General features: G+C 40.2%; 6 protein-coding genes across 11 annotated transcripts; 5 read left to right on the top strand and 1 right to left on the bottom strand.

The window, feature by feature from the left end:
• Positions 1 to 203: 203 nt before the first annotated feature.
• On the bottom strand, positions 204 to 14,551 carry ipo7 (importin 7). Its single transcript, XM_003442285.5, has 25 exons — positions 14,337 to 14,551; positions 11,984 to 12,065; positions 9,493 to 9,646; positions 9,226 to 9,384; positions 8,974 to 9,130; positions 8,770 to 8,859; positions 8,572 to 8,666; positions 8,077 to 8,161; positions 7,829 to 7,963; positions 7,502 to 7,601; positions 7,335 to 7,411; positions 7,094 to 7,210; positions 6,644 to 6,733; positions 6,363 to 6,528; positions 6,111 to 6,271; positions 5,472 to 5,600; positions 4,679 to 4,745; positions 4,436 to 4,561; positions 4,255 to 4,352; positions 4,047 to 4,142; positions 3,643 to 3,863; positions 2,439 to 2,647; positions 2,133 to 2,339; positions 1,919 to 2,035; positions 204 to 1,311 (listed from the first exon to the last, which is right to left on the bottom strand). The coding sequence occupies exons 1-25, from the start codon at positions 14,418 to 14,420 to the stop codon at positions 1,214 to 1,216; spliced, it is 3,120 nt and encodes a 1,039-aa protein (XP_003442333.1). The 5' UTR covers positions 14,421 to 14,551; the 3' UTR covers positions 204 to 1,213.
• Positions 14,552 to 16,162: 1,611 nt separating this feature from the next.
• On the top strand, positions 16,163 to 26,157 carry tmem41b (transmembrane protein 41B). Its single transcript, XM_003442286.5, has 7 exons — positions 16,163 to 16,390; positions 18,585 to 18,702; positions 20,074 to 20,202; positions 20,755 to 20,848; positions 22,480 to 22,584; positions 23,625 to 23,763; positions 23,850 to 26,157. The coding sequence occupies exons 1-7, from the start codon at positions 16,294 to 16,296 to the stop codon at positions 24,017 to 24,019; spliced, it is 852 nt and encodes a 283-aa protein (XP_003442334.1). The 5' UTR covers positions 16,163 to 16,293; the 3' UTR covers positions 24,020 to 26,157.
• A 1,154-nt stretch (positions 26,158 to 27,311) lies between these two features.
• dennd5a (DENN/MADD domain containing 5A) lies at positions 27,312 to 62,143 on the top strand. 4 transcript variants are annotated; one of them, XM_013269701.3, is made up of 24 exons: positions 27,313 to 27,573; positions 36,909 to 36,980; positions 37,767 to 37,876; positions 38,692 to 39,376; positions 44,437 to 44,624; positions 45,432 to 45,743; positions 46,875 to 47,090; positions 47,188 to 47,422; positions 47,775 to 47,864; positions 49,391 to 49,541; positions 49,665 to 49,758; positions 50,418 to 50,549; positions 50,817 to 50,969; positions 51,075 to 51,162; positions 51,253 to 51,340; positions 54,020 to 54,148; positions 54,658 to 54,779; positions 54,866 to 55,011; positions 57,964 to 58,082; positions 58,173 to 58,354; positions 58,594 to 58,676; positions 59,419 to 59,542; positions 59,867 to 60,035; positions 61,229 to 62,143. In XM_013269701.3, the coding sequence occupies exons 1-24, from the start codon at positions 27,474 to 27,476 to the stop codon at positions 61,410 to 61,412; spliced, it is 3,972 nt and encodes a 1,323-aa protein (XP_013125155.1). In that variant the 5' UTR covers positions 27,313 to 27,473; the 3' UTR covers positions 61,413 to 62,143. The 4 variants fall into 4 exon arrangements, with proteins under 4 accessions (XP_013125156.1, XP_013125155.1, XP_003442426.1 ...); XM_013269702.3 differs by lacking the exon at positions 36,909 to 36,980 and having other exon boundaries at positions 27,312 to 27,573; positions 61,229 to 61,412; XM_003442378.5 differs by lacking the exon at positions 47,775 to 47,864 and having other exon boundaries at positions 61,229 to 61,412.
• A 1,151-nt stretch (positions 62,144 to 63,294) lies between these two features.
• sinhcafl (SIN3-HDAC complex associated factor, like) lies at positions 63,295 to 67,978 on the top strand. The gene is made up of 6 exons (XM_005466998.3): positions 63,295 to 63,422; positions 64,565 to 64,726; positions 64,930 to 65,029; positions 65,116 to 65,230; positions 65,832 to 65,982; positions 66,099 to 67,978. The coding sequence occupies exons 2-6, from the start codon at positions 64,599 to 64,601 to the stop codon at positions 66,274 to 66,276; spliced, it is 672 nt and encodes a 223-aa protein (XP_005467055.1). The 5' UTR covers positions 63,295 to 63,422; positions 64,565 to 64,598; the 3' UTR covers positions 66,277 to 67,978.
• Positions 67,979 to 69,584: 1,606 nt separating this feature from the next.
• On the top strand, positions 69,585 to 89,017 carry scube2 (signal peptide, CUB domain, EGF-like 2). 3 transcript variants are annotated; one of them, XM_013269700.3, is made up of 23 exons: positions 69,585 to 69,896; positions 70,313 to 70,429; positions 70,575 to 70,700; positions 70,885 to 71,019; positions 71,719 to 71,844; positions 71,935 to 72,051; positions 73,264 to 73,353; positions 73,944 to 74,060; positions 74,161 to 74,283; positions 74,848 to 74,964; positions 75,163 to 75,285; positions 75,583 to 75,699; positions 76,903 to 76,992; positions 77,126 to 77,248; positions 77,794 to 77,961; positions 78,292 to 78,495; positions 82,628 to 82,798; positions 84,267 to 84,434; positions 84,922 to 85,083; positions 85,168 to 85,365; positions 85,645 to 85,797; positions 87,598 to 87,677; positions 88,176 to 89,017. In XM_013269700.3, the coding sequence occupies exons 1-23, from the start codon at positions 69,809 to 69,811 to the stop codon at positions 88,320 to 88,322; spliced, it is 3,060 nt and encodes a 1,019-aa protein (XP_013125154.1). In that variant the 5' UTR covers positions 69,585 to 69,808; the 3' UTR covers positions 88,323 to 89,017. The 3 variants fall into 3 exon arrangements, with proteins under 3 accessions (XP_013125154.1, XP_019213924.1, XP_013125153.1); XM_013269699.3 differs by having other exon boundaries at positions 69,587 to 69,896; positions 78,289 to 78,495; XM_019358379.2 differs by lacking the exons at positions 75,583 to 75,699; positions 76,903 to 76,992; positions 77,126 to 77,248; positions 77,794 to 77,961 and having other exon boundaries at positions 69,586 to 69,896; positions 78,289 to 78,495.
• Positions 89,018 to 90,524: 1,507 nt separating this feature from the next.
• On the top strand, positions 90,525 to 96,573 carry tmem9b (TMEM9 domain family, member B). Its single transcript, XM_003442289.5, has 5 exons — positions 90,525 to 90,785; positions 92,023 to 92,114; positions 92,218 to 92,326; positions 92,607 to 92,741; positions 95,407 to 96,573. The coding sequence occupies exons 1-5, from the start codon at positions 90,714 to 90,716 to the stop codon at positions 95,560 to 95,562; spliced, it is 564 nt and encodes a 187-aa protein (XP_003442337.1). The 5' UTR covers positions 90,525 to 90,713; the 3' UTR covers positions 95,563 to 96,573.
• The last annotated feature ends 4,891 nt before the right edge of the window (positions 96,574 to 101,464 follow it).

Below are 101,464 nucleotides of genomic sequence, written 5' to 3'. Positions count from 1 at the left end.
GAGTGGTTGCCAGAGCATCGTGCACATATACTTAATACTAAAAAAATGAATTCTGATCTGTGATCACCTGAGAGCGCTGCTTTTTGATGGGTAGTCATCTGAGGAAAAAAGTTATTTACTCATTCATCATAAAACACATTTATAAAGCAGGTAAAGACACAAGCCTGGATAAGGAAACACTCGTCATCATGAATTCCCTTATCTTTTTTTTTTTTTTAATATGTTGTTGTATATATAGATGGTTCATCCATACACCAACCAAAAGCTTGAGACCTTCACGATAAGTCCAATTGTACATGCTTCAAAGATGTATCCAACTGCACTGTCAGTGCTCAAACACTTGTCCTGCAGCCAATAGTGAACACCAAAAGCATTCTCTTTTCCTGAAGTCGCCCACTGATCCCCTCTGTAACCAGATTATCACAACCTGCCATTACAGAAATCACTTGCAAAGTAACAAAGTTACAGCTGTTTTCATTTTTAAATAGTTTTCAATTTAAAAAAAAATTTGCAGTCTGATACAGAGGGCTAGGAGACCTGAACAATATGAAAGTGCTAGTATTATTAATTTACAGAGATCAGGCATCACATAGTGCTATGAATTATCCAATATGCTACATATGAATACAGCTGTTGATACCTTACAAATGCCTCTGGTTGTTTTTTTTCAAGGCTACTTGAAAAATAAACAATAACCTTGGCTTGTATGTACATAAACATGAGTTTTGTTTATGCTGAAAATAACGTTGATTTCACCACTACCAGAGGTATAATCTTATTAGGCCAAATGGCCATGACGGTGATAATGAAATATTTAGTCCCATTATCAATTCTAACAGTTAATCCCCCAAATTTTGTGTAAGTGAGAAAAAAACAAACAAACAAACAAACAAAAAAAAAAAAAAACACAAAGCCAAAAAGAGTTGCTGTCATGGTATCCCCTCCACGCTGGGCTCCAGAAGACAGCGCTGTTCAGAGCTTCTTCATCATCATCATCATCTCCTGCATCGTGCTCAAGTTCTTGGTTCGTTTTCCTCCCAGCCACTGGTTGCATTTTGGTGCAATTTCCCCCATTTGACAGATTGAAGAATGACTGAGAAGAACCAGTTCTGGAACCACTACTTAAGGGAACAACACAAGCTTTTTTTTTTTTTTCTTCTTTTTTCACTTCACTACAATCAGTCACGGAGTAATAAAAAGTAGAACAGATGACTCAATTCATTCCTGGAGCAGTGCCTCCAAAGTTGAAAGTAGATGGCACCACTGGCGCTGTGAACTTGTATCCGCCGTGTTTCTCGATCATCTTGGATTCTGTAATAAGAGAGGCAATTTGTTTTTTTAAATAAAATAAAAACAGGAGAAAACAGTTGTTTTCTCAAGATTTACTGCTGTCCAGCTATGCAGCTCACCTAAAACAACCAAGGAGTAAAATCTGTATCTTTTTACCATGACAGGTAACTTTATTTACTCCCACTGGGCGCGGGCAGTATTTATTTGTTTGTTTGTTTATGCATTCCTACTAGGCCCCCATGAAGAAGGAAAAGTTGGTCTAACCAAAGAACAGTCTGGAAAAAACTGCTTGGCCATCACTGTGGTCTATTATCAGAAGCTGCAATGGCGAGAAGGACTGACATTTATTACCAAAGAGGGATTTTAGACATGTTTTCTTTCGTGTGGCAAACGTCAGATTTTTATTATACCATGCGTTTCTGAGCCAATAACGGCTTATTTCAGTATGTTAGTCTGAAATGCAATTAGATGGAGGCAGTGAATGCTACAGTAGTTTTTATTACAGGTACAACTGCATCAACAACAATGAAAAAGAAAAAGCAGCACATACAAAAACACTTTATTTTCAGACTTTAGAGCACTGCAAGATTTAAATTGGAAAACTTGGGTAGTCTTAGCCGGGCCTCACCATGTGCTGCCCGTCTCTGATCTGCAAGTGTGGCGATGTCCTGAAGCTGTTTGCCCTGTTCCTCGTCGAGAGATTGCGTTAGCGCCTGGTACCATGCTGGGTCACGGGTCTGGAGATCTGCACCACATCAAGGTGACATCAATTAGTGATGTCAAAAAAAATACAAATACATATAGTGGTTTGTTTTTAGGCCATCGGCAGCTTGTGGTCTTACTCTGTAGAATGACTTTGAAGATCTGATATTCGTCCACCAAGTTATCTTCGTCATCTACGGCTGTAGTGTAGCCCTCGAGTGCCGTCTCCTCTGCATCGTCCTCCTCCCAGTCCTCGTCGTCTCCGTCCTCTCCTGCATGCTTTGCCAGCATCTCCAAGTATTCCTGGCCCTCCTCGTCAATGTCATCCTCGTCGCTGCCCAGCTCCGCTATAATTGCAGAGGTAAGGTGACACATTTAGACATTACCTCCCTGATTAACGCTGAACGCTTAGACACATTAAAAATAAATAAAAATCTTCATCTTACCATTATCATCCTCTTCTTCCCCATCCTCCTCGTCATCATCTTCATCGTTCTCATGCTCTGCTCGACAAGCGTACGCCCTCTTGAGGCCACTGAAAAGCAAGATGGCTGCTGGAAGAAGCTGGCTGGCCACCTGGTTGATGGCCTGAGGCCTGTGCTCGAGATCCATGAGAGCACATAGTCCCAGAATGCACATCTTCCTGTCATGGAGGCTGAGAGAGGAGTAAAAGCATTAAAAGGTGCAGAATCTTCTGAGATTCATCAAGGATGAACACAAAAAATACTGAGAGATAAGACGCTTGGGCCAGTCACTTTAATTTTATACTATAGTTTCACTGCCAGCAGGTAGACCGTTAATAGTGATTTCAAGGTAACCTTTAAATCTGCTAAAATAAAAATAATCAGTTCATTCTGGAAAAGACATTTTTCCAAAAAAAGGTGACTATCCCTCCTTTTCTTCAGTGTCTCATCTGTGTATCGCTCCAGTCACATAGCAGCTGCACCGACCCGATATTTCTAAAAAAAAGAGCCATCGGTCAGATGTGACAAGAGGCAGCTACATTAACTGCCATGTTGTTCTACACTTGCTGAGCACCAGCATTAGTGAACCACAGGAACAAGGCTAGACCCAAAGGCTCAGGAGTCTGGAACAGTTCTTTGTTTGTCGACGTTTTGAAATTCTCCACAAACAACTGAAAATCTCTCCCCCTTCCCTTGTTGGGAGGCTTTTATTGCAGTTTCAGTACCCAGCTCCATTAATGTGATCTCAACTCAGTATGAGGAGGGGAAAATGCAGCAAAATAAGAAGAACTAACACAGCGAACAGCGTCATAGACAGAGCCTGATGCTGCGTGTAGACAACACCGTGATTCATTCCCAGTCTCTTCTTCACAGTGAGAAATACAGCTTATTAATCCAAAATACCTATACTATTAAAAAGTTCTTTTACAAGATCAGTGAAAAGCTAAATGGATAATTAGAGAGTAATAAACATATGCAGCTATAAAGAAAACAAAGGTGCAGGGCTTTGTTAGAAACGGCCCTAACAGCCTGCTTTAAATTTACAAGCAGTCATTCGTGCTGATTAACAGTGATTACTATTCAATGTCAGCTGGGGAAATAAAAGCAAATGTGTTTTTTGCATCTTCAATTGCTAACTGGCGCACACCTAAGCTGCGATTCGCAGTATTAAAAACATCAGTCTTACCCAAGGAAGCAGTCAACGTCTTTCAGCCACTGGCTTATGAAGTGGTTTGTGATTGGTTCTGTGTTGTTGGGAAAGCGGAGATTCTCCAGAGTGTTGAGGAGCAGAGGAGGGCTGTAGTACAGTGCAGCGATGGCCACCTGGAGGCACATAGTCCTCAGCTCGCTGGTCTTCACCTCCCGCGTCAAACGCTCCAGTGCAGTCGTCACAAACAAAGGCACAACCTTCAAGTGCAGGATGAGGTTTTAAAAAAAATAATAATACTACAAAAAAAAAAAAAACCCAAGCAGGAACTGTACAACAAAAATCTACTTTTACATTTTATTTCACAGCCAAGTGATGATGCTCTTTTTAATGTCACAGCTCGTTATTCTGAAGCGTAAATGCGATCTTTATTCAACACTGACCTGATCAATGCCGCGGCCTTTGCACTGCAGAATGATCACTTCTAGGAGCTTGGCTGCGTGGCACTCTGGGTCCTCACCTGGATCGCCCGTCAGGATCTGTGTGAACACACAGGATGGTTTAACCACCAAAAATCATACTCAGCAACTAATTTAGCCAGAATAAAAACAGGCCATCTCACATTATGTAGAATCAACTGCAGCACCTTACCTTCTTACACATGCTATAGATTATCTCCAGGTATTTAGTGTCAGAGAGGAGGGTGTCCGTATCAACTGTGACATAGTTGTGAAGGAGAGGCATCATATCTGAAAGAGACAGTTATTCACTCAGCTGAACAGACAGACAAAATTACACAGGGTGTGAAAATTTAATTGAAAAATCAAAGTACCTGTGAAGTAGTCAAACCCATCCTGCTGGAAGACTTCATACACAAGTGGAAGGAGCTGCCACATCTGCGGCGACACCTGCTGGCAGGTGAGGCTGTGGGCCAAGGACAGGATCTCCTCATAGAATTCTGGGGGGAAAACCGAAAGTGCATCACTGGAGGTAAACACGATCCGTTTACCACAAAGAGTTTAAGACCAGCATGCGGGAGGAATGTGGAAACACCGGAAGAACCGGTCTCACTTACCCAGTACATGCTGCTGCAGCACAGTGCCGATGACCTGCAGACAGATGCCCTCGAGCTGCTGGGTGATCTGAAACACCACAAAACATCAAAGAAAATTCAGAATTCACTTTCACTTTCTGGTTCACTGAAGAAAATGCAGCTGTTGAGATCAAAACTATATTGCTTTTGCTTCACATAAGGCTCTTAATTTAGCACGAGTAGTAAGTAAAAATAGTCTTTTGGATCCAAACTTTGTTATACGTGGAAATTTGAATTGGAAGCACAATTTCCAGATCCACTTGGAAACTTTGGACTAGAACTCTCCAACTGTACTAACTTTAACCTGGGACAACACTTATCTGAGTCAATACCATCTGTGCCGTTATGTCCTCTAATGCACCTACATCCATTGAATTGGTTACATTTCCATTTTCCAAATCCACAGGTCAAATAAAATGATACCACTTCGGTGCAGCAAAGCAATGCATGTTGACAATCCTGAATTACAGAACCATTACGCAATTTAAAAAACCCAGAGTGCTTATTGACTGAGCAGCAGTAGTCCTGTGTTTCAGCAGACATGGTGGCAGCGTGCCCCGGCTCTATTTCTAGCGTCTGCCTCAGCCTCTGAGTCATTTTGAACATGGTGAGAACAGAGCGTGTTCCCAGGAGTTGGTGGGTGGCTCGAGTGTGTTGGCAGGAACGCTGCAGCAGCAGACCAGAGCCGCTTCCACAGAGGAAGTGGCACCGAGATGAGCGATCAGCCGGGAGGGGTGTACATGTGGGCAGCGGCTACGGTGGCTATGATGCTAACCTCTTTGTGGTCCTCCACCACACTCAGCAGTGTGTCGATGGTGTTGAGGATGCCCATGGCGGTCACAGCCTTGTCATCCCCTCCCTCCTCGTCAGGGCCCGTCTGAATCACCTGGTTGAACGTCATGGCCTGCCAGAGAGCAAACAGGAGAGAGCATTACGACTGTGTCTATGATGAGCCGAGCACTTTCTAGTGAACCTCATAGCAACACATGAATCATCAGGCAGGAGATTGGAGCCTTCATATTAATCACTTCTGAAAAGAGAAAAGCAACAAAAAAAAGGAAAGAGGGGAAAAAAAAGAAAAGATTTTGTTGTAGCTTTCTCTTAAAAGCAGCACAGAGAGGAACCGCAGTCACTTTGCAAACATTCAGCATCAATCATCAGTGCATGAGATGGAAAATAAAGAAGCCAAAGAGAAGAAAAGTCAGAAACTTGACAAGACACTTATCCCTGATACTGATTCTGTTCATGACAGAATCTTCAATTTTTTAAAAAGAAATTTTTTTTAATTAATACAACATTGTTTCCCTTATGGGATGACAGCTCTCCTCATTTATCGCTCTATAGGAGCAGTTTTATGTGGCATCTTTGTGAGATTATGCCATGACAATGTAGCCTCCATCATGGCTGCACTTACCAAATGCTGTGTCATCTCCACTGCAATCGGGGTGACCTCCTCACTGTATTCGCAGATCATCTTCTGTATGACATTAGTGAGGTCGTCATTCTCCGTCTCTCTGACGATGTGCAGCAGCGCCTGCATCACTGGCCGAATGAAGGGGGTGATGTATTCTTTGGCTAAAAACGACACAAGGAAAAATGTTGTTAGATGGGAACTGAACTTTAGTGTTTTAGTATAACATCAGGCTCCATGAATATATTATCTCACCCTTCTCCTGATTGCTAATGAGAACCTGCAGGGCGATAGCGGCCTCCACCTTAACTGGCATCTCATTGTCATTGATTAGACAGTTGCGGGTCAGCTCGAGGGCCGTCTGCAGATTCTGGTCATTTTTGAACTTCACCTCACAGAAGTAATGCAGCACCCAGCAAGCCTATGGGAAAAGGCGGCAGGACCCACTGATTAAACACATCCTACGTAAAGTTATTCCGTGCTATTATCACACAAGTCTGACGACTGGTGATTATGTGGATTATGTGATCACTTACTCTGGCTCTCATGTATCCCAGTTCACTGCGGAACAGGGGGAAGACGTGATTCTGCAGCATGAACTCCATCTGGTCTTTGTATACCTTTTTCTGCATAAAAGGAGGAAGGAAAAAAAAAAAGTCAGTTTCATGAGGCAATCAAAACGGTTTACACTTGCAGTGGTTTGCAGAAAGAGGATGCTCAGGCTGAATTCGGGTGATTGATAATTACACAGCTTCAGCGCTGATATTTTGCCCACAGCTAGGAAAGTATTAAAATGGACTGCAATAAAGCACAACTGAGTAAAGAGCAGTTTTCACCATCAGTGCAATATCTGCAACTGAACACTCAGGAAGGCAGTCATGGTAAAAACATGAGTGAAAGTGGAACTAAAGGTCTTTTAGTTTGTGCCTAGAAAACAGGAATTCGTCAGATAAGTGGAGAAAACGGGCCAGCAGAGAGACGTTTACCTTGAGCAGGATTTCAGCCAGAGAGCCTATCATGTGAAGGGCGCCGTCTTTTTTCCTGGGGTCAGAGGTGGGGTCTGTGAGAATCTGGTAACAGAAGCCCATAGTCTTTTGCAGCACCTAAACGGAGTAAGAAGAACATTTTATTATTTTCTGGACCTCAAATACAGATTATAGGGATAGTTCTTTTTTTCCTCCCCCTTAGGGTACAAATTTTTAATACAACTAAGAAAAACGGCCTCACCTCTTTCCTCTTGTTGCAGGCAGTGAAGAGAAGCGTCTGGGCTGCAGTTGTTGGAGAGATAAAATCCTCGAAAACATCTGACAGAGACAGCACAGATTGGAGCAATTGTTAGTCATCACTCATGCACGAACTCTTTTGGCTTTCAGACATTGACCATCTCAGCTTACCAAACTTCATCCGGATGTACTCGTATGGATCCTCCTGCCAGAGCTCCTCATCGCTGTCTGTGTAACACATGAGGGGGAAAACCACGTCCTGAATGATACCCTGAAAGATCAAAGTCACAATGGTCAGGGAGCATCAGCACAGTTTGTTCTTGGACAAAAACGGTACATCAGAGTTCACATTGCAATCATTACATATGCAAAGATGCATTTTAAACTGCAGTTATCAAGATTCATTCACTGCTCTTTTTCAAAGTGTTTCATAAACCACTAACAGTCTTAGACACATTTGTGAAATATCTAGCACATTTAAGCATTTTGAATTTTTACCTGGATGTGTTGTTTGAGGTTTTTCCACGTCAGAGCGTGCGCTATCCCCTGGTTGATATAGTTGAGCGTCTGTTGGAGTACTCTGGGAGCCACATATTGCTTTTCCTTGTATTGGTATAAGACTTTCAGCAGCACCTAGAGGCAAAGTGTGAAAAGTAACTCTTTACATTTGTGGGTTTCACTCCAAAAAACAAAGTTCAATTTAAAAGGTGAGCTGCTGCTGCTGTTTCATCTTCCTAAGTTCTTACCTGCTGTGCACCGACTGCATATTCCTTTAGGAAAAGTTCAGCAAACTCTGCGTACTCTTTGGTTGTGTTTCCTGGGCTTCCATACCTGCAAACACAGTATGTATGTTAAACCAAGTGGCAATCTTTAGGGCTGAAGTACTAAAACAGCATTAAATAGCACATTTACAGCCTGGTACAAAAAACACTGGTTAGTTTCTTTCCTCATACTAACTGGAGGGGAGAAGGTTTTTTGTTTTGGGGGGGGGGTGTCACTGTAATGCTTAAAGTGAAGGGTGAGGAAGATTTGATGTAGCAACACAAACAGCTCTGGTGACTGCTGTCTGGTAGGATTAACTTATACTAATCTGAGTGTAGTTCATCAATGTTGCTTCAAAAATGCTGAGTCCAAACACAGTGGGTGCATCTATTTTGTTTTTTTAAAACATGCAGTCTGTGTGTTAAACTTGCTCCTATGATTTACCGAACAAGTTAAGGGAACAATTATTGGATTTTTACCTCTCAAAGAGCCGAGCCAAGATGTGGAGGGCCCACTTCTTACACTTCCACCATGGAAGCTCAGGCCGCTCATCTTCATCGATCTGCATTGTCTCCTGCAGCACAGACAGGAACCAGTATCACAGTCAGCATGTGGAGCAGGTAAATGTGAACACCTTGTGAAAACTGGAAATCTTTTTTTGTTTTTTTCCTACTTACCGGAGGCACATCTCTGTCTACTACCGTTTTCAGGATTTCCATCCACTCTGTCAGGTTCTGTCTGTTGATGAGCTCCAGAGGAAGGTTGTACTGTGGAAGGAGACAAGCCAGTTATTTACTCCAGTGTCACTAGATATTAAGATGTGTGTCAAAGAAGGAGAATTAAAAATAAACAATGATTTTACTGAACAAACCAAAGAATACCTGGAAGAGGGCATAGAGGATTTTAAAGATCTGTTTCTGTATGAGGACAGAGTCAGTAGAGTGGTCAGGGAGCAGCTGGATGAAGCGTTCTTTCAGCATGGGCATGAAGATGTGCATGGCGGCCACCAGTGGCTGACGCTCTTCTGGTTTCTTGTATCTGTTTCATACACAAGGCCCACAAGCTCAATGTTAGATCCACAGCGTGTGGGTCTCAAGACAATGTAAAGGTCAACTCGGAAAAGTCTGACTTACTCGTAGTTTTTGACAAGCTGGTAAAGGCAAAGCAAGATGCCCAGCCACCCTGCACTGTTGTCTGACTGCAGGTAGAAGCCAATCTTGTCCACGATGGTCGTCCACTTGCCGGGGTAGTCATGCTTGATCATGTGGTGAATACATGTTGTCAGCTGGACCCTGACAAGTTCAACAGACGACTTTCAGATTGGGTAACATAATGCAAGAGTGACAAACTCTCCTCAGCTCCTTCTCTCGCTCTACTCATCCAGTGGGGTTTGTGGTTACCTGATGCGCTCGGGGGAGTGGATGATGGCCTCCACTATGTTGTCTCGAATGAACTGCCTGTCCTCCTCGGGGATGTTATTAACAGGCGTCTCTGTGCCTGAACCGTCTCCATCGCTCCAGTGCTGGGTTATCATGTTCTTAAGGTAAATCACACCTGGACAGACAGGAACACAGAGGTTAGAGCACAGCCCAGAAATGCAACACACACACAAACCGTAATAAACGTCACAAAAAAAGATTACATTTTAGCACAAATAGTTGGGCAGCTTCCAAATGAAAGCACAGAATGAGTGCACAGAAACCATGTGGAGAATGAAGAGGAGACTTAAAGAAACTGTTTCAAGTTTTGCTCCCTGAGGCTCTTTCTGTTATCTTGGTTTGAAATGTAGTGAAACTGGACTTTGAAAGGAGTGTTGACAGCACTTCACTGTATAGGAAAGAGGTGTGACAGATTTATAAAAAGACAACAGCTGATAGCTTTAACTTCAATGAAAGCAAAAACTCCTAAACTGAAGACAGGATTCCTCCCATAACGTTTGAGAGACACTCCAAAGACTTATTCTGGGGAACGATGTGAACTTATGAAACTGACACATGGGTATATGATCCCCAGAAAAGGTAAAAGGCTGTATATCTGCCATCTTAAAATGGGTATAAAATGGAAAAATACACAAAGACTTCAACAGATTTTACCAAAAAAAGAGCAGTCTCAAATACCAGAAGGAAAAAATAACGTGGAAAGCATGATTTTAAAATCATACTTCTCTTTACGATGGGATATCAAAATAAGCCACCAACTTCATGCAACCCCTAAACTCGCACCCATCATCATTATAGCTGCGTACATCACAGCAATGTGAATTGAGCGCCAAATAAAGCCTATGCTGCAGAAATAAATTCCCCCATCTGTAGGTCAGTTTTGAATGTAGCACCAGGGTGTCAGCTGGGTTCACATCTACAGTGTGGGGGCCTCACTATGAGGTTTGTAGCTCACAAGGAAAGGCATCTGAGAGAGGGGAGGTCAACACAAATGCCTACAGCAACTGTGAGTCAATCATAATCCACCCCATCAATGCTGATGGAGCACAGCCCCCCGCCCCCTTTCACCGATGACTACACTGCACAACAAAGTCGCTAGCAATGTGTCATAAATTAAATTTATAACCACGAGGAAAATGTGTTTACACAAAATACTTTCACCCTCTGTATTTACTTGGTAACAAATCTTGAAACAACTCACGCTGCACATCCTGTCAACACGTATTCACATACAACGTAAATCTACATTCAAACATGATGCCCAGAGACAGCTGGCTGCCATCAATGCATCTGATCAAACTATTAATGGAAAAAAAATTATCTAATAACTGTCAATCACCACTAAAGCAGCGCCACTCATATTTCAAAAATTTAAAAAGCATTTTTGTTGTGTTGGACAGCCTACCAGCATCAAACCAGACAGGCTGCAAACAGTAATCTGGCCAACCAAAGTGACTACATGCCAGAACAATAAATTAAGACGACGTTCGTTTGTAATCAGCTTCACTGTTGATATTAGTCCAAAGCTTCTGTACAGTCTGGACCGCAAAATAATGTCTGACATTTTTTTTCCCTTATGGCTAAAAAAGTAATTTATAATACCCGAGCACAGATCTATAGAAGCTTAATTTGCTGGGAGAGCCATGTATTCTTGGGAGGTGTGCGCACAATAATTAAGATGCTATGTGTGCACTTTCTGTAACAACTCTGGCCCAGATTTTAACTTTGAGGAAGGTGTCAGTGGAGGGAAAGTTCTATGTTCAGAGAGCAGCATTTGACTGAAGCTATATTTAACCAACTCCACGTGTGCACTGCACTTCAGCGTGGTACTTTAGCCTCACAAAAACAAGTGTGAATCACAGATCATCACTTAATAACTCCCCCTTAAAAAAAAAAAAAAAAAATTATATAATCAGCCTCTATAACTTGGGATCGCAGGTAATAGATCCGTTTTCTTATTTAATGCAGTCTGACAAATTTGGAGTAAAGTGTAGGATAAAAGCGGTAAAAAAGTCAAACAGTAGCAAGGTGGATTCAGTGGACACTAAGGTATACATTGATGGATTGCAATAAGAGCTTAAAATAAACCAAACAAAACATTAAATTAATTTTCCTGACCAAGTCCTTGAGCACTGAACAAACTCAAGGGCTGAAACAAACAGAAATTGAAGTGAGGACATTTTTACAGATGCGAAAAATAAATAAATAAATGTAATCACATCTTTTATTTGTGGATGTGAATTTGGTTTCAAGTCATAAAATAGTTTGACTCAGAAAACAAACTAAACATATGAACAGAACATTAAACCCAATGATGAGTCACTTTTCTTTCAAAGAAAACAACTGCAATTAAGAATAATTATTAACAAATGCAAAAACGTTTGGCTTTTTTTTTTTTTTTTAAATCCTACGACTGTATAATTATTCGTTTGCTGAGAAAGTTCTGACTCACCTGCTTGCCTGACAGGCAAGTCCAGCTGATCAGTCATGGTGACGCGAAGCAGCGTGGACACAAAATTTACCCGGGCGTGACCCTGTAAGCATTGAAAACAAATATATGTAAGCCGGTTATAAAGACAAAACATCTCCCATCTCTTTGTTTAAAGATTCATTATTTGCCTTTATTATTATTTTATTTAGACAAGATAGCAGAGTTGACAGGAAAGGAGAGACAGACATCCATCATGCAGGCAGAATGACACAGAGGAAATGGCCTGGGGAGAATCAAACCCAGGCCCCTATAGTAGCCCTTCAGCATACGGGTAGCCTGTTTAACCAACGCCCCAACATCTCTCTTTTAGTATAGTTTCATGTGTGCTGGACTTCAAGTTAGTTTTAATGAATCTTTTTGAGCTGGCATTTAAGTATACTTGAAATGGTCCAAATCTAACCTGGCAGTTTGAGCACACACTATGTACTCAGATACTCATACATCAACACTGTTGCTGAGTAACTGAAAACAGAAGCACATGACTTATTGTTACAAATCTGCAATATTATGATCTTTGAAGGATTTTTAAAAATAATTTACTACAGGAGGAGGAAAAAATATCCCATAGTCCAGGTCAGTTTTACAGCATCAGTCAAGACATTTGTCCAACCTAAAATATGATTAAGTAATAAAATAATCATCACCAGAACAGAAACTATATCAGACTGGTACCTGATAACTTCTAAAGCCATTAAAAAACACATCAGCATAGTCAGTCTCTAATAAATACATTAATGTCCTACAGTTCAAGGGTCACTGAATTTAATTTATCTTAAGCTTCATTCACTGTTCAACTGACAATTCTCCATGAAAAGCAGTGAGAGTTTATGACTAAGCAAAGAACCACATTTAGAAACCACAGATTTACTCCATCCTCCTCCAGAAGACATGACTTCTATTGAAAAAAACAAAAAAAAACAAAAAAACAACTCCAAGAGGTCCAGCCAGCTTTGTGAAAATACTCCGAGCTCTGCCATTCAAGGGAAGCAACACTAACAACGCTTACGTGGGTGTAAAGCAAAACCTTAGCCCCAAGCATTGCCAAAAATACATAACTGAGACATTAGCGCCTGAATAATAAACAAACTCAACCATTTCATTCGGTACGCCCATGCAAGCTAGTGCACTTCCAAACAACAAAAAAATGATTATTCCATGTTATGCTTATTGAGTTGGAAATGTGTCCAACTCCATCACTATACAGCACCAGTTAGGTCCTCAATGGCACATGAAATTAAGACGCTTTGCAGCAATAACTTTTATTAGATACACCTAAAGCACTCCAGTACACCAGCTGTGCTATGAAGTGCCAGGGATGGTGATTTAATTTTACAGGATGGCAGGACTCTGTCCCGCATTTAATCGCCATTAACAAACCAAATACGCTCTCAGGAAAGTAACGCACAACTTAAACCGACTTGAATTACCTTAAAAATGTATCCAGTTGTTTTATTCAGATTAATTTCCATATATCAGAAATAAAACTAATGGTTAGTGTGACCAGACATTTTTTCACTCACACAGTGCGGATGCTGCCTCGACCAGGATAGTTGCTAACTCTGAACTTTAGCTCACACGGACCTCGGAAAACAAACTATTTTACTACACATTTCACGCAGTAGATGTGAAGCCCACGATTCTATAACGGGAAGCTAAGACAAACTGTACTAAAATAATCGATTATGTAAATTTTATTGCGTTGCTAAATACTGTGAACAGTTCAGGGACTGCCAGTGACACGTGAGCAGCTGCTATGTAGCGGAGCTACAGCAGCTCATCCAACAAGTAGCCAAGTAGCTAGCTGACATTAGCCACCTAGCTAGACACCAGTATCCCGCTGTTAAATACCCTGCCTTCCACTTGCCTTGCATTTGACCAGCCTCTTTTGTCACCTAACAAGCCGCTAGAATCGTTCTTCCGCCGTGTCAGCCTTGAATTTAGTCGAAATTGTACCGAAACGATACAAGCTCAGCTCACACTTATCGCTTCGGCAGGGCAACAACCGTTAGCTTCTTTAGCATTAGCGGCACAGCTGGCTGAAGATGAGGCTAACAGTGACGCTGGTTACTGCCACACGAGCGTGTTATCACCTAATCACAAAAAGGACTGATCACTTCGTTTTTGTGACGCAAAAACAGCAACTTAAGTCTGGACAATCACAGAGTCTGCTAGCCGAGCGGGACATGAACGCCTGAACTGCCACACTAAAGGCAGCAGAGCCCAGCCTGCGTGATCGCACCATCTTGATGTTGTGAACGGCCGAGGCCCGACCCAACCAAGACCGCGCCACAACTGCCTTCATCTTAACTTTTACCTCGTTCAGCTGTCGCTCCGCGGCCTCACGCAGATTGGGGTCCATCGTACCCCTAAGGGCCTCGACCAAAGCCTCGGGATCCATCACGAAAACTCTGTTTACGGCTCGGATTTTAATATATCACAGCTCTATCAATTCCCAGTCACTGCGCACATGGACGCACAGCTCTCCGGTTACCCGGCGCGAAAGGAAGCAGTGAATGAAGTACCCGGATAGATCAGCGCCAAATTTGTGCAAGACGAACATCCGGCAGCGCCCGTGGACCTCTGGGAGGTGTAGTTTCCAGCTACATGGTATCATATTATCTACTGAAATTCAAAAAGATGAGGAAGCTGACCCACCTACTGGCTGCATTTATTCAACGATTTAAATTTTTTTTTTAGTTTTAACTCCTTTTATTTCTTGATTTCTTTACATAAATAAAGGTCATTTAAGGCTATTCATTAGGCTACTGTGAATGATTTGCATTCTCATTTGATAGTCTGAAATAAAGTTTCTATAGGAAAGACAGAATGCATGCGTGTGAATGAGAGGGAAGCAGGTGGAGAGGTGAAGCCTAAATGAATTTAAATACCTGGGGCCAAACATCAAAAGCAACGGATAGTGTGAGTGTCAGGGGTGATGCATGACAAAATGATAGTAGCAAGAATGAAAGCGAAGGTTTACAAGACTGAAGTGAGACCTGTTATATTGTATTTTTTGGAGACAGTGGAACTGACAAAAAGACAGGAGGTTGAGCTGAAGGTGGCAGACCAGAAGATCCAATATTTTTTAATTGGGAAAAAAAGTATGCCAGAGGGATATCCTTGTTTCCCAATAAGTCACCCCTATAACGATGTGCTATATAATGGTGTGAACTCTGCCAGCTGTCTTGCGTGGTGGTGGCACCATCATGTTGTGGGGCTGTTTTGCTGCTAGTGGTACATTGCACAAACAGGATTGAATGATGAAGAAGTAGAACTTCCTCCAAATTCTTCAACTTCTTCAAATTGCTAAGGGACATAGAACTCAGTATTAATGGGGTGTATTTATGCATTTTAGCATGCAAATTTAACCCATGTGAATGAGTGAAAACATATATATATATATATATATATATATATATATTTTTTTTTTTTTTTTTTTTAAACTTGTGCACCTTCTTTTTTTTTTAGTTAGAAGTTAAAGATGTATAGTATACAATTATTCCATCCTGGGAAAAGAACAGTTCAAAGAAATCATCAAAAGCCCCAAACTTATAAAAAAAATACATGCCTAAGATGAGTGTCTGTGAACTTTTGACCCCAACTTTAAATATAGTTGGTCTATTGAATCAAAATAAAGTATGTGCAGTATGTACATCTGTATGTTTCTTTGTTTTGTTTTCCTATTGTGATGTATGTGTTTATTTTGGATTTATTTTTTGTTTGCTTTTAATTCTGGAGCGCAAGTCCGTAATAAAAACCTGACTGATAATTGTTTCTCTATAATTGTCTATAGTGGAGAACCATCTGTATAAATTATATGGCTGTGTGCGCCCTCATCTTTGTAATTTTGTCTGAAAGAATTTAATATATGATGTTATTATTTTACAAGCTTAGTAATGTAAGATACAGATACAGATTGTGATACAAAGTATTTGCCTCAAAAAAGTATAGTATAAACTGTAAAGTACCATCAGTTTGTATTTTAATCAACTTCTTAGGTGTTTCTCGTCCGATATGAAACACGTTAAATATATAAAACTGAATAATAATCAATAATAATCAATAAAAATGTCTTTCAAATATGAAAGTAGACTTCACTGCAGATGGGGGCGCTGTTGTGAAAACTGGATGTTTGCTGCTGAATGTGAAGGTAAAAGGTCAACCATTGTAACGTGTCAGCAGGCTGTCGACATACCGGTGTCACTCGATCGACTTGCCGGTTGTTACTCCACTACACCTCGGTGCTGCTAATCTTAACGTTATCTCAGAAAATGGCCAAAAAGCGGAGAGAAACCAGAGACACGGACGGCTTGTCCGCGGCACAGGAGGAGGTGAAGGCTAATGCCAGTAACTCCAAAGTCCTGAAAGGTAGGCTCATGGCGGTAGCTAATTGTTAACTGTGAACGAAAAAGAAGAGGAAAGCAAATAGAGACAGATGAAGCAATATGACCACTCAACTGCGTCCTTTTAACTTTGAGACCGTTGCGGATTGTGAAGCAGCCGGAACCAGCTAGCTAAAGTTAGCCCTGGTTGATTTCGATGCTTTGCTTTGTATCGCCAAACCTTATAAATAACACATCACAAAGTTAGCTAAAAATCCACCTCAGCCCCATTTAAGGTATTAAGGCAGTTTAGTCAGCATGCCTACATTAACCCAATAGTTCAAATTACTATTTTTTTTTATTTTTTTATCAGCGAAAAGATAAACTGCTGTTTAACAAAGACAGTTGGAAAAGTATTCATCTCCTCTAACGGTAAAGTAAGGATACGACAAAAAAGTACTCCATAAGAATAAACATAAAAGCGCCTACTTCCAGAAAAATGTACAGAAAGTAATTCTAAAGTATTCGCTATTTTAGTTTCTTTTTTGGTAAATGAAGTTTAATTAACTGTGCATTGTTAATTAAACTTCATTTGAACTGCATTTCAAAAGCTCATGTCAAAAAGCTATTATATTAAGTGTAATAAATGTATCAATTTGCGTGAACTGTAAATGAAAAAGTAAAGTGCAAATAGTGAGTAAATGTACTCCACCATCACTGAAAGCAATGTCGAAAGTGGCTAAGGTTACAGGGAGTATCTGAACTTTATTACACATTAACAGGTATTGTACTTACACATGGTGCATGGATTACATATGAGTGTTTCCCTTCAGTCAAGGACTCACATGAGTTCAGAGCTGAAGTGTTTTTTTTCTTATGAACTTTGTTCCTTCTTGTCCAAATGGCCAGCTCAGATAAGAACCACAACAGAAAACAAAACAAACATAGAAAAGTATAGAAATGCATTTTGAGTGTGTCATATATTTTGGTCAATTTGGTTTGCCGATCCAGTGTACGTAGCCATGCTGACATAACACATTGCTTTGTAGAGTAAAACCCTTGAGTTTGGCATCTGGCTATGGGCTTTTTGGAACTGGATGTGACCATATTGGATGAGAAGATGAAACTGGGGAGTGTCAAGTGGAAAATAACAAAGTAGTAAGGAACCACCCGCACTCTGTCAGAAAGGGCTAATGACTTGCTGGAAAATCAGCTGACTTTGGAGCCTGGTGTCCTGCTGGCCAGGTCCATCTTTTATATAAAATGTATGCCTCAAATAGACTGAGTCTTAATTTCCAGCAGATAAGGCATCAGAAGTGCATAGCTGTGTCCTGCTGTTAAAGAGGAAAAGTGGGACACAGCTATGACGTTTATTTGCATAAGAGCTGGGAAGTGATATCCACGCTCATTCTAAAGCCATGTGTGCACTGATGAAGTGCTATGTTTATCTCAGATCACCTCTGAATGTGCTGCAAGTGATTACATCTGTCTAACTGTGATTGGATCAGACTCTGTTCTGTGTCCTGTGTACTGTTTGTTTGTATATGTGTCTTTTTGGCTGCTGTTACAACCAAATTTCCCCTTGTGGAACAATTAAAGGATTATTCTAAGATGCATCTTAATGGCAGGAGTGACCAGATGGCAATACTGCTTTATGAAGTAATGCTCAGTTGTGTTTTTATGTCACACAAACTTTGTTTAGAATGTATTTAACCAAACCTTTTTAAGCATAATCTTTATTAGTGCCAAGTATTTGATTGAAGCTGATGGTAAAGTCAGCTTCAATCAAAAACTTAGAAATTTTAAGTATTAATTGAATAATTAAAGACCATAACATTCATATTTTACACTCAGGTGTCAGCTTATCATCAGTGTCATAAGCTATCATCAAATATGCATGTGACATCAGGCTCGGTATGTGTTGCCAGACCATCATAGTGTGCTGCAGTGTGGTTTTAAATGAGCAAACAGCAAAAAAACAAAAAGAACTTCCTCTCTGCATATATCAAGATCTCACAGTTAGATATTGCAGTTCTCCCTTTCTATAATGTTTATACTGAAAGCATCATTAAAGAGACAGTCTCAGTCATAGCCACAAGTGTCTCTCGAGAGAGATTCGGTTCCCCGTAGTGGCTTAAATGAGTGATGCAAATTATACAAAAGCTTACCTGTAGGATGTTTATCTGATTATAGTTTACTCTATGTTAACTGGGTGTTTGACTTACTTTCTCTCCTCACAGAGATTCAGCATAGCGCGGGGGGCTCAGCACGCATGTCTCTGCTGATTCTGGTGTCCATCTTCGCCTGCGCTGCCTCAGTCATGTACCTCGTTTACAGGAACTTCCCAGAGCTTTCTGAGTAAGTTGCCCTGGTGTGGTTGTTTCAGCATGAAGTACACTTTACCCAAAACACTTCTCAGATCTGAAGGAGTGCATTTTACTAGACATTGCTTTTCTGTGTAATAGATTCAGTTCTGCTGTTTCACAGGTAGGGTGTATATAACTTTATTTCCATTCAGTGGTACACAGGCTTGAAAACTGAATGGTGATGAGTCATGGTTCAAAAAACAAAAACAAACAAACAATAAACAACTTATTCCCATTGCTGAGTACAACACAGTAGTTTTGTGTTGAAGGCAAAGCTGTCATTATCTTGATGACTGTTTACTCACCAGCTAATGACGAGTTACACTTTCTTCTGTTAGTGGTTTTGTTCGGTACCTATTCTAAAAAAAAAACTGACAGAAATTGCTTTATAACTAGTTGGGATTGTCTCTATAAAAGTTTGTGGTCTTTTCCTTACTGAGTGCCCTCAGGACTGTTGTTGACTGGAGCTATAGAAATACTGTGCAATGAAATTGAATTTGGGGACAAAGGAGACAAACCACATAATGTTTGGATCTTTATTCAATGAAGTTAGGATTTCAGCTTAAATGTTAATGAAAACAAATGCATTTAAAAATGTCTTTTGAGACCATTGGCTGCTTCAAAAGCATAATCTCCCTCAGTGTTTAGCCACGACATTGGAGATCGCTTTAAATTCTTTGGGGAGGCTTTACTCTTTGTTTAGAAATGTAAATAAAAGAAAAATAGAGGGGCATAGCAGAGTGGAGATGCAGTAAATGGCCTCAGGGGTTGCTTTGAACTCAAGCCTCCACTATTTTTAAGTGCAGGTGTGCTTGACTGTGTTTGTAATGCCTTGCTAGTAAAATAGTTAATCAAGTGAAGAGCTAACCAAGACAGCCAGGCATCGGTGCACTCCTGATCTACATAGTTATTAGGAGCTCTGTACTGGTGGATTTTGGCAGTTTTTGTTAGGTAAATGAAAAAGCTAAAAATGAGAGAGTAATTCTGACATGGTATTCAAGTCCAGAACTGCTGAGATATGATTTAGAAGCAAGAAGAGATGATGTCAACATGAAATTGGCAATGGAAAACTGGACAGATCCAGTCATTAAGTGAATGGGTTAAATGCAGAGAGGAATTTGCTGGTACACATCGTTCATTAGAAGCGTTGGACTCATAATAGTAAAACATGCACGTAGAGTTTTTCTCTGTACTTGTACAGCTTCAATTTTTAACATCCCTGCGAAGAAACTCACTATTCTCACCGGTAGTGCTAATTCACAAACCAATTACATAATCATTTGCTGATTTTATATATTAAAAACGACTGGAAAGGGTTTTAAGTAAATTGTGACTGACACAAGATTTTTTTTTTTCTTTCCAGTGATGAAATGGAGAAAATCAAGATCCCCAAAGACATGGATGATGCTAAAGCTTTGGGAACAGTATTGTCTAAATACAAAGACACCTACTATACCCAGGTGTTGGTGGCCTACTTTGCAACATATGTTTTGTATCCTTGGAGAAGACATCACCCTTTATGTAAAACATGTACTTTACTACTTACTCTGAACTGCTTTGCTGAGGTTCAGGCTAAGTAAAACTGTCTGGTTTGCATTGATAGTTTGCACTAGCTATTCAGTTAACTTTGTGTTAACTGAAGTTATTATTTACTGTCTTTTTCTGGCTGCAGCTTCATTAGTTTCTTCTCACTGAATCTTCCAGCTGGCATTCCTGACAAAGTATGACCATGTATGAACTTTCAGAACTGTCAGTGGTATCTCCCACATGTAAAATTTATTATTAGAAAAAATCTGAGTCATTCTTTCAGAGTGTCAGCTCTAAGTCTGTTGTAAAAGTCAAGCAAGCAGAACTTTGTATCCAATATTAAGAGGATGTCTCTGAGGATAAGTCTAATGTGTACACACAATTTCATTTTAACTGCTCAAACTACAGGCAAAGGATTACCATCATTGTAGTGGATCTTTCTTTTAGCACTTATGTGGGAAGAGGAATCTTGTGTGGAGCTCATTTTTAAAGAAATACACCTTAACACTCTTACCAGCCTCCAGACTTTTGCAATCCCTGGATCGATCTTCCTCAGCATACTGTCTGGATATCTTTATCCGTTCCCTCTGGCTCTTTTCTTGGTGTGCTTGGTGAGTAAGAACAGTATGAAATTTGTAAGTGAAAACATTGAGTTTATTTACGTAAGGATGTCAAGCCACAGCCTTTTGTTAAATAGATGGATGATTACATGTCTTAAAGTTTTTCATACAGCGGAATTATAATTTACAGTTATGGTTACATCTTTAATGACTTTAAAGAAGGAAAAAAAAGTGATTGATTAAATGTCCCTTAGCAAGCTGCACCACAACCAGATGCTTTTGGCAACCATCAATAACCTCCTGGATAAGTCTGGCTGAATGTTTGACCAGTTTTCTTGGCAAAATTTTCCATCTCACCTCATTTAAATTAGTTGATTTTTAAGCACAATCCAAACATTTTTAAAAGGGTTGAGGTCAGAGCTTTGGGAATGCTCTTCCAGAAGTTGAACTTTATCTGTTATAAAACCAGTTTTGGTTTGTTTGGGATCATTGTCCTGTTGCAACACACAACTGTGTCAAAGTTTCAACTCTGTAGCTGTTGATTTGAAGAGAATTTGAAGAATTTGGAAGTAGTCCTTAGTCATGATTTCATCTTTTTGCATTGTACCAATACAATGCAGCAAAACAGCCCCAGAGCCTGATACTAACCCTACAGCTGATACCGTGTTCTTAGCCTCACCTTTACCCCCTCCAAATATAACTCTTATCATTGTGACCAAATAGCTTAATCTTTGTTTGATATGATTGTAATAGTTTTCTCCAAAAGCTCTTTGGCTCGTCCATGTGGGCAGCTGCAAATTTCAGTTGAGGTTTTCAGCAGTTTGCAATTCATGAGCCTTGGTGATTCTTTGGTTGTTCCTGAACATCCTAGCCAATATCCTCTCAAGGCCTTCTTCCAGACCTTGGTAAAGTAGTGACTCGTCCGATTAACTTGTACTTGTGAACGACTGCAGTCTACAGTTGTTTAGAACTGGCTCCAAGAGACCTTCCCAACTTTTGTAAATCCAAAGCTCACCTTCTTAGAACTTCACTGAGTTCTTTTGATTCAAGCCCATGATGAATTTATGCAACACTTCCAACCACAACTGTAAATGTAGAGCAGACAGCAGTGTAATCACGTGGCTTTTCGTATATTTTTGAAGGGAAATTCCACATTTAAACATGCAAGGATAGAATGAAAATGTCATGTTTAACATTGTCACCAGTTTAACCTCAGTACCTGCATGAACAGCATACAGCTGCGTGTGACTATGTTGCATCATAGTCTGCTGTGACCACTTGGCTGGTTGTTTTTTCTTGTGGACTTTTTTTTTTTTTCCCTGTAAAAACACGATGCATTCACACTAGTGGTTTAGCCTTGTTCACACTAAACCATGATGTTTTTGCTGTTACAGCCAAGAAGGGCTTTGGTTAGTGTGAAAACCCAAAGACCTTTTCTTTGAAACTACGTGCAGCTTTTCTTAACACCACACCTCTGCTGCTAGCATTATGAAATGCGATGGAATATGGAAATTGTGTTGCATTATAGTTAATAATCATATTTAGAGATACATATTTAATTTGTGAAGGACTCTAAATGTTTTATAAGTCAGTTACCAGAAGAGTCATTTCTGCTTCCAGCTTTGAGATTTTTTTTCTGTATTATCTTCTTCAGTCACTCATCATTTTCTGTCTGTTGGCAGTGCTCTGGCTTGGGTGCTTCGTTCTGTTATATGCTGTCATATCTGGTGGGCAGACCAGTGGTCTACAGATATCTCACAGAGCGAGCACAGAAATGGTCTCAGCAGGTGAGAGCTTTGACAAGAAAGAACCTTTTTTTCGTTGGTTTTGTTTTGGGGGTTTTTGTTCTTTTGATATATTTATGCATTTTCTTTGTGCTTTGCTTTAGTTGTACTGGTTTTGAATTGCATTTAAAGACCCACAAATATATTGCCAAATAACAACAACATTTACCTCAAGATGCTTTATAGTATAATGTAAAGACCTTACAATAATATAGAGGAAACGCCAACAATCAAATGACCCCCTTTAAGCATGCACCTGGCAACCGTGGGAAGGAAAAACTCCCTTTTAACAGGAAGAGACCTCAGGAAGAACCACGCTCAGTGAGGGTTGGACATTTTTCACAATCGGTTTGAGGTGAGGGGAGGAAGACAGTACAAACGACCTGCTGTGGAAGAGGACCAGAGATTAATGATAACTAATGATCAAAGTGGTTTGTAAGCTTGTAATGAGTGAAGAAGAAGTACTTTATGGAAAGCCCCCAGCAGCCTAGGCCTATTGCATGGTAACTAAGGGAGGATTCAGGGTCAGCTGATCCAGCTCTAACTATATGCCTTAGCAAAAAGGAAGGTTTTAAGCCTAATCTTAAAAATAAAGAATTCAAACTGGTAGCTGTTTCCGCAGAAGAGGGGTGTGAAAACTAAAGACTGCCTCCTACTTCTAGATACCCTACGAACCACAAGCAAGCATGCAGTGTGAGAGTGAAGTGCTCTATTGGAGTGATATGGTACTGTGAGGTCTTTAAGACAAGATTGGACTGAATTAGTCAAGACCTCGTATGCGAAAAGATGGGTTTTAAATTTGATTTTGGATTTAATTAAGAAATAGGCTCTCTCTTTTTAGTCCCTGCTAGTACACTATCGTGTTATACATGTTTTAATGATTGCTTAATGAGATGAGTTTTAATATCCCCAATATTACCCAGTATTCCACAGCACAGCAGTCCTCTGACATGATTTTAATAAAAGCTGATCATTTATTTATTGTTTGTAATTTCAGAAATATTCTGCTCATGATTTTTCTTATATTTTATTTTTAATGGCAGGTTGACAAACATAGAAATCATTTAATCAATTACATCATCTTCTTGAGGATAACCCCCTTTCTACCCAACTGGTTCATCAACATCACCTCACCTGTCATCAATGTGCCTTTGGGGGTTTTCTTCATCGGTACCTTTCTTGGTAAGACTGTTTTTCTCTCTACTGCTGGATCCATTTTGGTAATGTTTGCCACCACTGACTAACCTTCATTCCACACTGATCAACAGGAGTGGCTCCACCATCCTTTGTAGCAATCAACGCAGGTACAACACTGTACAAACTCACCACGGCGGGCGAAGCCGTCTCCTGGAACTCCCTGGCTGTGCTCGGTGTACTAGCCGTGCTCTCGATTTTGCCCGTCTGCTTCCAGAAGAAGCTGCAGCAGAAACTAGAGTAGAGGCCGTCACCTCACCTCAGCAACTCATCTGCTGGCTGATCCCAACATCTCCCTTACCTCGCCTCAGGAACATGCAGCGGTCACTCGAAGCTGCTCCGCATCCGTCTCGTAGGCGGTGGAAGAATTGCCAAGCACTCATCGACCACAAAAATGCATGCAGTGGTGGGTTGTTCCTGATGTCAAGTAAAGTACAAACAGTCCACTGCTTGCACAAGTTGTTTTTGGTTTCTGTGACTCATGGTATAAATATTAGAAACTGTTTTTTTGTTGTTTTTATTTAATGCACTGCTTATTATATAATTGTATGATCTTCTTCAGACAATAAAAGGTGCCGCTTGCAGGATGCTTTCCTAAAGTGCAGGCCACAGTTGTTCCACATGGCCTTATTTCATGGGGAATAACGTGCCTCTGTTGTCTTTTTAGGAACTCTGTCATCAAACAGTGCAATCAGCATCTTGTTCAGATTATTCTGGACATTTTATTTCTAAATACTCAACAAACAGGCACTTGGACAACAGCAGAAGAGTTGCTACATCCTGTTAGTAGCACCTTTAACACCCACTCCCCTTTTAATATTTATTTCTCCTGCATTTGTCTACTTAATAGAATCTGATTAGCACTATAGCAATAATTTTCGCACTACTTCTCAAAGGGGATTTTAGTCTTTTAAAAATGCATTTTGACACAGGGTCCCTGCTCTGGCGACTATATGCAGAGTTTGGGGATACATTAATATGTAGAGAAAAGGAAACACGTAAGCACTGATCTTCGTAAGTTTGTGTTTTGTTGACATGTGAGTAATTCTACGATCTTCCTCAAAGTGTGCCTGCATCTTCTGCCAGACAACTTCCCTTTTTCTTTCATCCATGTTTTCATGTTATAATCTACTTTGCTACTGCACGCTTGAAAGTATTTAAAGTACAGACTAAGCCAATGTAATATTTTTTCACAGGACATCCAAACTGCAGGGTGTCAAACTCAGCATCTCTAGCTGGTATTTTTATTTAAACAGTAAATGTAGATCTTGCTGGTGCACTGAACAGTTCTTGAAAGGCAACACAGTTGTCTTGGTTTATAAATTTTAAAAGTCAAAGGCTGAGATTGCTTTTTTTTTTTTTTTTTTTTTTTTTGTACTGTGGTCATCTGCGTTCATCTCCACCCTACGATATCTAACTAGTGATTTTAATATGATGGATGATCCACCATTGAGCTCAATAAGACTGCCAACAGACTGTGCAGTGTCTGAGCCTTGCCTTGCTTTTACTGCTTCCTTTATTTCACCTTGGGAAATGTGCTGTGTTGCCTGATTTATGTTGCTAGATTGTGTTCTTTAAAGTGTTTTGAATGGCTGTTTATGTCCTGTTATTTAAAAAAAACAAAACAAAAAGCTTATAGATTATGTTTCCCTTTAGATTTGTTGCCTGTGTACCAAGGTAACTCATTGCTCCTGCTGCTGCTAAAAACCTTCTGGACAGTTAACAGACGCAGTGAATGTACATGTAGGTAACAAATCTTAACCTAGATCTCTTAAAAATGCACATTTAAAGTTGTGCATCAGCAGATTTCATGTTTTTGCTTATGTCTTAATGGACATTGTATCTACTGTACTACTGTATGAATATTAAACTCTCAAATGCAGGTTATGAAAGACTGCATAAACATCAATTGATGTAAAAGGAGGAAACAGCGCTACAGTAGTTAAATAGTTTTTATGGTTACTGTTTTTGAAACATCTGCAATGGATAAAGAACCTTTGTTAAGTAAAGTAGCAAAATGCTGTGAAATGATTCCTGTTGCAGCTATGAGTAACCTGTTATTCCCCTGTAATGCTAAATACGCCAACAAATGATAGTTGGTAACCTTTTTTTTTAAATATATATATATATATATGTATACTAAAATATTTAAACCTTACAACTAATTTCAACTTAAACTAGTATACCAAACCCCCCCCCATCGTCTTACCCAATCAGTGATAATGTGTGATACTACTTCTGTATCCCTCTGCAACATTTCAAAAAGCAGTATTATTCTGTACTGTGCAGTGATGTATTGCAGTATGAAGTGTTTACAGATTTCAAATTTGTTCTGTTTTTCTAAATATGTATTTATTGAGTCATTAAAATCTTTACACAATATGAGTTCTGAACATAGTCTGTACAGTGCACATATTTAATAATACTGAAATGTAAATACTTGTACCCGCAAAAGCAGTTGTTAGAGTTATTTAGTGCCACCAGGTGGTGACATTGTAACATAACTGTAAAGCTGCGTGGCCTGTTTGGTTAAAATAACCCATTAAGGGTAATCTAGTTTTGCATGTGTAGCAGCGGTAATGTTTTTAAAAATATAACAGAATGGAAAAAGTTAGCTTTGATTTAACAATTACATGAGTCATAACACTTAAAGGAATGACAACGCTGTGATGTTCTTTATTAAATCAACTTACATTTTTTTTGCTTAGTTACTTGTATCAGCAACCACTGTTGCAGTACATTCATTGTAATGTTACTTTACAAATATTTTCGCACCCTGACATATTCACGCCATACTCATACTGACTTCTTTCATATGATCATATAATATTAGAAGACCACACTTTGATGCTTCCATGGAAAAGTACAACTAATCCATTACTTTTTCCAATGCATGAGTACACTTTGGCTCTTGAGCAGTACTCCTAAAATCTCTGGTAGATGAAAGCTCAGAAACCACAACCTTGGCGTAGCACATTTCTGCAGCTGGTTCAGATGATGGATACAGAACTTTAATTCTTTCAGTTTTACTGGAAGGCAATGCCAGATATCTTTCCTTTCCCAAGGGCACTAGCTTTGAGTGTCTCTGGGCTCATAAATAAATTATTAAATGAATAAATTGCTCTAAATGAATACCGTAACTGAATTTCAATTGTGTCAACTGAAATATTATTAATATTAAATTATGACAGAACTTTTAGACTTAAACCATCGCTCATTCATGATTATATGTCTAGGTATGAATATTATCCATGCGCCAAGGTGATGATTTAGTATCAGTTTTGATCACTGTAAATAACTTAACAGTGTGCCTAACTGGAAATCTTATTATTCTTAAAAAAATACTACTAGGGTTATAGTTGTTTCGTACTATAGACTTTCTCATATTCAATAAAGTTCTCTATGCTGTTACATTTTTTTCTCATATAAAAGTTTTTAACTTTATATATATTTATATATATTTATTTATTCTTGACTTTTATTCTGAAGGCCGATTTCCCCCTGTATGAATGTTTATTGTGAAGGCGCTCGAAAGGATGTCGTTTGCTGCGAGCTGATCAGGTTAGCTCAGTGTCGGTAGTGATTTTCGAGCTTCGCAGCAGCGTATCGTCGGTAATGGCACGGAGAAATCACTTCTCCGAGTTCCTTTAATATGCTCCCTGTTTTAGGGATAAGGGTACCACCGGACCAGTCTCAAAATGACCACCGGCTTCAGCTCCGGTTCCTGCCGGTTCGCAGATTATTTTGTGATCTGCGGACTCGACACCGAAAGCGGGCTGGAACCCGACGAACTGTCCGGTAAGCACATTAGCCATCTGGGTAAATGTCGGGCTGATGCTGGGGCAAAAAAATAAATAAATAAGAAGAAGAAGAAGAGCGGAATGAACGGGTATTATAACAAAGAGTCGGCGTTGATAATGAGACTGTAATGCTTTTTTTGTGCATGTAATCTATGAATTCGGTTAATGTATGTTTTCAGGATAAATATAGAGCGAACCTAACGCCAGGCCTAGCTCATCTTCTCCCAGCCTGTTTGTTTGTAATGCTCGATGAGGAGCGAAGGGGATTACTGGCTGGTTATGCGTCGTTTAAAGCGCTGACATGCATTTAAATTCAAAGGCTGTCGATAGAGTCGCTGCTGCATTTCACACTCCGGGTGTATTCGCGTGAATTGATGCTGACGCTACGCAGTATACACGTTTTACATAAGGAAACGCTTTGCCTACAGTGAAATCAGCCTTGGTGCTGGGTAGTGTTGTAGCACTGATGCCAGTGTAATCTAATTGCATGTGACGAGGCTGTCCTACTGTCTCGTGGCTGTCACTAGAGGAGACCAGGTACTCAAGGTAACGACACAAAAGGTTACCGGTCAGATCTCATACCCTCCTTACCGACCTCTGACACCCTCATCATCTACCAGATACCCTCACTGAACATGTAACCATCCTCTTCCTCCTCTTGTAGCACACCCAGCTCTTTACAGACTATTACATAAATAGCTTAAAGATCTAATAAGAGGAGAGCATGTAGTTACACACCTTGATACTGCTTTGCTTAGAGACTGAGGTCCTTTTTTGTTATGAGTTTACCTGCATGAGCATGGCTTGTGGATGAAATAGAGCTTTTTGTGAATATATGTGCATGTGAAACTGTGGACGAAGAGTTCCTCGAAAGTCAGGGCTCTGATACAATCTGTGGAAGATGACTGCATGGCCACAGTGCTATTTTTTTTTATTTTTTTTAAATTCTGAGAGCTCCATCATTTTTCTCTCTCTTGCAGTAATATTGTCAGGGGTTTCCAGAGCACCTGCCTCTACTAAAGGGAAAAACCCTGAATGTTGAAAGAAAAATGCCAGTCCAGTCAGCTCACATGATGTCTTTTAATACGATATTTACATTCATGAGCTGTGACGTCACCTAGCTGTAAGCTGAATGAGAGTGAATAAGTTGAGGGGTGTAGGCTTCTTCTCACTTGAGGCACCAATCCAATTAGTGAAGCCATCTTTTAAACCTGATTTTTAGTCTTTAGTTGCACTTGTCTTTTTTCAACTTGTCCTTTCAGTCCAGTGATTAAAAGGGATCAGCTTCAGTGAAGAGTTGATTTTAATCTCTTTTGTTATTTATTTTCTCTCCCGTATCTGTGTGATTTATTATGACTCAGCAGGTAGTGAGAGCCCCGTGGAGTTGCTGTTGTGGTTGAAAGAAGCGTCTGTTCTTCTCAGATGAATAACCCAACCAAAAATCCTTTTAGTTTTCAGAGCCTCAGCACCCCCAACTTCCTATTTTCACTTCCTTAAATTAAGTTCCTGTTTGCATCTTTAGCACAAAATTCTCTTTGAATTGGCAAAATAAAATTAAATACGTGCACTGTTTTGGATTTTAACTGAGCCCAGCCATGCGCCAAGCACGAGTTGTCTGAAGTGTCCATACTAATGCGGCGATTTGGCCTCCCATCGATACAATAAAGCTACATTTTACAGTTCCGAAATAGAGCTTTTCAAAATGTGCAACAAAGCAAACACTGTGAAAATGACAGCCATGTATTAGTGGGGATATTGCTGTGCTGTGTGATTGATTTCCATTCTTCAAACTGTGGTTTGGTACCATTGTGTAGCAGCAAAGCTACGAATTAAGAAGGCCCTATTGTGTAATTGACAGCTGTGTTGTTCTTCACTCAACGCTCAAGACACTAAAATTACCCAGAGTGGGTAACAGCTCATTTTGGACACAAGCGAAAAGACACAGATGAATATATAATTTGCAGGTTGGGTTTGCATATTTTTAAATCACCTGCATATTGCACCTGCATACTTATTGCTTCTGCATGCGTGATGAGGTTTCTCTTAAGACCTTCTGACTAGACTGAAACTTTGCTTCGACATGCAAACCGGGACTCTGAGGTCAAACTTCACTGATGTTGTTCTACTTACTGCATCTTGCTGCTGTTTACTGTAGAACGAGGTTAGGGGCTTGCCCTTATCAGCTGTTTCAGTCTGAGTTGAAAAGAGGAAATGGTGTGGAAATTCCATTGTTATGGCTTATATATGATCATGTCAGCTAAACATGTGCTACAGGTATACCTGGGGGTTTATAGTTTTGATTAGTTGTCCCGAAATTTATATGTATATATTTAGAAAAAGAAAAAAAAAGATGGCAAAAAGAGTTTTGGCTTTAACCTTAGGAGATCTGGCCTTCTGAAAAAGATGAAAGAAATTATGGATTAAGAGGAAGAAGAAGAAGTAGTCACAACTTTAAATAGTAAAGTAAAGACTTGGGTGTCAACAGTGTTTAATGCTTTACCATTTGAGGTAATGTTTTGGAGCACTTAAAAAACGTAAATTGATTCCAGCTTCTAACTTTTTAGTGTTCCGCTTTTCCTTGTCTTGAATTCTTTCCTAGTAAAATATAAATGTTTGGGTTTTGGACCAGTGCAAACGACACATTCAAAGACCAGACAGCTTCCGGCCAAACGATAATTGAAACTAAGGAAAAACACAAGTGAGGACAGAACCAGCAGATTAATCTGTTTTGGCCGTATTAAATATGGGATAACTATGATTTCTAAACGTTTCGTTCAGTTGTGTAACCTTAAAAATTTGAATGTCACGACACAGCTGTATGTCACAGACCTTAAAAGACCTCAAAAGGTGATATCCGAAATGAGTATGTGTTGAAGGTATGACCAAGAAAACTGCACATATTTAGATCTGAGAAACATTTTAAATGACTTGAAGGCATCTTACAAGAAAAGGTTTAAATGAAACTCTGCATGCTTGTTCCTCTTTCTCAGTATGATCCAGTGGTGATTCACGTACAGTCAAACCACAAAGAATGACCGAAACTTTCTTACAGCGTGGTGTTTGGCAGCTTAGGGAGGACCTGATTAGCATATGTATGACCCTGCAGCTTCACAGGCCACGCTGGAAGCACAGGGAGCTGAAGGATATAAGTACACATGCAGACAGGCTCCACCTATTCAAATGCTAAACATCTCTTTTGAATTTCCCAGGCAGCCTCTCTCTCGCTCTCTCCCTCTCTGTCCCCGAATCCGACTCGGCAAACAAATGAGGTTGAATGGCTCAACATGAAAGCTGAAAGCTTTAAATGCAAAATGTCGTCTTTCATATTTTCACTCAGAGCTGTGTATTTCTGGACCTGTCCGGTATTTTTAAATATCCGTTTGAAAATGCATCAGTGAAGCTTTTGATGCAGTTTGAAGAGTCATTAGGAACCTTGTGATCCTCCAGGGCAAAGTGTACAGCTAAAGTTATATGGCGCTGAATATAGGGGACCTCATACAAGAACTGGCTGTATAAGCTGGCAATGCTGTGCCAAGTGATTGATCTATTATTGATAACACCTCAGTTTTTGTTTTAATATATCAAGCAGGAGGAAAGCGCTACTTTTTGCCTGCATGACTGAACATTTAAAATGAATTGTCTCAACTCAAAGTTGGAGATATCAAACTGTTCTGGTAAAAAAATAAAAAGCTGTAAGTAGAAGCCTGCAGGCAAACGCTTTGAGGTTAACCGCATATATCCCCCCCCCGCTGTGCATATTGGCGTGTAACATGCAGTTATAGAGCTTTGAGGTCTGTGCACTGCTACCAATGGGCTGGAACTGCTGGAGCTACAACAACATTCACAGAATCTGCAACTTGGTGGTGCAAAGCTGAAGACACCCAAGTTTCTTTGGTTTTTTATGTTACATAAGATTTACAGTCTCTTTAAAATAGAATTTCAAATGGAAACGCAATAAGTGGAAGCCTACTCCCCACTGATCATAATATCCAAGAACGGGTATTATTTTCACATTTATCTTGATTTAAAATGGCAAATATTTTATCCTTACACAACTGTAGGATGGATTTTAAACTCCACTTGCTGAAAGATGAAGGTTTACATTCTTCCCAGTCATGGCAGAGTAATTAAACCTGCACATTCTTGTGTAAAAGGTTGTTTTTCCAGCAGGTCAAATTTCTCCGCAGTTCAATCCCCTGGCTGCTAACAGATGTGTGCTGAAATTTCAGGCTGCTGCGGTGCTAGACCAGGTTTTATGGCCCTACGGCATCTTCTCGCCACTCTGTAGATAAGCTGCTGATATTAGCCTGTCTGGTATTTGTAGGTTATGTGCCATATTTCAGCTTCATTATCAAAGGTGAAGTAACTTTGACCATTTAATCTGTCAGGGACAGTTTTCCTGAGGGAAGAGGGAATGAATACTACCTAGCAGTTACATTGTAGCTAATAACACTATTACTGGCGACTGCACAAGAGTGTAACAATGATGAGTGGTGAGTGATGGTGGTTTTACTGCAGTGTTCAACATGTGGGAGTTAAAATTCAGTGGTTATTGAATTTCAGCTTAATTACCTTAAAGACGGAGCCACTGTGATAAGCTCTCCCTTGTATGACAAGTTGAAAACTTTACTATGGAAAAAAAATATTAAAGCCTGTCGTGGTATAACATTATATTTAGGGAAGATATTTGTATTGGTGTTGGTGTAAATATTATATTAAAAGTTTTGACAGTGTGACATTACCGGGTTCGAAGACATCTTTCTGCAATAAATAAAGACTGCTGCTGTCGTAGCGCCTCTGGGTCAGTGAAGGCAGCTCGTCTGGTTTCCGAAAAGAACATCTAGTTGTAAAATCACCACAGAGGGTGTTGTGTCTGCTGGTTTCTTCCCTTACTCAACACAGCCATTTACAACTATAGATGTTACAAATGATGGAAAGTGAAAAGTGAAGGCAACGGGGTCATTTCCTTATAAATAAATACTTTCCTGTTCAGTTTATGAGGCTTGGTCACTAATTTCAAGTCCTATTGAATAGAACACGATGGACATTTTGTAAATTACAGTCATTGCTATATTTTTCCATTTTTGGGTTAACTTCCTTTCAGGTTGACCTCGGTTTCTCAGTCAGATCCACCCTTTGCTTGTAACTTCTCATTTCAAAACCTCAAGACAGCAACTGTGAAAATGCTCAGGGCTTCAGGGCTGCAGGAACCAATGGGTGATATAACGCTAGGGGTTGCCATCTTTTATATACAGTCTGCGAGTTGACCATAGGTTAATCTGATCAGATGATCTGTTGACAGTTAAAAGAACTTGTCTTTTATTTATGCTTGGTTTTTTTTGTATGTTGTACTACTGTGTAATGAAAGTGTTTTTATTAAAAGGTCAATTACTGTTATGGGAATCCCTTGACATCTCGACATTAACCTAAAACACTAACATAGGGTGATTTTTCACCCATGCGATGACTAAATATCACTTAATGGTAATTTCCACTGGTCAAAAAGTTTTATAGTGAAGTTCCCAGTTCTGTTATTTATTTATTTTTTGTTGGATTTTTTTTTCATTAATAAGTCCCTAACCGTTCATTAATTTTAGACCCTTTTTTATAGGGTTGTATGAGATGTGAATAGGGTACCTTAATGTATTTTAATGGGAACTATCTTTTTTCGGGTAAAATATATGCAACGTTAGTGATAGTGTTACGAAACTGCAAACTAGTGTTCCAGGGTTAAACACTTTCTTACCTCCAGACTAACTAAGAAACACAGTGCTGGTGTTTTTGGCTAATAGCCTTTAAGTCATGTTAACAACTAAATTGAATGCGATAAGACAGCAACTTTGGTGGGTCGGCTTAGAAATCGTCCCACACTGTAACAAGTGGGGGGAAAAAATCGAACTTATCCTTTTATCAAACTCACAGAAAACACACAGGGGACCATGAGCTGTGAAGGCGGGGAGTTTAGGCTGTGAGTGAGCTATCATGTTCTGCCAGTGCCGGGCCCGCTAGGTGAATGAGTGTCGACGTTATTGCTGCTGAGCTGTTTTGACGTGTCAGCAGTCAGTACAACACTTTGTGCTGCAGGCAGTTTAGTCGTGTTTGAATATAGCTTTACAGTCAGGGAGGTGCATCCCTTTATGTCTAGCCTAGTGAACCATGCCATAGTGTGTGTGTGTGTGTGTGTGTTCGTGAGAACAGGAGGGATGGAGAGCTGTGGGTGGTCCCTGGCTCGCAGGATGAGGAGCTCAGTGACGCTCTACTCCCACTGCTACCGGTCCACACTCTCTATTACATCACAGTCCATTAGCTGGAGAATATGACAAAGGAAGATGATGTTTACACTGTAGCGTCTGTTGGTGTTTAGGTTAACAAATGGCTTCTCCAGGTGAGACAGTTGGCTTGTAATTAGTTTTAATTATAAAGATGAAGCTGAAGTGCACACCTGTCTCAGACAGCTTCACCTAAGCCTCATGATGTAACACAGCAGCCACATCGTCCTATGTGGACGGCCGTGGAAAATGCAAATCTGGGAATGATATTTTTAGTTTTTGATAAAGCTCAAATTTAATATTGTAATACTGTGGCTGTTTCCAGTCACATGTTAAAAATAGCATTTAATTATGGCCGTTGCATTTACATAAATGGAGATTTTTCTAGAATTGTAAGCTTTGTAAATTTGCCATCGACTTATTGTTAGCACTGTGACATCTAGGTCATGACAAGTGATGAGTTTTGGAGAAAAGCAACAAACTTGACTTGAATTTGGGAAAACAATTAAAAATGTACATGTTCTGAGAGCATATAGTCAAGGGGCATCCACACAGGAAACGACTAGCAGTGATGTGCCAACAAAAGACAACAGGAAGTCAGTGACATACGACTTCAAGTGAAAGTGAAGGGAAATGGGCGGGACCTGAACTAAAGTTTAATCAAATTTGATGTGAGAAGTTCAAGTTCTTCCCGTGAAAGTGCAGGATACTGCATATTGACTTACGACAGGGTGGTAATTACATTTGAGGGTTACCTAGGCAACTGGAGCCTAGAATGTCCACTAACGACTGATCATCAACGACAAAGCGTTGAGCGATGAGTGTGCTGTGTGGACGCCCCTTTTAGAGTCAAAAGTAGGGATCACTTAGAACTCACAGGGTTAACTTTTACTTCTTGGAATTTAATCTGAGTAACATTACTCTCCATTCAAAGCCGCCTTTATTTAGTAAAAGCTCTGCATGTTTTTGCAAATGAAACGTTGGACTCTCATATGTGTTTTCTTTGGGAAGCGCTGTTATGCCTGCTTTATTTTACACACCTCTGCAGTGTTTTGTTGTCGCTTCCTATAAGGCGTTGCTCTTCTGTGCTCATGAGTTTCACAGTCAACAAACTTTTCTGTAGTAGCTTAAGAGCCAGGTGTTTGTTTTTAAGTTGATTTTGTTATTTAAATTAAAAGAGCATGACATCTCTTATTTGCTGCACAGCCAGATGCTTCCAGATGTTTGTTGTACTACTGAAAGGGTTAACAATCAGCTTGAATCCATCATACTCCATGTCTGTGTCTGCACTCTGTCGTTGAGTTTGACCTACATTACATCCTCATGAGTAGCAGATGCCATTTGCTTCAGTTGTGCTGTATTTTAAGTTCGCTTAAGGAAAATCAAATGACACCTAAGTGCTTTATATAAGGTTATTATGAATTATCACCATATGTAATTATTTTTAATTAATAATCTTACTGCCTTCAGCTGCTGGGGTTTTTGTAGTCTGAGATGTGTTCCTGGCCTAGTTTCTTCCCCGTGGGCTGTTTGGATATGAAAGTAACCAAGAGATTAAAGCACTTAATCCGTAAGACTTTTATTCCCTTGCCAGGATCTGTGTCTGTACTGAGGACTCTAATGTGAACCTGTTTGTCGCGTCAGTCAACACTTTTATTAATGTCCGATTTAAAAAGGATAAGACCTTTGAATTCAGCGGATACTTTTGCCATCTGACGTTTCCTGTTGATATAACTTTAATCCATCATTTTCAAAAAGTTTAGCTAGGGTTCTTGGTAAAATGCTAATGTGCAGCAGAGCGAATTAATGCAATCCCCCAGACTTGAGAAAGCGATCGTTTCTTGTCTGTGTGCATGTGTCATTACTGAGTCATATTATAAAAGCAGTGTAAACTGATTTTCATGGATCTCACAGGTCACAGTAGCCTGATAAAAGCTTTATTTTGAAGGTGATGTCGCTAGAAAACAGTCAGTGGCATGTTTTGGGTTTGACATGCTGCTGTGATGTGCTCTCATTGATGCTTGTTCAAAGAAAGACAGAAAATATAACTGGCTCTAAAGACTGCAGAGGGTCTTTTTTTGTGTGTGTGTAAAATATAAAAATCGAAACTGAGCTGCAGAGCTGCAAAACAAGGGCGCTCATTCATTGTAATCTAACCCATCACTCTTTGCTGATAGCATCTAAACATCGGCGCATTTTGCCAAACCATGACATGTTTTCCAGCATGAAATTGAAAATGTTTTAGAGCGTATCGCACATATGGAAATGTTTCCCAAAAGGACTTCAGAAAGGGTACTTGTTAGGAAGTATTTGCAGGTTTGTATTAATCCACATTCACTGTGCTCAGTGAGTTCTGAGTGCGATGTATGTGGACTCTGTAATGCTAATGATGAATGTGTCACCCACTTCAAAGCTGTGACTCAATATTGGTTATTTATTCTTTGTATCCGGCCACAGAGATGACACTTTCTACATTATTTAATTGTTAGTAATTGACAGCCTTATTCCTAAAATTGTGGAAAAAAAGAGAAAAATACTACACATTTCTGCTCGGAGTACTCATGAATAAAAGTTTAATACTCTATGGCTCAGTTTCCCAGACATGGATTAACCCTAGCCCACTATATTTTTTTTTTTAGTGGAGGCCTTTATTAATCCATGTCTGGGAAACCAGACATGGATGTACTTGGTAAAGATTTCAACAGTTAGACAGTAGTAGACTAGCTTTGTCAGTGTGTGCATGTTAGTAAAGGGTTGCATTTGGCTGAGAGTGCTGCTGCTAACTTGGTTGTGTTGTGGATATAGTCCCTGTCGTTGCAGCAGTATGGATTTGCATGATCCAGTAAAGAAGAGGAAACTGTGACACAGCGAAACACAGCATCCTAGTGTCATATCCCCACCAGCTGGCTTGAATTAACATACCCACCTGTCCCCAGACGCGATAATGTCCTCGGAGTGTGCAGCTTGTTCTCAGCTGCGCGATCTGTTAACACAACATAAGAAGTGATGCGCTACCCATTAAGAAGCAGGCCTTTAATTCTATTTTTTTTTATTTGTTGTGTAGCTTTATGCCAGTATATAGAAGCTACTAAATTCAGAGATGGGGCCAGAGGAAAACTGGCAAGGGGAAATGAAGGTAACCTTCCCACCACACACACTTCTCTTCCTGCTAACTTAAGTTCAGCTTTAACCCTTCAACCCTTTAAACCCGGCACACTTTATTTTCTCGGCAGCCCTCTTTTGTTGCTGCACAGCTGTGTTTTCAGTTGTTTTCTGTACAGGTGTGGGGGCACGTCTTTTCTGTTTTGCACACTCTTGATTTCTCCCCCCCCCTCCTCCGTCTCCCTCACCTCCTTCAGCAGCAGCTGAACAACGAGCTGATGTTTGACAATCACCGCTTCTGTTTCTCACACACACACAAATTCAGTGCTGCCTGCACTGCCATTGCTTGGTCAATGTTTACTCTCCCCCTACGCTCTGAATGACTTTTCAGTACTGCCTTGGTATGTGCATCACTTCTGCTTAGCTCTGGGTTTGAATCAACTCAATTTGCGCTTCTATGACTGATTATTTTCCGTGTCCCTCTGTATTGCCAATAAAGCTGTCAGGAAGCATCGAGATATGTTAAAGTTGGCCATATTTCATTATTTTAACGATCTAATTTGAATTATCGGATGCTGCTGTTTGAGTGTATTTTTCTGTTTACTTTCTACAGCAGGAGGCTGGCAGCTTTATTTGATGCAATACAATTTTCCTCTCAAGACAAATATGCTAATGTGCTCTTTCCTCTGGAGCTGCAGCTGACATTTTTAAGCCGACTGTTCTGCTCTTGTGTCTGCATCTGGAAATCTGGTTTCTTAACTATTTGTCTCCTGTTTTCTTTTTTTTTTTTCTGCATTCTCTCTGTTTGTTTGACTTTCAGGTGAGAATTTTGAGCAGAGTCCACTGCGGAGAACCTTTAAATCCAAAGTCCTAGCACATTATCCAGACAATGTCGAGTGGAATCCTTTTGACCAGGATGCAGTGGGCATGGTATGGTATGATGTTGATACAACTTAAGAACCCTTACATTCTACATTTGAAACATTTTTCGGGCTTTCTACCAAAGGCAAATCACCAGGCCTGCGATAAAAATATTTCACTTGTATATAATATTGAAAAAATAGAAATGGCCACAAATAACAGAAATCTCTCTCTTGTTTGTTAGGTAACACATACTCTTATAGGGCATCCACACAGGAAGGGACAAGCAGCAGTGTGGGAGACAGGTTAAACTTTTTCTCAACTTCAAGCTGATCGATTTAAGGGACCTCTAATGGGAGTAAAGGATGTAGCTGATTGGCATATGACAGAGTGGTAAATACATTGAGGTTTTAGGTAAACATAGCGTGGAATAGCTGCTGGTGATGAACTTTCAGTGAAAAATTGACGTGATGAGCAAATCACTTCCTGTGTGGACCCCTATGGCTTCAACCTTGGAAAAATCCTGATAGGCCTTAAGAATAAGATGGATTAAGGAGCAAATAGCATGTATAAGTATTTTTTGAATGCAGTGAACTGTTTCAATGATATGAAGATATTGTATAGTAATTTTGTTTTAACCTTTAAATAATTTTTGCTGTTGTGTCTGTGAGTCAGGAGATTATTAATTTGAATTAAAGAAACGCAACGGGAGGAGGAAAGCGATCCTACCACAGTCTCTAAAGCTTGGAAATGAGAACATTATATCATGCCTGTTTGATCTGCAGGAAATAATTTGAATCTATCCAGCTACAGTTCCATCTCCATGATGAGCCCTTTGTCTTTCCTCAGCTCTCTGAATCCTCTCCTGTATATCCTTTTTGCAGCTGTGTATGCCAAAGGGTCTGTCGTTCAGGACGCAGATGGACTCTCGGGAGCCTCAGTTCCACTCTTTTATCATCACCAGAGAGGATGGCTCTCGGACCTATGGCTTTGCTCTCACCTTCTTCGAGGAGGTGACCAGTAAGCAGATCTGCAGTGCCATGCAGACTCTTTACCACATGCACAACGCAGAGCAGTATGATATCTTGCACACTCCCACCACCCCACAAGGACCCGAGGACCAGAGACACCAACACACCCCTTCTCGTCCCATGCTCCACGCCGCGCCCGCCATCTCTCGTTTGCAGCGTTTCAACTCGTACGACATAAGCCGTGACACGCTATATGTGTCAAAGTGCATCTGCCTGATAACACCCATGGCCTTCGCTCAGGCCTGCAGGAAAGTGCTGCAGCAGCTTCATCAGGCTGTCACTTCTCCACAACCCCCACCCCTTCCCCTAGAGAGCTACATCTACAACATCCTCTACGAGGTTCCCTTGCCACCTTCCGGGCGATCCCTCAAGTTCTCAGGCGTCTACGGGCCTGTGGTATGCCAGAGGCCAAGCACATCAGAGCTGCCTCTCTTTGACTTTGCCATCAGTGAAATGTTTAACCTGCTGGGGGTGGAGAACGTTCTTCAGCTGTTCACGTGTGCCCTGCTAGAGATGCAGATACTGCTCTACTCACAGCGTAAGTAGCTGGTCTAAACACATGTTCATCATCCACGTACATAAGTGTCAAATATATATGCAAATATGGCGTTGTCAGGCTTGAATTTAACATTAGTTCGTACAGTTCATTAAAATTGGACATATTTTCTAAATAGCTGAAAGGACAAACTAATTGTAAATGATATGAAACATCTGCTTCTTTGCGGGTGGTGAGGTCATGTGATCCTGTTAGTAAAGTCATGTCTCAAGAGATCTCTCTGGAGCTGGGGGACATATCCCTGTCATCCCACGAGACTAGGTATTATCTGGGGAGCTTGAAGGATGTCTAACAAAGGAAACAGAATACTTAGATTGCTAATCACACAAAAATGTTGTTACACTGTAAATTCATTCTAGTCTTTTCAGTCATATTTAGTCTCACCGTGTCGTTATTATTAGTTACAGGAAGAAAGTGTAAAACATTATATGGTCTAATAATAATAATAATAAGGCCTGTGTTAATCTTGGTCAGAACTCATTTGCACAACATATTGTCCATATCAGAAATCAGATGTGTTTCTACTATAAACAGCTAGCTGCCATACATAAAGTTGTTAAAAAAATGTTCTGAATTCCCTGGTAGGCAGCGTAGTACCTTGCTATTCACATTACAGGTGTAAGAAATGTTGTCAGAAATGAAGGGAAGAGGGGATTGTTTGAGAGAGAAATTTCCAAGGTTTTGGAAGCCTTGCTCAGAGGAATCTGGTGTTTGAAACAATTGTTTTAAGCATATTATGCATATTATACCATCTCGTGCAGGACAACCTCCTTAGTCTTATGTATCCTGTGTCCTTGGGAAAAATGCTCAATCGAGAAAAACAATGCTCAACTGAGGAATTTAAAAAAACTACTTCAGCAATGTTCAGTAGTAATACAAATCAGTTTCGAGTCCACAATGATCATCTCACATTTAATTACCTAATTTTATAGGATCTGTTAGCTAGAAAGACCCTTTAGTGGACCGAATATATAGGGTGCTCGACCCTTTTAGGAGTAACTTCTCATTCTTATTAACCAAGTAGATGTAGTTTTTGTTCAGTGTTCACCTTTTAGAGAAAGTGTGTGCGTGTGCACAGAGAAACTAGGCGATCCCTTAAGGATGGATCTGATGTTCTGATGGGATTCATTACAATTGCAAGCGAAAGCAAATGGTTTACAAAACTGCAGGGCCCACAGGAGGGAGAAGCTCTTAATGGGGAAAGCTGTGGTGTTGCTAGGCAACCCGGAGACAGGGAGGAGAGAAGTGATGCAGGATGATTTTTATTGGTTGGAAGTGACATCATGCCTCTTTTCACCCCCATAAGGCTCATCACTGCAGAACATGTGAAGGGTGTTGTGGAGAGTTAAGCCTCGGCAATCTGCCACTGAGGAAGAGCTGAGGGATTTTTACGAAGGGACACCACACACCGAGGCGGGGGATGCTCTTCAAATAAGGAGACGACAGTGTGTGGCATGTGCTAAAAATAACACTGAAATTCTGATTAAAGGAAAAAAACAGCGTAGATAGCATCTCTTCCACAAAGCCGCAGAGGACAAGATGTTCAAATACAATCTGTTCCTTCCTGTCCTTCTCAGATACTAACACTACTATGCGTGTTGTTACTACAATTAAGATAGCACTTTTTATGTTTATTTCTTGGTCATTTTCTGACCTACAGAGGTTATTGAAGTGTGACAGGACAGTTGGGACAAAAAGGTGTGAAGGATATGTGCAAATGCACAGATCTGAGGTAGATTAAATCATGAAGGTTGTAGAGTCCATCTCAGAGTTCCTCCAGTCATTATGTTGAAGTGTCCTTGAAGCATAGAGTAAAGCACTGCATGAATGTTTGTGTGAATGTGACTTGCAATAAGAAAGTGCTTTGAGTGCTCAGTGAGAGTAGAAAAACACTATGTAAGTGTCACTCCATTTACTATTTAACAAATCAAGTTTAAAAACAACAAATACCACGCTGTGTCCCTGTCTGCACGTTCTGTGTTTTAAGGCTGCCGCATTATTATACAGAATCACGCTGGGCTTTTAGCAACACACGAATAATCATTAAACAATGCCAGCTTTCCAGTGTATCATAGTTTTCATAGTTTTTTTCCATGAAAAATCTTGTGGTCTTTGTTGTTGTGAAGGGAACGAGTCACTTAAATCAAGAAAATTATATCGGTCTATACTTAAAGTATTTAGTGTTCTAGGCCATTCGTAGTAAAAACTGAGCATCTGATCTAGGATCTCTCTCTTATACAGTTGTGGTCAGAAGTTTACATAAACTTGGGCAAGAATGTCATGGTACCTTTGAGCTTTTAATGATTTCTTTGAACTGTTCTTTTTCTGGAGTGGAATGATTGTACAGTATACATCGTTTTAATTTATTTTGGATTTTCTCTAATCTACAATCTACAGGGTCAAGATTATGAATACAGGTTCAAAGGTATACCTGCATTCACCTTAATCTTTTAATAAATGGTGCACAAGGTTCTAAAATGCTTTTAAACTTGACAAGACCAAGGTCTATTAACTTCTTGTTAGTCGTCAAGTTTGACAACAGTAAACTACGGTATAGTTTCTCTGTGCCAGCAACCAAATAGTTTGACAGAACTCATCAGATTAAGCAATACTCAGAACAATGAGAAAGTCCAAGGAAATTGGTGAAGATCTAAGAGAAATGTAGCTTTACACATTGGGAAAGTCTCTTGGAGCCATTTCTAAACAACTGCAGATTCCGTGATCGTCGGTTCGTCTTAAAAACTGACTCTGTGGCAGGAACTCTACCAATTCTGCCAAGAAGACCGGTTAAATATCCACCCAGTATTCTTCTTTATAGCTACCAAGAGCGCCTGGTTGAGGTGCAGTTTGCATTTGACATTAGGTATGTTTGACCCTGTGGGAATAAAAAAAAAAAAAAACATAATTAAAATAAATTCAAACGTGTGCGCCCAGTTCATTTTTATTAAGTAGTTAAATGTGTATGCTGTACAATCGCTCCACCCTGGGAAAAGAAATCATAAGTCTAAAATACCTTGACATTCGTGCCCATGAATGTCATGGTATTTTGTGCCCATGACCACAACTGTAGTCAGACTTGAAGATCAACTGGTTGGCATCATCACTGCTGACTGATCTGTGCCTACTGGCAAATAAAATGACATTTACCAAAATGAGTGACCAATGTTATCTGTTGTGTGACATGAGCTAAATATTCAAAGATGGTATGGAGACCCAAAAGACGTCAAAAGAGTTTATTTTAATTTGTTTCCATAGAACAAAATAAAATCGGCAGCAAATGATATCTTTAGGATCTGTGTCAGCCCAAAATGTCACCAAGGTTCTTCCTTATTCTAAACTAATCTACATCTGCAGAGAAAGCAGTGTGTTTTATCTTGTTTATTCACTGTTAATCACTGCTAATATAGTAACGGCTCAAAACTAGCAAGTGCCCTCTGTTAGTGACACAATCGGAGACTGCTGCAGGAAGTTGTTCGATCAGAACAGTGCTGAGTTTCACTTCTATGTCGTGTATATTTTAAACCTGCTGTACTTCATAATTTACCCTCACTAGGCGAACTCTTCCGTCACAGTTTCTACCACTGCTCAGTGTGGATCATTCTAAACTGATGAGGTCATGCAGCTTTGGGTGTAAGTGACAATGCTTGACCCTTTGTTCAAGTGGTTTCTTGTCAGTGGCCTAGTTTAGGAAGGAGATGGGTGATGTTAGTATTCATGTCCCCATCCTGGGAGAGGAAGCCTGCTGAGAAGAGGGATGAGGGAGAGGCCCAGGCTGGGGTGAGAGTCTCTTCTCATGGACCAGCACATGACCAAATGAAGGAAAGGTATTTATTTTGGCACCATACCGGGGGAGGCAGAGCTGCTCCCGAATCTGCAGTAGGTGTCAGCGGGATAGAAGAGGAATGCAGATGAGGAGGACTGGACACATATTTACATGTATACCAGTTGGCTCAAGTGCAAAACCCTGAACTCTGAGGAGTGCTGCTGTGTGGAGTCATGATAAAGGAATTTAATGTTGGCCAGAGTGCCAGCTGGCAAGCTGTGTCACACTTAAGTCTGGATCCTCCAAAAGACGCCACAAAAGGCCCTCCAGTGGAGTTTGTGTTCAAAAGAAATGGTGGGGCCTTACAGGAACCAAAACTAAGGGTGTGATCAGGCAAGAGAAATATGTCAGTTTATCTCTGGTTTGGTGCTTTAAAAATGCTGTGTGTAATAGGCTGTCATTTAGAGTGACATTGCAACAAGAAAAAATACAAGAAAATACCATACTTAAAGTGATCAGTTGATAATAAAGCACCCAGGGCTGCTCAGGATACATCAACTGTGCTCTTCAGAAGTCATTCCCTGTCATTCTGGTACAGCGAGTTTGCTCCATAAAGGTAGACGGGATCCACATTCTAAATTTGGACACAGCTGGTGTGTCATAACAGCTAATTCCTTTAAGGTTGGTAATCAATCCAGCTCATTCCTGTAAGTACAGAACAGAGAATAACCAAAGAGTTTTGTAACAAAGTATAAGCATTCCAGTTAGGTCACTCACATGTGCCGTCGATACTGAATCTGCCCTCAAACTGCCACCATCAGCCAAGTTTTACCTTTTGACCCCAGCCAATAAGTGATCAAGCAGATGAAAGGTCATATATAACACTCCTACTGCAAACATAGCAGGATTAGCTGTCACGTCATGTGGTGCAGCTGATGGATTTCAAACTCTATGAGCAAACAGAAGAGCTAAGGCAATAACAATGTAATCCTATTAAAATAACATTCAGACAGTCATGTTGCGTAACATCTGTCATATGCTGTTTACTGGCTCGAGTATTGTTTAGGTTTCAGATATGGGGAAAGTGTTGTGCAATATGTTTTGTTTAGTAAGTGCATAAAAGCATCAGCATTTGGTAAATTTCATAATGGGGGAAACGACAACGATCAACCAAGATTTTAAAGATTTGATCGGTTATCAGATCAGACAATGAACCTTATTCACAGCTGTATTGACTGCAAACACGCATCTTTATCTTTTGTCTGTTTGTGTGTAACAGATTACCAGAGGCTGATGACGGTGGCAGAGAGCATCACAGCCTTAATGTTCCCCTTCCAGTGGCAGCATGTGTACGTTCCCATCCTGCCCGCCTCCCTTCTCCATTTCCTCGATGCTCCTGTGCCGTATCTAATGGGCCTCCACTCCAATGGGCAGGATGACCGCACCAAGCTAGAGCTGCCACAGGAGGTACATTCAGAAAGCAGTGTCTGAGTTACTGAGTGTAAACCTTCGTCATGTCTAATATTTGACTGTGTTACCACTCCAGAAACCAAATCTTTAATTTCATGGTTTTATTTGTTCTTATCTCACAAACTGTGTAGCAGCTTCTGCACTGATTTGATTTGTGCTTTGCTGCTTGATATTTTTATTTCATTTGATTTTTTTTTTTCAGCCTTATGTTCTGTTGGTGTGATGACGTGTTGTTGCAATAATAATGCTGCTCAGTATGAGAAAACATAAAAGTTCAGACATTTGGTGTACGTGTTTGGCGCAAAGCAGAGACACACTAATGCCATAGCAATGTGGGTCTTCAGTTGGTCGAGGTCAAGGAGAGCCGTTCGGGATGGCTGAATGATGATCATCCCTTTCACTGATGATAAATGTCTTGTAAACAACTAGATTCTGGGTCAGGGCCTTGCGAGAGACTGGCGACTTGTTCAGGGTGTAACCCGCTCATGCCGTATGGCAGCTAGGATAGGTTCCTCCCCCACCGCAACCCTGAATTGGAAATGAACTGAATTGAACTAGACCTTTTCTTCGTATAACCTACACAGTGTACTAAGTATAGCAGAGTATTTCAGAGTCAGTTATTGCTCTCTTGATCGTGTCAGCTTTATTTTTCAGTCATCGGTGACCTTTTTAATTCAGGGGGCTGGACTGTCCAACTGAATGAAATTTATAAAAACAGGATCTATAATATTACAATACTATAACTGTCTGTAAAGCTTTGCTAAATTTAATATAATCATTACTCTGCTATTTCTCTTATTCCAGGCAAACTTGTGTTTTGTGGACATTGATAATCACTTCATTGAACTGCCGGAGGAGTTGCCACAGTTTCCCAACAAACTCGAGTTCATTCAGGAGATCTCCGAGGTGCTCATGTCCTTCGGCGTGTCTCCAGAGGGAAACATTTACTCCAGCGACAGCCAGGCCAAGTACCGGGGCTTCCGAGCGGCTGATATGGTCTCTGACAAGCGTAACGGCAATCTGGCCTCACCCCTCAACTCCTACCTGCTGAGAGAGAATGAGACAATTGCCAGACTGCAGGCTCTAGTCAAGCGGACAGGTGTCAGCTTAGACAAGGTGAGAAATGATGTAATGTCGTTAATTAAAAACGGGCTGCAAAAAAAACCACGTGTCACTCACTGGGCTTAGTTACATCACCAAGACTGATAATTTAAATAGGTAAAAATAGGAGCTATATATTGGGCACCAGGTCTATGAATATATTTATATTAATGAATTTATTGACAACTGGAAATTCATTTGAAAAGTTTGAATTTTTAGGACAGGAGCTCAGCTTGATTAAAATATTTAATGGTCCTCTTCTTGGTAGAAAAATCATTGCAGTAAAAATACATTTTCTTCTGGAATTAATATATCTCTAAGTAGGTAATTAACTCTTAGAATTTATATCGATAAGTGAAATCTGAGCCAAAGTGCATCCACAACCATCAGTTATTAGCAGCATCGTTGCAGTAAGGGACAGCAAACATAAGGGGGCGCCCTCTTACACCACAAACTCACATGTTTTGTCAGTACACAAAAGGAGGTGGTTTGCTTTTTAAAATATTTCGCTTCCTTTTAAATACACCAGCATCAAACAGCAAACATTTCTGAGTCGTGTGACTATTTTTCAGCTTCGCGGTACGTGAATAAGATGCACTCAGTCTAAAGACTGACGGATGCTTCGAGAAAGCCTCTGTACAGCGTAAGCAGCTTATGCTGTTGTGAGCAACATTAGCTTTCCTTGAATGGATTTGCGCGTCGTCAAGGTCTGACCTTACTTATAATTATTCCTATCTAAAGGCACGGCTGAATTCCTATTAAAGAAACAAGGCCCTGATTAAATGGAGTCCCGGGTCACGTCAGTGGATTGGATATTTTCCTGCACAGTGGCAGCCCTGCTCTGTTATTTTAGCTGCCTCACGCTGGCATCTGTCCAGCTGACATGTTCAGTTAAAATGAGGTCATAAATCAAGACTCATGTCTTTGGCTATCTTTCCCATGACCCTACTTCTTCATCACTAAATATGTGATAAAAGTCACACGAGGTAACGTGAAAAATAGATGTGCTTCTGCTTCTTTTCTTCATTGAATAAGCGTTTTCCTTTTTTTTTTTTTTTTTGACCCTTCTTATTTTGTGTTCTTTTGTGTTGTTATCGGTCAAAACCAGCATTTACAACAATGTTACTTAATGTTTATGCACATCAGCTGGAGGTCAGAGAGGATGCCAGCAGCAACAAGGATGGGCGGGTTCAGTGTGACGAGGAAGAGCTGAAGATGCACCAGCTCAACATCCAGGTGCGCGAGGTCTTCGCTAACCGGTTCACCCAGATGTTTGCAGACTATGAGGTGTTTGTCATTCAGCCGAGTCATGACAAAGAGTCCTGGTTCACCAATCGAGACCAGATGCAGAACTTTGACAAGGTAAAGTGGAATAGCTGCTTTGTAAGCAAAGCATAGTAAGGATTTAGCATAATATATATGTAATCTTTATATCTTGTACCTGTGTGTCTGTGTGCAGGCCTCCTTCCTGTCTGATCAACCAGAACCCTACCTGCCCTTCCTGTCACGTTTCTTGGAGACGCAGATGTTTGCGTCCTTCATCGACAGTAAGATCCTCTGTCACGATGATGAGGAGAAGGAGCACACGCTGAGGGTGTTTGACGCTCGCGTGGATAAGATCCGCATGCTGAACGTGCGCACGCCCACGCTGCGTACTTCTATGTATCAGAAGTGCACAAACATCGAAGAAGCAGGTGAGGAGGAAAAGGAGGAACATTGACCTATATGGTGGGATTGTTTTCAAAGCTCCAAATGTTTTATTTGGCTCTCTTAACTCCTCTCATTCTGAGAAAAGTCTTGATAGGTTTGCACTTTATAAAGTTGCAGGTTATGCATTGAGAATGAACAACTTCACTGGAGTGTCTTTAATTTAAAACTATTATAAAATGGACCTCTGAATGTTTGTGATTGTAACTAAAGAAGCATTTAAAACTGCAGAACTCAGTAATCTGCAGTGTAATCATGTACATGATGCATGAATATGACAGACTTCTGGAGGTTTGCTGTCTTTAGTTACCTGACTGGTTGTTGCTGTCTTGCTTGCAGACACCCTGTTTAAAAAGCGTCTTGAAAAAGCTGACTTTATCGCTCCTGGACCTCATGTCATTGAGCCGGAGAAGGCCGAGACCGAATTTCGTAATATTTGTTCTTATTATCTCAACCAATCTAGGGTGGTGGTTCTTTCAATTATGTGTGCAATGTGTTAAGTTAGGTTGGCTCATAGAGGAAGTAAAGGCTTCATTTAACCTTGTATTTGGAATAAGTCACAGTGGCAGTGGTTTATGCAGGAAAGCTTTTAAAAGCATGGACGGATGCTCTTGCTCATTCTGCTGCGTCTGGAGAATGTGAAAAGAGAAAGGGGGGAATAAGAGATGAAGCAAATGTTACCATGAACTTTTCACATATTACTATAAAATAAAAAATTCCTCTATGAGATCCTCACTGCATTGCACGCGAGACAATTTTTCCAAAGCTTGGTGATCTGTTATCGATTTTTACTGATATAGTTGCAGGAAAAAGTTTTCAAACCCTTTTGAGATATTTGTGCAACTATAACCCTTAACTGAGTAACTTAGGAAGCTTATTATGAGGTTTAATGTCATGATTTACGTCTGTTTTGCCATCACTGATTGCCATCAATGGACATCAGTGATGGCCAAATTTAATTCAAAAGGAATCAAAGTAGGCTCCAATACATAATATAGAGTATTGGAGTATATAGTAAATAAAAGTCAGTCTCTTTTCCTCATTTTAATTTTAAATCAGGTCAAATTAAGTATATCTCAAAGGCTTAACAAAGCCTTTCCTGCAGCTATAACGTAACACGTACAGGTAAAGGGTTGATGATGAATCCTATACAGGAAATTAAATTTATGTGAATTCCAACTTCACCCAGCCAGTGTTTTTCCACCGTTTTCATGCTGCGCTTTTGCAGCTTCAAATATCTCACACCCCCTGTTTTGTTTTTTTTTTGTTTGTTTTTTATTGCCATTTGATGGACAACAGGAAGTAGTATTATTTTTCTCTGTTTCTCTAACCTCGTGGGAGCTTTTCCTCACACAGCCCATGTGGGGGTGTGTTTTTAATAAGGCATCAAAAAATCACTGTCTAAAGCTGCATGACTCGGCTGGTTCTTTTGAAGACAACAAAACATCTGCTCTGAGCCTTTTTTCTGTCATTTCTCTTGGTTCTGTGGGTGCTTTTTATGTTTTCTTTCTCTTCTGCTGTCATCTGGTTTCTAAATTTGAAATGAAAAGTTCTTAGTCATTATCTGAATTTCACAACATAACTTGACAGGGTTGGTATAACAATGAAGTTGTTCTATTTACTCCAGTTGTTCCTGGAATTTTGAAGTCAGGATATCCATTAAGTCATTTTATTGATGATCTGTTTCTATAAATGGCAAAAAGCTATATCTTTTAGTGATGGGACTGGTTTTTTTTTTTTTTTAATCATTTAAATCCTAAGTGATTTTTTTTGTATTAGATGCTGGAATAACTTGTAAAATTCTTCACCGGATCATCTTTTAAATTCAACAGTAAGATAGAAAGAAGACATTTAATCAAACGCACACATCTCAGCAGTAAAAGCAGGGTGACTTTGAAACATGATGATATAATTCCTCTGCTGACTTGTGTACCCCGCACGCACCTCCTCAACAGAGAAAGCCATTGAGATGAGAGTCTCAAAGATCGACCACACTGCCCTGCACCCCCACCTGCTGGACATGAAGATCGGCCAGGGGCGCTACGAGCAGGGCTTCTTCCCCCGACTGCAGTCTGATGTGCTCTCCACTGGACCCACCAGCAACAAGTGAGTGTCTGTAGCTCACTACTGTCTCTGTCCCCTTGTGATTAGTGTATATTTGAAATAAACCTTTGTGGGTTTGGTGTGTTTGATGGCTGTTTTACATTTGTTTCTTTTTCTGTGTTATAGATGGGCCAAGAGGAGCGCTCCGGCTCAGTGGAGGAGGAGGGATCGGCAGAAGCAGCACGCTGAGCACCTTTATTTAGACAATGACCAGAGAGAGGTGAGAACGCCCCCACAGTGTTTTCTTTCATCAGCTCCTTCACACAGATGGACTGCTTGAGCTTTGATGTCATTTTGCATGATCTCTTGTCTGTTTGCTCTTCCCATCAATGTCTGCTCTTACACCTGTTCTCACACATTTCATTTCTTTTCTTTTTCTGCTTGCCTTACACTCACGCCCTCACACTCGCAGCATGTAGAGTGTTTGTTTCCGGAGCTCCAGCTCCTGCTGTTTCTTGACTACTACTGGCTCTCGCAGTCCTTCAAGCCCTGTCTAAAGTCGGTGACTGTGGACGTGGTATGTGTTGGTTGTCCGTAGAGCGCAGTACCTGTCCACGCATGTGGTCTTTTCCTCCCTCTGCTTTCCTCACGTACAGCAGCTGAGCTTTGTTTGAATATCAGTGTTACTTTTGTCTTTTTAGGAGGTGGAACTGATAAACAGTGACATAATTAAAACGCAGCTTCATTTTATCCATTTTCTCTAAAATTGTAACTTGTCTTGATCCTTGTAGTTTAAACTGTAGGACGAGCTTCGATTTAATATTCCTAGACAGAGTGAGACCAGCTCTGTGGTTAGACACAGAGCTGTTTGTTTTAGATGTAGTGACATGAGCACACGTTATTGTACTCGCGAACTAAATCCTCTCTGTCTTTCATCAGAAATACATCCAGGAAGCCAGAAACTTGGGCACAACCATCAGACAGCCTAAACTGTCCAACCTGTCACCGTCTGTCATCGCTCAGACTAACTGGAAATTTGTTGAAGGATTGCTGAAGGAGTGCAGGAACAAGGTTTGCCTATCATCAGTTTTTGGTTCCCCAGATTAAAACTCATCATGTATAAAACTCAGTTATGATTGAAGTTTGGGATGAAGCTCTCTTTGGCTACTTTAACACTCTTTAAATACTGTTAATGCAGTGTTATTTAGAGTTTTGACCAATTTTCGAAACATTAAAAAAAACAAAGTAAACCACTTTCTACCTACACGAATCGTCTGTTTTTAAGCTATTTTTTTTCGGTTGCTCAGAAATTAGGTTTGAGTTCTTGTCTCTCTGCAGACCAAACGTATGCTGGTAGAGAAGATGGGGCGCGAGGCTGTGGAGTTAGGCCACGGAGAGGTCAGCATCACCGGTGTTGAGGAAAACACCCTGATTGCGAGTCTCTGTGACCTGCTGGAGAGGATCTGGAGCCACGGCCTGCAGGTTAAACAGGTCAGGAAAGAAAAAGAAATTACTGCAGTCAGCATGCACGTTTTAACATACAGTGCTCTCGGGGGAAGTTTAGCACTAATGCCGGTTTTCTCTCTTTCTTTTAAGGGTAAATCTGCCTTGTGGTCCCACCTGCTGCACTACCAGGACAGCAAAGAGAAGAAAAATGCAACTCCAGGTAGTTTAGGGCCTCCAGGTAAGAACAAAAATAATTTCAGCTGATGATCACAGTCATTTTACAAACCGATGGCTTCTGCTTCAGTTACGCTTCTTTGTTTTACTCCAGGGTTCATTCATGACACCGAGAGACGCAAATCTGACGGCGGCGGATCGGTTATGCCTCCCCTGAAAATCTCCCTGATCCAGGACATGAGGTGAGGCATCTGCAGAAATGTGCACCTCAGCGAAGGAATAAAAGAGGAATAAAGTCATTTCATACTCAAAGTACTCAAAGGTGTTCTGGAAATGGGCACCTTTCATACCAATGTATTTTAGACTGATACTGCCCCCCTGTGGTAGACCATTGAACACAATATTGTTATTATATCCCTATCATAATAATCTGGGCTGATCCTGTGTATCCTCATGGGTCCCAAATTCCAATATCCTGAAATAAGACACACATAAAACCTGCGGATTTCAGTGTGGGTTACATTATTACATAGTCTCTCCAAACAAAATACTATAAAACCAGCAGTATTTGCAGGAATACCATTAGTTTAATATAGTAGCTTCTATATTTAGAGAAGGATTTTCTTATGACTTTTACAATATAAACAAAAGCATGAAGTAATTCTGCTTAAATGCTGTGATGTTATTTTTCTAATCGGAATTTATTTATGTATTTTTTAATTCCTACCACTACACTGAACATCCAGATCCACCTCTGCTATGCATATTATAACTGTATGTTTTAGTAAATAATAGTAATAACAAAATAAAGATAATTTGTAAGCTGTTAGAAAAATCCAGGATTGCAAAGGTCGAGCAAAAGGCAGTACAGAAAATATCAAAGGACAAAATTAAATAAAATAACCTATAAATATGCATCCCACATAATTATGCAGTTCATATATACATGTGTAGACTCTCATATTAAAAAGAAAAAAGGTATAAAGGTGAGTATTTTTGAGTATTTTGTCCATAGTAGTTGTGTTATACAAAAAGCAGTTCGTTGAGCCCCATGAGATATGCCACTGCATAGATGGAGAGAGGACACGACATACAGAAAAACCCTCACATGATCACCATCCCGGACCCTCAGGCCAGTCTTGTTGCCCCAATTTGATCAAAATGTTGTCATCCGGTCTATTATTTTTAAAAACCAAGAGTTTTAACATCATCGACAGCTCTATATCTACATGCTTCAACATGCAGTTGAAGCAACATGCAGCTGTCGTCATGTTTACCCACCATAACCAGCCAGGGTTGAGGAGTCTGGGGTTGCGTTGTTTGAAGACGACACAGCGTAAGTGTGTGTGTAACAGCGTGTTACTTCCAGCCTAATTACCAGACCCCCCGCCAGTCTGAGTGGAAAGGAGAGGAGGGGTCAACTTGGGGCACAAACACGCAGCTCGACTCTGCACTGGTGGACAGACCATCCTCCGCATTCACGTAAACATCTAACGGCACAGTCATAGACACGGTGGCAAAGAGGCAACCACCATCATAATACTTCATTTAATCCCAACAGGGAGTTAATCTCACATTTTAAAGCTTCGCGTGTGTTACATTGCGTTAATAATAACATTTCATGTAGTAGGTGTTTCCCACTGTTGCTATGGCGATAACAAGCACAGAAAACTGGGTTACTTGACGTGATTGGGCGTGGAGGGTGGAGACAGGGAGGGGGATGGAAGGTGGAGAAGAAGCGCGTGTGGCACAGGTGGAGTGGAAGGAAATGTGTCTGGACGTCAGTGGCGCGATAGTGGCTCGGAGCGATGGCGCGGGGGCGAGACAGCCACGGCGGAAGCATCACACAGGGCGAACAGAGACAGACTTTGGTCTGTGTGTAACGGCATCAGTTACAGTTTTATTTACACAGAGCCAGGTCACAGCATCTCAGGACACTTTGTATTTAATTATCTTTCAGACTGGGACAGGAAATGCTGAAATTGTAGCAAATTTTATTTTTTTAGTTAATTAATACAGCCTTTTCATTTGCCAGTTTCTTACAATGTTGATAGTTTAATATTCTTTTAGGGTGTTTGTTAAGCACAAAATTCAAAATATTCACAGGCTGAAGCTTTTTAAATGTCAACTTTTGTTGATTTTTGCTTCTTTCTTTGAGTTGAATTGTTGAATCTGAATCTCTTTAAGAAGATTCTGCATATAAATCTGCAACAACTACGTGAGTGTGAGCTTTGGTCCTCAGCCGGATATAAAGTATCTCTTATCCGGAGAATATTTAGCTACACCAGGAGCCTGGAAACATTTGTCCATTGCCCCCAGACAGTAAATCGTCAGGCGATGGCAGCTGGGTTTCCAGATTGGTGGAAAGTTTACACAGTTAAATTTAGACAACACACTTGTGTATTCACCTGTATAAATCCATTCATATCACCTTGGTTGTTCCACTAAGAGAAAACAAGATGTATTCATGTCAGATATCAGACTTTTAGTTCTTCTTCACTCTTTATGTGCTTACACACCACTCTGCATTTAATCATTAGTTATTATTCATCTCTGGCTCTTCGTCCCCTCACTCCAAACCTGTCACGGCAGATGGCTGCCCCTCCCTGTGCCAGGTTCTGCCGGAGGTTTCTTCCTCCAGCAGGGAGTTCTTTCTTCCCACTGTTATCAAAGTGCTTGCTCATTGGGACTGTTTGATGGTTGGGGCTTTCTCTGTATTATTGTAAGGTGTTTATCTTACAATATAAAGCACCTTGAGGAGACTGTTGTTGTGATTTGGTTCTATATGAATAAAAGTGACTGGAATTGTTGATATTATGTTGAAGTATTGTCCATCCTTGCACTTCTTTTCCATGTCTGATAACTAGCATCAGTTCTTCCTCCCTCTAATCTCTAAATCTGTTGTTATTTTTTATTTGCAGGCACATTCAGAACATAAGCGAGATTAAGACAGATGTGGGCAAGGCCCGAGCCTGGGTTCGCCTCTCTATGGAGAAGAAGCTCCTTTCCCGACACCTGAAGCAGCTGCTTTCAGATCACGAGCTTACAAAGTGAGCAAAAGGACACAAACAGCAGAGTTTATATGTTGTTCCCTTTATCACAGGGTCACTCTTTGTCAGAACAACTGCAATAAGTCACGCTGATGCAGATTAAAGATCTTTGGATTTGTTTTTCGTCCTGCTGTGTGTGCTCATCTTCTTTCTTTGTTCTGTGAAGCAATGTCTGTGTCATATGAAATGAAGATGTGATCTAACCATTTATAATACATTAAGTCTCTTGAAATTTCAGAGCATCATGCTATAGTTCCTCTGTACATAAATAATTCACAGTTTTCTTCATAATTGATATCTGAGTACTAAAGTGGGTCAGGGGATTTCTGTCTGGCTTTTATTGACCTGGTATTTATTTCACCTAATGCTAAACAGTGTGCACTTTGTCATCCATTCACCCTAAAAATGATCATGTCTTGTGCTTCTTGTATATACCGAGGCACTATTATCTTTTAATTGTAATCATAGCAGAAATAATTCAATTTCTGTAACAATCTTCTTCTTTTTAGGAAGCTATACAAGCGCTACGCCTTCCTGCGCTGTGACGATGAGAAGGAGCAATTTCTTTACCACCTCCTGTCCTTTAATGCTGTGGATTACTTCTGCTTCACCAACGTCTTCACAACCATCAGTGAGCCTGACCCTATACTCCATGAACAATCAGCTTTTATGGATTTCAGTTCATTGTGTAACCTTTGTTTTCCCTCGGTCTCCCAGTGATCCCCTACCACGTGGTGGTTGTTCCGAGTAAGAAGTTGGGTGGCTCCATGTTCACAGCCAACCCTTGGGTGTGCGTTTCCGGTGAGCTGGCGGAGACCGGAGTCCTGCAGGTCCCCAGAAATACTCTGGAGATTACTTTTGAGGTTGGTATTAATTCTCATATAAAGGATAATTCCACTGCATTACAACTGGGGTCTTAATTGGATAATATAGTAAGTAAATCTGCAAAAAAGTAAGTGCTGCAATTAGGGAGCAAAGCAGCACAGATAGAAAGAAATACAACTCTGTTACTAACCAGATTATCTAAATCAATGGTTATCAAATTTGGACCCCAGGGACTTGATATCTGCTGATATCTGCAAACAATAGCTGAAGCGTCCACAAAGTAATCCACTTATAATATAATAAAACAGTGGTCTGTCATTAAAAAGTGCATGTATACAAATGTGAACCGTTTGCACTAATAAAACCGTTATTGCTCTCTCTAGTAGAAGCTCATCATCTGTCATAACTCATCAAATGTCATTTCTCCCAAACTGTTCTAAGTGCTGAGTAGCCCGGGTAATTGGCAGCAAGCAGAGACAAATGTTTGAGGCATCATGTGACTCAAAGGCAAACCAGCTATATCTGGATTACAATGATGAGTCCCTAGAAACGCTCCCTGATGAAAGACCCCTGGGCAAACAAACTCTGAGACTTCTGATTTAAATTGCTTACTCTAGGAAAAATGTCCAGTTTCACAGCACTTCATGCTAAAATTAATCAGTTGTGCTGCTGGATGAGTTGCACAGGTAACAATTTGACTGTCGTCATTGTTTTCTCTGCCACACTGTTTTGGTGAAATGCTGTTTTGTTTCAAACGTTTCTCCTCAAACTGTGCAAAGAAGCCAGAGATGTAAACACAGAGTTGTTCAGCTTCACTTCAATAAAGATAGACACAGGAAATATTTCATACCTCGTGCAATAACTCTTCACATGCAACACGTTTTTCTAGCAAAGAATTATCTGCTCTCTCATCTCGTTAGCTAGATTTCAACCCTGCACTGTGTACTACACTTTACACTCTGTGTATACTCAGTCACTTTAATGCCAACAGACATTTGCTGTGCTTGTTTTTAATCTATTTAGCAAGCGATTTTTATTCTGATTTATTTTTCTTTATTTATATTTTTAACCTTATTTACTTTATTGTACTATATTCAGCTTTTTTTATTTAGAATTTTACTTCTTAACCTCCTGTATTGTAGTCGCACCTTGCTAGTACTAGTTGGACGCACTTTTGTCTGCAAGACTGTCTTAAATCTTCATGGCATAAATTCAACAAGGTGCTAAAAACATTCCTCAGAGATTTTGAGATTTTATTGACATGATAGCATCACACGGTTACTGCGGATTAGTCAGCTGCACATCCCTGATGTGAATCTCTCGTTCCACCACGCCCCATATTGGATTGAGATCTGGTGACTGTGGAGGCCGTTTGAGTAGTCAGTTTAAGTGCATTTAAACAATACAGTGGTCCCTGTTTATCGCGGGAGTTGCGTTCTAAAAATAGCCCGCGATAGGTGAAATCCGCAGAGTGGCCAGCTTAATTTTTTTTACAATTATTATAGATGTTTTAAGGCTGTAACACCCCTCACTACACACTTTGTACACTTTTCTTAGACAGGCATGAACATTTTCACACTTTTTTCTCCTGTTTAAACACTCTCAAAGTTATACCTTGGTAGAAAAATAAGTCCAGTGTTATAGAATGAAACAAAAGATCAAACCCTGTTTTCAGGTCCAGAACATGGGAACAGCTGCGAGAGAATTCAACATTAATGAATCAGTGGTGCGGAAGTAGCCTTATAATCCGCTGTTCTTTATGGTCCGAAAAATACGGCAACTTCTACCTTCCTTTAGCATGTCCAGAAGTCCAACTTTTTGTGCGATGGTTAGCATCTTCCTCTGCCTTTTGCGTGCTACCGCAGGCACCTTTGACGGTGCAAACGTTTCACTGACATTGTTGTGTTTGTTGGGGAGAACACTTACAAACATACAGTACAGCACTTCAGAGTAACACTGCTAGCAATCGAAGATTTATGTAAATTTGACAAGCTGAACGCATTCTGTACTATACAAGAGACATGGCACGGAAGAGATTGATTGACAATGAGCTGTAAAAAATAAAAAAGCATGCAAAATTGCACAAAAAAAAAAAAAAAATTGCCAAACGGCAAGGCCGTGAAAGGTGAACAGCGTTATAGTGAGGGATCACTGTACACACTTGGTATCGGGGTCAAGGTATCCTGAGAAAATGTCCTTCTAACTATTATACCACCGCCAGCAGCCTGAACCTTTGATACAAGTTTGGATGGATCCATGCTTTCATGTTGCTCATGTCGAATTCTGACTCTACCATTTGAATATTGCAGCAAAAGACTCGTCAGCAACATTTTTCCATTCTTTTGTTGTCTTCTGCTGCTGTAGCCCATCTGCTTCACAGTTCGACATGTTGTACGTCCAGAAATGCTCGTCTGCATACCTTTGTTGTAAAAATATCACTGTATGATTTATTAATTCTTCCTTCTCACCTCAAATCCGTCCAGCCATTCTCCTCTGACCTCTGGGGTCAACAAGGCTTTTTCACCCACAGAACTGGTGCTCACTCAGTAGTCTCTCTTTTTCAGACCTTTCTCTAAATCTTCGGTTGTTTAAGAACAACTTATCTAGTAGATCAGTTTCTGATATGCTGAGACCAGCTGAAGTCTCTTAAATCATCTTTTTTGCCAATTCTAATGCTCAGTTTTAACTTTAGCAGGTCATCTTGACCATGTTTACATGCCGTAAAGCATTGAGTTGCTGTGATACTTGGATATTTGCATTAACAAGAAGTTCTATAGGTGTCGCTAACAAAGTGTGTATCATTGAGTTATTTTGGTTTATTTAAAGTGTTTTGATATATATTCTATTTAATGTTCTGGCTTCTCTAACACAGGAATTTCAGGTCTTCTGGAAAAAAGACTGTATCTTATCTTAGAAACTGTAGTCTAAATGTGATTTTTTTTTTTTCTTTGTTTGGGTGTTTGACATTAATGTGGGTCCTTCTGTCTCAGTGCCAGAACCTGGGCAAACTCACCACAGTGCAGATGGGTCACGATAACACAGGGCTCTATGCGAAGTGGCTGGTGGAGTGTGTTGTGGTCCGCAACGAGATCACGGGGCACACTTACAAGTAAGCAATACCTCCTGGTGGAAAAATGAACCCGATACCGATTTGTCTAGTTGCTTGTCAAAAAATCGACTCGGCATGCTCATCTCGCAGGTTTCCGTGCGGCCGCTGGTTGGGGAAGGGGGTGGATGACGGCAGCCTGGAGAGGATCCTGGTGGGAGAGCTGATGACCCCCAGCTCGGAGAACGATGAACGGATGTGCCGCACACCCCCCATGCAGCAGTCCCCGGGAATGATGAGGAGATTTGTTACCATCTCGCCAAACAGCAAACCAAGTGAGTTTGTAGAGCTTTTTATTCTGCAAACAACAAAAAACCCTTTGATGTGGGATTTAGCTGTTCCTCACCTGCTAATGATTAAAATCTTGCCTTAAAAAAAAAAAAACTACCCAAAAACGCCTGAACGAGAAAACACAACGACAAATTGTTTTAAACCTGGATTGGGAGTTACCTTCATGTGTCTGCTTGTGTTGTCTCGGAGTATCTTTGTTTAACTTTTTCTTTCCTTCATCCAGAGCTAAACACAGGTCAGATCCAGGAGGGAGTGGGAGAGGCCATCAATGGGATTGTAAAGCACTTCCACAAGCCAGAGAAGGAGGTGAGAGACGGCAGTCTAGACAGGCCCAAACATGTACTTCTATTATTCATCACAAATGGAAAAAAAAGCAGCCGTCTGCTCCGGTGGCCCCAGCCCCCCTCAGTAACTGCTCTGCCTGTGTTATAGTTCAAATATAACAAAGAAGGATTTGTGCTGTTTTTTCAAATGATCTTATTTAGCTTGCTATTATTATTATTTTGACCTAGGGTGAGGTCTGTTAATGTTCCTCTTCTGGAGGAACTAAAATAGAACTTGAATGCTGATAATTATTACATAGTCGGGCAGGTGGAGAAGGAGAACTGCAATTGAAGATTTTTAAAGTGTGTTGTATCTTAGCTGCTGATTACAGCCTTTAAAAGTCATTCATTATAGTTTCAAAGGATTTTTCACTGGGAATTCCCCTTCACTTTTGCTCTACCTCCTTAACACACCAACAGAACAATAACATTGAAGTCTGCTTTGGATTCTCCCGTGCGTCCTTGTATACTGTGTGTATATGGCCTCTTAGTTTAATGATGATTTAAATGTTTTGGAGTTCTCATTAATTTAAATATGACCACAGAGAAAGCTGTGGAGTAATGATCCTTTCCATTGTCTGTTCCTGCAAGATATTTGGAAGGTGATTTGGCATTTTAATGGGATAGCTGATCCATTAAATTGGCATTTTCAGGAAAACAGTCAGCAATTTTGAGGCAACTTGAAATGAGCTCTAAATGCATGCATGTATTTTTGCTCTCCACAGAGAGGCAGCCTCACCCTCCTCCTCTGTGGGGAGTACGGCCTCGTCTGGGCTCTGGAGCAAGTTTTCCAGCACGGTTTCAAATCACCGCGACTCTTTAAAAATGTCTTCATCTGGGACTTCTTAGGTAAGGGCTCAAGCTTGTACTTGCATCCTGCATAACTGAATGACAAACGGTAAAAAGCCTGTGTCCCAATAAAGAACAACCACCAACTGCAGTAATCTGCAAAGTATATTGTGGTGTACGAGTACTTTGGAAATGTCTGTTGATGTTGATCGATTGTTTCTCTATTGAAAAATGCTTTAATTTCAAAGAGGCCTCACATTTTTTGCTGTTAAAGCAGACCAATGTTTTGCATTTACCTTTCAGGCTTAGTGTGTGTTTTAATTACTGTTAAAAACTGTTAACTGAGTGGTCTTCTTTGTTTTACAAAAAAAAAAAAACCCACAGAAAAGGCACAAGTTTACTTTGAAAGCGCTGAGCAGCGTGAGGTGACCCCGGATGAAAACTGGCAAACCAGAGTGCGCCACTTCTGCCGCTTCATGCGCGCCATCAACAATGCGCCAAGAAACATCGGCAAGGACGGGAAGTTCCAAATGCTCGTCTGTCTGGGCGCAAGGTAGGAAGGACCACGTATGCTGCTAATGTTTCATCTAAAAAGAGATAATACACATTAATTAATAAGAGTAATTGGGCCCATCGACATGTGACTGTGCCAAAATTAGAGAGGTTATGTTAGTTTGGCTTGTTAGCGTGTATAAGCGTTAAAAGAAAACATCCACACAAAAGATGAAAAAGTCCACAAACTAAATAAAAGACTCAATAAACATTGAGAACACTGTTAATATTGCTGTGGACAAAAAGGAAGTTGAGTGTTCAAAGTGGATGCAGTAAAACTTAGTGATGCTCGAGACATAAAACGGTCTTTCCTGCTGTAAAGTCTTTGAACACTGATACACTGCTCTGTCTGATCCTGTCTCAGTCTGCATGGACTGAAGTGAAAATGGTCTCTGCTTTGAGAATCCTCTAAGCTTCCTTCATTTGAATAGTTTTCTCTAGAGCTTCCTCTCTGTTAAGAGTTTATTATGTACGAGCTTTCAGTCCTCTGCAGATGTACAGCTGTGTTTTTACCCTTTTTCTATGATTCTGTGCTGTGACACTTAATCAGACTTGGAGCTGAAAGAAAATAATTCCCAACAAGTTTACAGTAGAATACAAAAACTAGGCTTATTTCAGCATCTCAAGTGAAAGGATTTACCAGACTTGTTTTTGGTTTGTTTTTTAAGGGGGAAGAAATTTTCTGTGACTTTACAAAACCTTTCTGTTTGAAAATTACAGGATGGTCTAATTACAGAACTTTTTCTTAAATTTTAAATATTTATTTCTTACAGTTTAACCTCAAAGAGCCATGCTGACAGTTTTTCATTTGCTACAGCAGCATTTCATTATCATGTAGAAAAACTGGGACTAATTGATGTTTGAAAGTGTGGCACTGACAGAAAGTTTCACCTGCACAGAGCTCTTAAAATCAATGTGGGCTGTATGTGGCCCACAATGTAAAATGAGTGAGACATCCCTGGTTAAAGATGAGCATTTAAACAGTTTTTAAAATTGTCTCATTAAGAAAATGTAAAAGAAAAAGATTAGTAGTAGTAGTATAGAATAATGAAAATGGCTCTTTGAGCCTTGGTAGAGGTTTAAGGCGTAGTGTAATGTAGTTTGCTTTTATTCCACCACAGCTTGTGATTGTTATTGGAAAACTGCATCACGTGTTAAGCTGCTCTGTTAACTCCACGTGTCATCTTTTGTCAGGGACCATTTGCTCCATCACTGGATCGCTCTGCTCGCAGATTGTCCGATCACTTCTCAGATGTATGAGGACACTGCACTGATTAAGGACCGCTCGCTGGTAAACTCTCTGATCAGAGTGCTGCAGACTCTGCAGGAGTTCAACATCACCCTGGAGGCTTCACTCGTCAAAGGTGTTGGCATCTAAAGCCAAACCAGTTTCCCACCCACTGGACTTGACCGGGAAGATCACTGGGGACCACTAAAAAGAATAACTGAACCTTTTGTATGCAGGAACAGACTTGAACAAAGGACACTTTCTGGCTTATATTAAAGCTACTGTTAACATTTGCCATATATTAAGTGCAATGAGCCTTTCCAGATATGTTGTTATTTTTATCCTTGACGATGTTGCCATTAGATGTTTAAAAATATGTTTTCTATTACGAACCATGATTTACACATTATTGACCTACTTGTGCTATAATGTTTTACTGAAAACTGAATATTTTCACCGTTATCGTGAACTGCTGGCGACGGCTATATTTAAGGGAAAGCGGGGGATCAAAACTGTTAATATATTTTCAGAGGGAAAAAAAAACAGTATTATTTTGTTAAATCGGTCAAGTTGCTTGCTCTGTTATCAACTCAGAGTTCAATGTCATAACGCAGAGCTTAGAGCAAATGATGTGGATGTATGCTTTGTGTGTGTATGACAGGGAAGTTTGTAGAGCGTTAGGTGATTCACCATGTGGGCTGTTATATTCGGGCCTTTCCCTGATGGAAGTACAAGTATGCAAAATCTTTCACAAGGAGCACCTTCAGCAGAGATGAAGATCCCTGTTGTCTGTGTGTATGTGGTTTTAAGCCTGTATTCAGCGATTAAGAAAAGTAACCCCAAAGTTCTCCGAGAGATGTTCGACCTTGCTTTCTGTGTGACCGGGATCACAACTACAACCTTCATGCTAACACCTCCAACCAGCCCCTTTCTCCTGCCATCATTATAGCTCTTACACTACATTTGCTGTCTTCTCCAAACATAAAAAACTGTGATTGTCTGAGTAGGCTTCCTGTGATGAGGGTGATCTCCTGCTTCCAATGTGAGGAGCAAAAAGGACTGCTTTTTTCCCCCTGTCGTCTCCTGATTTTTATTTTTATTTTTCTTCCTTCTCATCATGTTTTCTTCTATGAACTCCGTTATAGACATTTAACTTTACTGTGCAGAATAAGAGATTTGGTATGTGATGGACTTCTTACCTGTGCCAACAACGTCTGGAATGACTGTTGTGCCCATCTCTGTACGACCCCCACACACAAGCATCTTGGGAGATATATATTTTTGTTTTCCAATACAGTTGTACATTTATTGACATAGCGGTGTAATGTAGTGTTTACTAAGTGAGCAGCAGTGTACAGTGTAAAAATATATTAAGAATAAAGCATCTGTAATGCATTCAAATGGGTGATTTTGTTTTTCATTAACATATTTATATTATTTGCTCCAGGAGCTCTGCAGATATACAAGCTGCTAGAGAGAAACTTAAATATATGAACTTGGGCTTTAGAAATTTGATTTTAATTTGATTTTTTAATAAAAACATACATTTAACAGAATTATTGATTAATCAAATAGTGGTAATAGTATATTTATTAATTATAATGAATTTATTTACTGCCCTAAATTCAAGTAAGGTGTTTACACTAACTAAAATGTGCAATAAAAGGAAGCTTAAATGCATATTTAGATGTATAATTTAGATGAATTAGTTTTTTAGGTCCTGCAGTCATGATTTGATAGGTTTTAAATGGCTGTTGTACATTCATATTTCCGCTGAATGCCTTTTCTCGACTGAGAAAATGTAAACAAACTCTTTCGCGCCATATCAAAGAGGTGTTTTTCTTTAAAGGCTTGGGCCATGTGCCTTATGGGATTTTGAGTTTCAAGACAGTCCGTTCACAACTAACAACGGCACAACGCCTCGCTTGTTCACTACGCTTCCCATCATTCATGTCTTCCGAAGAGTACGCGAAGGGGTCAGCGATTGGTTGGATTCAGGTTCAAACCCAACGGCTGCACGCCTTATATGGTCATGTACGCTCCGCGTTTTCATTCCGGTTTTTTATGCAAATGCATTCTAATGACCAGCTGTATGCAGTTGTAGTAAGAGCATGCGCAGTGCGGGAAAGGAACACGGCGAAGATTCAAAGTTTTTGTTCGGTAAGTGCAGTCTTATGTCTCTTCTACTAATATTACATTTATGATATTTTATTTATTCGTTATGTACGTGAAGAGTAGTCGTAATGTGGTGCAATGGTGACCTGACGTGTGCGTTTCCATATGTCACGCGCCAAACGTTTTAGACTAACAGTCTCGACAATGGGGATAACGTGGAAGTGAACGAGAGCGTGGCGTGGTGCTGGTAGCGAAGTAGGCTAGCTGGAATGCTAAGGGCTAACAACAATGAGCCATATTTGGCGCTCTAGCGGGCAAAAGTTTGAATTTAAAGGGAAGGATGTGTTCGTTGCAACTTTTTGCATCTTGTTAAAATTTCAGTGACATTCACTAAATGCGCTGAGTTGATAAGTACGACTTATTTAGAGACGCGCATTTTAACGAATAGCACGGTAGCTTTTTGTTTGTTCACTTCAGAAAGCGCCGCTTACAGCCCGCTTTTTGTTTCGGATTCCCAGCGCACACCAATCTCCTGATAAACAACGTGTAATCGCTCACAATCTCACTTTGTTAACGTTTTCTATATAGTAAAATATATAATCCATGCAGTTGTGCTTTGGAAAAGTGGCATTAATGCCTGCTACCGAGTGTAAAACGCTGCTCGTGTGGCGGGTGTAACGTCCCCACGTTAACCGAGCTGTGTTTGAAAGTTTAAGATCCCGACTCGGACCAACATTATTCCCCGTGGATCATCCTCAGATCGTCTTTATGTGATAAGACGATCGATAACATGGCGACATAGCGTGCGTTTAGTGTCCGTGCTGTCTTGTTTTTGTTTTTTGGGGGTTTTTTTTTTTTTAAGTGTTTTGGTGTTCCCGTGACTTGACTTTAAATTCCTCAACGTTACGGCTTTAGCCAAATGTAGTTGGGCATTTTCAGATTTTTGCGCACTATTAGTTTAATGTTTCGATTAGTAAAAAAAAAAAAGTGATTTCTTGCAGGATTTGTTATAATTGTGAGGTTGTGGACGGGTTTTCTTAAATCTGTATGTGTGTGCGTGCAGGGACCGCCCCCTTTTAGCAATAGAAAGCACAACTGTCTGCAGACATCCACGGTGCTTAGAAGAGGTGGGACTGGGACAATTACCGATCGTGTGCTCATATTTTTATTCCCCCTTACGTTTTCAGGATTTTAACCATAACACTGACCAAGAAATAGACTATGTTTGGCTTTCACAAGTCAAAGATCTACAGGAGTAACGAAGGCTGTTGCATCTGCAAGACCAAGTCCTCCAGTTCTCGATTCACAGACAGCAGTCGATATGAGGAGACATTCAGGCTGTGTTTTGGGTAAGAGCTCGCATTTATTCATATTGTATTATCTGTGCATACGTTTGTTTTATTTTATTTTTTTATTTTTTGCATACTTTATTAATGACTCCCATTTATTTATTTATTTATTTATTTATTTATATATATATATATATATATATATATATATATATATATATATATATATATCTCATAAATAAATACATAAATTTTCTTTGAAGGCTCTCTGAGGATCGTGTTGGAGACATCTGCAACGCCTGCGTCTTGCTGGTGAAAAGGTGGAAGAAGCTGCCTCTTGGCTCCAAGAAAAATTGGAACCATGTAAGTTATGTCCACTTATTGGTACTGTTAGTGCATATTTGTCCCATTCAATGGACTGCTGACATGTTGTGTCTAACCTAATTCAGGTGGTGGATGCAAGAGCAGGTCCAGGCTTTAAGGTGACAAAACCCAAGAAGATAAAAAATGGAGATGCGAAGAAGAAAAGCAAGCTAAAGAAGCTGCACAAGTTCAAGAGACAGAGTGAGTCATTTTAAAATCATTAAACCGTCATCTATTCTTAGTAATTTTAGGTATTAGTAATCTAGACTGATGGAGAATACATTTTTCTTAGCCCTCAAACAACTGATTTTAAACACTTTAGCTGCAGCTCATTCTCACTGTCCATCAGTCTTGGGTTTGTTATGTTTTCCTTCTCTGGCTAATTAAAAGCAACTGTTAGCATCATCTGGTGGCTGTTTGGGTTAGGGCACACTGTGTAGCGTCAGGCTCATCTCAGGGCTGAAAGTTAATTAGAATTAATTGGCATTTTGGGGGTTGGATAAATGTCATTCATTGATCAAATTTTATTTAAAAACTAATAATAATCATGTGTGACGACTGTGTAGTAGGACAAAAAAGACAATTTCATTCCTCTAAAATCCAAAAAGTGATGACTTGGTGACAAAAACCATCACTGAACCATGAAGTGTAAAAGTTTTGATCAGTTTTAGAAATGGTGGCTAATTTTCTGCTAAATGAGTGATCGGTTAAATTACTGTCTTAAAATATTTAGAATTTAACAAAACCTTACCACACAAATGTAAATATGATAATATTTAATATATTCCCTTTTTCCAAGCAGACTCTGATGCCCACAGCACGACCTCCAGCGTGTCTCCTGCCCAGTCTCCCAGTTACAGCAACCAGTCAGATGATGGCTCAGACATAGAGTCCAAGCAAAGACGTTCAGCTCCCTCCATCTTCTCCTTCTTGGACCGTTCCTACTGGAAAAGGCAAGCTACTCTTTGACTACACTGAAGAAAAAAACATTATTTGATATGTTTTTCTAAAAAAAAAAAAGAAAAAGATTAAGCATTGTGTAAGTAACTTTTCACCTTTAACTTTTTAGACAAAAGGTGTGCTGTGGGATTGTCTACAAGGGTCGGTTTGGAGAGGTGATTATTGATCCCCGGCTTTTCAAGCCCTGCTGCAGTTCCAAAAAACAGAAGACACTGACATCGCCCACGCAAGTGGCCACACACTTGCCGGACACACAACACCCAGAAGACATGAAAGAAACCTGGTGAATGCTGTTGTTGTTGAATTTCCCTGTTGGGGTTATCCATGGCATCCACCTGGATTTGTCTCCAGTGGTAGACCTCTCATTTCTGCTTCTCCTCTTTCCTATAGGCAGTTAGGTAGATCTTTGTCTTTTGTAATATTCCTTTTTATATGGGTATTCTTTTAAAAAAAATTGTAAAGAATTGATTTTTCTTTCTTTCCTTCCTTTTAATTTTTTTTTTTATAGAAAGCACAAATGGGGAAAAAAAAACCTTACGGGCATTAGTGTTATTTATAGGATGAGGAGACAAATTTTGCTAAGGCTCTGCTTTTGACTCTGGATTATAATTTTTGTTTTTATGACATGATCATCCTTCTGTAAATACTTTGTCACCTTTTTTTATACATATCAGGATTGTTTTGTTTTTCAGTAGTTGTTAAATTGTAAGTGTGCAAATGAAAGACACCAGCTTTTTCTAATACCAGCTTTTTTGTGAGTGTTGGAGTGGCTCTTCAACATTTTGCTATGTTTTGTCTATTAGTGCAAATGAGTCTTTGAATTTTTATTTTATTTTTTAATACAAAAATGGCTTTTTCCTAACACCAGGGATCACTAGTATAACTGTTCTTTATCGATTTAATGATCTTTTAATATGTGTATATAGATGAGAACACGTAATCTTTGGACATGTATACAGCTTTAGCATGCCACAAGTTTGAAACACTCCATTTTAAATTTGTTCAGCAGTGTGTGCACATTAACTGATAGATGTGGTTCGACCATGCATGCAGTACATCCCTGTTTGTTGTGGGGTTTTTTTGTTTGTTTGTTTTTTGTAAATACAATATTTTGGCTGTTGTAACATCAAAACTTTTTTTTTTTTTTTTTAAACAATAACAGGAATAGAAAACCACTACATCTGTTTAAAAAAAAAAAAAAAAAAATGCTTTTGTGTGTCCCGACATTGTTAAAACATGTACTTTAACAACAAGAAGAAAAGAACAGGCTTTTTTACCACATGTTCACATCTCATTTGATCAGATACATTTCTCTAAACACAACAGTGAGCAGCAACATTCCTCCTCCTGTGTCATCTTTTGAAGTTGCTTTACATTTTAGCCCCCATTATCACCATCCAAAAAAATTGCTTTTAATGAAATGTGTTTGTCATGGCTGCGACTGTCAAAGTTCAAACTATGCAGACGTTTTGAATGTGAGAAGTGCTCTGGGGCCGTCTGTCGCTTTTGCTACGTCAGGTGTAAAGCGATCGATCCTTGCTCAACCAAAATTGGCTTGTGGAAAGCATCCATTATTTTAGCAATAATGTTGCATTTTTTTCTAATTGTCCTAAGTCATTGTCTCACAATCATTTTTGTCTTTGTCATGTCAAAAATAATGCTCAGATTGCACAGTTTTTTGCCATACTGTCTCAAATTAATACTGCAGTGACAACGGTTGCTTTTGTTTTAAACATAATTATAAGTGGTCTCAAACTAAAAGAATTGACAGGCAATGCTCTGTAAAGTTGCTTAATATATTCTCTTCTGCGGCAGGGTTGTTAAATGCTGAACATGTTTATGATTCTTATTAAAAGGAGAAATGCTGCTTCCTTTTAAGCTGGAAAATAAGCTTTTTTTTTGTCCTTAGGGAGTTGCCATATTTTTTTAAGAGGTACATTTTGGGATATCAGATGTGCCTTAAAGAATTATTTGACCTTTCCGTTATGGTTCTTATGTAATTTATGTTTATTTATTACAAAACCTTTTGTAACTGAAATTTTTAGATAATTGGTGTAGAGCCTTTCAGAAAGTCTGTTTTTTAATTTTGTGCGCTTCCTTTGAACATGCAATGTATGTTTTGGTTTTTTTTTTTTTGTTTTTTATACTGTACCACAAAGTAGATCTGTATTACAATAAAAAAAAAAAATAGAAAAAGAAGCGGCCTGTCATGTTTTTCTGCACCAGTAGGTGGTGGAAAAGAGCTACGTTAACGCTGATGGAGCGTTTGGTCCCTTTGCTGTTTTGCAGGGGGTAAAGGTGTTCCTGTTTATTGGCTAGATTGGGATTTCACTTATATTGCACAACTGGAGTTGCATTTTGATAATTGAACCTAAGTCACAGTAGGCAAAACTGCAGCTGTAAAATCAGTATGGTGCAATCTTAGCAAATTCTACCATCGTTAGCTTATTTGTCCGATGATAAAAGCTCATAAATGCATGTAAACGTCGATACTAAGCTAACAGCCCTGCTGAAGCAAGTGTACGTACTCCACTCTTACTCAGGAGGCCTGTAGCTTTCACAACAACGCCCGACTTTAAAGTTAAGTATTTATTTGACTGAAGAACAAGACGTCTTTCGTGTAGCGATTATCAATTAGAACTAAAAATCATTCGTTGCCTAGCAACCACGCTTTTTTAATTAACGTTCGCTTCCAGGAGTAGCTAGTTAGCTAATATTTAGCTTAATGCACATATAAACATCCACTCGTAGTATATACACACACAGTTGGATGGTACATCAGTAGTGTACGTAAAACATTACAACGGCAGTGAAAAAAGCCTGTAAGTATTTTAAAGCTCAAGTCAACTTAAAGTCTAAACAAGACTTTTGGTGTGTGACTAACAAAAACGCATATGGCAACACAGTTTCCCAAGTGACATCTGGTTTGCTATCTGTATCTGACATGTGTAAGCTCTTATATTATGTCACATATTTTATGTTACATATGCAAAAATTAAGAGAACTTAATATGTAGCTGAGTCCACACTGGAAGCGATTCAAACCGATAAGGCCACCAGAGATCATTGAAAGGCAAAGGTATATTGAGCGACTCCGGGCGAAACACCGAAGTGGGTGGGACTTAAGGACAAACATTTTTTATTTCAAATCCCAGGCGAGCAGTAAGGCGACTACCAATGAGAATGTAGAATATCACTGATTGACACATGACCTTGTAGTATATTTACCACTAGGTTACCTCTGACCAGAGCCCATGAGTAAGTAATTCCAACTGCTCTGCCTCTAACGTATTTATTAGAGGGTTACCGAGGCAACCGGCGCCTGGAACGACCACAGGTCGTAATTTTCGAAGCGATGCCCTACGAGTAAATCGCTTTCAGCTAAGCAACAGTCGCTGACGACTGTCGCTTGCCTCCGTGCTGCCATACACAGACACCAAAAGCTGTTTAGACTTTAAAGCCATTAAAAGGAGCTTGTAAATTAGCATTTACTATAACACTTCCGGGCATTTATTTTTTTCAAAATAGAAGCCTCTGCAGCGCACTGCCGTTGTGATGCTTTTTACACACACTTGACGCTTCCGCTTTTCTTTGGCTTCCCTCTATTGACTCAACTCTGCTTCAAAAGCGTTTTTTCCATTCTCACGTGCTCGCGCGCGCACGCACGCTCTCATTCTCACTCACTCACTCCTTTCTCTTCTCAAAAGCGCCTTGTGAAGCGGATTGACAGGCTAGAATGAAAATGAGGCGGACGCTCGCTCGCGACTTCAGTGCGTACCCGTCCTTTTGAGAAAGACCTCTAAAGTTGGATCATATCACCATGGGAGCTGTTTGGGCTGCAAGGGACTTTTGTTTGTTTTTGCTCCTGTTAAATAGTCGCCAAAGCGCAGCGCTTCCAGAGTTTCGAGGTGGGACTGTAGTGAGTGTGTGAGCGTGTGTGTGTGTTGTCTTTTGCAGTCGTGGAGACTTTACGCACCTTTTTCCCAGGAGTGCGCTCAATGTTGTTTTACCAGCAGCGACTTTTAGCATTTTCTCCTCATTTCTAACAACTTTGTATTATAGAAAAAACTGCACTCCCGTGGCAGGTTGCGCGCTCCGTGTGCATAAACGTTTCCAAAAAAGTTTTGTTTTTTGGCATGTTGTTAACCTTCGGGTTTTCACAGGATTTCCCCCCATTTAGACTCGTACTCTTTTATTTCGTTTTTTATCAGTTAAATCTGAATTTTCCGACTTCATTCTCACACATATGTCGGCTTTACAAACTCTGCAGTGATTGTTTTTGTTAATTTTCTAACGTGTTTTTGATGATAATGCATTCCTGCAGATCCATGCGCAGAGGGAAGTGATGGCTGTCACATTGACGCTATTTGTCAAACGACCCAAGACTCTTACAAGTGCACGTGTAAAGCAGGTTTTAAAGGCGATGGAAAACAGTGTGAAGGTAAGCCAAGTGTAAATGTTTAGCCACAGATTTCTTTTCTTCCTATTGCAGCCACACCTTGTTCTAATTGTTCAGAGCCTAAGATGTTTTAGCATTTTTAGCTTTTTCTCCTCACCCCAACCTTTATGTGTTGTTTGTTTCTCAGATATTGATGAATGTGACCTGGAGTACAATGGGGGTTGTGTGCATGAGTGCAACAACACACCAGGCAATTATCGCTGCACTTGTTACGATGGGTTTCATTTGGCACATGATGGACATAACTGTCTAGGTAAGATTAGCTTTAAACTAAGTAAGCAATCTTTCATGCTAGATGGGGAGCTTGCATCGTCAGCTGTGTAAACTCATGCTTTATAAAACGCTGAAGACGGTCTGTGTTGGTTTATGTAAGTGAATACCTCCCACCCGTAGCATTGTAAGCTGTTTGCTCATGTGATCGATTCACTGTCCTGTAGATGTGGATGAATGCCAGTTCAACAACGGTGGGTGCCAGCACACTTGTGTCAACACAATGGGCAGCTACGAGTGCCGCTGCAAAGAGGGCTTCTTCCTCAGCGACAACCAGCACACGTGCATCCACCGCTCTGTGGGTGAGTATACGTTTAAAGTTTTAAATAGTCGCTAACTCATCTACAAAGGATGGTGCGTTTGTGGATGCCTGTGTGCCCTAATTGTGTTAAACTAGTAAAAAATAAAAAGAGAGAAAGATGTAGAAGATTCTTGAAGAGACTGATGACACAATGAGGGGTGACAGGTTCAAGCTGGCTCCTGTCACTGAGCTTTCATCTGAAACAGCAACATGCTGTGGGAAAAAGGATCTCTGTGTCCCACAGAACAAAATAAGTCAATAACTGCAACACCCTGGTCTATGCGGTCTGTGTCACAGATTAGTCTGAAGCGCCTTTGTTTTGTCTCCTTCACTGAAGTCAACTCAAATGCGACTACTTTCCACTCCATCGGCTCTTGACAAGCCTTTTATATCCCAGTGGACCTATCTGCTCAGCTGTGACCCGTCCATATAAATGCTGCTACAAATCATTATTGAATATGTTGTTTTGTTTTTTGTTGTTTGGGTTTTTTGGGGGGAATGAACTTTAGATTCTTGTTCCCTCTGTAGAGGCGCTAAGAATAACGCAGCAGTGGATGTTTTTGGCTTGTGTAGGGGCGTGAGAACAATCAGTGTCTTTCAAGTTTCCAGACTAATCTCTCAGTATGTGCGCCTTTGTGTGTAGCTGGTCAGTCACTGTAGGAGAGTTTCATTGTGTACCTCTCTCCCTCTTTCTATCCAGAGGGCCTCAACTGTATGAATAAGGAGCACGGCTGCGCCCACATCTGCAAGGAGACATCCAAAGGGGGTGTGGCCTGTGAGTGCCGTCCAGGCTTTGAGCTGGCCAAGAACCAGAGAGACTGCATCTGTACGTGCACGCTAACACTCGCAAGCGCGTCAGGCTTCTTATGTTGAACTGATTATTTGCATTCATGGTTACATGCTGTTTACCTTACAGTGACTTGTAACCATGGCAATGGAGGCTGCCAGCACACCTGCGAGGACACTGAGAACGGCTCCATATGCAGGTGTCACAGCAGGTACACTCTGCAGCCTGACAGGAGCTCATGTGTAGGTAAGCAGGCTGACACCCAGCTGACACGAGGAATGCAAAACAGTGTGAGCACAATGCTGCAGTGAAAGAAATGCTGGGATACACATCATTTTTTATGACTGATTTGTTATTGAATTTTGGAGCAACAGAGGACAGTATGTGCCCGTGCATACACACTGTATATACATTGTTTTGTTTTGTTTTTAAAGCATGCTTAGGATCAGGTAAGCAGGTAGTAGGTGTACATACATAAAAAGGAGGTGAGACAGAAATTTATCTCTATGAGCTGTTAATACAGTGAAGATATCTTTGTCATTTCAATCCTGCCTGACAAAGAAGATGTTTCTCACTTCATAGCTTGCCAGCAGGCAAATTAGTCCGCTCTGTCATCTTAAAACACATCACATCAAATCTCTTCTATTATCTTTAATGTCCTCACATCATTTTCCAACCAACGTGCAAGGTGATAAAACATCTTCCCAAAGATGCCAAATAATAAGCCATTACCTCTGAGTGCATTAGTCTAATGATTCAGTCTTAAAAAAGATGGAGTTTTGAAGGCAGTCACGCTCAAAGTGTCAACTGACCCAATAATAAAATAATTTAAATTCTAGCCTACAGCATTAACTTTTAAAAAAAATAATTCTTTTTTCAAATTGGAGTCATGCTTTTAAATCTAGATGATGTTTACAGCATTTTAAAGGTTTAACAAAGAAACATGAAACATGTATACAATACTTTAACCTGACGATAATTGTTTTTACATACATATATTTATGTTCAGCATGTAGCAAAACTAGATCTACATTTCGGCCCAGGGTGGGTGAAGTCCAGGACCAGCCTACACTATTTCTTTTTTTTTTTTTTTCTTCTTGAGTTATGAGGAGGCTACCCTTATGAATGGATAAAATTAGAGGATCCCTTTTTCTCTCTGTCAGTTCTCCTGTTAGGCAGCGTGCATTTTTCCACACAGCGGCTGTAAAGGATAAGGATCAGCCGTCAGATAGCGGGTAATATCTCTCCTTCCAAGCCAGCAGTGTGTGTGAGGTCCGGGCGTGTCACTACGACGTTGTCTCCATGATTCACTTTTCTGATCTGCCGTGTTATCTGACACACACCAAGCCACTACAAGCTGAACATCTCAAGTGTCAAAACACATCTGTGCCCTGATGGCAGCCATAAACACTCACTGAGGTTAACAGTAAAGCATTACTCTGGTTTTGTGTGTCACAGAGCGAGATGAAGCCACCACTGAGTCCTTGGACCACAACACCACGTCCTTTACAGAGGTGGACAAACGGGTCAAAAGAAGGCTGTTAATGGGTAATAATAACACTCCCACAGTTTTGAATTTGTGTTTTTTAACATGTGAAGCTTCCAGGAAGCCCTCAGGAGTGGGGAGAGGAGTTTATTTCTAGTAAACCGATACATTCCTCAGTCTTTTGAGCAAACTGTGAAATGGCTGCATGCTCACTTTCTCACCGCCGATCTCACCTGAAATATACACGGTTGTGACAGTGTGGTACATTTCACATTTTCCTTCCATTTGGAAAGGAAAGCATGTGAATCTTTTCTTCTATGTTGAGTATTCATCAGTTGTGTGATTCTGGGTCACTCAATACATGTAAAACATCGTGTGATTGGTACTTTATTAGGAACGCGGTCTCATCCAGTGAGACTGTACAGGTCAGGCCTAATCCAAACATCTCAGTGACGTAATACTCACAGCATTGTTAAATTCTGCACGTTAATTTAACCTTTTAAATCAGTGGACCAAATTGTTTAAAGACTACTTCAGGGGAAATCGTTTTATTCTGCTAAGTTCTAGTATTTTGTCACAAACGGAAAGCACAGCATTCCTCACTAGGAGAAAGGTCTTTTGCATGCAGTGATAAGTCGTGTTGCATTTTTAGAAACTTGCGCCGTGAACAATGGCGGCTGCGACTGCACCTGCAAAGACACATCCACCGGCGTGCGCTGCAGCTGCCCCGTCGGCTTCACGCTTCAGCCAGATGGGAAAACGTGCAAAGGTCAGACTGCCGTCTTCACAACAAGGGATAGTATCTTAATACGCGAACAAACTTGCATGTGAAAAAGGCGTTTTTAGAATCTCACCTGTTTCACCCGCAGATATTGATGAATGCGAGGTCAACAACGGTGGCTGCGATCACTCCTGCAAGAACACCATCGGCAGCTTTGAGTGCAACTGCAGAAAAGGCTTTAAGCTGCTGACAGACGAACGCACCTGTCAAGGTAGACGTGGCTCCTGAACTGCAGCAGCAGTAACAGGAACTTGCATGAACGAGATAATGATGACATTTATGATAGCTCTCCTTTTTTTTTTCTTTTTTCTTTTTTATCACTGAATGAATTGTAGAAGACTGTTTTCTTTAGGGATCAGAATTTTAGATTTTTCTTATTAAATTAGTATCATGTTATTTTTGAGTTTTTTGTGAATTTTTCAGACTTCTACATCATCAGTGTTTTTTTCTTCAATTGGAATTACTTGACAATTATTTCATGGTTTAGGCTTTAAAGGGTTGAATACATCAGGGAACATGTAAAACTTTTTTCTGGGCTTTACTTTTGTACCTTTTTTTTGCATCAGAGTTTGGTGTGATTGATGACAATGATTTCTTTTTTTAGAAATCGTTTCTCTGAAAAGCTAGTATTTTTGTTTTTAATCTGCTGTAGTGTAATGTACCTGTCCCACTTCACTGAGTAGGAAAATGGTCGTCATTAGGTGGGAAATTCCTGCTGGCGAAGATTGTAACCGACTGCCCTGCTATTATGTCATCTGCCTGATTTTGATTACAGATATAGACGAATGCTTCTTCGAGCGCACATGTGATCACACGTGTGTGAACTCCCCGGGTGGTTTTCAGTGTCTGTGCAACAAAGGTTATACCATGTACGGACTGGCCCACTGTGGAGGTGAGACTAAGTTGGGTGGAGGACACTACACATAACAAGTTCAGCATAACAGACAAGTGCTTGATGCATTTAAATGTTTTATTTGATTAAGCACACAGATGTGAGTGGTTGCTTGATGGTGTGTTTGGAAATCGATCTCTGAAATGATAGAGTGATTTATTTATTTATTTTTTCCCCCATTTTTTTTTTTCATCCCAGATATAAATGAATGCAGCGTGAACAATGGCGGTTGCGAGCATGGCTGTGAGAACACTGTGGGTGGATTTGAATGCTTTTGCCGTCCCGGCTATAAGCTACACTGGAACAAAAAGGACTGCATCGGTAGGTTAGCACCTGTCTCTGAATGAGAAACAGGTCTGTTATTGTGATGTCTCAATGGAAATTGTGCAGTGATGAAGTGTGACAGCCAACACCTTTGTGGACAAAAACAGGAGATACTTTGAGTTGTTCTTTATTTATTTATTTTTTTACTCTTTAATTTTCTTGTGCTTGAGTAATCCAACCAAAATGCTACAAAGCTGTCAGAATTTTGGACTTTCTGTGCTTCTTCATCTTCATGTGCATCTTCCTCCTTCTTGCTTTTGAACATGTTTGAGTTTTGTTGTGGTTTTTATCTAGAGGCTGAGGGTTTATCACCTGCACAGCCCCCCTCTAAACCTACTTTGAACTGTAGCAAGCAGGAGGGAGGGGATCGCTGCTTTCTGACCTGCCAGTCCCAAGTACACATCAGCAGCGGTGAGTTGGTTGAGTCAGATCTCTGTATAGTGTGAGCTGCAGTAAACCGGTGTGTTGGTTTAATAACTGAGCAATTTTTTGGCTATGTTATATATCATCTGTCATGCAGTCAGTCTTTAATATATGGACATCTTTCATGCAAGTTAGTGCAGTTCACAGTACTTCACAGATGACTAACCAGTAGATAATGAGAACAAAGAGTGATAAAGCAAAGCAAATAATATGCAAAAATAAGTGATATGTAATAAATTAAAAAGATAAAGAAGATAGAATGACCTATAAATAGATTAGAAGCACATTAAATAATTGAGAAAGATATGATATTAAAAATAAAAAATAATGAAATGAAATACTAATAAACTAAGACTATCCAAATAAAATAAAGCTGCATAAAAAGACACCATGTATGTATGTGCAATATACATTAATGGTCTTATCATTGGGTGGTGCCATGGTCAGCACTGTCACCTCACAGTGAGTTCTCTCTGGGTACTCTGCCTTCCACAGTCCAAAAACATGCATGGGTACGTCTCACTGTGTTGGCCCTGCGACAGACTGGTGTACCACAGCTCTCACCCTATGACAGCTGGGATAGGCTCCCTGAATTAGATAAATAGATGGATTGTCTCTTTGATAGTTCATTTTTGTCATATTGCTCTCTTCAGTTTACTCGTTGACTCTCTGCAGACCCCAAGAAAAGTACTTGTTGCTGTGGTAACAACTAATTGGGGGTGTGAATAAAAAAAATAAAAAAAAATTAACAAGAGCTACTTGCTGATATTAAGCAGATGGCTGGTGTTGGGCTGTCAGAGTGAAGCAGCTGCAAAACGTATCAACTAATCCAGCAGGATTAGCACTACTACAAGTCCTACATTTAAATCAGGATATTTTGACAGGTGCAGGTTCACAGGTTAGTTAGAGAGCGATAAAAGGACCTCGGTGGATTGGTGAAAAAGCTTATGATACATTGAGAATGCTTTTTGTATAGTTACTGCATATTATGTCTTCAAACCGCATGATTCAGTCAGGTCGAAGTGCAACTAGTCAGTAAGCTCAACAGTTGCACATTTAATTGATTGAAAAGTCTGTTGACGGACTTCATGTCCATACATGCTGCCTGTCTTTTGTCTTAGTTGTTTTTTTAGTTGTTTTTTTGGCCCTTACTTTTGTGGGCCCGTGTGTCACGGCCTCGTGTGTTTTCAGGGACGGAGGATTCTTACACGGTGACCTGTGGAATGCCTCTGCCCTGCTTGGCTGACGCACAAAAGAACAACAGTGGCTCGTATTGCTTAGGCAAGTACAGGACATCGCAGATTTACATCTTTTTTTTCCGCTCTGCCAAAGAAAACAGTAACACAGGAACAGGTAGGTCACGCTTTGCTTGTCTTCACTTGATAACGATATTTTCTGTCCCTCTGTCGTGCAGGTCGAGAAACGGCCAGCCTTGCCCGCATTAAGACCACGGCCACTTTTAAGTCTGGCACCGCAAAGTGCAACTTAAAACGAAGTCAGGAGAAACTCAGAGAGGGCCTAAACTCGGCACGCTCAGGTACAGCGCTTGCCACGCCGACTCAAAGCACAAGACTTAGAGTTATATCGTCTTTATGCTGCTGGTTAAAAAACATTTGGGGTTTACAAAGAACTGCCAACATCTAAAGACTCTGAAGCAGACCTGAAAGCTGCTTCAAAGAAAGTCAAAAACCAAGAGCAAATGTGAAAGAAATTTGTGGGGAAAGTGATGTGGTTTTGAGTGTCTTCCACATCTCAGCACAGCACTTTGTCTGCCAGTGACAGGGAGGATGTAATTAGCCACAGGATGCCTTTCAGTTGTGTCTGACCTAGCTATCAATCAAACCCGATTCTGATTGTAGGATTATTTTGCTTCTACAAAAGGGCTCAGCATGGTACATCCCTCACAACCACTGAAAGGAAACCCAACATCTCATTGCCATTGCATCCCTTTTCTTCTATTAGCTTTTCACTGTGCATAACCAAAGATTATTGTATGTGATTAATGTTTCCTGTCTGTTAACAACGGTGCGATTTTTCTCTTTGTTGTGCTTGCTGGGGGTTTGTTGTGTCCCATGTTCACAGAGGGCAAGTTTCTCTTCACTGAAAACGTCCAGTTCAGCTACGTGAGCCTGCGCTGCACCTCATCCGGACAGAGAATGCGTAGCCGTCAGGGCAGGAAGGCTGGCGAGGAGGACGGCTCCTCAATCACTGCTGAGTTTGAGCTGGATGTGAACCGAGAGGAGGTAACAGGTTGGTCTCTCTGTGGTTTCTGCTTGCCTGCCGCCTGCCTGTCGCCTGTCTGCGACCTGTGATTATGATTCTTAAATCTGTCTTTCGCTGCTCTCTGTTTGTCACTAAACAAACCAAGCTGTGTAAAAGTATCTCCTGTTTTGACTTGGCTCTGGTAGTGGGCTCTAGATTTTGGGCACAGGGTGTTTTTGTTTAATTTCCTTGATTTCTGCGTTAGCGGTGTGAAGTAAGCTTATGGGAATCTAGGCATGAAATCGCAGGTTATTGCAGGTGTACAAGATGAAATCTTGCTTTGGAAACTCTTGCAGTATCGAGTGCTTTTCTCAGCAGAGGGTTGTGACGTGAACTGCGTGCGCCGCCGTTCAGAGAAGAGGCTCAGGAAGACCATCAGGACTCTGCGGAAGTCCATCAACCGGGAGCAGTTCCACCTCCACTTTGCCGGAGCCGACTACGATCTATCCAGGAGTCCGGGCCAGCTGGCAGAGCTGCCAGGACACTGCGTAGCAGGACAGATGCTCTTGGGCAGAAAATGTGGTGAGTGGAGTTTATGTGTGGAGTGTTTATTCACTGTCGAAATCCCGTTAACGAGCAGAACACAAACAGTTAATCCAGGCAAAACTTCTACTGGAAACGTTAATGCTTTTCATCTTTCCCACCGCTTTGTTTTTTGAGGCAGCAGCGCTTGTGAGCGTACCCCATACACACAGTAGACCCGTAGTCAAGGCTTTAAGTAATTGAATTGGCCCAAGCCAGTGAGATATATTTAGACAGGCTGGTTTAATGATTGGATTTGGAGCAGGTGTGGGCCAGATGAATGCCATATTTGGTTTGCAGACATTCTGTAATGAGCAAGTTGGAGGGGGAAAGTGAGTTTGTGTGGAAGAACAGAGAAGCTGTTGTTGGCCCTCCAAGCTGCGAGATCTTCCAGCATCTCCCTGGGATAAGAGTTAGGACTGATGGCAGGTCTCCTGCTGCCTTTTGCTTGAGTTTTATATACAACCTGCGCTGGAGAAAAATGTTCCTTAAATAGGGCCGCACACTGTCGATGGTGGAGAACTCAAGGCTGGCTTGTGTTTTCTCTGGCGGTTGCAACTGTACGCCCCTATTTTCAGGCCTCACAGTGTGTTGGCTGCGTGCTGGACATCTTCTCAGTATCAGCGAGGGGAAACTGGTTCCTTTCCTCCTAAATTGTGATGTCTAAATATTTATTCAGGCAGTATGCGCTTTGTTCAATATATGCGTCAGTGTTGAGGATGTTTTAACTTAATGTAGGCCCAGATCTTTATCCCCAGATCTCAGGAATATGGCTGATGGCCAAAAACATGTGTCAAACTATAGCCGCTCTAGTTTCATGAGATAATGTCTGTTGAGGGAAAGTCATAAGTTTTGCCTTCCATTCATCTCCCTGTAATTTTTTTTCTTTGGTCTCATCATTAACATATGAGCTACTTCTGCTGTTAAGCTTTCCTGACATGATTTATTTCACATCTTAAGTGTCTTTATTCCTTCCGTCCCCCGCTTTGCTTTCAGGTCAACATTAGGCAGTCTATTGGTTGTGGCAAGGGTATAGACATGTAATTTGGGAGAGGAGAGGAGGGGAAAAAGGAGAGGGGGGCTCTGAAAGGCATTCTTCTTAACCTCCAGCTCTTTAAAGGAGCTATATTTTTTCCCTCCTCCCCCATCTTTTACTCTGGCTTAGTTTGGAGTGCAGTTTAGTCCTTTTCAATTTGCCCGCTCCATTGAAAACCCCATTTGAGGCTCATTCTCACTCCTTGAGAAGAACACAGTCTTCTGTGGATTTGGAGAAAATACTGTGCACAGTTTAAAGCGTGGCAGCTCCTCCTCCTCTGTTCTGTGTTCGGGTTATTGGTTGAAGTAACGTTTATATTCCAGGACATTGGTTCAGTTTAAATAACTTGTGATGTGATGTTAGCTTATTAATAACATGATCATTTTGAGTGTTAAATAATGTAGAGTTGAAATAAATTTATGTGCAGGAAAACAACTAAAGCATGTTTTTTTTTTTTAAAAGGCTTCATGTGAACGTGTCCACAGCAGGTCCACACGTTCTCACGTCCGTGTGAGGGTCGCAGTGAACTTGTTTGTGTGTTTGTTTTAACGTTGGAGATGTTTAGGAAGTGCTGTTGTCAAGCTGGCACTTTAAGTGCTGTCCCCCCCCCACCACCACCCTTGCACCCCAGCTGGGGGCCACTTTGCATGACCCCTAGCCACTAAACTGCTAAAGAGAATTGACTTCACCCACACCATGGGAATCAATTAGCATCAGCTGTTTGGGCCCCTGCTTGATGGGCGCGAGCAGTGATTGGACCAAGCAGAATGGGGGGATTCAGAAACCTGACCTCTTTTATTGGGTTCAGCTCCTTACTACTGTGATACCATAGTGTTTTCCTATGTCATCAAGTAGGCAAAAACCAGGGACTTGAATAGAGGTGAAAGGTCTTTTAAACCTCTTTGGGGCCATCAATTCGGGAACTCTATAGAACCGTTCTTTGCATTTGAAAGGCTTCAAGTTTTTTTCCTCTTTTTCACTCTCACTCTTGTCTCTTCCCTCACAGCTTCCCTCTGTCAAATAAAAGCTGTTAGAGGACAATGCAGTGATGGCTCCTTGTGGTCTTTTAGAATAAACAAAAGGCTTCAAAAATGAGCTGCTCTTGATAGAATTACATTTTCTTTCTCCCAACGAAAACCTAACAGTTTGCAGAGCCACGTATAATGGATCTGTGTGAAAGCTTTTGTGTGTCGAGCTCTCTCTGATATTCGTTCTTTTCTTTCAGCCCGGTTGAAGGCTACATACGAGGCACGTTTTGCTCGAAAGTCTCTGGAGTTTAATTGATTTATTCTTGTGTGAGCTCAGCTTTAGTTTTCAAGTGAAGTTCTTACGACTATCAGACAGACACAGTAATTGCCAAATTAATTACAGGCATCAGTCTGAATGGGAGGAACCAAAGCAAAACAGTGTTTTAGCCCCTTTAATCAAGTGTTTGCGCTTTTATGCGATAAAAGGGAAGCTCTCCCTTTGATTTGCGGCTGTGATTGCTTTTAAAAGAGCTGAGGGTGCTTACGTTGGCATTTAAAGTTCCTCTCTGATGCACAGCCATGTTGTGTCAAGTATTAAGACAGGTGTAGGTGTAGATGCAGTAAAGGCAGCATTGGGAGAGGCTGTTGTTCTTTTGTCCCCATGATTTTGTTTTTGCATGGCTGTTTTAGGTTGGTTTCCAAATGTGCTTTATTGGCGTTTGGACTTTTTATGTGTGTTTCATGCAGTCCAAAGCAAATAAAATTCATAACTTCAATTCAGTTTATTTGTATAGCTCATTTAGGCACAGCAAACACTGAACAAAGTGCAAAACAATCATGTAAAACAGATCAATAAAGATAAAAGTTGACTTAAAGGGAATAACCAACAATAAGAGAATGTAATTAAAAAGCATAAGTTTACAAGAAGGCACAGTTAAAATGAGACTTGAACCTGAAACCTGCAATAGTCACACCGTGTTACTGAAAATGCTTATGCATTACATTGAACTGTACATAATTTTACACTTAGCTGATATCTTATCATACAGTTGTAGCTAAGATAAATGTACTTATCTCTACTTTAGGGATCATGTAGGTTATCCTTTGTTAGTATCAAGCCGTACTCTGTTTAGTGACACAAATCTGACATTTGAATCCAGTGGGCATATTTCACAAACATTTTACAAACATGCTCTTCTGCTGTTTTCTATTTGAACACTCTAGAACTTTATATAGGCATCACAACAGCATCACTACTTTACATGATGCAGTCCTGATATGTTACCTGCGCGTTGTTTACATCTGATTGTGTGATGCCGTATAAAGATGGTCTGTAACCGTACACCCTAATGCACCACTCTCTGGTACAATAATCTACACTGAGCTCAGTGATACCTTTAAGATGGCAGGAAAACTCTGTCAACAGATAGATAATTGATCGAGCTCAGCTGCCTTCTTAAAGCTGGCGCTCACTGCTCTTTACTGTGTTTATCCAGTTCAAGTATTTACATGATCCTCTTTGATTACACTTGAGAGGCAGCTGTGATCTGGGTTTCTTTAATGGTCTCATCATTCACTGTAGCTGCGGTGTTTATTGTGTACATCTACGCTGTGGTTAGGACTGCTTGATTATGTGTAACCATAGGGCAATCTGCTATATTTGTTGATTCATGTCTGCTTATCGCATTGTTCTTTTTACCCACCCCCTCTTATGGGGTGGGTTTTTGTCCGTGAGCACCACCTGACCCGATCTGTCTACTAAATTGACTTTAATTACAAGTTCAAACGTTAACATCTGTTTTGGATGGCTTATCTTTAAGTGTTTGTTTTTGCGGAAATGTTCTATCATCCTCAAACAGTTACATTTGTCTGTAACTGAGTCCATATCACAGAATTATTGTCTGAAAAATATTTCTGTGTGTTTAGTATTTTGAAAACATGACTTTTTTCCCCCCTCAACTTAGATAAAACTGTTAGCACATGCTTAGCAGCTCTTTGGAGAAACTTTGTAGGCCGACATTTGCTTTATGTGCACTAGAGACGGGGATGTAACAGTGTCTCGGTACAAGTATGTCACAGAACGGCTAAACTTAATCTGTCTTGATGTCCTTTTCCATCTGTGTCTTAGTGAGCTGCAGTGTTGGGACCTACTACGATGGCGATCAGGGACGGTGTTTGTCGTGTCCAGCTGGAACGTATCAGGACGAGGAGGGACAGATGTCCTGTGAGGTGTGTCCTACACCTGAAGGAAGAGAAGTCTCCAAAGTGGTGGGAGCTCGAAACATTTCAGAGTGTGGAGGTAAAACACCGTATTTTAACATTTAAAAAACATCAAACAATAAAATTTTATAGTTTTACTGTATTATGAACTGGTTTGTCTTCATTTTTATGATGTGTCCTTTAAACATACTTTACTGCAGGCAACTTGACATTTTAATGTCTTGTGTGTTGACTTTGTATGTGTTGAAATCCTGGACATGTCACAAGACAGGAACCTACCACGAGGGCTGTTTTAAGTGCTTTGGAAGATTTCTGAGTGTCTGTCTGTGGGCAGATTTTGATCATGTGCTATCAAAACTTTACAGGTGCCAAGTTTCAAATTAAAGACAGATTCACAAATGGGTGTTTTCCAAGTTTTCACTGATTGAGTGATCCTAGAGCCGAATGCTAATGTTAATTTTTAATTTTACAAGCAGTTAAAATGGTCAAATCGACTCACCCAATCACCCATACAGTGCTTTTATCTGTAGCTAAGCACTTTCTAACATTCACACACACTCAATTCTGTATATTACACAAGGATGCTCCAGCATGCGGGCAGGAGGAGTCGAGGATTGTTTCACCGACTTTCTGATTGGTAGATGACCTGCTCTACCACCTGAGCCAATATTAATCTGGTTTGTGCAAAAACTAGTCACCTTTAGGGCTCAGAAAGCAGATCACAAGTAATTACACTTTTCAGCTGATTTCAGAAGCAATAGTAAATTCTCTTTGTGTTTATGGTGACATGTAAATGCCAAGCAACTTCCTGTCAAACGTAAGGCCCAGGGGCCAGAATCAGCCTGCCAAAGACTCCAATCTGATCCACTGCGCAGCTTTGGAGAATGTGAAGGAAGGGATGAATTTTAAACTTTTAACTGCATTTTTTAAAAATGTTTTTCAGCTTTCCCTACTGACACAGACCTCTCTCACGGCCAGTCTTACTGCACCAAATTAGATAAGAAATAAATAAACAATGACAAAAGAGACTGTATGTTATTTAACTACCTACTAAAAATGTATGATATTTTATAGATATTTATATCAAATAAATAATCAAAAAAAGCAACAGCCGCAGAAAATTAAATCTAAAGTTGTGAAGGTACACAGGAAGCAGTGGTGCCTCGATAAAGATCTCGCCGGCAGTTGTTTTGCTTTGCGTAAATCTGAAGAAGCTCGAATATGAATTAACTTCTTTCAGTCCTGAATAAAAAGCTCAAGGAGCCACCATGTTTTGTTCTCCTCCTGTGCTGTTATCGGAGTCGCATCTCGCCTGACAGACTAAACAAGACGAGCTATCACACACCCACTTTGTATTAGTCACCCAGGAGTTACACGCAGTGAGAGGTGAAGATATAACACAGCATTTTTCCATTAGTATTTTCTTAAGTTTTGCTAAATAAAAGTAAAGCAAAGTTGTTGTTTTTTTTGTTTTTTTTAAGTGGACAGAGCATTTCCTCCTTCTAACAGTGTGACTTGACCCAGTGAATGCTTGTGTGTGTGTTCAGGTCAGTGTTCCCCTGGTCAGTACTCCCACGATGGCTTCATCCCTTGCCAGCCCTGTCAAGCTGGAACGTACCAACCAGAGGTGGGGCGCACCTCCTGCTTCCTCTGTGGAGGGGACCTGGACACCCGGCGCAGCGGGGCGGTCTCATTTCAGGAGTGTGAGACCAAAGGTATGAAAGATTTTAGTTATGTCACTGGATATAAAACCTAATAACTTCTGCCTGGTTTATTTTAGCTTTCGCTTTAGTTTAGCTTCAATATAAACGGAGGGTTTAAATGGTTCTTTTGGAGCCGAGAAAGTTTATGAAAGCCTGCCAGACTTGTGAAATAAAGTGAACCATCTGTTGTTTTGGGGATTTTAACTCTTTTTGTGACTTCAAAACATTGTGTAGCATTTGCAAGTGTTGAAAGGAACTTTGCTGCCCTCTGCAGCGGTTGTATGGTTTTTACCAAGCACAGTTTCCATTCTTACTCAAGCGCAGAGTTTTTTTTGTTTGTGTTTTTAAAAAAAAAAAAAAAAAAAAGTATAACGTTTTAACTGAAGATTTTTCAGGTATAATGTAGGATAAGATATTTTTTTGAATTCAGTTTGTACCCCAAATGTTGGTGGCATTAAATCAGCTAACAGCTCTCTATCGCTGGCCTTTGCTCCTGCAGTTCAGTGCTCTCCAGGACATTACTACAACACCAGCACACACCGCTGCATTCGCTGCCCGACGGGCACATATCAAGGGGATTTTGGTCAGAACTACTGTGTCACCTGCCCTGGAAACACCACCACCGACTATGATGGTTCCACTAACATCATGCAGTGCAAAAGTATGTATATCTGTAGGGGGCGGGATTCAGTTTCCAATATTAGGATTCCATTTCAAATATTTTGAATTTTTGTGTCACTTACAGACCGACGATGTGGAGGAGAGCTCGGGGATTTTACAGGTTACATCGAATCTCCCAACTACCCGGGGAACTATCCTGCAAATATTGAGTGCACTTGGATCATCAACCCTCCCCCCAAACGCAGGATCCTTATTGTTGTCCCTGAAATCTACCTGCCTATTGAGGATGAATGTGGAGACTACTTGGTGATGAGAAAAAGCTGTGAGTTCTACTGTGTTTGTGCCATTTAACTAACAAATAAAATATAACAAAGGGGTTTTAGGTTGGATTTGCTTTGGTTTGGGCTCAAGTTAAGATTATGATCCTTTTTTAAGACGCTATAATCCTCAGAAGTTATGAAAACAAGTGTCTGCTTACAATATAGTCTGTGTGTGCAGAGCAGGATGAATCAGCACAGTGGTAGAAAAACATCTCTTAATGTGATAAGAGTGTTTTTCATATTCGTATTGAGGCCTTTCCTCTGTGGTTCTTTCCTCACAGCTCTCCCCAACTCTGTGACGACCTACGAGACGTGTCAGACGTACGAACGTCCCATCGCCTTCACCTCCCGCTCCAAGAGGCTTTGGATACAGTTCAGGTCCAATGAGGGAAACAGTGCCAAAGGCTTCCAGGTTCCATATGTGACGTATGATGGTGAGATGGTTTGTCTTGGAAATAAGATTAGTATTGTAATTCCATATAAGTTCACCACTTGCTCCCACCTAGCCAGCACACACTAGATTCCAGGGGAAAGGCTCACTTCTTCATTGCAGTTGTTCAAAATTTCAAGTTGTTTTTTGAGGGGTCATTTTAAAATCCCATTATCTAGAAAACTACCTTAGCTAAGCTAAATATTTGGATGTCTTTTAAAGTCTGTGAAGGTTCTCAGTCATCCAGGTCATCGTAGTCAAAGGAATTTGCAAAGAAAAGCGTCTGGACTTCTTTAAGTTGCTTGAAGACGTTTCACCTCTCATCCGAGAAGCTTCTTCAGTTCTAAGGTCAAATGGCCGAGAGTCCCAGATTTAAACCCAGTGGGAGTATCCCCCCAAAGAGGGACAAAGGACCCCCTGGTGATCCTCTAATCACATGAGCCAAGGTGTGAAAGCGGGTGTGGGACCTAATCAGCCAGGGTTTCGGGTGAGCTCATTGTGAAACCTGGCCCCACCTTGTCATGTGAATTCCTGAGGTCAGATGGCCCAGGATGTGAGTGGGCGTTAAGGCGTCTGGGGAGGGATGCGCTTGTGAAGTGGCTGTTTGGTCTCTACATTGGAGAGACCAAACAGCCACTTCACAAGCGCATGGTACAACATAGAAGAGCCACCTCCACAGGACAAGACTCAGCAGTCCATCTGCATCTTAAGGATAAAGGTCACTCTTTCGAGGATGCCAATGTTCACATTTTGGACAGAGAGGACAGATGGTTTGAAAGAGGAGTGAAAGAAGCCATCTATGTCCACTGTGAGCGACCATCTTTGAACAGAGGCGGTGGTTTACGACACCAACTGTCTGCCATCTATAATCCAGTTTTGAGTTCCCTCCCCAGACGCCTTAACGCCCACTCACATCCTGGGCCATCTGACCTCAGGAATTCACATGACAAGGTGGGGCCAGGTTTCACAATGAGCTCACCCGAAACCCTGGCTGATTAGGTCCCACACCCACTTTCACACCTTGGCTCATGTGATTAGAGGATCACCAGGGGGTCCTTTGTCCCTCTTTGGGGGGATACTCCCACTGGGTTTAAATCTGGGACTCTCGGCCATTTGACCTTAGAACTGAAGAAGCTTCTCGGATGAGAGGTGAAACGTCTTCAAGCAACTTAAAGAAGTCCAGACGCTTTTCTTTGCAAATTCCTTTGATGTCTATATTAAAACTATATTAAAACTCAAACATGGTAAAGATGTCTCTCTCATTTTTCCAATATAAATTTTTGGACTCCTCATTTTCATTCAGCATTTATCTTTCAGAAGAAGAGCAAAGTGTTTTCATTTCATTCATGCAGCCTTGTGGCCTGGCAGGAATCTTTTTCTTTTTCTTTTCTTTTTTTTTTTTTTATGGCCCAGAAGAGACGATGTGTTCTTGGTGCCATTACGACCCATAAAGTCATTTGAAATTGGTACATGGTGTCCTCCCTGAGGATTATCAGAGACAACTTGGAAAAAGATGTCTGTGGGTTTTTGTCTGTTGTTTTTGGGGGGTGGGGTGTAACAAATACTGTGTGCCTCATTTGTTTAAGAGAAAAAAAATCAGCCCCTACCTGTAGAAACTGTGGTTTCCATTAAATCTTCTGTAGGGTTCTACATTTTTTTTTTTTTTTTTTTGTTTGTGTTTTTTTGCACAATCCCTTTTAAATTTGATGAATTGAGAAAGAATAAACCGATGATACCTCTGAATATTGCTTAAATCTAGATTGTTTTTTCTTACTAAGCTATTTATGAACTTTATTTGTTTCAGAGGACTACCAGGAGTTGATAGAAGACATCGTCAGAGATGGAAGATTATATGCTTCAGAGCATCACCAGGAAATACTTAAGGTATCGGGATTTTATAATTATATTATACAAATGTTTAACAGGGAGTATTTTGGTCTCCAGCCTGAGTAGGTCTAAAATACCTAAAACCATTAGTGTAAGCTGTATATATTTACATTTATCCATTACTTTCATCTTTTAAAGCTCTGCATTCCTGACTTATTTTACCTGCTCATTAAGAGTTTTAGCTATTTTATCTCATGGGCTATTTTCAGCTGACCATTTAGACTTTATTAGTGTTAGTGGTTTGGATCCAGTGACCGTGTAGCACCCTCTTTTGGGAACAAGTAGAAATACAGAGTACTGCTCACATTAACCCATAAGAGCCCTGACCCATTTTATTGTCAGGAAAACTGAGAGAGAAGTGTTGAAACTTTATTGGAACTTCCCTCTGTGTGTAAAGGGACAGTGACACCTGTGTCACTGTGGTTTCTTATGGGTAAAAATTACATACTGTAAGGAATTCTTTTGGATAACACACTTCTTTTTTCCCCCCCTCAGGACAAGAAGCTCATGAAGGCACTGTTTGACGTGCTGGCTCACCCACAAAACTTCTTCAACTATACAGCGCAAGAATCAAGAGAAATGTTCCCCAAATCCTTCATTCGCTTCCTGCGGTCCAAAGTCCTGAGGTTCCTCCGTCCTTAAAAAAAAAAAAATAATTAAATTAAAAAAAAGTTGCCACAAGGTTCCAGGATTTTTCATAATAAGAGGGTCCAGTTTCTAATTTAAGCTTATGTGTTTTATCAATTGCCCCCTGCGCATTCTAAGGTTATGTGTTGGACGAGAGGACGGCACCTGATGAAACGATCCCAATGGAAAAGTGACATTTTTAACTGAGGAAGTGGTACAAACCTAGATCTATATGGGCTTCCTCGGAGAGGAATTAGGAGATCTCATTTGGAAAATACTTATAACAGCAGATGAATGACATTATACGACCCTTTAAATTTTAAAGTTGGGATTTAAATTCCAAGTCCAAATTGGGTATTTGAATGTTGAGAAATACTGTACATGCCGGCATTATGGGACTCTTTAATTGCATTTGGATGAAAAACAAATATGACAGACGAACAGATATATGCTGAATGTCAGTAACACTGTATATAGGTTTAGGTTTAACATTTAGTTTTTTAACATGGCCTGCACAGGTAGGCATGAAATACTGCAAAAATGTCAGGAACAAATAGCGCGCACACACGTTTTCTTGGGGAAATTAGCACTGCAAAAGAAGTAGCCCTGCCACAAAAGCAATTATTTTGATGAATGTCTTGTATATGATGTAAAAAGTTTTAGGTGAAACGCTAATGTTTTGTAGCAGCTACATACATTTTAATGGTATAGCATGGCTGCATTTGCTGTTGGCTCACGTATTTGGTCTTCTCAGGCAGCGGTCCCCAACCCCCGGGCCTCGGACCGGTACCGGGCCGCGAGAGTTGAGGCTCGGGTGTGAAATGTATTGTTTTTATCGGTTTTCAGCGTTATTTTGTTATCGTTTTTATCGTTAACTCGGTTTTCCTGGGTCTTTTCACGTGTGTTGTGAATAAATCTTCTTTTTTTCGGTACCGGTACTAGTTTTGTTTTGTTGTGTTTATCCGCGACACCTTAAAGGCCGGTCCGTGAAAATATTGTCGGGCATAAACCGGTCCGTGGCGCAAAAAAGGTTGGGGACCGCTGCTCTAAGGTGTCTGGATGAGCACTGCCGTTCTTTAAAAAACACTTTTTCCTTTCCAAAACTAGTCACAAGACAATGACTGCTTCAGCTAGGTCACTAGCAACCAAAGACAACTAATTACTCTGCTGAGAAACCGAACAATTTGTGATGCCATGAATACATGAAAAGTTCTGTAAAATAGAAGTAAACTATATTTACCTGTCCTAGATGAAACAAGTATGTATATTTTTATGATTTTGTACATCGAATGTGCTGTAAATAAAGACCGGAAACTGATTTCCACCACTTTCAACCACTTTTTCTTATTTCTATACAAGTTCATGTGTTTTTATATGTTTAACACCTCCAGAGGAATAATAAAGTTGGTCTTTATTAAGTATTATTATTATTGAGTTAGTATGTAGAACGTTTGAGATAAAATGCTTGCAAGAAAAATAACATGATTATTTTATCAAAAATGATATGGAGACGGGGATAAACTAGAGTAATTAGACTAACGAGGTTGCACATAATTTGGAATTATCGTTGTTTTTTTCAGTGATGAAATTATCCAATCTTCCATAGTTATAAAGGCCATTTTACAGTTGCAGGACATTTTCTATCAACCCCATTAATTCGAAAATAATCTATATGAAAAAGTGGTTCGAAAATATTATTTATAATGCAAAATAGTTCTTGAGCACTAGTGTAAATGCTAAAAAAGAATTATAAAGAAATTATAAAAATAAATAGTCGATTTGTTTATTTATCTTAGCGTTTTAATTGAGTTGCGCTTTTATGTATATAGCGCCAAAACACAAGGCACTTTACCCTAACCCTGCCCTAAGGTAAAGACTCTACAATGATAATATAAAAATTGTCTTCCAAGAAGAATGACCCGCCTGGTGTTCCCCGGACCAGAGTTTGATACACCTGCTGTTTACGAGCGTGTCGAACCGAAGGGTGCGTTCGATTTAATTTCACGTCCTCAGCGGTTCAGTTTACTTTTAGGGTTTTTGTTTGTTTGTTTGTTTTTGTAGAAATATAACCCAATTAATTGAAAGTAACTGGTTTAAATGTTGGATAATATTTCGAACAACCTTTGATGGGCGACAAACAAGCAGCTATTTGGCATTATCTGAACTTTCCCGCGCCGGGACATCGTTTATTATGTCATTAACCAAGCACGGCCGGCTCAGCACTGTGTGCGGAAGACAACCGCCATTTCCGGAAATTACAAGTCAGCTGCTAGGAAGCTGACGATTGTTGCTGTTTAGTTAGCTTGATGGCTAATCTCGTCAGTTGTTAGGGTTTGCTTCACACTGCTGGAGCTGTTCGTGGAAACATTTGGACCTGTGTTGTTAACGAGCTGCACTCCTGTAAACATGAAGTGGGTGTTTTTTATCGAGGCTCTCTTCCTGGCTTGTTTTGTGCTGCTGAGCCAAGTGACAGCGAAGGTAAGGCTGACGTTAGCACGCTTAGCTAGCTATGTGGAGGAAATGGTGATGATGGCTGGATGAAATGAAATGGCTTTTCTTTAAATCTCCTCTAAACGATGACTTGTCGCTGTGGGTTTGACAGCTGGATGTCAGAAAAGTTAACTAATGCGCGAATGTGGCTGCTATGTTTGCTGGTTGATGATGAGGATGTAGAACAGAAAAAAAGAGGCTATTTATCCCGAAATTGGGAAGTTCCTGTGTTGACAGCGGCCAAAACACTAAACACAAAGCTGGATAAAATACATTACGACAGTACGAAAGGGGTCAGTAAGGTAGGAGCACAGTTAAATAGAGAAAAGTGAAGGAGTTAAATATCTAAATAAAATAATGACACTCCATCTAAAAGTGAGTAAAAACAAAAGATGCGGGTATTGTCACGTGATCGTACTGAATGCGTGTGAGATCTGTAACCTGTATCGACATAACTATAATAACTAGTGTTATGGTTGAGAAAGCAGGTTCAACAAACTGTGTCTGACCATAAAGTCTGAGTTGATTACCTCTCACACGGGCAACTCTTGAGTTTTAAGTTCGAGAAAGCCAGAGTTCAACTGCCTGAGTTTGTTCACCCCAGAGTTTAATTGCTTCAATGCAGGCTCTCCATTTAAATCCATCTATCTTAAAAACAACATCGCGGCATTTTATTCAGCATCGTCCACTCAGTCATCATTTACTCAGGTTTACTTTTCATTAACAGATCAATCCTAACAAACACACTCCTGGTTTTACTAATTTGATGGCTGATAGAAGCTGTTATTACATGAAAATTTAAAAAATAAAAAAGAGACAAGCAACATCCTTCTGCCATGTTATGGGTGTTGATGTTGCATAGTTTGTCCATCAGAGGGCACTATACGTCTTCCCTGTTGGCAACACTGATTGAAACAGCACAAACACAACAATCAGCTAATCTGAGCAGAGCTGGGCAGAATGTAAACGAGTAAATAAATAACCACACGAAAAAATGTTAATGAATCTGTTTACGTTTTCTTTGTGTGAAAGAAAAGGAAATCATCCGATAAATCAGAATGTCAGATTACTAAATGACTAAATATAAGTATTGGGCTTAAAAATCCTCCAACTTTATTTTGGTGTGATTTGCATAATAATGAAATGTGTAGGCTTTTGTGTACCAAATATTGTGCAAATGTGTTTGAGAAACAAAAAAAATAAACATTTGCTGTCTCTGTTGCAGAATTCAGAGGACATCCGCTGTAAATGCATCTGTCCGCCGTACCGAGAAGTTGAGGGTCAAATCTACAAACAAAATGTCTCTCTTAAGGACTGGTATGCTAACAAAGCCGTCACTGTGTTTCTCTCATTGATGCAAGCTGTCCTTGGTCTGTTTAGCTGAAAAGCTGAAAGCTTGTTAATTTTAATGTTTTGTCAGCAACTGTCTCCACGTGGTTGATCCCATGCCAGTGGACGGGAAAGATGTGGAGGCGTACTGTTTACGCTGTGAGTGTAAATATGAAGAGAGGAGCTCGGGGACCATTAAGGTAAGTTCAAGTTGGGTCAAAGAGTCGTGGTTGTTTTTTCTTTGCTGTGACGTAGGGCTGTATCTAATGATTGAGTTTTAGTTTTATAGTTTTATCGTCCTTTTATTCTGACGCCTCTTTTTTTTGTCTAAAGCAAAATGCAAAAATGAAAAACAGCCAGCCTATCATGTGACTCATGCTGTGTGTGACTTAATGGATTATTGTTCAGCTTAGAGGACACCTGATTATTTTTTTTTTCTAGGAAACGAGCAATCCCACAGTAATTGTTTCTTATTTTCAGTTTACCATCATAATGTACCTGTCCATTTTGGGCCTGCTGCTGCTCTACATGGTCTACCTGACTCTCCTGGAGCCCATGTTGAAGAGGCGCCTGTTTGGGCACTCGCAGCTTATACAGAGCGACGATGACGTTGGGGTATGTGGTCCCTTTAATTTTACAGCACTCTACCTGAGAAACTAGCATTGTTGTATAGTTTTTTTTTTTTTCACTGCTGCTGCGCCACTCTTCTGCTCCTTTTATGAGGATTTTTATGTGGACCCATTGGCCGAAATGTCACATGGGAGTCATCCTTTGTAGGTAAACTTTAAAAGTTTACAAGTGCCTGTGTTAATTTTCAAACCCTTTTTTTGTGCTGTGCTGTGCTGAAAATGCCTCAAGGGAATCTGAACGCATGTTTCAAGCAAAGACTGGAGAACACGGTAGTTACTACAATCGCAGGCAAACACGGGAGCAGGGAGGATCTAAAACAAGCTGTAACTACCTTCTGTTCACAACGTAGTTAAAAGAAACCCGATGACAGCTGCTACATTACTGATGGGGAAATCCTGATTATTTATAAGAACATGGGCATGACAAAGATCTGGGACAGGAAGTGTGGTTGTGGTGCAGCGGGTGAGAACACAACCTATAGATGTTTGTCACAGGAGCACAACTGTAAAATTAGAAAAATACAAAGTGACAGTACTAAGTAGAAGTCTGTAAACTCGGCCTCACTATCATCAGATGATGTGAAAAAGTAGTGGTGAAGCTTTAGGTTTCCTGCTGCTGCAGATTCACGTGAAAATAATTTAATTTGTGAAATATGAGTTGACCCTTACTGTAACATACTCACAGGAAATGCAGTGTATGGGTCAGTAAGCTTAGCACTTACTGCTATCGTTCATCAGGATGAGCTGATGCTCATTTTCTGCATTTTTTCCACTGTGGAAACGATTAAAATGAATGAAGAGCTTCACTCGGCAGGAAGGAAACGAATTCCTCTGAGAGATGACCAACTCCTGTCAATATTCCCAGCTGTTTACCAACTGATACCATAGGAGACATAAAATGAGATCAGAGTTATTCACAAATTGATGGAAACAGGCTGATTATGTTGTTATTTTTAAATAAGATATATATATATAAGGTATTTTGGTTTTAGTCGTCCTCACCATCAAAATTGTCTGATACCACCAGGTGTCACCAAATCGACATGACTGAAAGGATTCCCACTTTAAAGTGTCAGTTTTCAAAGTCAAACATTGGTCTGTTTATTACATTTGTTCATGCTGCTCGCTTGCTACACAGTGAACAATCAGCCTGAGTTTGTGTTTTCATTATTGTATACCTTTTAAAAGCCAGAACACGCTCATATGCAGTATCAAGTAGGAGAAAGAAACAAAAACGAAACATTTCAGTAAATTCCTAACTTCTTGCTGTTTTCTCTTTTTAAATTTTTGATATAAAGGCACAGTGAAAATGCTCAAATTTCATCCTAAGAGCAGACAGTTTGGTTGTTTTTAATTTAATTTCCGGTCTGAAAGACTGTTTAGAGAAGAAAACAGTGACTACCTTTTACTGTGGGAGGTGGGTGCAAAGCGGTCTCACTGTGTTTTCACTGGCACAGTTTTGGCAAGAAGAATTGTGGTGTTTGTCTTATACTGTACAAAAAGCTAATGCTGGCACTCAAAGTTTAAGATTTGTCAGTATATTGTTTTTCTGGTAAATAAGCTGACAACAAACAGCTGAGGTGCTACTTTGTCTTGTTTATCCCAAAGCCTGTAGTCAAAATTCAGACCATATGTTTCTCCTGTGCTCTAACATGAATTAGATGAAAATTTGCAAGCAAAACCAATAAAAGCGGAAGGACTCCTGCTACATTAATTATAGAGGAAATGGTGGGCTTGTAATGTTTAGTGCTCGATACAGAGAGACGCTCTGACTAAAAATCTGGCTTTTAGTCAGACAGTGCTTTTCCTTTCCCATCCTCCCAACATAATCCCATAACCATTTTTTTACTTAAATAATATTCATTAAAGAAGATTATTATAGTTGACTAAAACTAAACTAACATCTGGATACATTTTGGTTAACTACAATTGACTTTTTAAAAGAAAAAAAGATTTTGTGAACTCGGAAAACTAAAATAAAATTTTAGTAAATTATAAAGTTTTAGGGTTTAGTTTTAGTGTTTGTTAGTTTAGTAAAATTTCATTACAACTTGCCTTATGAGGCGTTTATGGACATGTTTTTTGGGACTCTGGATGTCTTACAAGACTGTTAATCAACTTCTTTCCAAAAGTTTTGTTTTACCTGTACTGATTTTCTAAATCTTGCCTCTGACACATTGCCGCCATGCATTAACAATTAAAAAGCCTTAAACTAGCAGTGAAACTTATTAAACTAAAAAAACCTAAACTGAAATCAGAAAATCCACTCTGGACACCATCAGAAACCAAACTGAATTAAAAACAATCAAAATGAAATGTGAAAGGAAACTAGAAAATACAAAGCTATAACAACACTCCACCAGAGACTAAGCTTTTGTTAATTTAAATGATTCTCACTGCTAACCCGGGTTGAGCAGCTGTCAGCATACATACACATCCCACTCAGCTGCTGGTGATTGTGCTGTATTATAAGAAGGAAGAATTAAACAGAGGACATCTACATGTGTGTTAGCTGTGTTCTTTTTATTAGTTGTTGTTGTTTTCAAGACGGTCATTAAATTGTACATTTGAGTCTGAAAAAGAACTAGCGAGACGCTCGTGTTTGACGTACGTCAGACCTTTTAATCTCACTGTGTTACCTTTGCTTTCAGGACCAGCAGCCGTTCGCCAACGCTCACAACGTCCTGTCCCGGTCACACTCTCGATCCAACGTCCTGAACAAAGTGGAGCATGCCCAGCAGCGCTGGAGAAGGCAGGTCCAGGAACAGAGGAAATCTGTGTTTGACCGTCATGTTGTTCTCAGTTAAAAACCGTGTTTAAGTAAATGGTGGAGCAAAAAAACAACAACAGAAAAACACTGTGACAGACCCCCTCCAATTATATCGCTTCGTTTCTCTCATTTCTGAATCAAATCTAAACGCGTGTGGCGCATCAGAGGTGGACATAGGTAAGAAATCATTCCCGGCAGATTTAAAGCTCCTTGCTGTGGTTTAGTCTGCAGGCAACACACGAGGTTACACTGAATTCATTTCTTGCACAGTTTAAATACACAGACGTAAAACACAATTTATTCTTTGACTAACGAATCTGAACTAAGAGTCCTCTTAGTCCAAAGAAGTCTGATTACACTTGATTTCTGAACAAAACATCCAGACGTTGGTCATAACTGGCTGTTACCTTGTTGGCATTTAGCGGGGTCGATAGTTTCCACCCTAAAACAAACACGATCACTGCTCTCACCATGGGAGGAAAAAGGAAAAAAAAAAGTCATGTAAAATACTCCTGCTTTGAAAATGCATGTTTTATAAATAAATCTTTTCTAAATGTGTTTACGATCCTTCCTTCCTACCATGATTATTAATGTCTCATAACTGGTGTGAAATTAATCATTTTAATGAACTGAATTAAATTTGGTAACTGAACAAGTAGTTTCCCTGAACCTCGTTGCAGAAATCAATGTGATTTCCTCTCGATGTCATAATGAACTTACAGTAGCTGTGCTATTGGTTATCGGCTGTTAGTGGCCCTTTAAAATCTGTGCCCTCTCCAACTGCCTAAATGTAATGTCACGTCTTTTGGTTTAGCAATTTTTTTTTATTTTTTATTTTTAAACACTTGGTCAAACGTCACGTCCACAGTCAGTGTCCTTGTTGTCTAACAGGCAGGGTTTCTGTGACAGAATTTATTTTGTGTATAGTTTGGGTGTATACATGGGCAGAGTGGATGAACTGCCATCGCTGGGAGACATTTGAAAGTGTTCTTAACTATTGTATATGTGGTACCTTTAACTTTGAAATAAAGTTCTGTAATATTTGTGATTCTTGCACTTGTAATCTGTTCGTTACATTGGCCCCAGGCCAGCCCTGAGAAAACACATGTTTAACTACTAGTTTGTCATTTATTACAATTTATATATTTTGGGGTTTTTTTGTTTTTGTTTTTTTGAGCTGACTGACATGCTGCAGAGGTCCCAGGACAAAGATAAAATACCAGCTTACTTTAGAACAAAGACGATCATTGTATTTACACCAGAATCCTGCCTGTGTTCAGGTCATGTTTGTCACATGTTAATCACAAAAGAGCCACAAAAAAGCAGGAATCATATGAGGCTCCTCATCATTTCAACGTTTATTTCAGCATACGCGTGTTAATAAACAATACAACTGGTAACCAAGTCATCACAAAGAAGGGGCGTTTGTAGATATCAGGTTGGAGGAAAGCTTGATTTAGGGTTTCGGTAATGGCATAAATTATGGTGTAGATCTGACGCGGAAGCATAATTCATATGTAACCCTGTAACACTGGTACTTATAACACCCAACAGCATCAGATGACAGGATGGATAGGACCAATAGAAGCTTATAGCTTTTATTCATACATATATATATATATATATATATGAATAGAAGCTTATAGCTTTTATTCATACATATATATATATATATATATATATATATGTAAAGTACCATTCAACTGATTGAGTATGTTTACATCAGGTACTTTATTTTAGTTACCCAACTTGTGCACTATTAAGCTGCTTGATTTGGATTACAGGTTTTATTGAAGTAAAACGTCTTAATAGCTTTCCCCCTCGACTTTTCAAAACACAAAATTATGTTTAGATGTTGTAAGAGGGTGTGAATCATGTCAGATTTTCTACACCAGATTTCTTCACTGATTTTTGGTTGTGATTAAATATTCAGATTTCCTGTAGCCCCCCCACCCGCGCGCTTTGTTCTTGGTCTCCTGTGGCAAGAACAAGGCAAGAATCCTGGAAACACCCCAGTCTCAAAGTTACTTGGGAAGCCTCCCTTCAGTGACAGCGTGTATACGATTTTTCTAAACTCTGACAATCGCTTTAAATCGTTTAAATCCACAAGTCAACCAAACTAAGAAAAACAATAGATTAAAAAAAAGGAGAAACCTTTCTGCTTGAATGCATTTCTGGGAACCGTGGAGACAAACATCTCCCAAACTTTGACATGTTAGTAATCCAGCCTGAAATACCTAGTTTTTTTTAAAAGTGTTCTTTTGTCTGGTGCTTTTCTGGCTTAGTAAATCTCTGTTTTCATAACTTGTCCTCTCTGTGTTGGCAACAGTGTTTCTACCAATGGAAAAATACTAATTTGGGATTCAGCTTGGTCAATAAAAAAACTCGACAGGCTTTTTTCTTCTTCTTCTTTTACTTCTCATCTTGACATAGTAACCCATTAAGTTACCGTGTCATGATGAGAAAGTCCTATACAACCATTCAAACCAGTTAAACTGCAGATGTTTGATAACTCCAACCATCTTCTTTTCATTTAACTCAGTGATTTCCATACAGCTACGTCATCGTTTCCTGTGCAGTCCGCTTTTCCTTTTTTCCCTTCTCTCTCTCTGCATGCAGTTATACCGAGAAGACTATTTTCCCCAGTAAAAAAAATAAAAAAAATAGCAGTTTTCAAGCTGCACACATACACACAGAGAGAGAGAGAGAGCGACACAGGCTCTGTGCAAGAATGGATCAGTGACCTAACTGAGCTACAAGAAAGAAAGTCAGGTAAGCTTTGTTTCTTTGTTTTACCTCCTTAAATGTTCTTTGTATAGAAATCTAACCAAACGTTCCTTTTTTAAAAGTAAGCTGTAGTTTTTGCAGCAGATTTAGAGACTTTTTATAAAGAAAACCAGCTGAACGGAACGATACCTTAGTCATTTTTCATATAATTAAGGTGTGCGACTCCAAAAAAGTTCGCAGATAGTGATTTAGATCGATGTCAGATGATAACTTCAGTGTTTAATGTTTATGTGGGAAAGAAGCTCTTCTCAGTTTTACTGTTGCACTTGCATCGACGAGCCTACAGGGGTCGCCTCAGACTTTGAATTTGATCCAGTGCAGAATCGATGGCTTTTACATCCATCTGTGTTTATTTTATTTCATGCCCCAACAAGCTCCTGTTCAATTTTTTAAATGACTTTCCCAGGCATTTGTCAAACCTGTCCCTACTAATACACAAACACACACACACACACAGACAGTCATGTTTCCATATTTCCACAGTACATTACACTGCCTTACATTCATTTTGCTGTTGTAACCTCAAGCCAAGTCTCCTTAAAATGCACCGATTTTGTTATTTAGACCCTATTTTTGTACCCACAAGAAAGCCAGACCCTCGGAAAGAGATGGTTATGTCAACATAAATATTATATGTATATACATATGTGCACACTCAGTATATGAAATGTTACCCCGTATCGCTACATTCAAGGTTTCTGATTCAGTTCGGACTTATGTTGTGGCTGCTGTGTGGTCAGAAGCTGAAATGCCATGAGATAAAGGAATGTCCTTGTGCGAAACTGTTCTGCTTGCTTCTCCGCCAGCACATCATGTTGTGAAAGCTGCAGCTATTCAGAGCATTTTTTAGAAACAATAACATCTTATTGTTACTTTGACTGAGAGAACAAGGAAAGTTTTGTGCTTCGGTTAAACATTTTCCTCTGGATAATCAAAGAGTGATCATGGTTACTCATAGACTGCAATCCCCCTTTTACAATGACCCCCCCTCTCCCCTTGAAGCAGGGATGTGAAACTCATTTTACATGCGTCCCATTTTGATCTTACGCCGACACCTTTACACCGACACCAGGTGTTTAACCAAGCATTTAATCTCTGTGATATCTTGATATAAGATAAAGAAGTGCAGTTTCAATTGAAACAAGATTGTCCTGTAGTTTTTGTTGATTGACGAATTTTGTTTTCAACTGAAATTTCTGTAGTAGACAGTAAACAGCAACTTTTCCGTCATTGTTTACCTGTGTCTTAACTACTTTGGTAAAGGGTGAATGGCCGTGAGGGAGGTCTTTATCAGCAATAAAACCTTTAAAAATACAGTTAAAAGAAATATTTATGCCCGCTTTCATATTTTCCAAAACTGCTCAGTGGGCCAGATTACAGTTTTTCCTGGGCCAATTCTTGCCCCCAAACCTCATGTTTGACACCCCTTTCTTAAAGGGTTTCTGTAACACAGAACCAGCTGATAACTGTTATTTACTGTAACCCACAAGGTGGTTGATACTACCTAGCTTTTCTAAGGTGAATGATGGACTGATCCTAACAGCCACAGTACCATTTGGCCTTTTGTGCATTCAAACATGTGCGAATACAAAGAAAAGTAAGTGGGAGTCTCTCGAGAGTGATGTCAGATACAGTTAAAAGAGACACTTCCAGCCCATTTCTTCACTTCGAAAGAAGTGAAGAGGCTGTGTCAACTCGACAAGTTGCATCTTCTCCCTCTGTGCTGTCAGGCTGCATCTCAGGGTGTTGAAAAGACACGTCAACTTAATCGGGAAGTTAAAGAGCTGCCTTGGGTCCTTTTCTGAAACTCGATATGGTGTTTTTTACACTATTTAGGAGATAATTGTGCTGTGACTTTGACTTCTTGTGCTCTCTTCTCATTGAAACTTCAGGAAGGAAAAAGAAAGGCTTAGTAATGATTTTCTTTCTGGCGTGTGAGTGGCCAAAGTCTCACAGAGATGAGGCGTAATGGTATCTGTTGTTCATGTTGGATGAGATTACTGCTTATCCCCTCATCGCTGCAGCTCCGGGAGGTGTGTAACGAATGAATGCGATGTCTGCTGTCAGAGCTCTGTGGTCAGGTTGAAGGGATTCACATAAAGTTTTAGAAATCTGTCTTAATTGGGATTCCTTTCCTGTCTGGTAAAATTTCATGTATGTTTGTGAGTCTGTGCTTTGATGCTCCCGTGTCCTGTGAGAAGAGGATGTGGCTTTTAATGAGAAGTCCAGATGCCACTGCGATCAGTGGAACAATGAATTCCACATTATGCTGTGGTGAAGATAAAAAAAAATCCCACAAAAAGCTGTTAGTGCCTCCGTCTTTTGTGCTGAAAATGTGCGGATTTGAAGTGTTTTCAGGAAGGACGATCTTTACGAGACCTTGAAAGGATTTGACGGGGTCTCTGTAAGAAAAGCTGCACAGTCATTGATCTGTAGCCTTCCTGCTGACTTCATGTTATGAACCGCGATCACGGATGTCTGAGTTTTGTGACTTCCTCTCTCTTCCAAGCTTGTGGGATGATAAGACACCCCAAGAGACTGAAAGGAGAATGTTTATGGATGGGTACTCCTTCAGTGTTTGGGGCAGAAATGTACATACAGATAACCATGGATGACAAAGGGAACACTCTTGTGAAATAGTTGGAAACGGTTTTCTCTGAACTTCCATCAATTTCTGCCAAAGGAACAAAACATATATTAGAAATTCCTTTATTTGTGTCCAGTGCAAACCTTTGTTAATTGGATGCCGAGACCTCACCATAACACCACACTACAGGTTGAAATGAGTGTGTCTTTCTCTTGTTTTTGTACGGTATAAATTACTGATGTAACTTTTACTGATGTAACACCTGGCTTTAAAAAAAAAAAAAAAATTCACTGCCCTTAGGCTTAAAGCATCACCCGTGAGTCTGATTTGGTGTCTCCTGCCAGGTTTCTCTTCTGTTACACCTGGAACCACACCCACAAGTGATGTCATGGGATCTTGGAGTGCACCTGCATATCTGTGCAACAAGGTTAAAGGTGAACCCACTGGAGGTCAGCAATAAAACAGATTTTCAGGGATTTGTAGTCATCTTTTTTGCTTTTAAGTGAACATTACAAAGTGATATCACGCCATACTCCTACTTCACTTGCAGTAGGTATTCTGAATG

Source organism: Oreochromis niloticus, linkage group LG1 (genome assembly GCF_001858045.2).
Source record: "Oreochromis niloticus isolate F11D_XX linkage group LG1, O_niloticus_UMD_NMBU, whole genome shotgun sequence".
NCBI classification, from domain to species: domain Eukaryota; kingdom Metazoa; phylum Chordata; class Actinopteri; order Cichliformes; family Cichlidae; genus Oreochromis; species Oreochromis niloticus.
Note: the sequence above shows the minus strand (reverse complement) of the source record. Positions and strands in the feature narration are given on the sequence as shown.

Coding starts and splice junctions, on each gene's coding strand:
- tmem41b (XM_003442286.5), top strand. CDS start 16,294: ATGGCCAAAAAGCGGAGAGAAACCAGAGACACGGACGGCTTGTCCGCG. Junction 20,849..22,479: donor CTCTTTTCTTGGTGTGCTTG/GTGAGTAAGAAC, acceptor GTCTGTTGGCAG/TGCTCTGGCTTGGGTGCTTC. Junction 22,585..23,624: donor CACAGAAATGGTCTCAGCAG/GTGAGAGCTTTG, acceptor TTTTAATGGCAG/GTTGACAAACATAGAAATCA.
- dennd5a (XM_013269701.3), top strand. CDS start 27,474: ATGACCACCGGCTTCAGCTCCGGTTCCTGCCGGTTCGCAGATTATTTT. Junction 51,341..54,019: donor TCCCTGATCCAGGACATGAG/GTGAGGCATCTG, acceptor TTTTATTTGCAG/GCACATTCAGAACATAAGCG. Junction 58,677..59,418: donor TCCACAAGCCAGAGAAGGAG/GTGAGAGACGGC, acceptor TGCTCTCCACAG/AGAGGCAGCCTCACCCTCCT.
- ipo7 (XM_003442285.5), bottom strand. CDS start 14,420: ATGGATCCCGAGGCTTTGGTCGAGGCCCTTAGGGGTACGATGGACCCC. Junction 8,162..8,571: donor TTGGCTCGGCTCTTTGAGAG/GTAAAAATCCAA, acceptor CTGTGTTTGCAG/GTATGGAAGCCCAGGAAACA. Junction 2,036..2,132: donor CTTCAAAGTCATTCTACAGA/GTAAGACCACAA, acceptor GATGTGGTGCAG/ATCTCCAGACCCGTGACCCA.
- scube2 (XM_013269699.3), top strand. CDS start 69,809: ATGGGAGCTGTTTGGGCTGCAAGGGACTTTTGTTTGTTTTTGCTCCTG. Junction 74,061..74,160: donor AGATGGGAAAACGTGCAAAG/GTCAGACTGCCG, acceptor TTTCACCCGCAG/ATATTGATGAATGCGAGGTC. Junction 77,249..77,793: donor CCTAAACTCGGCACGCTCAG/GTACAGCGCTTG, acceptor CCATGTTCACAG/AGGGCAAGTTTCTCTTCACT.
- sinhcafl (XM_005466998.3), top strand. CDS start 64,599: ATGTTTGGCTTTCACAAGTCAAAGATCTACAGGAGTAACGAAGGCTGT. Junction 64,727..64,929: donor ACATTCAGGCTGTGTTTTGG/GTAAGAGCTCGC, acceptor TTTTCTTTGAAG/GCTCTCTGAGGATCGTGTTG. Junction 65,231..65,831: donor GCACAAGTTCAAGAGACAGA/GTGAGTCATTTT, acceptor TTTTCCAAGCAG/ACTCTGATGCCCACAGCACG.
- tmem9b (XM_003442289.5), top strand. CDS start 90,714: ATGAAGTGGGTGTTTTTTATCGAGGCTCTCTTCCTGGCTTGTTTTGTG. Junction 92,115..92,217: donor AATGTCTCTCTTAAGGACTG/GTATGCTAACAA, acceptor ATGTTTTGTCAG/CAACTGTCTCCACGTGGTTG. Junction 92,742..95,406: donor AGAGCGACGATGACGTTGGG/GTATGTGGTCCC, acceptor CTTTGCTTTCAG/GACCAGCAGCCGTTCGCCAA.